This window comes from Scyliorhinus canicula, chromosome 1 (genome assembly GCF_902713615.1).
Source record: "Scyliorhinus canicula chromosome 1, sScyCan1.1, whole genome shotgun sequence".
In the NCBI taxonomy this organism is placed as follows: domain Eukaryota; kingdom Metazoa; phylum Chordata; class Chondrichthyes; order Carcharhiniformes; family Scyliorhinidae; genus Scyliorhinus; species Scyliorhinus canicula.
In genome coordinates, this window is record NC_052146.1 from 127,637,246 (window position 1) to 127,781,424 (window position 144,179).

At 45.6% G+C, this 144,179-nt stretch overlaps 1 protein-coding gene across 7 annotated transcripts; it reads right to left on the minus strand.

The window, feature by feature from the left end:
- Positions 1 to 16,624: 16,624 nt before the first annotated feature.
- On the minus strand, positions 16,625 to 94,106 carry srrm1 (serine/arginine repetitive matrix 1). 7 transcript variants are annotated; one of them, XM_038799651.1, is made up of 19 exons: positions 94,038 to 94,083; positions 86,581 to 86,605; positions 79,405 to 79,494; positions 70,274 to 70,396; positions 67,341 to 67,511; positions 49,146 to 49,258; positions 45,258 to 45,473; positions 44,099 to 44,287; positions 43,885 to 44,013; positions 41,053 to 41,321; positions 40,606 to 40,686; positions 38,758 to 38,844; positions 30,545 to 30,695; positions 28,981 to 29,022; positions 24,551 to 24,643; positions 21,986 to 22,375; positions 21,460 to 21,658; positions 20,222 to 20,422; positions 16,625 to 18,220 (listed from the first exon to the last, which is right to left on the minus strand). In XM_038799651.1, the coding sequence occupies exons 4-19, from the start codon at positions 70,388 to 70,390 to the stop codon at positions 18,119 to 18,121; spliced, it is 2,550 nt and encodes an 849-aa protein (XP_038655579.1). In that variant the 5' UTR covers positions 70,391 to 70,396; positions 79,405 to 79,494; positions 86,581 to 86,605; positions 94,038 to 94,083; the 3' UTR covers positions 16,625 to 18,118. The 7 variants fall into 7 exon arrangements, with proteins under 7 accessions (XP_038655579.1, XP_038655585.1, XP_038655553.1 ...); XM_038799657.1 differs by having other exon boundaries at positions 70,274 to 70,398; positions 79,408 to 79,494; positions 94,038 to 94,080; XM_038799625.1 differs by lacking the exon at positions 86,581 to 86,605 and having other exon boundaries at positions 38,758 to 38,841; positions 94,038 to 94,106.
- Between the last annotated feature and the right edge of the window lie 50,073 nt (positions 94,107 to 144,179).

The following is a 144,179-nucleotide window of genomic DNA, read 5'->3' on the forward strand; positions in this document are numbered from 1 at the left end:
CTAAATTGGAAGAGTGCAGCTGCAAGAGAGCCAGGGACCCAGGTTGAATTCAAACCTTGGGTGACGGTCTGTGTGGAATTTTCATGTTCTCCCCATGGTTGCATGGGTTTCCTACTGGTGCTCTGGTTTCCTCCCACAGTCCAAAGATGTGAAGACTAGGTGGATGGCTATGCTAAATTTTCCCTTAGTGTCCAACGATTAGGTGGGGTTACAGACATGTTGCAGGAAAGTGGGCCTAGATAGGGTGCTCTTTCTGAGGGTTAGTGCCGACTCAATGGGCTGAACAGCCTCCTATTGTACTGTAGGGATTCTATGCACCCAGGCTAAAATGGATCCCAAAGCTCTTCACAGCCAATGAATTACCTTGAGGCGTTAACACAATTGTTATGCAAACAAATGTGGCAGCCATCTTACACAAACCTAGGTCCAATGATCATTAATGAGCTGTTTGACTGGTTTACATATTTTAGTGGCGATGGCTGAGGGACAAATCTTGATCCTGATACCATGAGAACTCCCTTCTTTTTGAACAGCTGCCATGAGATCATTTTCAATCACTTAAACAGGTAGACTATCTGTGGCCTCATCCGAAAGAACTTAGCACTTCCTCCGTGCTACACAGAAGTGTGATACGATTGTGTGCTCTAACGCAACTTGAACCTACGACATGATGACTAAGAAGCAAGATTGCTGCCAATAAGCAAGTGTTGACATATACATTTAGTATTTGGTAGATAAGAAAATAAAGCAATTGGATGATCAAAATGGTAAATGTTCCCAGTCCATTTTCCCAGATGGGAACAATAAGAGACTCAGTAATAATATTTTTGTTATTTCGAGTATATTTCATTTTATTCCACACATTTAAATGCTTCATGTATTTATTGGTAGAGGGGAAAAAAAAGAGACTAAGGTTTCATGCACAATTTTCCCCTTAATATTTGAATATATTGCATCCTTGTCAAAAATGTTTCTCAAGCACCAAGATTGACCAGCTCTCGGATAGTATTAGCAATTGTTGTTTGTTGAAAGTTGAACGACTCTTAATTGTCAAAAGGCACCCAGACTGATTTAACTAGCATCAGCTGTCATCTGGTATTTTAAAGATCTCAAAACAACTGTATCCTTCGGACAGCACATTTTAAAAGTGGACTGACCCAATTCATCTTGTTTAATCAGTGTTCATTCGAACCACAGGAGTGCCAAATAACTAGTCTGAATCGCTAATGATCATTTTAAAATGCTCTCATCGAGCTGCTGTTTGTTTGATCAGACAGCTGAATAAATTTTTATGTAGAATATTTAGCCAATAATTGTTAGCAAGGAAACAGCAGATTACTAGCCAGAAGTGAATTAAGAGCTTAAGCTCTGGAAATAATAGGCACAATTTCAGGAGTATAGATCATGGTTACTTACATTTCCTTCAATTAAGCATTTACATCAAGGTTAAGAGGAGATTGAACATAGATTTTTAAATTTATGTAGGGTATGTAAGAAAAGGTTGTTTCTTCTGGGGGGAGGAGGGGGGTTGTGGTTAATGATGAGCGTTCATCAATTTCAAATTGTCACCAAGTGAATGAGAAGAGGAGATAGGAAAATGATCTTATTGCAAGAGTATTGTTAAACCATGAAAAGCTTTACCACATGAAAACCACAGCACGGTAGCATAGTGGTTAACACTGTTGCTTCACAGCTCCAGGGTCCCAGGTTCGATTCCGGCTTGGGTCACTGTCCGTGTGGAGTCTGCACGTTCTCCCCGTGTGTGCGTGGGTTTCCTCCGGGTGCTCCGGTTTCCTCCCACAGTCCAACGATGTGCAGGTTAGGTGATTGGCCATGCTAAATTGCCCTTAGTGTCCCAAAAGGTTAGTTGGGGTTACTCGGTTACGGGGATAAAGGGGGATAGGCTGGAGGTGTGGGGCTTGGGTGGGGTGCTCTTTCCAAGGGCCGACACGATGAACTGAATGGCCTCCTTCTGCACTGTAAATTCTATGATTCCATGATGAAGTACTTCAAGCAAAGGCTATCATACCTTTTGATGTAAAACCAAAAATCTCAAGCAAAGGAAGATACTGGGCAATGGGGAGAAGAGAACAGTGGGATCGATTTGAGTTCTCTCACAATGAAGTCAGCACCAGCAGATTTGGCCAAATGGCCTCTCTCTTGGCTGGACACTTCTCTGCTCCTAAACATTTGAAAGAACAAACATTCCTGTTCACCATAACCTACAAAACACGCACTGAGTTTAAAGATTTTTCATCTGGGAAAATGTTTTTCCCAAATTGTTGTGAAAAGTCACATTCACAAAGACTGGATTACACTTTTATTCCCTGTGCAATTAGATGTGTGAGAATCTATGCCTCCTACTAGCCCGAGTAAGGCAGAGTTTATACCCACCTCAACTCGACTTGTGAGGTTATACACTCTGTAGATAAAAGGTGTTGGCAAGGTTATACTTCCTATAGTTAAAGGTGCTGGTGAGGATATCCACCCTATAGATAAAGGTTCTGGTGAGGATATACACCCTATGGATAAAGGTGATGCCGATGTTGTAATCCCTATAGATAAATGTGATGAAAAGGTTATAGTCTCCATAAATAAACATGCTGACAAGGTTATACTCCCTATAAAAGTACTGACGAGGATATACACCCTATAGATAAAGGTGATGCCGATGTTGTAATCCCTATAAACGTGATGACAAGGTTATATTCTCTATAAATAAATGTGTTGGCGCGGTTATACCCCCTTTAGATAAAGGTGCTGGTGAGGATATCCACCCCATAGATTAAGGTTCTGGCGAGGATATACACCCTGTAGATAAAGATGCTGGCGATGTTGCAACCCCTATAGATAAATATGATGGCAAGGTTATATGTGCTATAAATAAACGTCCTGATGAGGTCATACTCCCTATAAATAAAGATGCTGACGAGGTTGTACTCCCTATAGATAAAGGTGCTGACCAGGTTATATTCCTCATAGTTAAAGATGCTGAGGAGGTTATACTCCCTATAGATAAAGGTGCTGGTGAGCTCATACTTCCTATAAAGGTGCTGGCGAGGTTATAATCTCGATAGAAAAAGGTGCTGGTGAGGTTATACACCTCCAGATAAAGGTGCTGATGTAGTTACATGCCCTATAGATAAAGGTGCTGGTGAGGTTATACTCTCTCTCAAGCTGCTGGCGAGGTTATACTCATGTAGGTAACTGTGGTGCTGATGTTAAACTCCTGTAGATAAAGGTGGTGACTCCCTTATACATAATGATGCTCTGCAGCAATGGTACATAGTACACAGGTACTTAGCTATTAGGAACAGAAGGAATTCTGCCCTTCGAGCCTGCTCTGCCATTCAATCATTTCAGTCTGATCTCAAATCCAGCTGCCTGCCTGTTCCCCATAATCATTAAACCTATTTTTTTTAAAATCAGAAATATGTCTAACTCCTTCTTGAAACCATTTGATGATTCAGACTCTACCACACTGTGGGGAAGCGGGTTGCACAATCTCACCATTATCTGTGTGAAGTAGTTCCTTCAGATTCTAGTTTTAAATGTATCTCCTCTCAACCTATGTCTGTGACCTTTCGTTCTAGATTGCCCCACAAGGGGGAACATTTGGTCTCCATTTACTTTTTCAATCCCTCTTGGTATTTTATAAACCTCGAAGATCCCCTCTCATTCTTGTAAACTCAAGCGAGTATGAGCCCAAACTGTTTAATTTCTCCTCGTATGTCAACCCATTCATCCCCGGAATCAATCTGGTGAATCTCTCCTTAACTGTTCCCTCCCACAGGCTTAGATAAGGTTGACGAGGCAAAGTTGTTCCCATCAATTAATTAATAATCTTTATTGTCACAAGTAGGCTTACATTAACACTGCAATGAAGTTACTGTGGAAAAACCCCTAGTCGCCACATTCCAGCGCCTTTTCGGGTACACAGAGGGAGAATTCAGAATGTCCAAATTACCTAACAGCATGTCTTTCGGGACTTGTGGGAGGAAACCAGAGTGCCCGGAGGAAACCCACGCAGATACGGGGAAAACATGCAGACTCCGCACAAACAGTGATCCAAACTGGGAATCAAACCTGGGACCCTGGCATTGGGAAGCAACAATGCTAACCACTGTGCTACCGTGCCACCCGATTAGCTGGTGCTACAAGGACCAGAGTACACAGATTTAAGGTTTTAGGCAAGAGATACGAGGGGTGAAGGGAAGGAAAATAACTTTTTATGCAGTGAGTGGTAATGACCTGGGACCAGCTGCCTACAAGAGTGGTGCAAGTGGAGGCAATCAATGATTTCAAATTGGGTGGGTAGTCGGGAACAAACTTGCAGTGCTACAGGGATAGAGCAGGGAAATAACATTGAATGAATCAGTGAGCTGACATGGACTCAATGAGCTGAATGATCACCTTCTGACCAATAGGGCTCTATGATTAAGGTACATGACTGTGCAACCTGAAACTTCCAATGCAGGCTACACACAAGTTGGCCCCTTTAAGGTATTTAAGTTACACGTGTGCGTAGCTATGCAAAAATATTTAAAGTGCCCACTCACTACAATAAAATAAATTAAAGAGTACATTGCTCTGGTGTCTATCAAATTGTGGCTATTTAGCACTGCTGCTCCCTGTCCACCATGTCCATGCCCCTCATGATCTTATACACCTTGATCAGGTCACCCCACAGTCTTCTCTGCTCCAAAGACAACAACCCGAGCCTATTCAACCTCTCTTCATAACTTAAATGCTCCATCCCAGGCAATATCCTGGTGAATCTCCTCTGCACCCCCTCAGTGCAATCACATCCTTCCTATAACGTGGCGACCAGAATTGCACACAGTACTCCAGCTGTGGCCTCACCAAAATTCTATACAACTCCAACCTGACCTCCCTGCGTTTGTAATCTATGCCTCGGTTGATAAAGGCAACTGTCCCATATACATTTTTCACCACCCTATTAACCTGCCTGCCTGCGGAGATCTATAGACAAACATGCCAAGATCCCTTTGTTCCACGTAACTGCCCAGTGTACCAAGATCCCTGATACACACTGCTTGGAATCGCCGGTCGGTGCTGTGTGTGTCTGATGGGGTACGTGTCTCCCTCCCGACAGGGAATAAGGTACCGGTTTCAATTGTTTTGGTGCTACCAAATTCAATCAATACTTCCATGTCACTTTACTCCTTCCAAAGTGTACCACCTCATTCTGTTTAGGGTTAAATTGCACCCGTCACTTTTCTGCCCTTTTGACCATCCCGTCTATATCTCGTGTAACCCAAGACACTCAACCTCACTGTTAACCACTCATCCAATCTTGTGTCATCCACAAAGTCACTGATCCTACCCACCTACAGTTATCTATGTTGTTTATATAAATAAGGAATAATAGGGGACCCAGCACAGAGCCCTGTGGTACGCCAATGGACACTGGCTTCCAGTCACTAAAGCAGCCATCTGCAATCACCCTCTGTCTCCTACAATTAAGCCACTTTAGAATCCACCTTATCAAATTACCCTGTATCCCATGTGCATTTGCCTTCTTTATAAGTTTCCCATGTGGGACCTTGTCAAACGCTTTGCTGAAATCCTTATAAACTACATCAACTGGCCTACAATTGTTTCATTCCATAGACAGACTTTCTCCCTTAGACACTCACTATCCCTCCACTTAAAATGTTTCTTCATAACCAGTCTCTCTGAAAATGTCTTCAGTCCGCTTCCCTAATTATCCTCTCCTCCACAGGATCCATGACTCCACTGATGAGCAGCCTTGGGATGTTTATGGGCTAAAGGTTCTACATAGCGTAATCATGGCACTATGTCTTACACAGCAACCTAACTTGGGTCATGGGGCAGTTCAAATAGCTAGGTTATGTTCAATGCGTTTGAAAAGTTACAAGAGAAGTAGATTTGACATGTGATAGAAAGCATGTTAACCATAATGATCTTACCTAGTGTTGTACTGCCCTCTGATGGTGAAGCAATTAAATGTATGTTAGCTTTCGAACATTTGCAGCAATGTGAAGCTGGATATTTATTATCATAGAATCCCTACAGTGCAGAAGGAGGCCATTCAGCCCATCGGGTCTGCACCGGCCCTTGGAAAAGCACCCTTTTTTAGATTATTGAAACATTAAACTCTTAACACCAAGAGATGACTAAATGGATCTTGTCAGCCAAAGGTGATAACGCCAAATAAAATGTGTAATGCAGTTTGTTATGTGCTCCACAGTGACCAAAAAAGTAACTGCAGTAAAGCAATGATTGGGGGGTGGGATTATGTACTCCTGCAGGAGTTCCAAAACAGTTTATCAGCAGCGGGGTTTCCCATTGTGATTGTCCCCATCCTCCCGACAGTGACATAACGGGTATCCTGACGTTGAACAGCGGGATCACAATTTGAGAATATTAAGTATCATTGGGTACAATTTAACTAAATGGGAACAAAGTCCCACAACATGCTTGTTTAGCCATGAGATAGCTGGTGCCCACAGTGCCAAGAAACACAATACTGTAACGTCACTCAGGTTAGATAGGGGCCTCAGTGGGGAATGCGCGACCAAGACCGCACAGAGCCCCGTTTCCTGCACTGAGGAATTTGGGTCGCCGGAAAGCATCAGTGAAGTGAGAGTGTAGCTCTGTCAGGGTGCCAGACTGGCAATGCCATGGTGGCACCAGCAGTGCCAGGATACCATTGCCCAAAAGACATGATCGAGGGTCCTCCAATCACCTGGAAGACCGCAAAGAGTGCCGTTTCGTCTGGTCCCCGGTTATCGAGACCAGTACTAAACAGCGCTCACCCCAGGTTGTTGAGGCGAAGGGGCTAGATCGCAATGCGTCAGGAAACTGCATAATATGCAGATTTGTCAAAACGATCCCTCCCACAATGGGCAGGAATTACATCCCAAAGTCTCGCAAGATCGCGTTAAGGACCTTCAAGCGGCTATTGGATAGCTACATGGATTACGGTAGAATGATGGGGTGTAGATTAATCTAGGACAAAAGTTCAGCACAACATCGTGGGCCGAAGGGCCTGTTCTGTGCTGTATTTTTCTACCTTCTATCTTGTGAGGGGTCGTGATGCGATAGATCCCGAGAGCGGGATCTTGTGGCTTCTATCTGCCATGCTACACTATGGTACGCTAGTTTTGGGGCGCAGCATGACTGCACAATCCCGCCTGGTATCAGGCCTTTCATGTATAGTAGCCCCACTTCCCTGTTAAATTGTCCATTCACACTGTCGTGAATCATGACAGGTCCCCAATGACGTGCACCTGGCGAGCAGAACCGGACAGAAACGTACAGATGAGCCGGGGGAGGGAGCCATTTCCGGCCCTACCCCCCTCCCCCCCCCCGCAAAAAACTCGCTATACCGCTCTGCAAAAAAAAAAGTGCTTTGAGTAAGGTGCAGCACAAATTAGAGACATTAAAGTTATTGCCACTCTTTAGTTTCTATACTTAGTTACAACAATTGGGGGGGGGGGGGGGGGGACTACCTGTTTCCGTTGAGGGATATAGAGAAACTGACAAAATGTATGTCGAGCAGTATCACTCACAAACTTAGTAACTGACGCAGTAACTATTGTGTTGGGAACAGGTGGGTGGCAACGTTCCTCTTTGTTTAGAAACAGTTCATAATTTCACGTTTCTGCCTGTGGGGAAGGAAGGTCATTTTGAAAACATTCTATTTAAAAAAAAAAGGTTTTCATTGAAGTTTTTATATTTTATACACTACGCGTTCGGTTACAATGTACAGGTCATTTTCTGCGGTGCCGACCCCCCCCCCCCCCCTTCAGTCGCTGTTTCACGGTCTCTCCCCTCCCCCCACTGAACAATGAGTAGTTATCTGCTTGTTACCAGTGGGCGGTCCCCTCCCCTTTGTCATCCCCCCCCCCCCCCAAATCATGTTTTCAGCATTTCCTTGGGGGTTCCTTGTTCTAGGCTCCCTGGCGTCTCGATCAGCATTTCCCAGCCTCCCCCTCCTTTTCCCCTAGCCTCCACCCCATTTCCTGTCTGCTCCTTGTGGTCCTGTGCGTCTCCACCGCTGCTCTATTGGCTGTCGGCTTAAAACAGGTCCTGGAACAAGTTGGTCAATAGCCTCCCCACTTTGTGGAAGCCATCCTCTGACCTCGGATGATGAATTTGATCTTCACCAGGTGGAGAAATTCCAATGGTTCTGCCAGCCAGTCTGCAGCTGTGGGTGGTGCTGCTGATCACCATGCGAGCAGGATTCTCCAGCATGTGATTAAGGAAGGAAAAGCCCTCTTCCCCATATGTAGTTCTGGCTGGTCCAATACCCCGAAGACTGCCACACTTGGGCATGGTTCCACCCTCACCACCTTGGACATTGAGTTCTGGATGGCCGCCTTCGAGGCAATGATTCTGGGGCATGCCCAGAGCATGTGGACATGGTTGGCCGGGCCATCCTGGCACCACTCACATTTGTCCTCCACTCCCGGGAAGAACCTGCTCATTTGGGTTCTTGTCAGGTGTGCTCTGTGCATCACTTTGCACATGTGGTGGAGTTGGCCCTGTACAGTGTATTACTCCAGAGTCCCCTTATTTCCGTTCCTAGCTTTTTCTCCCACTTTTTCCACGCCATGTCCAGTGGGGAGTACGTCCTTTCTAAAAGTCGTCCATCCAAGTCCCCAGTTTCCCTTCCCCAGACTGTCCGCATCCAGTAACTCTTCTAGCATTGGGATTCACGGGGTTCATTGGTATGCGGTCGTCTCCTTGCGGAGAAAGTTTTTGACCTGCAGATGTCAAGACTTTGTTTCTGTTTGGTAGTTCTCTCAGTTAATTTCTCTAAGGTTGCTAGTCTGTCTTCGGTGTAAAAATCGATAACCATCAGTTCGTCCCCCCAGTCCTGTCTCCACCTCTTAAAGCTGGCATCAAGCTTGGCTGGTGCAAACTTATCGTTGTCGCAGATGGGGGACATGATGGGCATTTTGGTCAGACCGAAGCACTGACTCATCTGGTTCCAAGTTCTCAGCGTAGCTACCACCACTGGGCTCGAGTGTTTTGCCAGTGGGGATGGGAGTGCTGCTGTGGTGAGGGCCTGGAGGGTCATTCCTGTACTGGAGGACTCCTCCATCCTCACTCTTTCCGCCATGGCTGCCCAGTGGTCGTGTTGTATGTTCGGGAGGATTAGGCCCTCCATGTTTCTTCTTCTTTGTAATACTACATTGGGGATTCTTGGTTGCCACAATCATCTTATCTATTGAACGGAAAACGGCGTTGGAGATGTAGATTGGTAGGGTTTGAACAAGAGGAACCTGGGCAGTATGTTCATCTGATCGGCTGCACAATCCACACCAGGAAAAGCGGGAGTGCATCCCATCTCAGTAGATTATTTTACTTCCTCCACCACACTGATCAGGTTCCACTTGTGGATCAGTGTCCAGTCATGGGCGATCTGGATCCCCAGGTAGCAGAATTTGCTTTGGGCTAGTTTAAATGGTAAACACGCCAGCTCTGCCCCTCCCCCTTTCGTATTCACCAGGAATATTTCGCTTTTGCCCGGGTTAGGTCTGTAACCAGAGGTGGTGCAATGGTTAGCACTTCTGCCTCATGGCACTGAAGACCCAGGTTCGATCCCAGCCCCGGGTCACTGTCCGTGTGAAATTTGCACATTCTCCACATGTCTGCATGGGTCTCACCCCCCACAACCCAAAGATGTGCAGAGTAGGTGGATTGGTCATGATAAATTGAAAAAAAAAATTGGGGACACTCAATTTATTTTTTTAAATGTTTACAGCCCTGGAAGGCTCTTCCAGGGGCTTCATGATTTCTTTTATGCCACTTTGTGGATCCAAGATGTAGAGGAGCAGGACGTCTGCATAGAGCGAGACTCCGCTCTCTGCTTCTTCTTCAGATTCCTTTCCAGCCTCTCACCGCTCGCAGGGCAATCGCCAACAGCTCAATCATCAGAGCAAATAAGAGGGGGGGGGGGGGGGGGGGGGGGATTGAGGGCATCTCTGCCTTGCACCTCTGTTTAGTTGGAAGTAGTCAGAGCTAGTGACATTGGTCTGTACAGCCACCTTGGGGGCATTGTAAAGGAGTTTCACCCATGAGGTGAATCCTGTCCCTAACCCAAACCGTTCTAGTACCTCAGTGAGGTACTTCCCCATGACTGTCAAAGACCTTTTCTTCCATTCTCTTACTTACCAGTATGGCTACCCCCTCCCCTAGCCCCAGCAGGAATGGTAGGTCTGTCGCATCCAGCCCTTCCTTACTCAGTCGATCCTTCTCCCTCAGATGTGTCTCTTGGAGGAAGACTATGTCAGCTTTCATACAGGCAGACTCTGGATCTTTTCACCAGTTGCAGGTGACTATTCTCATTGTGGGGGGGGGGGGGGGGGGGATTGTCACCTTCCTCCTACAGGATCAACCATACTTACCTTGTGGATGTGCCCCTGCACTCAGGGGTTTCCGTTTGTTAGGTGGCCATCCAAAATGGCTGCAGTCACCGTTCTCACCATGAGGTCAGGCCCCTGCGCTCCAGGGTTTACTGTAATGGGGTGGGGGGAGGGGCTTATTTTCCAGGTCAACTGTCTCTCCCTCTTGGGGGTGGCTGGAGAACTCCCCTCCCCGTCGTCTCCTGACCTGCTTGCTCGCCGCTCCTGTCCTTTGCCGCAATTCCTCGTGTCCGTGTGGCCTCTCGAGCTGCTGCCTCCTGTCATTTTTGACGTGCTATTGTTGAGGGTGATGGGATTTTTCAGTCCAATTTTGCAGGCTAAATTCAGCCAAAAATGCCCATTTTGTTGGTTTATGGGGAAGGGGAGAGCCACTTGATGTGCGACAAGTCAGCACATCCCCTGTACTAGATGTCCCTAAAACAATCAATTTAATATGTATAATATTTATTAATTCAATCCAACAAGTTTGTTTCCTGTCACCAGCACAAAGTATTCTCATCCTATTTTTGAAACATAAGACTGGTTAAATTTAAACCTATGTTCAGGAGGCTGAACAACTTGAGAACAAATACTCCTTTATTTGACTCTGAGGGGTAACTGGCAATTGAATTACAATGACTGTCATTGGCTAAGTTGCGTTGCTTCTTGCTCAGGCAACAAGACAGGGCATTGGAACTACAAACTGGCTACAACAGCAGCACGCTGGTGGGTTCAAATTATGGAGACATATTCATATGATCTAATATAATTTCTGAATTTTGACTTGCAGTTTTTAAGTTTCAAGAATCAGAATAGCAATAATGAGGACTTATCCTAAATTATCCTAATTTAGGATGTTATAGTAACAATGCAAGGGGGAGGAATGGGGACAGAGTTCCTGAAATGAGGAGAACTTCCTTGATCAATGTTCCCAGCCTAACAAGAAAGGAAGCAATGATGAATCCTGTTCTGTAGAATGACACGTGGGGCAAGTGTCACATTTCATTGGAGCATTTGGGGAACAATAATCACATCACTGTGTTTAGAACATTTATGGAAAGTTTATTCAGTGTGAAAATACTTAACTGGACTAACTTAAGGGACATAGATTGGAATCAAAAATTGGTAGGGAAAATTGGAATTGAACAATGCAAGATTTTGAAACGTGATGGTTTGGAAGCAGACGAGCTTTCATTCAAAGCTGGACCTCCTTTTATAACGAAATAGGGAGATTAAAATGAAACTGGCAAAGGTTTATGGCAAACATAACATAGTAGAAAACCAAGCCGAATACATAAAATACAGGGAGATCTTTAAAAAAATGGGAATGAAGGGTAAAAAGCTTGAGAATACATTAATGGTTAAGAAAAATAATCTGTTTATATAAACATTGAAGGTACAGTAGTGAATGGAATTGAACAGTGACCAAAAATATAAATTTGTGGAGTCAGAATGCATAGCGCGAGTACTTTTTGTTTGTCTCCAGTAGACATGAGGATGATGCCAATGTTACAGTAAAGAAGATAAGGAGAGAAATTGAATACCCATAAGATAGGCAGCACCCAAGTATCACTCAGTTCAGAAGGGATGCATCCTGGATTACTATGGGGAGTTAGAGTAGAAATGCAGAGGTTCTTGTCACAATCTTCCAATCCTTACATATACAGGTGTCAGAGGATTGGAGGACGCAAATGGATTGGATTTGTTTATTGTCACGTGTACCAAGGTACAGTGAAAAGTATTTTTCTGTGAGCAGCTCAACAGAACATTAAGTACATGAAAATAAAATAAAATACATAATAGTGCAACACAAGGTACACAAAAACACCGGCATCGGGTGAAGCATACAGTGTTAATGAGGTCAACCCATAAGAGGGTCGTTTAGGAGTCTGGTAAGTGGGGAGGAAGCTGTTTTTGAGTCTGTTTGTGCGTGTTCTCAGACTTCTGTATCTCCTGCCCGATGGGAGAAGTTGGAAGAGTGAGTAGGCCAGGTGGGAGGGGTCTTTGATTATGCTGCCTACTTTCCCCTTGCAGTGGGAGTGTAGATGGAGTCAATGGATGGACTGGGCTGCGTTCAGCTCTGAGGTTTCTTGCGGTCTTGGGGTGAGCAGTTGCTATACGAGGCTGTGATGCAGCCAGATCGGATGCTTTCTATAGTGCATCTGTAAAAGTTAGATCCATTCAAATGTTAGATCCATTCAATGACAGACCAGTCAGCCTAACAGCAGTGATGGGGGAACTTTGAGACAATATAGTCTGGGACCAAGTTAATTTGCAGTCAAAAGTTATGGACTAATGAATGAATATTAACAGATTCGGAGGCAAATCATGTTTAACAAGCTTGATTTATGCTCTTTGAAGTAAAGTCACAATAGTCACAGATGACCATCAGCTGCTTTCCCCTTTGAGGGGGAAAGCTGACTGGGGACTTAACCTGAGGATCACCACACCTCAGGAGAAGGGCAAGATTGAAAAGACCACAAGATATAGAACAATTCGGTCATTTGGCCCATTGAGTCTGCTCCACCATTTGATCCTGGCTGTTTCTCATCCCCATTCTCCTCGTAACCCTTCTATTTCTCTTAAAGACACTGTGACTTGGCCGTCACAACTATCTGTGGCAAAGAGTTCCAAAGATTCACCACCACCTGGCTGAAGGAATTTCTCATCTGTTTTAAAGGATCGTCCCTTCAGTCAGGAGCTGTGCCCTGGGGTTCTAGTCTCTCCTACTAGTGGAAACATTTTATCCATGTCCACTCTATCTCGGCCTCAGTATTCTGTAAGTTTCAATGAGATCCCCCTGAGAGCTTCTAAACCGAGTACAGACCCAGAGCCCTCAATCGCTCCTCATATGACAAGTCCTTTATTCCCAGCATCATTCTTGTGAACCTCCTCTGGACTCCTTCCAAGGCCAGCACATTCTTCCTTAGATATGGGGCCAAAGCTGCTCACAATATTCCAAATGGTGTCCGACCAAAACCGTATATAACCTCATCAGTTCTCCAGGCGCTACAGCACTTTTTAAAGAGATAACAACCTCATCTTGGGTATAACACAGCATAATTTCAAAGTCTGCAGTTGCCACAAAACTCATATGTAGTGGAAAGGATGGCAAGACTTCAGGAGGACAATGTGAAATGGTCGGACACATGGCAACTGAAAATTAACAGTGAAGTGTAAAGCGATGCGTTTTGGTGGGAAGAATAAGCAGGATTAAATGGAGATGGTTGTTGGAGAGTACGAGTAATTCAATACCGTACCCCAGGGTTAGAGAACAGTGAGAAGCCCAGTGGCCTCATGCTGTATCATTGCTTCTATCCCTACATTCCACCCATCGAGTCTGCACCGAACCTCTGGAAGAGCACCCTGCCTAGGCCCATACTCCCATCCTATTCCTGTAACCCAATAACCTAACCTTTTGGATACTATGGGGCAATTTAACATGGCCAATCCACCTAAACTGCACATCTTTGGACTGTGGGAGAAAACCCACGCAGACATGGAATGTACAAACTCCAGAGACAGCTGCTCAAGATCAAAATTGCATGTGGCTCCGTGGCACTGAGTGCTAACCAGTGTGCTACCATGCCAACCTGTTGGAGACAGCAGATTTTGAGAAAGTGCAGAGCAAGCAGGGAAATAAAAGGGAAGGTCTGTGATGGGAAGGATGGCAGGAGCATAGTGCAGCCATGCACTTGCACTGCGATCTACACTAATCTTTATTGTCGCAAATAGGCTTACATTATCACTGCAATTAAGTTACCATGAAAAGCACCAAGACGACACGTTACAGCGCCTGTTCGGTAGAGGGAAAATTCAGAATGCACAATTCACCTTACAGCTTTCGGGACTTGTTGGGAGGAAATCGGAGTACCCGGAGGAAACCCACGCAAACAGGGCGAGAACGTACAGACTCCGCACAGTGACCCAATCCGGGAATCGAAACCAGTCCCTGGAGCTGTGAAGCAAGTGCTACTGTGCTGCCCAGAACAAGATCTGCCCAGTATCTTTCAGGCTGCTAAGCAGCCTTACAGGAACATTAGACCAGAGGTGTAAATAGAGTACAAGGGGAGAGAAGCATGGCAAGTCAGCAAGGCCACTCCCTTGGTCCAGGAATTTGTCATAAGGCAGGCAGAGCCCACGAGTGTGATTACCCGACTATCCCGCACCGCCTTCATTCCCACTGGCTCTGATGCAGCTGTCCTCTATTACCAGTAACTGCACTATGGAGAGAAAATGGGAGTGGCAGTTAAAATCTAAAGTTGTAAAACACAAATATACAGCCAGAAAGAATGTACGGTCCCCAGTAGATGAGTTTCCGATCCTCTGATCTGGGTTGAGATTAATTGGAACGGAGTAGGAGGCTGAGGGCACAGGTCAGATTGGGATGCATAATTATTAAAGTGATAAGTGGCCACACTGTGGATGAATGGAGTTGTGCAACACAGCAACTACCGAATCTGCAAATGTCCTCCCAAATCTATAGGAATTTTATGTATTGTGGCCAGCATACCTTTGAGAAAGACAAATGGTGCAGACTTTTCGGAGCCCAACACAATTTCCTCTCGGGTCATTTTTTCCATTGCTCCGTTGTGTTTCAGAGCATTGGTTGTCATCCAAATCTTGAATTAACCATGGCTCCATAGTTACATGCTTTCCTCTGAATCTGACGTGATTGGTTAAAGTCCTGCTCCAAAAGTTTGAGCACATAATGCTTCAGTGCAATACCATAGGACAAATATGTTGTCAACGGTGCTGTTTGTCAGATTACATGTCAAGCTAGTGTGTCTTGTCCGTCTGTTCAAGTGGATATTTTAAAAATCTCGACAGTAGAAGAGTAGCAGGGGATTGTGGCATACATTTCTTCCTTGACCAAGAATGCTAAATCAGGATTATCTTATCATTTATCTTTTGTGGGACCTCAGTACACTAATTAGCTGTACAACAAAAAATGAGACATCAGCAGTACTGCTAGCTCTGAAGCACTTTGGATTGCCCTGAAGATGTGACAATTGCCATATAAACATAAGTTTGTTCTTTCTTACCGGAATTCTTGTGTATTATGTGGCTGAAACTGAAATCTGAATTTTGCTAGAGAGAGTGTTTAACTGATCCACTCCACCAGTCATTTAGGGTCATAAGATGCCTTGCAAATTTTGGAATTAATGATATACTGCACATTATGCAGTGGAGAAATACACATTAACTTGGTGAAATATCTAGGCCGGGTCTGTGTCGAATATAAAACCGAAATTTAATCAGGCAATACTGAGAAGGCATATAGAAATCAGACTACGTGACCATCAAGACGGCAAATAGGATTAGAAATTTAAAAGCTAATTTAAAAGGATTATGCCACAAAATCATTGAACACAAATAACTGATCACAGGCAATTTAAACGTTTTCCTTCAGTGGAAGTGCTGCCAATAACTAGAGTCTCATGGATCAATGACTTGGAATGATCATACAATTATTGCAAAAACAAAGTAAAGGGTTAGGGACCCACAATATCCCCATTGTCACACTTTTATGAGGATAAATGAAGAGCATTTGTTTAATTTGTTGGATTATCTGAACATCCATACTTATCCTTATTAATAAAAGTAGCATATTCCATTTACTTTGTCCCTATTATTTTTGATCTATAACATGAATTGATATTGTGCCTGTAGTATAGTCAAACATCTCCCTCAAATTGCTTCTCTGATAAATTTATCCTAGGAAATAATAATTTTAATATTTTCTCCCTTTGATATGATTGTAATTAACTTTTGATAACCTGAGCTCATTTATCTAACAAGGCAGAAGAAACATATTTTGTACTCATGGATTGAAAGTAAGTTCTAGTTCTGTAAAATGGTGAAGAATACATCACAAAATCAAATGTCCCTCAATACGCAACATGGATTTAATCCCCAGTATCACAAAAAAAACCTCATTGTACTAAACACGTACTAATTTTAAATTAAGTTTCCAATACAACAGTAATTTACCTATTTTAGAACACTGCACCAAGAACCATTGAAAAATCCCCCTGATTTGGGAATAAGTATCAGTTTAATATTTCCTCTTGCAGCAAATGAGACTTTTTCTGGTGCCCTGGTTTTGCTTGGCACTGTCATGTAAACATCTACACCCAAAGCCCTTTGGTACATAAGTAACAAAGTGCAATATTGTTGGTAACTAATTCATTTTAACAACTTATCATTGCATTTCAAATTTCTGTTCCATTTTCTTCTTTAATCGAAAAAGGTACATGCTAACATATTTCTCAAACTGCTGTACAAAAATGTTTAAATTGCTCTTTAAATAAAGAATACTGCTTCTATATTTGGTTTTCATATACTTTGCTGAAACAATATTTATAGTTTACCAAAGATGTGGGCAGACACCCCATTAATAAAAACCACAACTACTTCCTGTGGGGGTGAAAAAAAGAGCCCAAAGGGAAGAAATTGAATTTAGAAATTTAATTTCCATTTATTACCTCAGCTTTTTACAGCTTTATAATTCAACGTTTATAAAAAAAACCCTTTTAAGTCAAAAGATGATAAATTCAAAATATTCATTACAGATTTTGTTAAGCTCCCACAAAAGAACAGCATCTAAACAAGTTTTTACTCCCAGAACAACCGTAACAGTAGAAGACATTAACAGTTTGGGTGAAGCCAGCCTGTTACACAAAGCAAAATACAATCCAAAGCTACTGTCAACCAGGGAATCTTAAAATCCTTCAGATCCTGGTAGTACCATCCTCTTCCTATAATAAGTTTCATTTTCTTAAAAAAAAGAGACTTCCAGTGTTCTAGATACAGCGCATTTTCACCTGAAGCTCTTTATAAAGAATGTTGTGGACAATCAAACGGCTCAAATAAAACTCAAACTCTGCAGAAACTACACTACAGGTCATATCAGTGGATTAAACACAAAGGATTTGTACAGTTACATAAACAATGTCACAAAATACCATTACATAATGACAGCCAAGACAAGAACTGCAAATGGAAAGAAAAAGGTACCAACACATTAAATGTTCCATCACAAACGGCATAAATTCAGTCAGTTCAGTGCAAATCCAACATAGCTTATGGCTGCATTTGAAAACTGATTTACTCCAAATTCACTTAACTTATTCCATATAAATCTGATTTTATCAAAATTAGTTTCCCACAAAGGTTTTCCCACCTTCAAGCAGACAATTTCAAAAGGAGTCGGGACATTCTGGATCACAGACTACCCCAAGATCTCTATCAGTCTGTTCCATAACCAGCTGGCAGAAACCACAATGTTAAGTTGGCGGAGTTGATGGAGAAAATGAAACATCTCTGTGCCACAGAGCTGTATCTCAAGGCCAGATATGAATGGATGAATCTCACTCAATCGTGGTAGATGAGGTTAAGCAAAATACAGCTTGGATTAAAACCAACCATCAAACCATCAAGACCAATGGCTTTCAAAATATTATTGCATTTAAATGAGATGGAGTTGTGAAAATGAAAGCCGTGTAGGAATTTTGTTTTAATTTGTAATAAAACATTATGATTTGCCTTTATGAAAAATCATTTCTGGTATAAGTAAGAGGCAGTGTCAATGTTCATGAGTGGCATGGCAGCCATCTTAATATACTGGCATGACTATAGCAGCCAATTAAAAATGTACAAAGCCCTTGTGCCTAATCCAATCAGCTCCTTCAGTTAGGTTTATTCAGTACTCTCCTTCATGATGGTGGTGAAGCTTGAGCCTTTCGCATTGACCGTAGAGCCTTTTCTCGGAGATGTTTTTCTAGATCGTCTAGGTTTTCTTCTTCACTTTCTGACTCCTATAATAAATTGATCAGATGAAACTCATGTAGAACTATGTTGTAATGTCATTTTTAACAGAAAAACTCCAGCACCAAGTGCTCAGCGGTTTAACTGAAAAGAATCAGGATGTCAGACATCCAAATTTTGCATGCCAGAAGGAGCCAAATTTATTTGAGCAGCACATTTTATATTGCTCAAATTAATTTGACTACTTCTGCGTTATAACATTTGGATAGTAAAGAATATGCTTTATTACAATCTAAATACTGGCTATATAATTACGAGCAACACTTTTACCTAATATACTCCCGTCTCCATGAAGGAAGTGCATCAAATGTACATCTGGCTCCCAAATTATTTTTGAACCTCATAACATACAAGTGGTACAAGTAACGATCACTCTAAACTTTACATGCGCGCGGACATGCAGCAATCTGCAAAGCGTAGAATGCGGACCACTCAAGTGACACACCTTCTCTTCCGTATTTACAATGATCTAAGTTGCCATGGTAGCCAGCAACAGCTTGTACCACAAAGGCCTCAATCTGCGCTTCTCTCCCACCTGGCAAACTGTATTTTGAAAGCCTGAATCAATCTATTCACCATACCATGATAGTAACAGAAATTAGTCGAGAAAAATAGCTTGAAATGAGCAAAACCAACACAAAAGAAGGTATTTCTAAAGCGTACTCTTTGAAGTTGTAAATTGCACATGCCACTGTAATTATGTTACAATCCCAGTTGATGTTACTACTGGACGGGAAGGTCCCAGAAATGGAACTCTGACTCAGAAGACCGTAACTTTTACTTTTTATTGAGAAAACGTGGATGAACAGAGTCACAGGACTGCCAATTCGCTTTTAATAACAAAATGACATTTATTAAACATGGAAAGTTTATTTATAATACAATGCTCCTTCACTCCCACTTATCGTCACAAATGTACACAGATTTAAAGGATAGCACAGGTTACAAAATATATCTTATGCTATAAGGTTTGCAATAAATACACAGTCCTTGCAAACCAACGGGCTGTGGTCACACGCATCCCACTCTGCAACCAAGTGGTAGATGTCACCCAATCGAACTTCTGTGGATTTCTCCTCAAATTCCCCCCAGATGATTGTCACACGAGTGTTTCCAAATTCCACTCTCAAAAAGACACGCTTTAGAATCTTCTTAAAAAGCAATGCTTTCCCTCAGCTGTTTTCAGCAAGGATCCACCTCCAGGTTTTACACCTCTCCTTTCAGTGTTCCTTTGTCTTGAATAGGCATGAGCTTTCAACCTTTCACACAGTCTCTCTGGGTTTCAGTCACCAATAGAATACTATTGTTTCAAAGACTGGAAATAAGGACACCAAACCTTACGATTGCTTCAGATCTCTGGCTTTTCTCTAGCCAACCTCATCAGCTCTGCTCGTCTTAGTTCTGTCTTTAACTCCAATGAACAGAGTACCCATCTCAAATTCCAGTTCCTGGTTTCCTTTTTACATCAATCTTCATGGAAACCTCTCTTTTCATTACCAAGTTACTGGAACTAGCTTTCTTGCTTATTATTTTATCTTACGGTTTTCCTGCTTCTATCAGGGATGCAAGAACGGCCTTCTCTCTCACAGCTAAGCTCCAGCTGCTATAAAATCAGCTAAAATTAAACTCAAAAATCCTTCCTACCCTAAAGGTGCCTCTGGCTTCTAAGTAAAAGCTTGTTCTTTCTCCAAGCTCGTTTATACTTTTCATGTTGCAAACTCTTTAAGCACAATATTAACAGTTTAAACTGAAACCCCAAACCCCCCCCATGCATGCAAACACCTTTGTTTAACAGGAATCTAACTAGTTTTAACCTTTCTTACACAAAAACGCTAAATTAAACTCACTTAAATCTATACTTTATTTCCAATATCCAACGATACAAACATAGATTAGTTACAATTACCTCTACTCCCTGACAATTACAAGGAAACGTCAAGTTTCACTTCTATCGGTTTCTAGTTTTAACTATTCTTGAGACACTGACTTACCTTTACGGGTTCTGAAGCTTCTGGCTGGGGGGACTTTTCTGGAGCTTCAACTGGCTCTACTGGTGGTTCTTCAACTACTGCTGCCGCTGCTGCAGCCTTTTCTTTCTTATGCTTCTTGTGTTTCTTGTGTTTTTTGTCCTTCTTGTGTTTCTTATCTTTCTTCTTTTTCTTCTTCTTTCCTCCAGTTTCCTGGTCAGAGATCTTAAAGGTACAAGGCAGTTATTACCTCAAAGCACTCATAAGCAAGAAAGAACTAGAATTCTTTAAAGTTGATGATCTGCACTTACAAAATGTATTTTAAATAGCTGGTAACTGAGCTACTAGAATAGTGATACTTTATCATTAGTGCACTATAAATATGCCAAGACAAAGGCCGTTTCTGAATGGCATATTATAGAATATTATTTTCCCTATTTTCCCCCTATCTTGGTACCCTGCAGGCAGAAGGAAAGCAGGTTTGTAAGTCAAATGTCAGAAATGCCGCTGACACAAATTGAAGAACCTACATGGATTGATAATGATAGGGTTCATAACCAAATCAATCTTGTGCCTAATACTAAGAAATAGGAATGAAATTCAAACTGCTTCTGTACCCCCACCAAGGCAATACAGGGGCAATCCTGGCAGCTGACTCCACGACCACACATAAGCAGTAATAAGAAACTAAAGATTGTTGAGTAAAACTGTCAATGTGGGAGTATTATCAGCAGGAAAGAAATTAAGCATCATGCAAATGAGCAATACTCTGCCCTCTAGCTCTCCAATCAGTCAAATATGACAGCTGCTACTGTGCTTAAAGAAATTTCCCTATTACTTTAATTTGTAATCTAAAAATTCCTTTGGTCTCATGAATTTTATAATTTCCCAAATTATATTCTGTGGCGTTTAAATGAAGTCCAAGTTACATAAATTAATCCACCCAATTTTTTGGAGCATTTCAGACCATTCACAACTCAACTCAGTTTTACAACATTGAAAAAGGCATTAGCTACAAATACTCTTCATCACTTAAGAATGCAGTAAAACTGAAACTGGCTCAATGATGGAAATTCATTTTCCCACTGCTATTTACACACAAGTGTAAGAAAAGATTGTTGTAGATGGAAATGAAGGGTCACTCCTACATTTGCAAAATACATTTTCATTATGGAGGTTATTTACTCTGTTGGACTTGATCTACAGAGAATCTATTTTCCGATGTTAAATGGAGGAATACTGAAGTGTAATACTACAATTACCTTGATAGGAGATGGACTAATTGAAGCATTCTTCGCCATTTTGTTTTGTGGTGGCGGAGGAACAGGTGTTGGTGACCTGCTGACAGACTGTGACCTGGAGACTGAAGCAACTGGCCTTTTCTTGGGAAGAGGTTCTGGCGATCTAGATATGGATCTGGATGATGTAGCCCTTCTCACGGCTTGTGGGTTTGGTGAGATCCTAAGAAATTTACAAATTAGTGTTTCCAAAATGAATGGTCCTTGTGAATTAGTATCAGAATCTATAAAAATTATATTTTCACATCAATTGCATTGAAGTTGTCAAGTATTCTACTGCAAGTTTCCAACTGAAACCAAAAAGATACATACTGGAGTTAAGAAACTACATGCCATAGTTGCATCAATTATTAGAATGGATAGTAGATTATTCATAGAAAAGCTTGAAAACCCACAAAATAAATTTATGCGGTAGGTGGGAAAACATTTGCTTTGAAATTCAAGTCAACAACCACACAGTAATCATTGTATTAAGCATTAATGCCCTTACTTCTTAGGTTTTTTGGGTTCCGGGGTTCGCGAAACACGTCGAATAGGCCTGTTACTAGGGGATGGGGACATATGACGCCGTTGTGGTGGTGGTGGTGATATTGACACTCTTCGTGCTGGCGGTGGACTAATGGACCCACGCATCATCCTTGGTCGTGGGGATGGTGAGTGGCGTTTGTGTAGCGGTGGTGAGCGAACATCTCGGTTGGAACGACTAGGTGGTGATCCTCTCCTACGCCTGGAAGAGGGAGAAGGTGAACTCCGGCGCTTTGGTGCTGGTGATGGGGAACCCCTCCTTCGAGGTGGTGGTGATGGAGTATATCTTCTCTGAATTGGAGGAGAGTAACGCCGAGGTGAGGCTGAACGCCTTCTTGGTGGCAGAGACGGAGATCTAAAAAGACAAATGAATAACAAAAATCAAATTAGTAATTATGCAGATACTCATGATTGACACAGATAAATTCAAATGTATATAGTTCTTATTAATCTTTGACTTTCTTTCCTGTCAAGCGCAAACCAAATTATTACATTTTGTTCCCTTCAATCAAATATGTAGAGAAACAGTATTTTGCAACCATAAAGGGAAATAAAATTTCAAGTTGGGCTATTACAGGGTAGTAATAATAATAGTAATTATTGAACTAAAAAATCTCAAAGTACCAGAGGCATACTTAAGGAGCTCCACATGGGCCAGAAAACTGCCAGCTTTGGTCTCCAGGCAGCAGGGTCATAAGTGATCTTAGACCACATTAGACAAGACAGTTGAGGTCCTTTCAGATTACAGTGATCTTGATGCAATGAATTCACATATACATCGGATATAAATGGGCTGATATTTGGCTGTGACCCCTTCCAAAGCCGAGGTAGCATGGTGGTTAGCATAAATGCTTCACAGCTCCAGGGTCCCAGGTTCGATTCCCGGCTGGGTCACTGTCTGTGTGGAGTCTGCACGTCCTCCCCCTGTGTGCGTGGGTTTCCTCCGGGTGCTCCGGTTTCCTCCCACAGTCCAAAGATGTGCGGGTTAGGTGGATTGGCCATGCTAAATTGCCCGTAGTGTTCTAATAAAAGTGAGGTAATGGGGGGGGGGGGGGGGGGGGGGGGGGGTTGTTGGGTTGCGGGTGTGGGGTGGATACGTGGGTTTGAGTGGGGTGGTCGTGGCTCGGCGCAGCATTGAGGGCCGAGGGGCCTGTTCTGTGCTGTACTGTTCTATGTTCGATCTAAGCAGTATGCTGACATGGAGAATTTCTGAGCAAGGCAGTGGAAAGCCACTGGTTACAACATGTCACTGTCCTTGGAAGGGAGGAGGAAAAATGGCAAAAACTGAACACGGGGAATGAGTGTTTCACCTGGAGGAAGGTACAATTAAAACATGCGGCACATAAACAACGAGGCACTATTAGAATGGTTTATCAGGGTAAACCAATGTTAAAATCTGCCTGTTGGGATTGTAAAACCATTACAACCATTTCTATATGTTTATACTTAAATGCTCACAGGCCTGTTGTCATTCATGAATAGATACCAACAGTGTGGAATTATTTCATAAAGCAAACCATTCCTGGATTGGAGAAAGTGGGAAAAGAAACAAAGCAGAATAGTAAAGTTTAGCTAATGTAATACAGCAAAACCCGATTGCCACGTTGATATAGCTTCCAAAACATCATTGGCTTTGGACTGGAAATTCACAAAGTGAAAATTAAAATGAAGCAATTACAGCAAAAACTCAATTTATATACAATGTTACAGGCAAGAATGCTATGCTCAAGACTAATAATAATAATAATTTTTATTGTCACAAGTAGGCTTACATTAACACTGCAAAGAAGTTGCTGTGAAAAGCCTATAGTCGCCACATTCCGGTACCTGTTCATGTACACGGCGAGAGAATTCAGAATATCCAAATTAGTAACAGCACGTCTTTCATGACTTGTGGGAGGAAACCAGAGCATCCGGAGGAAGCCCACGGAGACACAGGGAGAACGGGCAGACTCTGCACAGACAGTGACCCAAGCCAGGAATCGAACCTGGGACTTTGGCGCTGTGAAGCAACAGTGCTAACCACCGTACTGCTGTGCCGCCCAAAGAATTACCATTCACTTTTGTTCAGCATGATTTTTATGTCGCCTTTATAAACAACATAGTTCATTTGGAAAGGGAGCAGGTGCTGAAATTGTGAACAAATTTTTTTTCCACCATGTAAAGTTATAATTTTGGGGGCATTTCTTGAGAAGTGACATCAATGTTGAAAGTAAGCAACTGCACCTGTATCAGTTTCATATCACAATTTTGTCAAACTATCCATAATTCCACAACATTTTCAATTTCCATTTGCTCTACTTCAAAAGACATGCAAATTTCATACTCTATGCATATTTTAGAATAGCAGATAGAATGAAATTCTGTGCCCATGGTTTAAAGGAATCCACAAAATTTGAATTAAGAAAACAATACAAATTCTACCACCACTATCACATTTATCAATTTGGTGCTCCCAAAAGTGACCCAGTTACTAGTTTTCCATTAAATAGGACAGCACTTGACAATTGGAAGGCAAACGTTTACTAACCTGCGTCTCAACGGAGACGGTGATCTGCGCCGTCGAGGAGGAGGAGACGGGGTTCGCCGGCGTCTTGGTGGTGGTGACGGACTTCTCCTTCTCCTGTTTACCATACATTAGCGTGTGAACATACATTCAAGGCGTCAGCACAAAATAAACATTCAGTGTAGATTTCTCACTGCTCCCATTAACATCCCAACCTCAAGAGTTAAAACTGAGTTTTCGCCAAAGCAAATAAGCATAACCCTGAAATAAACTACTCTGGGAATACATTCTGGTACAGATTGCCCTTTTAAAAGACATCTGTTTTCTACCTCACTGTATCCAAAAATGACTGTGTATCCCCACAGTTGTAAAATGAAATTGAGGTTACAGAGCAAGTTTTCGAAGCTCATTTGAAATTTAGGTTTACAAATTGAACAGAATTGTTTTTATTTAACACGTGTGTGAAAGAAATCTACTGTTTAGGCAGAATTGTAACGGTATTCCCAATGCACTTATTCTTTAAAATTAAACCATCAACAGCCACAATAGGGGGAATCTAGTGCATGGAACCAGGCCATTTGGACTATTCTGGAGTTTATGCTTCACACAAGCATTTTGCTATCCGACTTCATCTAACTTTATCCTTAACAATACCCCTCCAAATTTTGTAGAATTCTAGCTAAACTATTTATTTTTTCCTATGCCAACTCTGATCGCTTGTCTGACTTCAGCCAGTTTGGATGCTACAACCAGCCTCAGTACTGAGACAGGTGAGAGCTTATTTTAAAACAGCTGCCAGTTGGTAACTGCTATCTAGTCACCAAATTTGTGAATCAAGTGAAGACTGAATGAGGCAGTAATACCCTGTAAAGCCCAACACATTATCTAGATTCATACAGTTTGCATGCAGCAGGTGGCAGATTGCTATAACCACCCATAAATTATACCCCAAAACATTAAAGCTTATGGGAATAGAGAAATATGGAGAAGGGTATGTTAATTTCAACATACATAGCTTAGATGCAGTTATTAAACCGTATAAATCCCTTGGAATGCAATTGTGCAAGTATAAAACATGATTAGAATTTCTATTGTTTGGAGAATATAATGCTCTACAGCTTCCTCAAAATCCACATTCAAAATTCAAGGTTATTCAATGCAATTTTTAAAAATACCAGTTTCAAGGTTGATAACGGCAATACGAATTTCATAGGGTTCTCCGAAATGGGCCTTGAATTGAGTTTTGATTTTTAAGTAATCAATTATAATAGTGCAATTTCTCAGCCTGCCATTAAATCTAAGCGCCCATTGTTTAGTTGAAACTGAGCAATAAATGCAGAATATCACAAGCAACACATTGTTACTTACTTATACTCATTAGATTATGGGCCTTTCACACCAAGTAAAACTGGCCATCACCATTATGATATCCCACATACAGTGAAAACCACTTGTGCTTTTTGTATCCAATATGAATGCTGCAGAATGCTTTCTACATGTCCTGAACTATTTGAAATCATGTCAAAATGAAAGCACTCAAGAGTACCCACTCTACAATGCACACCCACCTTAAATCAATAAATGTACACTAATCCTATATTCTATATTAAGAATTCTGCTGATTGCAGGTGTACTTCTGTTTGGCTTCTATTCCACAGAATCAGTGGGCCCACAGATTGAAGATAAAAGGAATATATTTGGCCTAATTCAAGTAAAGAAGAAACGGATGTCTGACAGAAATGCCTCTTAAATAATCATGATGTGATGCTGGCTTGGACTGGGGTGAGCACAGTAAGAAATCTTACAACACCAGGTTAAAGTCCAACAGGTTTGTTTGGAATCACTAGCTTTCAGAAGGCAGCTCCTTCATCAGGACTCCTGGTGTTGTAAGACTTCTTACTGTTCCCAAATAATCAACAGTAATTTAAGTATATTGATATCTACAAAAAATGCTCAAAAACAGGAACCCAGGAGTTTGAAGCTCTGGACCAGTAGGCTGGAAATAATTTTGATTCCAATGTTGGCTCTATAATCATATCTGCGTGCACCTAGTCCTAATGCCCAAATTAGAATCTTTAATTTCATTTACAGCATACTTGCAATATATTTCTAGAATTATTTACTTTATTCTTTGATGGTGGTGTTGTGTTACGTCACTGGACAAGTTAATCCGTGGCTCAGGCTAATGCTCTGGGGATATGGCTTCAAATCCCACCACTGCAGCGGGTGGAGTTTAAATTTAATTATTAAATCTGGAATTGAAAGCTAGCCTCAATAATAATGACCATGAAACTAACAATTGCTGCAAAACTCCATCTGGCTCACTAGTGTCCTTCAGGGAAGGAACTCTCCTGTCCTTACCTGCTCTGGCCTACATGTGACTCAGACCCACAGCATTAGAACACAGAACAGTACAGGCCCTTCGGCATACAATGTTGTGCCGACCATTTATCCTAATCTAAAATCAACCTAATCGACACCCCTTCATGCGCCTGTCCAAGAGTCGCTTTAAAGTCTCTAATGACTAACTCCACTACCTCTGCAGGCAGTGCATTCCACACACCCGTCACTCTGTGTAAAGAACCTACCTCTGACATCTCCCCTATACCATCCTCCAATCACCTTGAAATTATGTCCCCCTGTGACAGCCATTTCCGCCCTGGGAAAAAGACTCTGGCTATCCACACGATCCATGCCTCTCATCACCTTGTACAGCTCTATCAAGTAACCTCTCTTCCTTCTTCGCATCAGTGAGAAAAGCCCCAGCTCCCTCAACCTTTCTTCATAAGACATGCCCCCCAGTCCAGGCAGCATCCTGGTAAATCTCCTCTGTGCCCTCTCCAAAGCATCCGCATCCTTCTTATAACAAGGCGACCAGAACTGGACACGATATTCCAAGTGTGGTCTAACCAGGGTTTCATACAACTGCAGCAAACCCTTACGGCTCTTAAACTCAATCCCCCTGTTAATGAAAGCCAACACACCATATGCCTTTTAACAACCCTTTCAACCTGGGTGACAACTTTGAGGAATCTATATATGTGGACCCCAAGACACCTCTGTTCCTCCACACTTCCAAGAATCCTGCCTTTAAAGCTGTATTCAGCATGCAAATTCAGCCTTCCAAAATGAATCACTTCACATTTATCTAGGTTAAACTCCATCTACCACATCTCATTCTAGCTCTGCATCCTGTCAATGTCCTGTTGTAACCTGCAACAGTCCTTGACACTATCTCCAACCCACCAACCTTCATGTCATCGGCAAACTTACTAACCCACCCTTCCACTTCCTCATCCAAGTAATTTAAAAAAACCACAAAGAGCAGAGGTCCCAGAACAGATCCCTGCAGGCCACCACTGGTCAACGACCTCCAGGCAGAATACTTTCCATCCACTACCATTCGCTGTCTTCTTTCGGCCAGCCAATTCTGTATCCAGACAGCCAAATTTCCCTGTATCCCATGCCCCCAAACTTTCTGAATGAGCCTACCATGGGGAGCCTTATCAAATGCCTTACTGAAATCCATATGCACCACATCCACTGCCCGACCTTCATCAATGTGTTTCATAACATCCTCAAAGAACTCTATGAGACTTGAGGCATGACCTGCCCCTCACAATGTGGTTGATTCTTAACTGCCCTCTGAAATGGCCGATTAGTATCACAATGCTATTTCAGCGCCAGGGTCACAGGTTCAATTCCAACCTCGGCAAACTGTGTGAAGTTTGCACTTTCTCCCCGTGTCTGCGTGGGTTTCCACTGGGTACTCCGGTTACCTCGCACAGTCCAAAGATGTGCAGGTTAGGTGGATTGGTTATGGCAAATTGCCCCTTAGGGTGGGGTTGCAGGAATAGGACAGAGGATTGGTCTTTGGTGGTGTGTTCAAAGTGTAAGTACAAACTTGGATGGGCCAAATGGCCTCCTTGTGCACTGTAGAGATTTTATGAAAGATCAGGGTTCAAGGGCACTTAGTGCAATGACAATTAGGGACAGGCAACAATTGCTGGCCCAGCCAGTGACATCCACATGCCATCAAAGAGTATAAAAAACCTTCCTTTACATTTTTGATTATGTAACCCTAAATGTTAAAACTTGGCAATTTTAGTACAAGTGGGTTCCACTGTATTTATAGTTCCCCAAGTATTTAATTCATCAAAAGCAGGTAACCCACAATTAGTTCTTTGCAATTCAGTTTAAAGTTCCCATTTGCAAAATTTTAACAAATTTCAATTTCAAGCATACATCCTAAGAATCAAGTGCTTTCAATTTCCAGTTAAATTAAAAATTTGATGCAATAATTACTTCAGCATTCCAGCAAAAGTGGACTGCCTCGTCTAAAATGCAGTGCAATAATTCAACTAATTAGTAGTTGGGCTGAGGTTGCTAATTAAAGGAACCTTAAACAGGCTATTGTTTTCAGTGATCAGACAGCAACTCATTTTCAAACCAACCTTTTCGCCACTGGGAAGTGCCACCTCTTTCCAAGCGGCATCCTGATAGCAAGAGAAAACAAAACCAAGCTGTGTTTTTTCACAGATCAACCTCTAACCAAAGTATCTTAAACCAATAATTCATACAGACAGTATCTCTCTGGTTGATTTACATTTTAATTCATTAACTATAATATAATTATTTAAATGTTTTAATAATTTTCTGCACCATTTTCGATATCCCAGGTCACACATTGAGAACTGGGCAGGAAGAGCAGCCAGCAGCAGACATCAATGCCCACATAAGGGTCAACCAGTAAGAAATGATGAGTGTAATTGGATGTGGAACAGGGATGAATTATCTCTCCCACAGGCCTGACACCCAGCCTCTGCCAAAAGTGACTCAGCCAAAAGTAGAAAATCCCAATCCACCCTTCTACAAGCAACTAGAGTTCTACACTAAATTAAAAATATTGTTCTTCTGATTTTACATAATATTTCATGCCTTTAAATTGTTTTAATGAATTATCCACCCAAGGGATTCCAGTACTTGAAAAGAGGATCTTCACCATCGCAATGACAATTTTTAATTTACTACCACTGTCTAATTTTAGGAAAGGATTACTTCCAATTTGCAATACTCAACCAGAAAAGTTGTCCTGGTGGACAAATTTGGGCATTTTAATTACAGGGAGATGGAAATATTAAATTACCCAATGATGTGTCAGATGGAACCAAGAACTCCTTGAATAATCTGTCTGCTTATACAAAGCAAATGAACTCTTTCAAGTAGGGAGCACACTACAGCGCACCTCCAGCAAGGGAACGCATAACATTCCAAATTTGGAAACTCATCTCGCAAGTAGGAGGGAAGACAGCTTCTCTATTTGGGGTAGGGATCATTTAAAACTAAGAGCACCATCATTCTCCAGCATTACCAATCACCTTTTAAATGACCTGGTTTTTAATATGGTTTCCCATGTGATAAAGAAAATCAACACTATAAACTAAATGACATACCTCCAAATAGGGCAAGAAATTTAAGAGTTGATTCACTAAAAGTTATTTTAATATTTGACTAATATGGTCCTTGCTTCTGTCCTCCAACCCAAATGCCCAAAAAGCTTAATTGTCGTCTTTGACAAGTTTTAGATTTTTCAATTTGGAAATTGACTTATTTATGTACAAGGACTAAAATTAAGCAGAGACATGGAATTATTACAGATACCACATTGCACAAACGTACCCTCCCCACGACCCCCAACACCCGGGGCGGGGGAGAATCCAGTCTTGTTGCAACAGTAGAGGAAACCGTTATTCAAATGATAATAACTTTCAAAAAGCAAAAGTCAGATTGTAGTAAATGGGAATGTGTTTAAGTCATTGGGAAGGAAGGCAGAGAAATTTTTTATATATTTCAAGGGACCAATTGCACCAAGCCTCATATCTTAGTACAGAAATGCATGGTGATACAAGATACGTTAATATGGGGACTTCAGTCTCTGAAATATAACTACAGGCTTTACATACTCCTGAACTCCGAAGTAACGCAACAATAAAATTGTCCCAACTGTTTGCATTTTACCTTGGTGAAAAATCCTTGTGCCGTTTTCGCATTGCAGGAGGCGGGGTCATACTCCGTGATAATGAACGTTGGCGCCTTCTTCGAACTTCACCATTCTTTGCACTTGACCGTTTTGGTGCTTCATCTTCAGATGAGGATGAAGATCCAGACTCTGCAGAGGGAACATTTAACTAATTAAAATGAAAAAATGAATCAGCGTTAAACTGCACATTCATCAGCCCTAATAGGGTAAAAATACAAATTTGCAGAATAAATGGAAATTAATCTTGCACTCAAATGTTGTGCAAAAAATGAAGCAATGTTCCAGCCAATATTTGTATATGAATACATCTAATTATTTCTCTGAGCTTACTGATGGTCTGACTCACTAAATGCAGACTCACTCTAAATCAGACTAACAGATTGTTGCAATAGTTTTACTAAAAGTGCTTTGTGGAATAACAGCATTAACTCGGCCTATCTTACACCACACTGCAAAAACAATAGATTATATTAATGTACTTATTTGCTTGCACACTCAAAATTTATCATTTCAAATGGCTTCCACCAATAATAAGCAACAAGATCACCTGGTATTGTAGCCTCAGGGACACTTTTTCTGGATATATATCTTTCACTGGAAACAGGTTTGATTTAGTACTGATGAACCACAAAACAAGTGTAGCACATCATAACTTACTTTACTTAGCAAAGGTCTGTCAAGTCTATAACAGGTATCAACAATGGCTCAGCTAGTATAACACTCGCTTCAAAATCAGAAGTTGCATGTTCAAGTTCCACTTCAGCACTTAAACACAAAAACCAAAAGCTTACACTCCAGTGCAGTACTGATTGTGTTGCATCATTGAGGTGCCATCTTTCGAATGAGACGTTAAAATGAAGACCCATCTGTCCATTGGATGTAAAAGATCCCACAGCACTATTTCAATGGGCAGGGGAGTTATCCCTAGTTTTCCAGCCAATATTTGTTCTTCAAACATTGCAAGGATAAATCTGGTCATCATCACACAGTTGTTTGTAGGAACTTGCTGTGTGTAAATTGTCTGCCGGATGTCCTACATCACACTCAGAAATATTTCATTGGATGTTAAATGTTTTTATAATGTTCTGTTGTAGTGAAAGGTGCTTTATAAATGGGAGCCTCTTTATGTTGGGGTGTGCCCTTCTCTTCTAAATATATATATATTATATGTTTCTTATTCTGTGTACATAACGGTAATTATACCTTGTTCAAAAACCCAATAAAAAACATTTATAAATGGAAGTCTTTTTAATAGTACATTTTAACAGTGCACAGGATTGACACTCAAAAAGGTCCCTACCCATTTGGAAACTGCAGAGTGATGTAACACACTGTGCCAAATTTTCAGTCTGGATGTGCATTTACAATATATTCAGATCATTTACTTCAGCATTTCAGACACTTACGTGGCCAAATATACATGACAATTTTATGATCCTGTTAGAGACCATTAACATTTAAAGAGAAATCTACACACCCAATGATTTAACCAATAGAACTATACCACAAGATTGCATGTTTTTAAAACTTTGAACAAATTAAACAAAGGGAGTAAGCAGAACCTAGTGATACAGATTACAATCAAGTTGACCTTACTTCCTCCAAAAATTCTCTTATATTTTACAATACCCTACAAATTATTTACTTTTGTAAGGACCACCCAAAAGTATGCCACAGTCCTCTGGAACCTATTTTAATTCTCCCCAGTTTCAGCTATTTACAGGGGTATAACATTAATTTGCATCTCTTGACTGTGGATGTCTCAGGCCCTTGTTCTGGTTACTTTCTCGATACTTCCAAACAAATCTGGTTACTTTTTTTTGCCTCAGGACTCTTGAGAACCCCTGTAATTTGTTAAACAAATCTTTCAATTTCTGTGTTGCCCAAACTGAGTTCAGGTTTCTCCTGCATTCCATGTGCTGAATGTTATAGTTAGTATTTTTGCTGCATAAACTACAGGTCTAACTATAAATGTACTAGGCTACCTTCTCTCAAATGAATTGAAACCAGATAATCTCCACAAACAACACCATCTCCATGACAACTTGGCATTCTCTGAGATGTCCTCAAAGAGACCTTTAAGCCAAGTATCCCTCATTTAAAATCCCATGTTAGATCTGAAGACTTGGAATTTTAATGCTTTTAAATTAATTTCATTGAAACTCCCAAAACAAAAATCCTCTCTGAACTGCCCTTCCTGCAATGATTGCAAAAGTCATGTCTCCACCAAAAGGCTCACAGATAGGTCATCTGTGGTTGATGTTTCTCCTTACCTTCTACTCTAATGTTGGAAGTCAGTGTTGATTAAACATGACCCATTCTTTGAAGTGTAATTAACTCAGCCTTGTTTGCTTATGTTCATATTAGATGTTTACAAGTTTAAATTAGGTTCTCTGTAGCTATAACATTGCATTAGAGATTGTTTCCTGGAACAGTATGTTGGGGAACCAACCAGGGGGGAGGCTACTCCTGATTTAGTATTCTGTAAGGAGGTGGGATTAATTCATGACATCATAGTTAAGGATCCAACAGGGAGTAGTGACCATAGTATGGTAGAATTCAAGATTCCGTCTGGCGGTGAAAAAGTAAGAGTCCCACACTAGCATTCTGGAATTAAACAAAGGAAATTACATAGGCTTGAGGACAGATTTAGCCAGTATAGACTGGGCAGCAAGGCTAAAAGATAGGACAATGATGAGCAGTGGCAGTTGCTTGAGATACTCAATTCTTCACAACTAAAATATATACCAGAGGAAAAAAGGTGGTAAGAGGGGCAAAAGACATCAATGGCTAAACAACAATGTCAAGGATATTATTAAGAAGACTTCTGGTGGCGGCCATGGAGTGAGAGGTCGCTTATTTGGTAGCTCCCGCTTGTGGTGGACTTTTGGGACATTTTTCCTTGACTTATGAGGCATTTGATCGGTAAAATTGGGAGACTAGCAAGGTAGAGAAGAAGAATCTCCCACCAGTTTATGGAATTGTGGACCAGAAGTGATCTGCAAAGGAGAGATTGTTGGCCAAAGTGGGGGGGGGGAAAGAGAGTTTGTGCTACTTGGGGATTCAGGTTGCACGGGGTTGGGAGCAGCTACATAAATTAAATCTGGCCCACAAATGAACGACTTTCAGAGGTGGGACATACTCCTGTTGTCACTGGCGGGGACGGTACAGACCGTAAAACTGACGGTCCTCCCGAGATTTTTGTTTGTTTTCCAGTGCCTCCCTATTTTTATACCAAAGGCCTTTTTAAAGTGGGTGAATAGGGTGATATTGGGGTTTTTGTGGGTGGGGAAACCACCGCGAGTAAAGAAAGTACTGTTGGAGCGGAGCCGGGTTTGGTGGGGGGGGGGGAAAGAGAGAGAGAGGACAGACGGACGGGGACAGGACTGGCACTGCTGAACTTTAGGAACCACGACTGGGCAGTAAATATTGCCATGATTAGAAAGTGGGTAGTGGGGGCATTGGTAATGGCTGCTTTGCCATTCACACTGGCCCGGTACTCCACAAGCCCAGTGTTGGTGGCAGCCCTCGGAGTTTGGGGGCAGTGAAGCATATGGGAGTGGACAGAACGTCGGTGTGGGCTCCAATTTGTAGTAATCACCGGTTTGTCCCGGGGAGGTTGGATAGGGGGATCCGGACATGGCAGAGAGCAGGGATTGAGAGGCTGGGGAATAAATTTATTAATGGGAGCTTTCCCTGCTTGGAGGATTTGGAGGAGGGGCTTGAATTGCCAGGAGGGAATGGGTTTCGGTATCTGCAGGTGAGGGATTTTGTGCAAAGGCAGGTTTCAACCTTTCCCCTTCTACCGCCTCAGGGGACACATGGCAAGGTAGTTTCTGGAACGGGGGTGGGGGAGGGTAAGGTATCGGAAATCTATAAAGAACTTATGGAGTGAGAGGAAAGCCAAATAGGAGAGATAAAACGTAAATGGGTAGATGAGCTGGGTAAGGAGTCAGAGGCAGGCCTGTGGGAGGATGCTCTGAGCAGAATCAACAAGTCCTCATCATTTGCCAGGATCAACCAATACAATTCAAGGTGGTTCACCGGGCTTACATGACAGTGGCCCGGATGAGCAGGTTCTTTGGGGTAGAGGACAGGTGTATGAGGTGTGCAGAAGGTCCTGCAAACCATGTCCACATGTTTTGGGCATGCCCGAAGCCTAGGGGATTCTGGCAGGGATTTGCGGATGTCATGCCCACGGTACTAAAAATGAGGGTGTAGCCGAGCCCAGAGGTGGCGATCTTTGGAGTGTTGGAAGACCCGGGATTCCAGGGGGCAAGAGAGGCTGACGCTTTGGCCTTTGCCTCCTTGGTAGCCCGGAGACGGATATTACTAGCGTGGATGGACTCGAAGCCCCAAAATCTCGTGTATGGGTTAGTGACATGGCTGGGTTTCTCAGACTTGAGAAAATTAAATTCACCCTGAGAGGATCAACGTTAGGGTTCGTTCGGAGGTGGCAGCCGTTTATCAACTTCTTTGGAGAAAACTAAACTGTCAGCAGACTCAATAAGGTTAGGCTTAGATTAGGCGGGAATAGTGGGAGGAGGGATGTCTTACGCACTGAACTATGTTTACATTTGTATCCTTTACTGTTAGAAAACCATAACTGTCTTAATAAAATGCTTGTTAAAAAAAATATTATGAAGACAAAAACTAAATTATACCATATTGCAAAGACCAGTGGCAGGCTGGAAGATTGGGAAACTTTCCAACATAAACAAAGGGATGCTAAAAGAAGTAATAAGAGCTAAATTATGGGAAAGAAACTAGCACAGAATATCAAAAAGGATAGCAAAAGCTTTTACTGGTACATTAAAGGGAAGAGAGTCGCTAAGATGAATGTTGGTCCCTTGGAAGATGAAACTACTGAGTTAATTGTGGGGAACACAGAAATGGCAGAGATGCTAAATCAATACTTTGCCTCAGTTTTCAGAGTGGAGGACACTAGAGCCATTCCTATAGGAATGGGCAATTCAGAGGTAATAGACAGGGTGGAACTTGGAACAATTGGCATCAATAGGGAAACAGTACTCAATAAACTCTTGGGATTGAGGGCAGACAAGTCCCCAGGGCCTGATGGCCTGCATCCTAGGGTGTTAAAGTGGCAGCAAAGATAGTGGATCCATTGGTTATAGTAATCCAAAATTCCCTGGACAAGGGAGAGGTTCCAGTGGATTGGTAAAATGCTAACATAACGCCCTTATTTAAAATGGGAGGGAGGCAGAATATGGGAAATTACAGACCAGTTATTTTAATATCTGCTGTTCGAAAATTGTTGGAATCAATTATCAAGGATGTAATATCATGACATTTGGAAAGCCAAAGCGCTATCCATCAGAGTCAGCTTGGTTTTATGAAGGACAAATCATGTTTGACCAACTTGCTCGAGTTCTTTGAAGATGTAAAAAGCAAAGTGGATAATGGGGATCCTGTAGATGTAGTATATCTGGACTCCCAGAAGGCTTTTGATAAGGTGCCACACAGAATATTAATTCACAAGGTGAGATCACATGGGAATAGGGGTAACTTTTAGCTTGGATAGAAGACTGGCCGACGAACAGGAGACAGAGAATCGGGATAAATGGGTCTTTTACTGGATGGCAAGATGTAACTAGTGGGGCGCCACAGGGTTCGGTCCTTGGGCCCCAGCTATTTACAATCTAAATTAATGACTTAGATACAGTGATAGAAAGTTCTATTGCCAAATTTGAAGATGGCACAAAAATAGGTGGGACAGTAAGTTGCAATGAGGAAATAAGAATCTTACAAATGGATGTAGATAGCTTAGTAGAGTGGGCCAAAATGTGACAGATGGAGTTTAACGTGGCTAAGTGCGAAGGCATGCATTTTGGTCGAAAAAATTAAAGACAATTATTATCTAAATGGAAGAAGACTTTGGGGTGCTCCGATGCAGAGGGATCTGGGTGTCCTCATGCACGAGTCATAGAAAACATGCATGCAGATGCAGCAGATAGCAAGGAAAGCAAATGGAATGTTGGCATTTATAGCTAAATGAATTGAGTACAAAAGTAAAGTGTTGTTTCAACTACACAAGGCATTGGTAAGAACGCACCTGAAGTATTGTGCACAGTTTTGGTCCTCTTATTTGAAGAAAGATGTAGTGGCATTGGAGGTAGTTCAGAGGAGGTTCACTATATTGAACAGTTTAGGCCTATACTCTCGAGTTTAGAAGAATGAAGGGAAATCAAATCGAGGTATACGAAAGGCTAAAGGGCAAGGATAAAGTAGAGGTGGAGCTGATGCTTCCTCTTGTGGGGCATTCTAAAATGAGAGGTCATAATCTTAGAATAAGAGTAAGCAAATTTAAAACAGATTTGAGGAGAAACTACTTCTCCCAAAGGGTTGTGCATCTGTGGAATTCGCTACCCCAGAATGCAGTGGATGCATTCTGCAATGGAGGTACAGTGAGTCAATTTAAGGAGGAGTTAGACAGATTTTTAATTGGTAATGGGTTGAAGTGTTATGGAGAACAGGCAGGACAGTAGAGTTTAGGGGATCAGCCATGATCACATTGAGGGTGTTAGGCTCGGGAGGTTAAATTGCCAAAATGTGTTCTATGGAGGAGATGCTCTGGTTGATTTTGCAATCAAGCTCTTGGTCTGTAGCATAGAGTAAGAAGTCTTACAACACCAGGTTAAAGTCCAACATGTTTGTTTCAAACACTAGCTTTCGGAGCACTGCTCCCTCCTCAGGTGAAGGACATGAGGAAGGAGCAGTGCTCCAAAAGCTAGTGTTTGAAACAAACATGTTGGACTTTAACCTGGTGTTGCAAGACTTCTTACTGTGCTCACCCCAGTCCAACGCCGGAATCTCCACATTGTAGATAACAGATGAGGAACATATCAGCCATCATAGAATGGTGGAGCAGACTTGATGAGCCGAATGGTTTAATTCTGCTCCTATGGCTTATGAACTTATAACTTTAATTCCTAAAATCAAGAGTGATAATCTAAAATATATAAATTATGAACCAAATAATTCTGGCAATTTGAATGTGTCACATCATATAAAGTGCATAGTTCCATACTTATCCCTTGTGCCTTTGCCTCAACTTTCCAATTGTCAGAAATTAGTCCAGTTTCTGGCAGTCACAACTCTTACTGAGTATTGAGAAATATTAGTATTTCTTTTCCCCTCCCAGTTCCTTTCTCACTGTCAGATTAGTGATAAAAATGGTAACAAGCAACATAGGAAATATCATATGAGCTAAATGAACGCCAAGTACAATTATTGCATCCAGAATTTACTTGGTGTCTTACAAATAATAACTGTTGTTCCACAGTTTTTAGCTGCACATACATATCTAATCCAGTTCTATTACTTGCTTTAGTATCCAATTAAAGTTCAAGTTTACCCCTTTTTAGGGAATTGGTTGGGGAAACCATCACAATTGGGAATACTGGATGCACTGAAAATAGCTTAGTAGACATCTTATTCCATACTGCCTACTGGAAATAAAACCTTGTAGGATCCTACACGATAAGATAATTGAAATTCACTACAAAAACGATAACAATTACAGAATTATTTAATTATCTATTAGTCATTGTACTTTACACCCTTTTCCAAAGCAAGATACTTTGCTTCACTTCTTTTATTTGATCATTCATTCCTTTTCTGAAGCTTCACACAAAGGTTGATTTAAACTCCTCATTCCTTTTCCAAAGCTTCACACCAAGGTTGATTTAAACTCCTGATGACAAATATATGGACCTGGTCAAAGCTGAACACTCAGTTAATATTCCACTTACTTTTGTTGCTTCAGTTTGCTTTCTATGATGACAGCAAGATAACTCTGCATAACACTTTGGAATACTCATGCATTAATTATTCAAGGTCCGAACTGCAGCGGAAATTCAATTATTTGCCATAATGGAGGAATCCACGAGTGGCCAACAGAATTAGCAGTCTCTAAATCTAACTTCAGTGGGAATTTTAAATTAATCTTGCGAATATTCTTGTTGACAGGGATTCCACAACAATTGTAGATAACAAATGCAAATACTAAATCTTCATTACAGTCTTGCAGTGAATTTGTTCCCTTTCTAGTACAAAGGTATTATCTGTTGTCAAAAATTAATTTAAATCTTCAAACATTTAATGTAGTAGGTCAAGTGTCACCTCTATAAACATAAACGCAAAACGATTTAAAAACTGTCAAGAGTCCCACCTGAAGAGGTCTGCTGGTTCTGTTTGCGATACTGGCGTCTCTGCTGCACTGATTCCACGCCTGCAGCTTTGCCCCCTTTATCATCTTCTGCAACAATAAAACATTCTAATAACTGTTTTCAATTTGGAAGCACATGCTGCAACTTGACAAACTAGGCTGTGAGCATTAAAATAAATATTAGCTGCACTTTGGCTCAAAGGATGCTAATGGACCTTTCAGGTCCAGTCATAATTTCTCTGGTGAGGAAGAAGTCCATGCACATATTTTTCTATGATTCAAATGTAGCAGGCTACATTATGAAGTAGCAATCATGCCACACAAGTGTCAGGCAATGAGCATCCCCAGCAAGAGAGACTAACCACCTCCCCATGACAGTTGAAGACATAAGCCACTTTAACCTCCTGATGCCATGAATAACCAGAATCAAAGTTGAACAGTCGAATAAATGCTATGGTTACCAGAGGTTGATATTTAATGCTGAGTGGCTCAATTGCTCACTAGTTAAAGCCTTTATACGGTTTAAAATGTGAATCGGGATTATGACCAAACATTTTCCCTTGTCTGGATGGGTGAAGCGCTTGTATGAATACTATTCAAGCCCAAACAGTCCACTTTATTGGCACCATACATCGACTCTCCCTACCAGTAGCATATTCTGGCTGCATTATGTACTATCAACATGATGCACTGCAGCAAATACTCATGGCTTGGCTTCTTTGGCAGCACATCCCAAACCCACAATTTCCACCAAAAGGAGGAAAAGGACAACAAACCCACCATCACCTCCAGATTCAGCCCCCACTCCCCAAGTCACTTGAACAGAGATTCTTGTTCCTTAATTGTCACAAGACTGAAGTCACAGAACTTTCCTAACAGCACTAAGAGTGCAACTTAGCCATTTGGACTGCAGCTGTTGAATAGAGGACCCCAGCATCCTCTCAAAGGGCAATACATATAGCTTTTTGCTAGACCCACCTATATTAAGAATTTTTTGAAACCCTTCCAGCAAAGAAATGCATCACAAAACACAAAATTTAAAAAATGGATGCAATGCCAAGCCAAAGAAAGAGCCACTTGGAAGGAAGGACAATGGCTTGATCAAAAAAAAAATGAAAGAAGGCTACAAAAAGGTGAGAGAAAGTAGAGGGTTTCAGAGGGGAATTGTAAAATGCAAAGCGTAAATAGCTAAAGCTATTGTTGTCAATGGTGGGTGAATTTGGTATAGGGCAGAACAGAATATATGTTGGTGAGGTCTATGGGACTGGACGTTAGGAACAGGGAGGGGCAAGGAATGAAAGGATTTAAACATAATGACAAGAACTTTAAATTAGAGGCACTATAGGATAACAAGATTAATCGGTAAACTGGGCAGAATGCTGGCAACAAGGTTTGGGGTGAACTGAAGTTTGCAGAGGATGGGAGGTTAACCAGGTGAGCACTGAAGAGCCTGGAGGTGACAAACAATGTGAATGAGGTTTCAACAAATCTGATGAAACAACATAAACAGAAGATGAGAAATATGCACTCTTTGCAATGGAAAAAATATTGGGCCAGAGGTCCAGGATCAGTAGGATGCCAACGTTATAAACCATTTGGTCCAATCGAAGACTGACCAAGAACAGAACAGAATTATAGGAAGAAAATGGCATTTTGAACAAAAACAGAGCAATAAACTTCATCCTCCTCAACACTAAATGAGTTAACATTGGGATCAAATTACAGCTGCAGTTGAAGGGGGACTTAGGGTCACATTATTTGCACTTAATATAGCACCCAGAATCACATATCATACTGTTTGATACAAGTCAGCCGACAGTAATTTGATCACTCCTCATCCGCAATACTTACCAGAGTCTGACGGTTCTGATCTTCTTGGTTTAGGAGGGGGCGAAACAGAATCATGCTTCACGCTCCCTTTCCGTTTTGGTGCTGTAACAAAATAATTTAAATAGTCTAAATAGTATTTAGATTAATCAGAGCACCTGAAAATGATTACAAAATGTTACCTGCATCTTATTTTTAAAAGGACAGTTTGGATGACCTTTGCTACCAAAGTGGACTAGGTAAAAAGTAAGATGTGGTACAAAATGTACTAGTAATAGATTGAAACTATTATCTAAAATAAAATAATCCAACTGATCATCAGGGTTGAATTTCAAGTTGTGCACTCTTATAAATGTGAAAAGAACCGGCCTTTCAAATCGGATTAACCAATCCACTACTTCAGAGAAAATAATTTTATTTAAATCTAGAAAACAGGTGTTCTAATTTCTTAAAATGCCAAATAAATTTTACCTGGTCTAGGAGGAGAAACAGAAGTGTAACCTTTCCTTGACCGATTCATATGTGGAGGCGATGACAATCGTGGTCCCTTATGAATTGGACTTGTTGTAGACACAGGTGACCTATGTCGCCTCCTGGGTGGAGTGGCAGGGGATGGAGAAGATCGGCGAGGTTTTCGTGGTGGACTGATTGATATGCGTTTTGTCTTCTTTGGAGGCGACCTTGATCTGGAAGAGGAAGAGGAACTACTGCCCGAGGAGGAAATTGAGGGAGATCGGCGCCTGCGGAAATGAAGTTGAAACATACTGCAGAAGTTGTTTTATATTATTGTACGACTGCCTGCCTCCACCCCCTATTGGTTGGACAGAAATTCGGAGAGCAATCAACATATTAATAATCATAGAATTTACATGCTGGCGGCCATTTGGCCCATCGGGTATGCACCGGCCCTTGGAAAGAACACCCAACTTAAGCCCTCACCTCCACAACCCAGTAACCCCACCTACCCTTTTGGAAACTAAGGGAAAATTTAGCATGGCCAATTCACCTAACCTGCACATCTTTGGACTGTGGGAGGAAACCGGAGCACTCGGAGGAAACCCACACACATAGGGAGAAAGTGCAAACTCCAGTCACCCGAGGCCAGAATTGAACCCGGGTCCCTGGAGCTGTGAGGCAGCAGTGCTAACCACTATGCTGTCCTAAAGAATCCTCTGCCTCCACCACCCCCCAGCCCGAAGGCAACAACCCCCACCCCCTCCCAACGCCCACAGCGGGCAACCCTGGCCCGATCCCACGAACGTAAACAATGCTAGCCTGGCAGTGCCAGGACATCACCCTGCCCAAAGGGCATGCAGCTGGGGGCCTCCGATCCCCTTGGAGACCCCGAAGCTGACATTCTGGCTGGTCCCCATTTGTGGGGACCAGTACAAATAGTGCTCGCCTGAGGTCCCAGAGGATAATTTATACTAACATTGCTTCATTTTCAGGACAACTTCATTCATTAAAATCAATAGACGTTAACTCTAACAAATTGACTTTGGAATAATTGGAAAAATGGCCTGTATGAGAACATGAGTTTCAAGACCTTTTAAGACAAAAAAATTAACTACCAAAAATCGTTTTTTCCACTTAGGATCTACAGCACTACAGATTCGAGCCCATCCCAAGTTACTCCCCCCGGCCATTTGACCAACTGAAGACAGGAACTCAAGGCCTGGAAGCACCCACACCCCATGCCAAGCTTCTTCCACATCACTGGCCATGTTCAAGGCAGTCAGGGGACTCCACCCCTTACAAGGTCTCATCAGGACTCCTGGCCTTATTCAAGACCAGTCTTTCTCTCAGAGGTTGTGGATGAGTGAAGTACAAATTATCAGTAAATCTGTGCTATTTCAATTATCAATTTCTACTAGAGAATAATGCCATAGAAATGCCCTACTTTACAGGCAGAACATGACAAGCAATGTCTTCTCGAAAATTACTTGAATCACCAACTTTTTGGAATTTGAACAGGAGAATAGCTGTTTTGGTCAAAGTTGAAACAGATTTGCAGAATGTGAAGACTACTGTGAACTCCAAAAAGTAGACTCCATTGTCACAACGTCAAAACAGCAATTTTAAAGTATGACAGAGATATTTATGACATAGGATGCTAGGGTACACCAGAAGAAATTGAAAATCTAAGAGATTTAAATTATAGGTGGCACAGTGGCTAGCACGGCTGCCTCATGACACTGCAGACCCGGGAATAACCCCAGGTCACCATCCGTGTGGAGTTTGCACATTCCCCCTGTGTCTACGTGGGTCTCATCCCCACAACCCCCAAAGTTGTGCAGGGTAAAACAGTAAAAAAAATATATACAAGGCCAAACACTAATTTAGTGTTGCAGAAACCCTCAGTACCAATGTACGGGGGGGGGGGGGGGGGGGGGTAGGATACTGATTATTGAAACAGTTCACAACACAGTTGTACAAAAACAAATGGTACAAGCACTAAACAGTGCACTGGAGACCACATACCTTCGCCTCTGTACCAACAGAAGGAAAAGGAAGGAGGTGTGGTGGGGAGAGAGGGGAAAGGAGGGAGAGAGCCCAATAGGACACTGCCTGATCTAACAGAGGCAGAAAAACAAAGAATCTTCAATTATGACGTGCCAGATAACGGGAGTCTTCCAGAGGGGATGAGGGGCGACACAGTGTCGGGCACGAGCGAGCCCTGCATCCCACTGCAGAGAGCCTCATGAGCACCCTCCGCTCCCGACACTGGGCGGCTGACAGCCTTCGGACAGTTGCCCTCCAGGCCTGAATCCTCCACCACACTGTGCGGCGGACAACACGGGCCCACCGACCAAGCCAGGGCCTGCCTTGATCCCGCCACTGGGATCATCGACAGGCAGGAGCTCAACAGCCTCCTCCCGGCGTCCCGGGCCATTGGGAGGCAGTGGTGCAGATGCCTGCTCCGCCCCTGCTGCCTGGTCACCGGAAGGCCCCGAAAATAACAGGTCGGGGATGGTGGCAGAGGTGCCTGAAGACAGCGGTTGGGGACAGAGGGCTTGCCACTTAACTGGGAAATTAAAAAAGAAATTGAGACTGTTGATAGCTTCTATCATAACAGCACTCATTTGCATAGTGCAAGTATTCTTAAAAGTGTCGATCTCCACAGCGCTTTCCAAATATTCATTTCACATTCTCTTTCTCGAAATCATTAAAGATGTGAACTTTAAGTATATTGAACACATTCATCTGATCTGCAAGTAAATGTTTAAAAGTTATCTTCTGTGAATGAGGAATAAATATGAATATTTACAATATTCTTTCAAAGGTTTGAAATTAAATGTTTACCTTCTAATAGGTGATCTACTCCTTCTATGCCTAGATGGAGGTGGTGGTGGTGGTGGGCGCCTTGGTGGACTCCTCCTTCGAGGAGGAGACCTTCGTCTTGGGCTGGGTCGTCTTCGAGGTGAATATGACCTGAAATTGCGCAATTGTAAATCATAACCAGAAATTATAAACCGTGATCTTAAAATGTCAATGTCGAAAAAGAAAAATAATTTACCTCGATCGGGACCTAGGGCGCCTCCTTGGCCGTGAATGAGACCGTGAACGGGACCTAGACTTTGATTTTGAACGGGAACGTGATCGATGCCGATTCCTTTCTTTTCTTTCCTTCTCTTTTTTTGTAGGTTGTTCTAATAAAATTTCCTTTACCTCTGGTGTTGCAGACTTAATTTCTTTCAGTATATCACTACAGGAGAGCAGAAAATTAGCATCTTAATTTTTTTTAAAAACTGAACTTAGGGACTTATTAGGTGTAGCCACAACATATACACCAGAATGTTTACATGACTGTTTTTGTCACAAGTTTATCCTCATGATGTTTGCCTTCTTTCTCACCAAAATTTCACAAGTCCAATGACCAAAAGGCGGACGGTGGCACAGTGGTTAGCACTGCTGCATCAGTGCCAGGGACCAAGTTTTGATTCCTGGTGTGTAGTTTGTACATTAGCCCAGCATCTGCATGGGTTTCTTCCGGGTGCTCCGGTTTCTTCCCACAGTCCAAAAATGTGCAGATTAGGTGGATTGGCCATGTTGAATTGCCCCTTCGGCTGGGGTTGCAGGATTAGGGCTTGGGTTTAGGTAGGACGGTCTTTCAAAGGGTCAGTACAGACTCGATAGGCCAAATGGCCTCCTTCTGCACTTTAGGGATTCTATAATTCTATGAAAAGTTTGATGATCATTATTCAAATTCAAAGATTCAAATTTAACAAATTAGAGCTGATACTAGTTACGGCTTCACCATACTTAAATTGTAATTTGTTCAGCTCTTTAATTTTGGTGTTTTAGGTTAGAAATGTCCATGAAAGCCACGAAGAAAGAACTTCAGTGACTTAAAATTCACAAAATTCTTACTGTTTCAATATTTTTCATGATGCCTTTTTAAAAGGAATACTACAAATGTTTTCTCTCCAAGCATGACCTTGGTTCACAATAACCACCCCTGCCCTTGAAAGTAAACAAAGTCCAACAAAGCAAATTAATTTTCATAAGATAAAAATGTAGCTTTTTAGGAAAACTTTAAATTCATCAGTAATTGAGAATTAATCCATAATATTTCCTGATTTATTTCTTAAATTTTGGTAACTAATAGGAAGTCTTTACTCCCATAAAATCTCTCCACTGAAATTAAGGAAGCTTAAGTAAATCCAATTGTTCACCTTGTTGAAGTTGCCTCTGGGGCAGGAGATTCTTTCCTTTCTTTAAGTGAGAGATCTGGCTCAGGTGACAGTTGCTCTGGTTTCTTAACTGTAGACATCGGAGAAGCACTTCTGCTCCGGCTTCTGGTCCTACGACGAGGCGACTTGGAGACAGAATGCTTTCGCTCCTTTCTTGCTGGGGACCGCCTCCTTGGTGATGGGGATCTTGACTTGCGTCTGCAAGAGTTTACATTCGTTAAATTTGGATGTTGTGAGTTTGATGTTTAAAACAATTGAAATGTTTTACTTAATTACAGTATAGATTTTGTTAAAATGCTTCTAGCATTTTATGAATAGGTGTGATCACCGTTGTTCTACAAAAATAGTGCTCAAACTACCACTGAAATCAGTCAGACTAGGGGACCAATAATACGATTTAAGCAAATGGTTCCAATGGAAAATGTAGTCCTTCCTTGAATTCTACATATTTTCTGGACCAGAAATCACAGAAAAGCCCTGGAAATATGTTTTCAACTTCAACTTAAACTTAAAATTCATCAAATGGTGAGGATAATCAATATTTTCATGACCATCTAAATGCTTTATATGAATGAGAAAACTCATGAAGTCACTCAGCATTTATTTATGGTACCCTCAACAGAAAACTATATAAAATGCATCACTCTCTTCAGTAATGCATACAGCTATGATGAGAGATGTATGTTTTAATATTTTTGGAGTGAGCAGGAGATTATGCCGAGATCCAAGACAAAGTAGTACTTTGGATCTAAAACCGGCTGAGAGGCAGGAAGCAGAGGGCAATAGGGGATGTTTCTGTGACTTGAAGTCTGTTTTCAGTGGGGTTTCGCAAGGCTCAGTGCTGAGGCCCTGGCTTATTTTTTGTGTGCATTAATAATTTGGACTTAAATGTAGGGGGCATGATCAAGAGGTTTGCAGACTACATGAAAATTGGTAGGCTAGTACATAATGAGGGTAGATGTAGATTGCAGGAGGATAGCAATGACTGGTTAGGTGGGTAGAGAAGTGGCAAATGGAATTCAACCCACAAAAGTAAGAGATAACATACTTGGGAAGACTATCAAAGCGAAGGATTACACTATGAACTGGAACTGAATATCAAAGGGAGCCCGGAGTGCATATCCACAGATCCCAGAAGGGTGGCAGGGCATGACGATAAAGGGTTAAGAAGGCATTTGGGATATTTGCCTTTATTAGTTGACACAGGGAGGTCACAATTAGAGTAGTGTGTGTAGTACTGGTTATCACATTCTAGGAAGGATAGATTGCACTGGAGAGGGTGAAGAGGAGATTTACCTGGATGCTGCCTAAGCTATGAGGAAAGATTGGTGGCTAGGGCTGCTTTCCTTGGAGCAGCAAAGGTTGAGAGAGGACTTGATGAAGGTGCACAAATTATATGGGGCAGTGAGACTGGCACTTTAAAAGAAAGGCACTTTTTCCATTAGAAGGGTCAATAACTAGGGAGCATAGATTTGTGCTAAGAGGTAGAAAGCTAGGAGTGGGGTTGAGGAAAAACATTTCCACCCAGAGGGTGGTGGAAGTCTAAAACACACTGCCTGAAAGGGCGGTTCGGTCAGAAACGCCCATGGCATTTATGAATTTAGATATTCATTTGCGCTGCCATAACCTCCAGGGCTACAGGCCAAACTTGGAAAGTGGGATAGTGCAGTCAGAACTTCGTTGACCAGTGTGGACACGATGGGTCAAATGTGCTGTAAACGTCTATGAATCTATGAATTCTGTGATGGTAAAGAAAGCTGTAGCTGTATATGTGTTAATTAAACAAGGGGAAGTGACTGGAGACAGGTAGTTTTAGATCGAAGAGATGAACGGTTAAAAGTATTGGGTTGATGCATTTGTAATGAGGAGTTATAGTGAGTTTGAGTTAGAAGTAAATAGGTTGAATCTGAAATTGGTATTGTGAGATAAGTGGCAAAATTGATTTGAATTTCAAAGAGAGTTCAGAGATGACAAGAAAAATTTGCATCTTACAAAGGTTCCATGAGCAAACAGGAAAATATTTTTAAAATTTTATTGACCCAAAAGTAGAGGAGAATTAGAAAACCTGAAAAAACGTTATATTTGAAGAAGCTGAGTTCAAAGAGGTGCTCAAGGACAACGGAACTGGAGATGAAAGGGCAAAGATATTTAAGGAAGGATGTTTAACTCAGTGCGGTGGAGGTGGGTTAAAGCCCTGAAGACCAGCTCTTTTGTGTATGAACTGTTGCATAGCTGTGGAAGTTTTGAAGAGGAGGCAGCCACTTAATGTTAAACGAGAAGAGTTGGAGGTTGAAAGTTGGAGCCAGAAGGTTGAAAAACAGTTTCAACCTCCTTTTGGAATTCCACATCAGAATGGTAATGTTTGAAATGCCATGTGGTCTACTTTTATTGAGGTGACAACAATTCTTTGATTTGGATAATACTATTGGATTTTCCAAGGAAGTAGTATACTTTTGCCCAAGTAGGTTTTGGGGGGGGGGGGGGGTGTGGGGAGACGTGCGTAATTTTAAAAATTCTACAGGTGTTACTGGAGATCTTGCTTTTGAGATCTGTAGTATTTCTTCCTTATTCCCACAATAAAAGGGGTTTATGATCAGTGAGACAGATCTCACTCTGGCTTGTTCAGCAATAAGAAAGAAGCTTCAAGCAGAGACCAGTCACTACAATATTGAGCAAATGTGCCTGTAACCCAAGGCATTTCATAGATGAGCCACTGACATAATGGGTGGTTAAGTGCTTAATTGAAAGAGATACATAAGCAAAATAAGAATAAAGCATGACGAAAAATACTTAGCACTTAAGACAGCATTTATGGACAGACAATCTAATAACTCAGGTTTGGACTCAGTCAAAACTAGAAGCCATTATTGATGAGCATTTAAAAAGGAACTGATAAAGGGAAGTGAGGGGGTAAATAAACACAGATGAAGAAATATAATGTTCCATAAAAGTATAAAACAGGAGATGGTTAAACTGCAGAAATATTAACATTATACAAAAAGGAGGTATAATGAGTGAACGTAATAAGACTATCAAAACCATTTACATTAAAAAAGGCATGGACTATTTTCAAAGATAAACTAAAACCTTGTTGCCAGCCCTGAAAAAAATGCATACCGAATGTTCATGGGGCAGCACGGTGGTACAGTGGTTAGCACTGCTGCCTCACACCACCAGGGACCCAAGTTTGAGTCCGGCCTTGGGTAACAGTGTGGAGTTTGCACTTTCTCCCCTTGCCTGCCTGGGTTTCCTCTGGGTACCCCGGTTTCCTCCCACAGTTCAAAGACATGGAGTTTGGGTGGATTGCCCATGCTAAATTGCCCCTTAAATATCCAAAGACGTGCAGGTGGGTTACAGGAATATGGTGAGGGCATGGGCCTAAGTAGGGTGCTCTTTCAGACGGTCAGTGCAGACTCAATAGGCCAAATGGCTCCTTCTGCACTTTTGGAATTCTATATTCTATTTCATTAGCTAGAACATTTATTTCACACCAAACTTAAATACACAGCACTGTCAAACACTTCAATTGACCAATATATGCAAAAATGCCTTGGGTTATAGTAAACAAAACCTTTTGAATGGTAAAAAAGGGGATGCGAACAGGAGAATATATTATCCTTCCAAGTGCATCTGTTTTGCACGGCATATATAATGCAAGAATTGAAGGTAGCAACTGGTGCATTATATGCTGGTCTGCCTGCGCATCGTCCATTGGGAAATCATGGATTTATCAAGTAGCAATAGTGCTAATAAATTAAATACTATATTATCGCAATTGGTAGACTGACTTAAGAGGTCTACTCCATATATACACCGTCCAGCTACTGAACTCAACCATAACCTGACAATGTCGACTGCATTCTTAATCACCTTTTTGGACTTCTGGAACGATCCCTTTTTTCTCGATTTTCTTTGTCTTCCTTGTCCTTTTTTTCCTTCTCTTCATCTTGTTTCTTCATGGTAGCCAGTTTTTCCTGTTCAATCTGCAATGATAAGGAATTCAGACGCGCTAAATAGAAGGAAATATATTGAAATGTGATTCCTAATATTGCATTTAATTGTTGATAATTGCCATGCCTTTTCAGCTATTTCCTAGAATCGTAAAATTACAGGAGAAAACCATTTATAAATTAAGGAATGCTCTGATCCGAGCAAAATTATTCTGAACATTCTTTGTCTATGTATGTATAAAACAAAAAGTCTAGAATGAATGCACAGTATTGCTTCTATCAGCTTTGACAAAGGGTCATCTGGACTCAAAACGTTAGCTCTTTTCTCTCCCCACAGATGCTGCCAGACCTGCTGAGATTTTCCAGCATTTTCTCTTTTGGTTTGCATCTCACAGTGCTGCTTTGTGCCCATCTTATACCTCAAAGCAATCAAATCATAATATCGTTCTCTGTCGTCTCTGCGGTCGTTCCCCTGAGTAACAAGTATACCGTTTTGGATACTTGTGGGGGGGACGACTTACCAGGGGTAAGCCATGGGGTGTGGGACTCTAGCACGGAGTCTGTCCCTGTTGCTCAGAAGGGAAGGGGGGAGAGGAGCAGAGCATTAGTAATTGGGGACTCAATAGTCAGGGGCACAGATAGGAGATTTTGTGGGAGCGAGAGAGACTCACGTTTGGTATGTTGCCTCCCAGGTGCAAGGGTAAGTGATGTCTCGGATCGTGTTTTTCGTGTCCTTAAGGGGGAGGGGGAGCAGCCCCAAGTCGTAGTCCACATTGGCACTAACGACATAGGTAGGAAAGGGGACAAGGATGTCAGGCAGGCCTTTAGGGAGCTAGGATGGAAGCTCAGAGCGAGAACAAACAGAGTTGTTATCTCTGGGTTGTTGCCCGTGCCACGTGATAGTGAGACGAGGAATAGGGAGAGAGAGCAATTAAACACGTGGCTACAGGGATGGTGCAGGCGGGAGGGATTCAGATTTCTGGATAACTGGGGCTCTTTCTGGGGAAGGTGGGATCTCTATAGACAGGATGGTCTACATCTGAACCTAAGGGGCACCAATATCCTGGGGGGGGAGATTTGTTAGTACTCTTTGGGGGGGTTTAAACTAATTCAGCAGGGGCATGGGAACCTGGATTGTAGTTTTGGGGTGCGAGAGATTGAGAGTAGAGAAGTCAGGAGCACAGATTTGACTTCGCAGGAGGGTGGCAGTGTTCAGGTAGGTGGTTTGAAGTGTGTCTATTTCAATGCCAGGAGTATACAAAATAAGGTAGGGGAACTGGCAGCATGGGTTGGTACCTGGGACTTCGATGTTGTGGCCATTTCAGAGACATGGATAGAGCAGGGACAGGAATGGTTGTTGTAGGTTCCGGGGTTTAGGTGCTTTAGTAAAGTCAGAGAAGGGGGCAAAAGAGGGGGAGGTGTGGCGCTGCTAGTCAAGGACAGTATTACGGTGGAAGAAAGGGTGCAAGATGGGGACTCTTCTTCCGAGGTAGTATGGGCTGAGGTTAGAAACAGGAAAGGAGAGGTCACCCTGCTGGGAGTGTTCTATAGGCCACCTAATAGTTCTAGAGATGTAGAGGAAAGGATGGCGAAGATGATTCTGGAAAAGAGCGAAAGTAACAGGGTAGTTGTTATGGGAGACTTTAACTTTCCTAATATTGACTGGAAAAGATATAGTTCGAGTACATTGGATGGGTCGTTCTTTGTACAATGTGTGCAGGAGGGTTTTCTGACACAATATGTTGACAGGCCAACAAGAGGTGAGGCCACTTTGGATTTGGTTTTGGGTAATGAACCAGGCCAGGTGTTAGATCTGGAGGTAAGTGAACACTTTGGAGACAGTGACCACAATTCAGTGACCTTTACATTAGTGATGGAAAGGGATAAGTATACCCCGCAGGGCAAGAGTTATAGCTGGGGGAAGGGCAATTATGATGCCATTAGACATGACTTAGGATGTGTAGGTTGGAGAAGTAGGCTGCAAGGGTTGGGCACACTGGATATGTGGAGCTTGTTCAAGGAACAGCTATTGCGTGTTCTTGATCAGTACGTACCAGTCAGACAGGGAGGAAAGGTAGAGCGAGGGAACCGTGGTTTACCAAATAAGTGGAATCTCTTGTTAAGAGGAAAAAGGAGGCCTATGTGAAGATGAGGCGTGAAGTTTCAGTTGGGGCGCTTGATAGTTACAGGGAAGCGAGGAAGGATCTAAAGAGAGAGCTAAGACGAGCAAGGAGGGGACATGAGAAGTCTTTGGCAGATAGGATCAAGGAAAACCCAAAAGCTTTCTATAGGTATGTCAGGAATAAAAGAATGACTAGGGTAAGAGTAGGGCCAGTCAAGGACAGTGGTGGGAAGTTGTGTGTGGAGGCTGAGGAGATACGCGAGATACTAAATGAATACCTTTTGTCAGTATTCACTCAGGAAAAAGATAATATTGTGGAGAAGAATGCTGAGACCCAGGCTATTAGAATAGATGGCATTGAGGTGAGTAGGGAAGAAGTGTTGGCAATTCTGGACAAGGTGAAAATAGATAAGTCCCCAGGGCCTGATGGGATTTATCCTAGGATTCTCTGGGAAGCCAGGGAAGAGATTGCTGAGCCTTTGGCTTTGATTTTTAGGTCATCATTGGCTACAGGAATAGTGCCAGAGGACTGGAGGATAGCAAATGTGGTCCCTTTGTTCAAGAAGGGGAGTAGAGATAACCCCGGTAACTATAGGCCGGTGAGCCTAACATCTGTGGTGGGTAACGTCTTGGAGAGGATTATAAAAGATACGATTTATAATCATCTAGATAGGAATAATATGATTAGGGATAGTCAGCATGGTTTTGTGAAGGGTAGGTCATGCCTCACAAACCTTATCGAGTTCTTTGAGAAGGTGACTCAACAGGTGGACGAGGGTAGAGCAGTTGATGTGGTGTATATGGATTTCAGTAAAGCGTTTGATAAGGTTCCCCACGGTCAGCTATTGCAGAAAATACGGAGGCTGGGGATTGAGGGTGATTTAGAGATGTGGATCAGAAATTGGCTAGTTGAAAGAAGACAGAGTGGTGGTTGATGGGAAATGTTCAGAATGGAGTTCAGTTACGAGTGGCGTACCACAAGGATCTGTTCTGGGGCCGTTGCTGTTTGTCATTTTTATAAATGACCTAGAGGAGGGAGCAGAAGGATGGGTAAGTAAATTTGCAGACGACACTAAAGTCGGTGGAGTTGTAGACAGTGCGGAAGGATGTTGCAGGTTACAGAGGGACATAGATAAGCTGCAGAGCTGGGCTGAGAGGTGGCAAATGGAGTTTAATGTGGAGAAGTGTGAGGTGATTCACTTTGGAAAGAATAACAGGAATGCGGAATATTTGGCTAATGGTAAAATTCTTGGTAGTGTGGATGAGCAGAGGGATCTCGGTGTCCATGTACATAGATCCCTGAAAGTTGCCACCCAGGTTGAGAAGGTTGTGAAGAAGGCCTATGGTGTGATGGCCTTTATTGGTAGAGGGATTGAGTTCCGGAGCCATGAGGTCATGTTGCAGTTGTACAAAACTCTAGTACGGCCGCATTTGGAGTATTGCGTACAGTTCTGGTCGCCTCATTAGAGGAAGGACGTGGAAGCTTTGGAACGGGTGCAGAGGAGATTTACCAGGATGTTGCCTGGTATGGAGGGAAAATCTTATGAGGAAAGGCTGATGGACTTGAGGTTGTTTTCGTTAGAGAGAAGAAGGTTAAGAGGTGACCTAATAGAGGCATACAAAATGATCAGAGGGTTAGATAGGGTGGACAGCGAGAGCCTTCTCCCACGGATGGAGGTGGCTATCACGAGGGGACATAGCCTTAAATTGAGGGGTAATAGATATAGGACAGAGGTCAGAGGTGGGTTTTTTACGCAAAGAGTGGTGAGGCCGTGGAATGCCCTGCCTGCAACAGTAGTGAACTCGCCAACATTGAGGGCATTTAAAAGTTTATTGGATAAGCATATGGATGATAAGGGCATAGTGTAGGTTAGATGGCCTTTAGCTTTTTTCCATGTCGGTGCAACATTGAGGGCCGAAGGGCCTGTACTGCGCTGTATCGTTCTATGTTCTATATCTGTTGCCAGAGCTATGAAGCATGAAACTATGGAGTACCACAGACCAACCAATTAAAGTGAGCTTATGATCTGGTCTCAACCACCTCAATCAAGGTACACAGACATAATTAAGCATGAGACAAAAGAGAAATGTGAGAAATTAACTCAGATTCGACTTTCAATTTTCCTTTCAGTAGCCCATTCTCCTCTCAGTCTTTGTAGTGGCCTTGGCCTAACCATGCCCCACCCTAAGCTATTCCCAGATCAAATACTAGTACAGTGGAGTTACAAGCAATTAGGCAAGAAAACAAACAGAACTGCTTTCATCCAGATATGCAAGTTACAACATTTCTGCCAGATGTGTACAAAGAACAAAACTGCACAGGAACAAACCCTTCGGCCCTCCAAGCCCGTGCCGATCACCAACTGCCCCTATTACCCCGTCTGCTTATGTGTCTATCTAGATAAGTCTTAAAGGTCACTAACGTATCTGCCTTAACCACCTCACTTGGCAGTGCAGTCCAAGCCACCACCACCCTCGGTGTAAAAATCTTTCCCGGCATATCTCCAGTGAACCTATCCCACCTCACCTTGAACTTGTGCCCGCTTCTAATTGTCATTTCCACCTTGGGAAAAAGCCTCCAACTGTTCACCCTATCTACACAACTCAATTTTATAAGACCATAAGACATAGGAGCGGAAGTAAGGCCATTCGGCCCATCGAGTCCACTCCACCATTCAATCATGGTTGATTTCAACTCCATTTACCCGCTCTCTCCCCATAGCCCTTAATTCCTCGAGAAATCAAGAATTTATCAATTTCTGTCTTAAAGACACTCAATGTCCCGGCCTCCACCGCCCTCTGTGGCAATGAATTCCACAGACCTACCACTCTCTGGCTGAAGAAATTTCTCCTCATCTCTGTTCTAAAGTGACTCCCTTTTATTCTAAGGCTGTGCCCCCGCGTCCTAGTCTCCCCTGCTAATGGAAACAACTTCCCTACGTCCATCCTATCCAAGCCATTCATTATCTTGTACGTTTCTATTAGATCTCCCCTCAACCTCCTAAACTCCAATGAATATAATCCCACGATCCTCAGACGTTCATCGTATGTTAGGCCTACCATTCCTGGGATCATCCGTGTGAATCTCCGCTGGACCCGCTCCAGTGCCAGTATGTCCTTCCTGAGGTATGGGGCCCAAAATTGCTCACAGTATTCTAAATGGGGCCTAACTAGTGCTTTATAAAGCCTCAGAAGTACATCCCTGCTTTTATATTCCAAGCCTCTTGAGATAAATGACAACATTACATTTGCTTTCTTAATTACGGACTCAACCTGCAAGTTTACCTTTAGAGAATCCTGGACTAGGACTCCCAAGTCCCTTTGCACTTTAGCATTATGAATTTTGTCACCGTTTAGAAAATAGTCCATGCCTCTATTCTTTTTTCCAAAGTGCAAGACCTCGCACTTGCCCACGTTGAATTTCATCAGCCACTTTTTGGACCATTCTCCTAAACTGTCTAAATCTTTCTGCAGCCTCCCCACCTCCTCAATACTACCTGCCCCCCCCCCACCTCGGTGCAACATCGAGGGCCGAAGGGCCTGTACTGCGCTGTATCGTTCTATGTTCTATGTTCTATGTTCTATCTTTGTATCATCGGCAAACTTGGCCAGAATGCCCCCAGTCCCGTCATCTAGATCGTTAATATATAAAGAGAACAGCTGTGGCCCCAACACTGAACCCTGCGGGACACCACTTGTCACCGGTTGCCATTCCGAAAAAGAACCTTTTATCCCAACTCTCTGCCTTCTGTCTGACAGCCAATCGTCAATCCATGTTAGTACCTTGCCTCGAATACCATGGGCCCTTATTTTACTCAGGAGTCTCCCGTGAGGCACCTTGTCAAAGGCCTTTTGGAAGTCAAGATAGATAACATCCATTGGCTCTCCTTGGTCTAACCTATTTGTTATCTCTTCAAAGAACTCTAACAGGTTTGTCAGGCACGACCTCCCCTTACTAAATCCATGCTGACTTGTCCTAATCCGACCCTGCACTTCCAAGAATTTAGAAATCTCATCCTTAACGATGGATTCTAGAATTTTGCCAACAACCGAGGTTAGGCTAATTGGCCTATAATTTTCCATCTTTTTTCTTGTTCCCTTCTTGAACAGGGGGGTTACAACAGCGATTTTCCAATCCTCTGGGACTTTCCCTGATTCCAGTGACTTTTGAAAGATCATAACTAACGCCTCCACTATTTCTTCAGCTATCTCCTTTAGAACTCTAGGATGTAGCCCATCTGGGCCCGGAGATTTATCAATTTTCAGACCTTTTAGTTTCTCTAGCACCTTCTCCTTTGTGATGGCAACCATATTCAACTCTTCCCCCTGACTTTCCTGAATTGTTGGGATATTACTCATGTCTTCTACTGTGAAGACTGACGCAAAGTACTTATTAAGTTCCTCAGCTATTTCCTTGTCTCCCATCACTAGATTACCAGCGTCATTTTGGAGCGGCCCAATGTCTACTTTTGCCTCCCGTTTGTTTTTAATGTATTTAAAGAAACTTTTACTATCATTCCTAATGTTACTGGCTAGCCTACCTTCATATTTGATCCTCTCCTTCCTTATTTCTCTCTTTGTTATCCTCTGTTTGTTTTTGTAGCCTTCCCAATCTTCTGACTTCCCACTACTCTTTGCCACATTATAGGCTCTCTCTTTTGCCTTGATGCATTCCCTGACTTCCTTTGTCAGCCATGGCTGCCTAATCCTCCCTCTGATAACCTTTCTTTTCTTTGGGATGAACCTCTGCACTGTGTCCTCAATTACTCCCAGAAACTCCTGCCATTGCTGTTCTACTGTCTTTCCCACTAGGCTCCGCTTCCAGTCGATTTTCGTCAGTTCCTCCCTCATGCGCCTGTAATTACCTTTATTTAACTGTAAAACCTTTACATCTGATTCTACCTTCCTTCTTTCAAATTGCAGACTGAATTCTACCATATTATGATCACTGCTTCCTAAGTGTTCCCTTACTTTAAGATCTTTTATCAATTCTGGCTCATTACATAACACTAAGTCCAGAATAGCCTGTTCCCTCGTGGGCTCCATCACAAGCTGTTCCAAAAAGCCATCCTGTAAACATTCAATGAATTCCCTTTCTTTGGGTCCACTGGCAACATTATTTACCCAGTCCACCTGCATATTGAAGTCCCCCATGATCACTGTGACCTTGCCTTTCTGACATGCCCTTTCTATTTCGTGGTGCATTTTGTGCCCCTGGTCCTGACCACTGTCAGGAGGCCTGTACATAACTCCCATTATGGTTTTTTTGCCTTTGTGGTTCCTCAACTCTACCCACACAGACTCCACATCGTCTGACCCTATGTCGTTTAGTGCTATTGATTTAATTTCATTTCTAATTAACAAGGCAACCCCGCCCCCTCTACCCACCTCTCTGTCTTTTCGATAGGTTGTAAATAGAACATAGAGAACATAGAACAATACAGCACAGAACAGGCCCTTCGGCCCTCGATGTTGTGCCGAGCAATGATCACCCTACTCAAACCCACGTATCCACCCTATATCCGTAACCCAACAACCACCCCACTTAACCTTACTTTTTTTTTTAGGACACTACGGGCAATTTAGCATGGCCAATCCACCTAACCCGCACATCTTTGGACTGTGGGAGGAAACCGGAGCACCCGGAGGAAACCCACACACACACAGGGAGGACGTGCAGACCACACAGACAGTGACCCAGCCGGGAATCGAACCTGGGACCCTGGAGCTGTGAAGCATTTATGCTAACCACCATGCTACCCTGCTGCCCTTATAAACTTCTATCAGGTCACCCCTCAGCATCCGTCTTTCTGGGGAGAACAATCCCAGGTTATTCAATCTCTCCTCATAGCTAATACCCTCCATACCAGGCAACATCCTGCAAAACCTTTTCTGTACTCTCGCCAAAGCCTCCATGTCACTCTGGTAGTGTGGTGACCAGAATTGGACACAGTATTTTAAATGTGGCCTAACCAAAGTTCTATATAGTTTGATACTCTATGACCCTCTGATGAAGGCAAGCATGCCATATGCTTTCTTTACCACCATTTCCACCTGTAAGTATCTGTGGATCTGCATGCCCAAATCTCTGTGTCTATGCTCCTGATGGTTCTGCCATTTATTTTATAACTCCCACCTGAATTGGATCTAGCAAAATGCATCACCTCACAATTGTCCAGGTTAAATTGTTATAGGCCAGAGTTTAGAGAACACCAAAGTATATCATGGAGTTCACCTGACCCACAACTTTTAATAGATTTTAGTTATGGGGAGCACAAGGACCCACTTTACAGGTTGGATACAACAGAGATCTAAAGTATTTTAAAAACAAGACAATGTTTATTCAATAATCCAGTTAACATTTTATAATGATTTACACAGTAAACATCTTACCAACCACCAACACTGACAACCCCCCAAAAAGATACAGTCCTCTATAGGTAACCCATAGTAACTTTCCTAACAATATCCATAAGCCAAAACACTTTTTAACAAAGACAGTAGGTTTGAATTCCCTACAGAGACCATTTATCACTTTGAAATTATCAAGTGATCTAAACACCGTGTTTAACATAGAGACACCAGTATACATCTGCTTGGTTTGAATGCAGCTCTCCAACTGAAAGCGAAACTAAAACAGAGCCCCCCACACTACATGGACGTGCGGCTGGAGACGGGAAGGGTCCAGCGCCCCACATGGAGGTTGGACGGTGCCTTACTAGCTGACAAGGCCTTCAGCGAAAGGATAGCGCGGGCCATAGCGGAGTACACGGAGAACAACCAAAACGGGGATGTCTCATCCTCCACGTTCTGGGAAGCGCTTAAGGCCGTACTAGGAGGTGAAATCATTGCCTTCAAAGCGCAAAGGGATAGGGAGGAAAGGGTGTCTAGGCAGAAGCTGGTCGACTCCATACTGGAGGTAGACCGTAAATACTCCGAGGCCCCGACCGTAAAGCTCCTGGCGGAGAGGAAAGAACTACAAAGGAACTTTGACCTGCTCTCCACCAGGAAAGCAGTGCACCAACTCCGCCAGGCACGCGGGGCCCTGTAGGAACACGGAGACAAAGCCAGCCGCCTGTTGGCACACCAGCTGAGAAAGCAGGCAGCCACCAGAGAAATTGCGCAAATCAGGGGTACCGGAGGCACGTTGGAAACAGGACCAGAGAGGATTAACGAAACCTTCAAGGCGTTCTACCAAGAGCTGTACACCTCAGAGCCCCCAACGGGGAAGGCTGGGATGAACCGGTTTCGTGATGGACTGGACATACCAGTCGTGGGAGAGGGCAGAAAACGGGACCTGGAAGCACCACTAGCACTGGGAGAGATCATGGACAGCATTAGCTCCATGCAGACGGGGAAGGCGCCGGGACCGGACGGATTCCTGGCGGACTTCTACAAAAGATTCGTGACAGCGCTGGCCCCGCACCTGCGGGAGATGTTCAGAGACTCGCTAGCTAGGGGCACACTGCCACCCACGTTAGCACAGGCCTCAATCTCGCTGATACCTAAGAAAGACAAAGACCCAACGGAATGTGGGTCATACAGACCCATATCTCTGCTGAACGCAGACGCCAAAATACTGGCCAAAATCCTAGCCAAAAGGCTAGAAGACCGTGTACCTGAGGTGGTCACAGAGGACCAGACGGGCTTCGTCAAAGCTTACCTCGAACATCAGGCGCCTGCTGAACGTGATAATGACCCCCTCCGGGGAGAGAACACAAGAGGTGATCGTCTCCCTGGACGCAGAAAAGGCCTTCGACAGAGACGAATGGAAATACCATTGACTAGAGGTACTGGAGCGGTTCGGGCTTGGAACAGGGTTCACCGCTTGGGTAAAGCTCCTATACAACGCTCCCATGGCGAGTGTACGGACCAACAATACCAACTCCCAATACTTCCAGCTGCACAGGGGCACCAGACAAGGATGCCCACTGTCCCTGCTGCTGTTCGCACTAGCAATTGAACCGCTAGCAATCGCGCTCAGGGCAGCAAAAAATTGGAGGGGGATCCGAAGGGGAGGCAGAGAGCACAGAGTCTCACTCTATGCAGATGATCTGCTCCTCTATATCTCGGACCCACAAAGCAGCATGGACGGAATCATCGCGCTCCTGAAAGAGTTTGGAGCCTTCTCGGGCTACAAACTCAACATGAGCAAAAGCGAGATCTTCCCAGTACACCCGCGGGGGGGGGGGGGGGGGGGGGGGGGGGGGGGGGGGGGGGCAGCACTAAAGGGGCTGCCGTTCAAACAAGCCCGACACAAATTCCGCTACCTGGGGATCCAAATAGCCCATGACTGGAAAGGGATCCACAAATGGAACCTCACCAGTCTGACGAAGGAAGTAAAAAAGGACCTGCAAAGATGGAACACACTCCCACTCTCCCTCGCGGGGGGAGTCCAGACGATCAAAATGAACGTACTGCCCAGGTTCCTCTTCCTGTTTAGATCCATTCCAATCTACATCCCCCAGGCCTTTTTTAAGTGCTGGACAAACTTATCATGGCGATCGTATGGGGGGGGGGGGGGTAAAAATGCTAGGATCCCAAAGAAGGTCCTACAAAAAACAAAATCCAGGGGGGGCTAGTCCTCCCGAATCTACAATTCTACCACTGGGCGGCAACAGCCGAGCGAGTAAGGGGATGGATCCAGGAGCCAGAAGCCGAGTGGGTGCGTGCGGAGGAGGCCTCCTGCATGGGGACCTTCCTCCGGGCCCTCGCCACGGCAGCACTCCCATCCCCACCCAAAAAACACTCCAGCAGCCCAGTGGTGACAGCCACCCTCCAATCCTGGAACCAACTGCGGCAGCAATTTGGCCTGACCAAAATGTCGGACAAGGCTCCCATCTGCAACAACCATAGGTTTACACCAGCACTGACTGACGCCACCTTCAAAAGGTGGAGGCAGGACGGGGGGACACTAACAGTCAGGGACCTATACACGGACGACAGGATCGCAACACTGGACGAACTGACATGAGAAATTTCGACTAGCTGGGGGGAACGAGCTACGGTACCTGCAACTCAAAAACTTCCTACGAAAGGAGACAAGGATGTACCCACAACCGCCACGACAGGCACTACTGGAAGACAGTATCCTAGAGAAAGGGAACTGTAGTGACATGTATGACCGACTGGTAGAAAGGGACGACACCGTACTGGACGCAACAAGAATGAAATGGGAGGACGACCTGGGGATGGAGATAGGGTGGGGACTCTGGAGCGAAGCACTGCATAGGGTCAACTCCACCTCCCCGTGCGCAAGGCTCGGCCTGACGCAACTAAAAGTGGTACATAGAGCCCACTTAACAAGAAACCGTATGAGTAGGTTCTTCCCGGAGGTGGAGGACAGATGTGAACGGTGCCAAAGAGGCCCGGCCAACCACGCCCACATGTTCTGGTCTTGCCCCAGACTTGTGGAGTCTGGACAGCCTTCTTCGAGGCTATGTGCAAAATGGTGGGGGTGAGGGTGGAACCATGCCCGATAGTGGCGGTCTTCGGGGTTTCAGACCAGCCAGATCTATTCCTGGGGAGGAGGGCGGACGCCCTTGCCTTTGCCTCCCTGATCGCCCGCCGTAGAATCCTGTTTGGCTGGCGGCCAGCAGCACCGCCCAGAGCTGCAGACTGGCTGTCCGACCTCTCGGAATCTCTCCAAATGGAGAAAATCAAATTCGCCATCAGAGGGTCAGACGACAGCTTCCACAGAACGTGGGAGCCATTCATGCAATTGTTCCGGGACCTGTTTGTGGCCAACGAACAAGAGGAAGAATAGTCGGGTGGCCAAGAATCAGGGGAAAATGGACGGGAATCGGGGGAAGGTAGCCCGGGGGGGGGGGGGGGGGGGGGGGGGGGGGGGGTTCGTTTTGGGGGTTTGATGGCAAGCTAAGGCCCAAAACCAAACTATAATTAATTGCCTCTAAACATGTGCCTCGGCCATATTGGGGAATGTAAAATATGCATGCCGGCTAAAGGGGGCGGCCACAATTGTTATTATGAAGATGCTTACCTGTAAATATACATGTTAATTTTTGCGTGTTTTTTTTTTCTTCTCTAATGATTTGTGATATGTTGTATATAAAATATGAAAACGCAATTAAAAACACATAAAAAAAAAACTAAAACAGAGGCAAAAAGAGCTTCCAGCTCAAAACCGAAGTAAAAAGCAGAATCACATTCCAGCCCCACCCACACAATGACATCACTGCAGCCATGATAAAACACACTTTTCTTAAAGGGACTCTCACATGACACCCACCCCACCCCAAGAAAAAAATAAACCATCAACTTCAAAATTATTTCATTTTTCACCTTTTCACTTTCCTTTAAGCAATATTGACAGTAAATATACTTTTCTGTTTAACAAAACACGCAAACATTTATAATAATAGTCCATTTTAGTTCTTCTTCCTCCAACTGGAATCCCTCTAGATTGACAGTCTCTTTGGACAAGAAGGTCAGCACGGTAGCATGGTGGTTAGCATAAATGCTTCACAGCTCCAGGGTCCCAGGTTCAGTTCCCGGCTGGGTCACTGTCTGTGCGGAGTCTGCACGTCCTCCCTGTGTGTGCGTGGGTTTCCTCCGGGTGCTCCGGTTTCCTCCCACAGTCCAAAGATGTGCGGGTTAGGTGGATTGGCCATGCTAAATTGCCCATAGTGTCCTAAAAAGTAAGGTTGGGGGGGGGGGGGGGGGGGGGAGAGATTGTTGGGTTATGGGTACAGGGTGGATACGTGGGTTTGAGGAGGGTGATCATTGCTCGGCACAACATCGAGGACCGAAGGACCTGTTCTGTGCTGTACTGTTCTATGTTTCTGCACGATCCATCCATTTCTCAACGCCTCGGCATTTATCTTTAAGGTCAGATACTTTAGTTCAATCTGATCACAGAGCCCCTGGTAATTCTCCAACACAGGAGCATTGGTTAACACAGCCTTCAGGCAGTCAAATGCCTGTAGACACTTTGCTGCCCATTTAAATTTGCTACGCTTCTTTAGCAAGTCCGTCAATGGAGCAACCACACTTTTCAGCACAAGTTTCCGGTAAAATCCACTCCATGCCAAGAAATCGCATACTTCCCTTTGTTTCAAGGGTATTGGAAACTCCCCAATAACTTTTGTTTTCACATCTCATGGGACCATTCGACTCTGTCCGATTGTATGGCCAAGGAAAGTGACTTGGGCTTTTCCAAATTAACTTTTGGCTAGGTTTACCATCAAACCCACCTCCTGAAATCGATCGAATAACTCCATCAGATGCTTTAAATGTTCTTTCCATGTCTGACTGAAAATTACCAGATCGTCGATGTACACCGCACAATTGGGTAATCCTGAAACGACTTTGTTAGTTAACCGTTGAAATGTGGCTGGGGTGTTCTTCATGCCAAATGGCATAACATTGAATTGGTATAGACCATCTTGAGTCACAAAAGCTGAAATCTCCTTCACCCTCTCGGATAAAGGTGCCTGGCAGTAACCTTTAAATAAATCCAGTTTGGAAATAAAAGCGGATTGTTCCACTTCTCAATGCAATCCTTCAAATGTGGGATAGGATAAGAGTCCATTTTTGTAACTGCATTAACCTTTCTATGGTCCACACACAACCGTTGGGCACCATCCTGTTTTGGCACCATCACTATGGGTGAGCTCCATTGGCTGCAACCCACTTCAATTATGCCTATTTTAAGCATACTTTCAATGTACTTGTTAACCTGTGCCAATTTTAACGGGTTACGTCAAAATGGATGTTATTTAATTGGAACAGCATTTCCCACATCTACATCATGTCCTTATTATTTCCCATCAGATCACCTTTACCTCTACCACTTGAGTATTTCTCTTTTCCCCAGTGTCTATCCCACACAGGTTGAAACTGATGTCGGAAACCTAGCTTTGATTTATGAACTAATTCATAATCATTTGCCATTTCTGCAGCTAATCTCGCAGTTTTAACCCTCTGATCATCCACACGAGTTCTCACTCCATCAGGAATTGAATTTTTAAACTCCTCCAAAAGTATAATTTGCCTGAGAGCTTCATACATTTGCTCTACATTCAAAGCCCTTATCCACCTATCACAATTACTGGTTGATCCTTTCAAACTCCATGTGTGTTTGACCAGGTTCTTTCCTTAAACTTCTAAACCTTTGTCTGTAGGCTTCAGGCACTAGTTCATATGCACCCAAGATGGATTTTTTCACCTCCTCATACGTCCCAGATACCTACTCTGATGGTGATTGAAACACTTCACTAGCCCTACCTACCAACTGTGTTTGAATCTGTAATACCCACATGTCCAGCGGTCATTTCATTTGTTCAGTTACTATCTCAAATGAAATGGAAAAGGCTTCTATCTCCTTCTCATCAAACCTTGGCAATGCTTGGACATATTTAAATAGATCCCCACAAGGCTTCGACTGTGACCCTCAAGCTCATTATCCTCATCACTCTCCTCAAACTGTACATTTCCCTTTAAATCCTCCAATTGTAACTGATTGTCATGTTTCTTGGCCATTTTCTGAAGTTCAGACTCTCTCTTTTACCCTTTCCTCTCTCTCCTTTTCTTTTTTTCTTTCCCCTGATCTGTACCTCCCTTTCTCTTTCTTTTTGTTCTGCCAGGAATATTCTTTCCTTTCTTCTCTCTCCTTTTCTCTCATTTCATATTCAAGCTGTTTTAATTCTTTTTCATGTTCAAGTTGCTCAATTTGGAACTGAATTTTTGCCATTTCCAATGAGTCTGACTGTATCTCAGGCAATTTTAAATGCTCAGCTACCGCCGTTAAGTATCTCATCTTTTCGTATTCTGTCATGAAATGTTAACTGCATTTTTTTTGCCAAATCTAGCTTTTTGTCTCTGTTCGTAAGGTACTGCGTGTGATCTTCCCCAAAAACTTCAGAGCCATTACCCACAACACACTCCCTACTTAAACTGGAATACCACACCTGAAAAGCAAACACAAATATGCTCACCCCTCACTGTCTTTAAGTTCACTAAGCCAACCCAATCACGAATGATAGACTTTCACCCCACGAACCCCCTATTTGTTATGGGACAGGGTTTAGAGAACACCAAAGTATATAAGAACATAAGAACTAGGAGCAGGAGTAGGCCATCTGGCCCCTCAAGCCTGCTCCGCCATTCAATTAGATCATGGCTGATCTTTTGTGGACTCAGCTCCACTTTCCGGCCCGAACACCATAACCCTTAATCCCTTTATTCTTCAAAAAACTATCTATCTTTACCTTAAAAACATGTAATGAAGGAGCCTCAACTGCTTCACTGGGCAAGGAATTCCATAGATTCACAACCCTTTGGGTGAAGAAGTTCCTCCTAAACTCAGTCCTAAATCTACTTCCCCTTATTTTGAGGCTATGCCCCCTAGTTCTGCTGTCACCCGCCAGTGGAAACAACCTGCCCGCATCTATCCTATCTATTCCCTTCATAATTTTAAATGTTTCTATAAGGTCCCCCCTCATCCTTCTAAATTCCAACGAGTCCAGTCCCAGTCTACTCAACCTCTCCTCATAATCCAACCCCTTCAGCTCTGGGATTAACCTAGTGAATCTCCTCTGCACACCCTCCAGTGCCAGTACGTCCTTTCTCAAGTAAGGAGACCAAAACTGAACACAATACTCCAGGTGTGGCCGCACTAACACCTTATACAATTGCAACATAACCTCCCTAGTCTTAAACTCCATCCCTCTAGCAATGAAGGACAAAATTCCATTTGCCTTCTTAATCACCTGTTGCACTTGTAAACCAACCTTCTGTGACTCATGCACTAGCACACCCAAGTCTCTCTGAACAGCGGCATGCTTTAATATTTTATCGTTTAAATAATAATCCCGTTTGCTGTTATTCCTACCAAAATGGATAACCTCACATTTGTCAACATTGTATTCCATCTGCCAGACCCGAGCCCATTCACTTAACCTATCCAAATCCCTCTGCAGACTTCCAGTATCCTCTGCACTTTTCGCTTTACCACTCATCTTAGTGTCATCTGCAAACTTGGACACATTGCCCTTGGTCCCCAACTCCAAATCATCAATGTAAATTGTGAACAATTGTGGGCCCAACACGGATCCCTGAGGGACACCACTAGCTACTGATTGCCAACCAGAGAAACACCCATTTATCCCAACTCTTTGCTTTCTATTATTTAACCAATCCTCTATCCATGCTACTACTTTACCCTTAATGCCATGCATCTTTATCTTATGCAGCAACCTTTTGTGTGGCACCTTGTCAAAGGCTTTCTGGAAATCCAGATATACCACATCCATCGGCTCCCCGTTATCTACTGCACTGGTAATGTCCTCAAAAAATTCCACTAAATTAGTTAGGCATGACCTGCCTTTAACGAACCCATGCTGCGTCTGCCCAATGGGACAATTTCTATCCAGATGCCTCGCAATTTCTTCCTTGATGATAGATTCCAGCATCTTCCCTATTACCGAAGTTAAACTCACTGGCCTATAATTTCCTGCTTTCTGCCTACCTCCTTTTTTAAACAGTGGCATCACGTTTGCTAATTTCCAATCCACCGGGACCACCCCAGAGTCTAGTGAATTTCGGTAAATTATCACTAGTGCATCTGCAATTTCCCTAGCCATCTCTTTTAGCACTCTGGGATGCATTCCATCAGGGCCAGGAGACTTGTCTACCTTTAGCCCCATTAGCTTGCCCATCACTCCCTCCTTAGTGATAACAATCCTCTCAAGGTCCTCACCTGTCATAGCCTCATTTCTATCAGTCACTGGCATGTTATTTGTGTCTTCCACTGTGAAGACCGACCCAAAAAACCTGTTCAGTTCCTCAGCCATATCATGGAGTTCACCTGACCCATTACTTTTAATAGATTTTGGTTATGGGGAGCACAAGGACCCACTTTACAGGTGTGATGTAACAGAGATCTAAATATTTTTAAAACAAAACAATGTTTATTTTATGAATCCAGTTAACATTTTATAAACCCACAGTAAACACCTTACCAACTACCGGATAACCCCCCAAAAAGATACAGTACTCTATAGTAACCCTTAGTTTACTTTCCTAACAGCATCCATAAGCCAAAACACTTTTTAACAAAGACAGTAGGTTTGAATTCCCTACAGAGACCAGTTATCACTTTTAAATTATCAAGTGATCTAAACACCTTGTTTAACATAGAGACACCAGTATGCATCTGCTTGGTTTGAATGCAGCTCTCAAACTGAAAGCAAAACTAAAACACAGCCAAAAAGAGCTTCCAGCTCAAAACAAAAGTAAAAAGCAGAATCACATTCCAGCTCCACCCACACAATGACATCACTGCAGCCATTTGATAAAACACACTTTTCTTAAAGGGACACTCGCATGACAAAATTCCACCTGCCATTTCTCTGTCCAATTTTGCAGCCTATCTATATCCTTCTGTATGCTGACAATCTTCATCACTATCCCCAACTCCAGCAATCTTAGTATCATCCGCAAATTTGCTAATTGGACCCACTACGTTTTCTTCCAAGTCATTTATATATATTACAAACAGCAGAGGTCCCAGTAGTGATCCCTGCGGAATACCAGTAATTACAGGCATCCATTCAGAAAAACACACTTCCACTGCTACCCTGTCTTCTAAGGCCAAGCCAGTTCTGAATCCACCTAGCTAGTTCACCCCTGACCCCATATGATTTAATCTTTTTCACCAGCTTGCCATGAGGGACCTTGTCAAATGCTTTACTAAAATCCACGTAGACAACATCCAATGCCCTTCCCTTGTCAATCATTTTTGTCACCTCAAAAAAACTCCATTAAATTAGTAAGAAATAGCCTGCCTTGCACAAAGTCATGCCGTCTGTCTCTAATAAGACCATTCACTTCCTAATGTGCATAGATCCTATCTCTGAGAATCTTTTCCAACAATTTCACTAATTTGCAGGTTGTCTAGAATGAAGTCTCAACATACTTGATCAACTTCGAATAACAACCCTGTCAACTTTAGAGATCTACAAATAGATTTACCTGTCTCTGCTTGATTTCTTCTTTCTTCTGTTCTAGAAAGGCAGAGGGGATTCCTGCGATGTTTTCTTGCGCACTCAACAGCAACGGCCACAACTCCCCCATGAACATTCTTGCATTCTTCCCATTCAAAAACCCCGTCAAGTTAATCTGCATCAGCTTTGCATCTGGGTTCTGTAACAGACACAAGATGAAGGCAGGAAGGTTATTTGGAAAAATCCAAAAGCAGTTCATTTCATCACTTTCAATCTACCTCAGTATTCTTTAAAGGCAAAATTGACAGTTTCAATGCTTTAGATAATAGCAAATTACATTATTGTTTTTGTAACTATGCTGTGTACCATTTCCCTCATCTATCAGCCTATATAATTTAGCTGAGTGTCAGCTTTGTCTTCTTAAGATTTCTTTCAATATGAACTATACACTTAAATCCCATTTACGAGGCCAGGCTGCCTCTCACTATTTCCTGACAATAGCCAATGGGCCTTCTGTAGTTTTAGTGAATGGGTACTGCACATAGGTTGCCAGAGCAACGAGGTCCAGTAAAAAAAACACACAAACGTGTCAGAACACCATAAAGCAAGTACAGAGTCCTGAGGTCTTCAATTTCTTCTGGTCGACTCCTGAACCCAAAGTTCCAAGTCCCCTGTAGAGAAAGATGTTCCCTTGGGTTGCTTCCGACTCCCTACTGCAACTCAATCACCTTGAGTATAATGTTATATCATTTATCTAAATTGTAAGAGACGAACAAGCAATAATGAGTAAACAGCCACAAAAAAGAAAAATGAACAGTTTATATTAAACTACTCCTTAAATAAACTTGCCTTCATGCTCCAAGTGAGAGCTGCTGCTGCTACCTCTCCAAATCTGAGTTTTACATTAAACTATAATATCTAATAACATGCAAGCACCTCAGCTATGTTACAATGTATTAATTCAACAAACTTTCACATTTACATGCTGATCCTTCCACTGATTTATAATCTATCGCATGGCTATTAGAATTACTTTATAATTTGAGATAGATGCTCTGATTTTAGCATACTGCAGCACTGCTAAATTAATTGATCATGCTTATCGTGATCAATATATCTAAATTTGTTACCACTGGGTAGATACAGGGCTGCAAAGATAGTTCTGCTAATCTGAACTAGCCCTGACATTTTAGTAATATTCCACCATTAATGCCAAGTTATTTTTATCTTTGTTCAATATCTGCGTACATGTGGCATACGTGCTATGGTTTAAAATGCTTTCAGAAGGTAGTTTAATTTGTAAGCAAATGCACAGAAATTTAGTTGCATTAAAATTTAACACAATTTTGAATCTTCTGGCAGCTCCGAGGGGTTTCAGACATGCTAACAATAGCACCCACACAGAACCTACCAATGCAACAGACTAACAAGGAAATCTACACTACTTTTCTTTTTGTTGATTGCATCCTCCTGCAACTGGGAGGGCAGCATGGTTTGAGCTATAAACTTTTCTTTATTCACCATTAATGCCACTCCATGATCAGTTATTAAGAGGTACAATTCAAGCAGAGCAAACAGGATAATTTTTCTTTCTTTCAAAGATATACGCCTTGCTTCCATATATAATTCTATCCAGCAGTACAGTTGCTGCCATGTTATTCATTTATAAAATAAAAAAGCCTGAACATTTCTACTTGGACGAATTAGGTCAGACACATTTAAATGTTAAGGATACATTTCAGTCGCATGAAAATAGAACCTTAGGGCAGGAGGCACAAGTTCAATATGTACCATCTGTAGTTCCACATCAAGCATGACTTTCCTCATATATACCATGCCTAAACATTCTTCCCCAAAATGAAAGATGGAGTCTCAGTATCCCTTGGGTTGCAGTGGCGAGTTGAAGTTTTGAGTATTTTTTTTTAAGAAAACAATTAGCCCTCCAGAAATAATCCAGCATCCTGATTTTTAATTAAGGATTCAAAAAACAACAGCACTTTTTTCACATTGGTTATTAATAAGCCTAAAGCTTCACTAAAGAGCCATATCCAGTTTTCAGATTACAGAAACAATTTTATCTGCAATAGTACATTTTTCCTCATCTAGACTGGCTACTGTTTTGCTTTCCACTTTTTACTTCTGAGCAGTGTAAAGTTTGTCCGAGTGCTCTTCATTGAGTGGCATGAGGATTTTCGTCTGGTCACTTTACACAACTCACCTCCAAACACACACTGCATCATCAAGGGAGGAGGGTCAGAGCGACATTGGAATTCACTTTGCTGTGACCTAACAAGGTGATGGTGCTATACTTCAGACGGAATAACATCCATTTTGGTTCAGGCCTTTTAAATCATAAATCACACGATCATTAGAAAAATGCTGTCAAAGGCGCTTATTATACAACAAAACAAGTAAGAACACATACAAGATGGATTTTTTTTTTGTTACCTGAGGGCTAACTGAGGGGTCATTCAATATTTTCAACTGTTTCACATGAGTATATTAAGCACTCTTAAGGAAGAACACCCAACCTTGTATGTGCAAATACATTCAGCTTACTGATAAAAAATAAATAATCAGTTAATTTTTTTAAGGTAAGGAAAACTTCAAGAAAGTAAACTCCTTTGAAGCTATGAGAGTACTTTTTTAAAAGTCTGTAACATTCATAGATCTCATTTTGGAGCCCAAATTAATTTGCAACGGGTATTTTCGGAAGTCAGAAAAAGTTTCTCAATGTACCCTTGTGAAAATAGCTGAAAGTGCTAAATGGTCCCTAAAGAATCCTATCATATTTAAAGCTATCCTTGCAGCTTTTTAACCACGTTTTATACTGTCTTCAACATTAACTGTGTAGAAAACAAGCAAACCTGACACTTTACATAACTTTCTTTCACCAAAAGTCCAGGTGAAAACCACATCACAATAACTTATTAAATACTCTTTCGTGTTTCCAATGATTACCTTCTCTTCAAGGTGGTTGAAGATGAACTCAATCACAACATCATCCTCGAACCCAAGCATTTCTGTCACTCTCTGAGTAATCCATGGCTTGATAACTTCCAGGTTCACTTTGTTCATGTCCACCTGAAAAACGCAGTTAAAGAAAAACTTAACAGACACTCGCAACTTCCAAATCATAGCCTCAGTGAAAGATTTTGTCTTAGTCTGTTGAAATATTTTGCAACCAATGCAGCAGAATGGAACACCAATACACACAACCAAATGACATAGAATTATATCTGATTTTTGATTTCACCCACAATACTGAGTGTTAAACAGAATTGCAAGAGGAGAAATCCAAGAGGAAATGTTATACCACCCCCAGCTTCTCCTTGACAGCCTGTTTAGCAACTGCAGAAGCCTAGCAGAAGAGACAAAACCTGAAGGAAGTGTTTTCTTACACGAAAAACAAAAGTGCATTAAAGTATTACAATGTGCCTTACCTGACAAAATAAGATATTTTTCCTTCAAACCTGAATATTATTTTATTAAATTGTTACATTTGATGATTATAAAGCACTGGTAGAATGTGTTCATTTGAGTTGCATTAATTTTTCAATATTTCTAGTGTTGGTCGAAATTAACTACGTGTACAACCATTGCAGAAACTCCACATCTATTGCCACACATAATTTGAGTAACTTGGTTCCCTATAAAAAGAAATCTCAACACGCTAGTGTGTTTTGCATTCCACCAAGTGACTTATTTTCCTTCCAATTTCTTATACATTTGCTACTTCATTATTATATTAATCTCACCAGGAGTAGACGGTTTAGCCCCAAGGTGTTCCAGCATCCAATGAGATCACGTTTGATGTGCAACCTAACTCCATAGACCCTTATTCCGTCCTATAATCCTCAGCCTTTTGTCAACAAAAAGATATCATCTCGCATTTGATTGATATATCAATTGCTGTTTGTAGAGAGTTTTAACCTTTTAACGCCAATTGTATAAAAGATGCATCTTCTAGGATTGCAACAGGATCTTGCTCAATTGGGCTAGTGGGCCGGTGAATGGCAGTGGAGTTTAATTTAGACAAATGTAAGGTGATGCATTTTGGTAGATCGAATCAGGGCAGGACCTACTCAGTTGATGGCAGGGTGTTGGGGCGAGTTATAGAACAAAGAGATCTAGGAGTACAGGTGCCTTGCTCCATGAAAGTGGAGTCACAGGTGGACAGCGTGGTGAAGAAGGCATTTGGCATGCTTGGTTTCATTGGTCAGAACATTGAATACAGGAGTTGGAACGTCATGCTGAAGTTGTACAAGACATTAGTATGGCCACACTTGGAATACTGTGTACAGTTTTGGGCACCCTATTATAAAAGGATATTATTAAACCAGAAGTAGTGCAGAAAAGATTTACTAGCATGCTACCGGGACTTGATGGTTTGAGTTATAAGGAGAGGCTGGATAGACTGTGACATGGAGCGTAGGAGGCTTAGGGGTGATCTTATAGAGGTCTATAAAATAATGAGGGGCATAGATGAGTTAGATAGTCAACATCTTTTCTCAAAGATAGGGGAGTCTAAAACTAGAGGCCATAGGCTTAAAGGGAGAGATACAAAAGGGTCCAGAGGGGCAATTTTTTCAGAGGGTGGTAAGTGTCTGGAACGAGCTGCCAGAGACAGTAGTACAGGCAGGTAAAAAAATTTATTTCCTAAAACATTTAGTTATATGGGCAAGATGGGTATAAAGGGAAATGGGGCAAATGCAGGTAATTGGGACCAGCTTAGTGGTTAAAAACGGAGCAGCATGGACAAGTTGGGTCCATGGGCCTATTTCTATGCTGTAAACCTCTCTGACCTCCAATATCTCCCTGAAAGGTCTGGCTCTAATTTTTAGACAAGTCCCGAGTTCTACACTCCATTACCAGAGGAAATAGTTTATTTCTATCCACCCCACCTGTTCCCTCAATATCTTAAAATGCCTTTGACGCAAATAGGTTACAACTACCAGCATAACTGCTGCAAACGGCTCACAGCATGAGTTGTGAGCAGTACCTGTTATGCAAACAACTAATAGTACCATTTTCCACAGTACACTATTTTTGTGCTCAGTTATTTTACCTTTAATGTTGTTACTGCCAAACAACCTGCTATGTCTTACATGACTCCAAGATCTAAGCATAGACCTAGTGTCAAAAATCTGTTGGGGTGGGGGAGCAGAGAGTGAATTAAGGACAGAATGACTGACAGCACAGATTGATCAGAGTCAATGTGGATTTAAAAGAGCCAGCAGAATGGGTCAAATGTGCTTCTTCTGTGCTGTATGACTCCAAGATATGATGTTTGAGTAGGATTCTGCCTGATCTGAAAACATTTTAACCATATGATTGCAATATGTATATTAGTTTCAAGTCTAAACTCAATCTTAAAAGGGCAAAATATTTGAATTAAACTGAATGTGTTGCCAAACCTTCAGGTTTAGCACTGGGGAACAGCTCAAGTGTAACATTCTAATACAGTGCACCATTAGCACTTTTCGCTCATCTAGTAGTGGATGTCAGACAGGCAATGTGTCAAATCAGTGGCAATAGGGATGTTGAGGGAGCTGGTTGTGAGTCAGAACTCCGTACGGACACAACACATGCAGCTTCTCGGAGGATCGAGAAACTTTGGAATTCTCGTCCACAGTGAGCAATGGAGGCTGGGTCACTGAATATTTTCAAATCCCTCCATGCGCTCACCCCTTCATATCTCTGCAGCCTCCTCATGCCCTACAATCTTTGCAGGCCTCCAATTCTGGCATCTTGCCTGATTTTAATCCCTCAACCAGTCGCAGCTGAGCCTTCAACTGGTTTAGTCATAAAAATGCAAGCGATAGGAACAGAGTAAGCATGCATTCCTTCCAGTCAATAAGATTATCTGATCTGATCCTCATAACCCACGACTGACACCCTTGTCGATCAGAAATCTGTCTAATTGGACGTCCGGTGGCGGCAATGTGCTGAACGGATGCACATCAGGTGGCTCTCCTCCCAATCGGACCCAAAATAGCCTATTTTCTTATATTTCGGGCTCACAAATCCACACAAAACTTAAAGCCCAGAAGGAATTAACAGCGAGGAAGTGGAAGGGAAGATGCCAGAAAACGGTGGTTCAATGGGCCGGCGAGAAGGCAGAAGCGGTGGAAAGGGGCAGGAGCAACGAGCGGACGATCAGTGGAACCACGAGGTGAGGCAGAGGCCCTGGCGAACCAGGAGTGGGGGTGACCAGCGACCCGAACAGCAGAAGAACAGGCAGCGACACCCCTTGCACCACACCAGGGGATGGATGGAAGACTTTCCTAAAAAAATAACTGATCGCCATGAGGGAGGTGATTAAAATGGAGTTCCAGTTAGTGTTGAGTGTTGAAAGAGATGGTGGGGGAAGCGATGGCCACCCTCCAGCGCACGATAGACAGCCTGGGGAGGAAGGTGGAAGCCCAGGAAGGGACAATTCTGGACCTGGACTACCGAACGTCTGTATCATGGGACTGCAAGAGGGGGTTGAAACAACCGACCCATCAGACTACATCGCCCAACTGCCGGGCACAGGAAGACAAGCTGTAAAGGGGGCTGTGGCGCACCTCTCAGGGGAGGGAGCATGTGGCCAAGCATGCAGAGGGGGGGGGGGGGGGGGGGGGGGGGGGGGTGGTAGACGAGACGGGGAAGGAGGGGAACAGGGGACTCAGAACAAAAAAGGGGCAGAAAGATAGGAAAGGATTGGCAACAAGACAGAAAGGTCTCCGCGAGGAGCGAACAGGCCGAAGAATCAAGATGGCGCCGCAAGCAGGCACTTTGGAAGGTCCTTAAATAGAGGGAGGCCCAGAGTGCAGGGGCACACCCAAATGGCGTACACACAGTTGGTGGCCATGTTGGGTGCCCCCTGGACAAAGGGAAACCCCGGAGTGCCAGAGCGTGTCCACCAGTTAAGTATGGTTTAGTATTAGTTTGATTTAGTTAAGTATTTGGGGGGGGGGTCAGAAACCCCCCACCAGGAATGTAAGGGGACTTAATGGCCCGGTGAAAAGATCCAGAGTCTTCGCACACTTGAGAAGCCTGAAGGCCAACGTGGCATACCTGCAGGGAGAAGGACAGAGTACTGGTAAGGAAAGGGTGGGTGGGACTGATGTACAATTCATTCAACGGAACGAGGGCTAGGGGAGTAGCCATATTGATTAGCAAGTAGATGATATTCATGGAGACTAGGATGGTTACGGACCCATGGGGAAAGTACATCATGGTCAGCGGTGTGCTGGAAGGGGCACCGGTAGTACTGGTGAACGTCTACACTCCCACTGGGACAACTTTATAAAAAAAGACCATGCCGGAAATCCCTGCATTGACTGATTATGGGGGTGCAATTTTAACTGTGCACAGGACCCGCTTACTGATCGATCAAGCCCCAGAACGAGGAAAAAAAGCAGGCACAGCAAAGGAACTGGGAGAATATGGTGGCTGTGGACCCATGGAGGTTCCTATGCCCGAGAGAAAAGGAATTCTCATTCTTTTCACAAGAGCACAAGGTATATATCCGTGTTGACTTCTTCGGTGCTTCCAGGAATCATAGGAGCGGAGTACTCGGCCATAGGCAATTACGTTGGTAACAACAGGAAAAGGGAAGTCTCACCCTCCGCATTCTGGGAGGCACTGAAGGCTGTGTTCGGAGGGTACGTTATAGCCTACAAGGCATAGAGATAAGGAAGAAAGGCAGGCCAAGCAACTCATCGACTCTATTTTGGAGGTGGACAGAAAGTACTCAGAGGCCGCGACCGTAGAGTTTCTGGCAGAGAGGAAAAAGCTGCAAATGGACTTCAACCTGCTATCCACCAGGAAAGCAGTGTACCAACGTCGGCAGACAGGAGGGGCATTGTACGAACACAGAGAAAAGGCTGGCGCCTACTGGCTCACCAGCTGAGAAAGCAGGCAGCCACGAGGGAAATAGCCCAGGTAAAGAATAGCAGAGGCAGACTGGTAGAGGAACCAAAAGAGGTCAATCAAGCATTCAAAACCTTCTACCGAGGGCTATACACCTCTGAGGCCCCCCGATGGGGTGTGGGGATGAAACAGTTCCTCGACGGACTGGAAATGTCAGTCGTGGGGGAGGATAGACAGGGAGAGCAACAATAGATCTGGGAGAAATCATGGAAAGCATCAGCTCCATGCAGGCCTGGAATGCACTGGGACCGGACGGCTTCCCGGCGGACTTCTCTAAACAATTTGCATACCAGCCCTGGCCCCACAACTGAGAGACATGTTCGCAGACTCGCAAGCAAGGGGCTCTTTGGCTCCCATGCTAGCACAGGTCACAATCTCACTGATACCCAAAAAAGACGAAGACCTAACGGAATGTGGATCATATAGACCCATTTTGCTGCTGAACGTGGATGCGAAAATGCTCGCAAAAGGTCCTAGCTAAAAGACTGGAGAACTGTGTACCAGAGGTGGTCGCTCAAGACCAAACAGGTTTTGTCAAGGGTAGGCAACTCACTGTGAACATCACCTGCCTGCGCCAACCCCCCCCCCCCCCCCCCCCCCCCCCCCCCAAACCAAAAGGAGAATACCAGAGGTGAATCATCTCCCTGGACACCGAAAAGACCTTCGACAGAGTCGAATGGAAGTACTTTCTTGAGATACTGGAATGGTTTGGGGTAGGAGCAGGCTTCACCGCCTGGGTGAGACTCCTGTACAATGCTCCCAAGGTGAGCATTCAAACCAACACCACCAGCTCGGAATACGTCCAGCCTACAGAGACACAAACTCAACCTGGGCAAAAGTGAGGCATTCCCAATGAATCCGAACGGGGAAGGAACTAAGCTGGAGGGACTCCTGTTCAAAATAGCCCAAAACAGATTCCGATACCTGGGGATCCAAATAACCAGAGACTGGACACAGATCCAGAAGTGGAACCTGATTAGCCTGGTGGAGGAAGTTCCCTGGTGGGGAGAGTGCAGACGATCAAAATGAACCTGCTTCCGAGGTTCCTCTTCCTGTTTAGATGCATACTGATCTTAATTCTCTAGGCCTGCTTTTCCAAAATGTGGATATCGGAGTTATGGGGTAGGTGTGTGTACGAGAGTGATGTGGGGGGGGGGCACAAGAATCCAAGAGTCGCCAATCAACATCGAGACCAGTGGTAGCAGCCACACTGAAAACGTGGGGACAACAACTAAGACAGCACTTCAGGCTGACCAAAATGTCCCCCGTGGCCCGCATCTGCGGGAACCACAGATTACCACCAGCCATGCTAGACGCAACTTTTAACAAATGGAGACAGGACGGGGGAATGCGGACAGTCGTCTATATAGACTAGCGACGCTGAACGAATTGACGGAGGAATGGGAACTACCGACAGGAAATGAGACACTTGGAGATAAAACACTTCCTCCGCAAAATAAGATACCCCTGGGCCCTGGAAACCACACTATTAGAGGACCTGCTGAGCATGAACAGCAAGGAAGGGGAAATGTATGGTAAGCTACTGGACAGAGCCCAAACACCACTGGACGAGACCAGATGGAAATAGGACGACAAACTGGGCTGGGGACTCTGGAGCAAAGAACTGAGCAGGGCCAACTCCACCTCCTCCTGCGCATGGCTCAGCCTCATGCAGCTCAAAGTGATGCACAGAACACACCTGATCAGAACCCGAATGAGCAGGTTCTTCCCGTTGATAGAGGACAAATGTGAACGGTGCCAGAGGGGCCCGGCCAACCACACCCACATGTTCTGGGTTTGTCCCAAACTTGCTGGGTTCTGGACAGCCTTCTCCGAGGCAACGTCCAAGGTTGTGAGGGTGAAACATAGAACATTACAGCGCAGTACAGGCCCTTCGGCCCACAATGTTGCACCGTCCTGTGAAACCCTTCTAAAGTCCCTCTACACTATTCCCATGCCCAAATGTGGCAATCTTCGGGTATCAGAGCAGCCAGAGCTACACATGGGGAAGCGGGCCGACGCCCTAGCTTTCGCTTCCCTAATCGTACGCCGGAGAATCCTGCTCGTCTGATGATCAGCAGCACCACCCACAGCTGCAGACTGGCTAACAGACCTCTCGGAATTTCTCCACCTGCAGAAGATCAAATATGCCATCCGGGATTCGGGGAAGGCTTCTTACTGCATGGGGGCAATTTGCCGGTCTATTCCAAAACCTGTTCGAGGCCAGCAACAGCCAGTAGAAAGGGAAATGGGAGGATTAAAAAGGGACAAGGAGGAATGTCAGGGACGCACAACTCAGTGGGGAGGGGTGGAAGGAGGCAGAGAGCCCGAGAGGGACAAAGTGAGACAACACTAGAGGAAGGCCTACCAACACAAAGCCATTGGAGAGATAAAAGAAAGTTTTTTGTGGGTGGGGACCTCCTCTAGTGTTACTGATGGGGCAGTAATTGGCTTGGTTGGATTTGCCCAGCTGTTTGTGTATAGGACATGCCCGGCAATTTTCCACATTGCAGGGTAGGCGCCACTGCCATAGCTGCACTAGAAGAGCTTGGCTAGGAGCGCAGCAAATGCTAAAGCATAAATCTTCAGTCCTACTGTCGAAATATTGTTAGGGCCCATAACCTTTACAGTACCCAGTACTTTAAGCTGTGTCTTGATATCGCTTAGTTAGATGAATTGGCTGAAGACTGACATCTGTGATACAGGGGACATTCGGAGTAGGTTGAAATGGAGCATTAACTTGGCTTCTTGCTGAAGATTGTTGCAAATGTTTTAACCTTATCTTTTGCATTGATGTGCTGGGCTCCACCATTATCGAGGATGGGGATATTTGTGGAGCTTCCTCCTCCAGTTGAGTTGTTTAATTGTCCATTACCATTCTTGACTGGATGTGGTGGGCTACAGAGCTCAGATCTGACCTATTAATTGTGGAATTAGAGCATAGAACATACAGTGCAGAAGGATGCCATTCAGCCCATCGAGTTTGCACCGATCCACTTAAGCCCTCACTTCCACCCTATCCCCGTAACCCAATAACCCCGCCAAACATTTTTGGACACTAAGGGCAATTTAGTATGGCCAATCCACCTAACCTGCACATCTTTGGACCGTGGGAGGAAACCGGAGCACCTGGAGCAAACCCACACAGACACGGGGAGAACGTGCAGACTCCGCACAGACAGTGACCCAGTGGGGAATCGAACCTGAGACCCTGGCGCTGCAAAGCCACAGTGCTATCCACTTGTGCTGCCCACAGAGTAATTGCTTAGCTTTGTCTATGATGTGCCACTTGACACACAATTAGTCGTGTCGTGGATTCACAGGTTGACACCTTTTTTTTTTTTTTTTTAAAAGGAATGCTCCCGGCATGCCCTTCTGCAATCTTAATTGAACCAATTTATTATATTTTTAAAATAAATTTAGATTACCCAATTCTTTTTTTATAAAAAAAAGCCATTTTTCCGTGCCCAATCCACCTACCCTGCACATCTTTGGGTTTGTGCGGGTAAGAGTCATGCAGACATGGGGAGAATGTGCAAACTCCAGGCAGTCAGTTACCAGAGGCCAGTATCGAACTTCGATCCTTGATGCCGTGAAGCAGCAGTGCTAACCACTGCGCGACCATGCCTCCCTAATTGAACCAATTTAAATAACACTCAGCTTTTCTATTCTTCCTGCCAAAGGAGACAACCTCACACTTTCACATTATATTATAATCCACCCAATGTTTGCCCACTCACTTAACCGATCTGTAGCTGTTTGGTGGCTCTTTCTATCTTTAGCACAGCTTGTTTCCCCAAGTATCTTCGTATCACAGCAAATTTGGGTACAATGCAGTCAGTCCCTTCATCCAAGACATTAGTGCAGCTTGTAAATTGTTCAGGCCCCAGCACTCCGGGCACGTTAGTCGCAGGCTCAGGAACAAACCCCATCCTACAGAACCTTTTCCCCCTCTCTTTCTGTTCCATTAGGCATTCCTTAAAAATTACCTCTTCAACCAAACTTTATCATGTGTCCTAATTTCACCGTATATAGCTTGGTGTCAAATTGTGTTCGACAAAGAAGTGTTTGTGTTTAAGAATTTTGTGATGCTTTACTGCATTAAATACATGATGTATATGCAAGCTGTGGTGGTAGTACTGAAGTACAAAGCTAAAATTAGAATATATTACCTTTTTCTCAAGACATTCTGCAAATTTCAACTGTTTTAGGAGTTTCTTCTGTTTGTTGCTGAAACGGTTGTCTTGCTCTGCACTAGTTCCCTAAAAGAAAAATTAAAATTATTAAGTAAGAGCACCGCACGTATTTTTAAACCACATTTTTAAATGGAATTACAATATTATCCCTCTCCCAGTATCAGACTGTTAGAAATTAAGAATGGAATCTTACTGGAAATACACAAGCCGTTTGTGCATAATTGTCCACTAAACACTCCATGGAAAAAGTGTCAACAGCCTTGTCAATCGCTCTGGCAAGAAAAAGTGACGTATTTTCCTACCTCATTTCTGCACATAGTCAAATGTCAAGTTTTTTAAATAGCAAACCTACAATTCAGTACACTTCTCTCTTGCTTTTATTTTTCTCGCTCCTAAACCAATTTTTCTTATCTTCCCTAGTTTATCCAATGTACCCAATTTGACTCCAACTCACCCACTGTAATTCACCCTCTGCCATTGTTTCCATTTCTCAGTCCTTAAATCTCAGTGTTAAGGAGATAGACAGTTTGTCCCACCATTCTTTGAGGTCCTAGATTCCTTTACTACACTCACCACACAATATAAGTTCACTTGTCCAGCAAGCTACGGCACAAACGTTCCCAGCTGAAGGATGCAGAAAACTTAAAGACATACATGAGATGCCTCATGCCAGCAAGATGCAACCGAGTATGCTGATCAAACCTCTTAAGGCGTCAAAATACCAGAGAACAGTCAGGCAGCTGACCAATAAAACAAACTAATGCAGCCATCCACTTTTATATAACAGTTCAGGTGAACTAACAGGAATGTCAACTGCCTTGTTAATAAATTATAAGATATAAAAATGTAGGCGCATAACATGAACCTTAATGCAGATTTCATAACCTAAATTAAATCGAAAGTGAATGGACATAGTAAAACACCAAATTGATTAGGTTAGATGGCATCAAAGGTGGTTAAATCCTGGAGCATTTTGAACAACTACCTGAACAAGTTTAAATTACAACCATCTCAATTGATATATCACTTCTTCTAACACAAAGTAACGCATGGGTCAACATTTTTCCACAAGCAATTGGTAGCTTCCATGTGGCAATAGTTAATAAACTCTTGATGCATAAATGTAAGACTTTTCCTTTTCAAAGGCATCCACACTGGTATAGGTTTGCTGTGTGATATCCCAGAATTGTTAGTACATAACTGATATTTTTAAACAAAATTTCTAAATTGGTAGAAATAATTCTATTTCTCTCGGCCAATTAAGTCTGATCAATAACTCATCTTTCTATCTTTATATGTCTATTTGAAATAATTTTTAGAGACAAATTTAACACAATGTTAATTTTCAATGCTGTCATACAAGCGCGTTTATCTACCTCCAAATGTAAAGATGCTTGAAACTGCTCGAAATAATGCTTTGAAACTGATGATAGGTTCTTACTCTAGATGGTAGGTTTTATAGTCGGAATGCTTTAGATGGAAAAGGAAGATCAAAAGAAAATACCTAAGTGCATTAGATTCTCTTCAAACACTGTTCAACGGGTCTAACTGCTGCCATGACAACTTGGAAGTGTATAATTTTGCAAATATGCACCTGTTTATAAGGGTGCAAGGCAACCAAGATGACTACAGACCAGTTATTTAAGATACAGTGAAATCTACAACCATCGTGCAGCAGCGGTAGATTAGCTTGTTCAGCTCAGAATCATAAAGCACAGAGCACAGGAGGCCTGCTCTTTGAAACAGTTAGCTAATTAGTATACCCCAACCCCACAATTGTCCCTCAGCTCTGCAATTTACTGTACTTCACACATTTATCCAATTCCCTTTTGAAAATTATTACAAAATCTTTCAGAACCCTTTCAAGCAGTGCCTTCCAGATCATAGCTTGCTGTGTAAAATAAATTATCTCTCTTCTGATTCTTTTGGCAAATTACATTAAAATTGCATTTGCATTGCTTGTCGGTGTCACCGTGCGCAAACCTTTCAGTGGGATTTCCTGGGACATAATTAGCAAGGTGTTTACCTGGGAAATGTTGCAATTAAACTGCTACAGGTTGAAGCAGTTGTATTCATGTATTTGCATTACACCTTGTTGCAATGGATTTGAAATGTATAGCTTTAAAACGGGGCAGCACAGTGTTTAGCACTGCTGCCTCACAGTACCAGGGACCCGGGTACAATTCTGGCCTTGGGTTCTCTCCACGTGTGCTTGGATGTCCCATGGGTGTTCCAGTTCCCTCCCATGCCAAATTGCTCCTTAGTGTTCAAAGACGTACAGGTTAGGCAGGGTTGCCCATGATCAATGGAGATAGAGCCGGGGTGGGCCTAGGTAGAGTGCTCTTTCGGTGAGTTGCTGCAGACTCGATGGGGGGGGGGGGGGGGGATATGTCCTCTTTCTGCAGTGTAGGGAATTTATGGAAAAGCACAACAGCTATCTGTACTTCGCTGGGATAAATACTGCCAAGCACATACCATAACCGACACTGATAATAGATATGCTACACTAGGTTGAACGCAGCTGAGAAATTATATCGTCCTCGACTACAAAAAAAACGAATGATTTATTCAAAGTAAAACACAAAGCTATTCTGTTTGTAACATATTGATGTTTGCTTTGCCTTTGATTGCAGGTGTAAAAAGTAATTGTTAGCTGCACAAACTGTATTTTGCTCAGCCCTTACTCAATACCTACTTGGCAAGCAGGAGTTAAACGATTCCTTGCAAGTCACGGGTTATGTGCAAAATGAGTCATTCATCACACATAGAAATGGACCCAATCTCAATTAATTAATATACCAATAATTGCAGCTTCTTTTAATTAATGCTCCCCATTACAAATTTATCTTCTGCTTTCCCAAAGTACGGAATCTTCCTCAAATACAATTCCATAAGGTACTAGCAGTGCTTTGATATCTTAACCAAATGTGCATTCATTAACTGTGAGCCTAGACGATATCAGCAAATCACTGAACTATAAAATGGAATATACCCATGCTGAATCCTTTCCACATATAAACTTCCCAGTACTGGTTCATTGATATTGAACAGAAATGGGAAACAATCCCTGCCTAGACAAAGGATACTGGAGCTAATTATGATACCCTGAATGCTGCCCTCGATGAGATAAGCCAGTGTAACACAATGGGGAATAATAAGACTCATTTGCTAATATCACAACATTCAGCCATATCCGAACAATTAATATATTTTTGGATGCCCCTTTTTCTAAACTAATGTCCATTTTCTGGTGTCCAAGTTTATTTCAAATGTGTGTTTAGCAAGACACTTCTAGATATCAAGATTCTCTAGATTCATGTTCCTGATCTGTGGTTTGGGGAACATCGTAGTTTTTTTTTGTTCAAAGCAAACATCAGTGCTGACTGGTTGCACATCTACAAAATCTAGCATCCTGTCTTGACATTTAGCACTTACATTGGATAGGACAACTTTGACAAAGAGTCATCGGACTTGAAACGTTAGTTCCTTTCTCTCCTTACAGATGCTGCCAGACCTGCTGAGATTTTCCAGCATTTTCTCTTCTGGAGATAACTATGCTCCATCAAAGTTTGTGTGTAACCATTAAAATTCTTCTCAGATTTTCTCCCACCTGCAGATATCTAAAACCTTGCAAATTAATTTTGTTTGCTGTAGAAAGCCTGACACACCACAATCAAATCTATGCAACTGCCTAGCTTTCAAGTTCTCCAGAGCTCCTAAAGTTGTCACCACAACTATGTTTTTCCATTTCAAAAGGTTCCATCTGGCATTCAATGAATAATAACTGACACCCTGGAAACTCAAATTCACGATCTTCAGATTGAGGATATGCTCTCTACTGCATTCTAATGAATTATAAAATAGTAATAAAATTTAAACAAATAAGAGTTCACATCACTTAACTATCTAATATTTTTAACAAAAACCAACTGTAATGCATTTTCTGCCACTATGACAGTAGTCAATATATCAAAGGCAAATTAGGCCTTCTGTTCAATATGGTTTGATTCCACATGGTCTTTACAAAATATAGCCATTGATGAGCTCCATAATGGAATTTGTATTCAAATATTAGTGTGCAATATTTGAAGCGCACCAAGCTGAAAATACAAGAATTCTTCATCTTTTCTTCTCCGAGTTTAAGATACTAACTGGGATAAAGTTGACAGAATTCAATATCTTACCCAATATGCTATTAATTTGTATCCAAGCCGAGACAGCATGTGCCAGCCCACAGAAGATGTCACATAGAACAAAACATCCAAACACATGCACTTCCTAACCCAAGGAAGCTGAGATCAATTATAATGCCACTACTAAAGATCATTAAAAGACTTGGGATCAAAACTACGATAATCTTGGTTCATATTACTCAGTTACTTACTCAGTGGACCAATTTATTGAGCCATCAGGGAAGCCCTTTAAATTAAATAGTTTTGTATATTTTTTTTAAACATGCTGCAGTTTAGAAGATAAAGCAATGGGTTATTTTGTTTTGTTGATTGGATAAAAATGAGCAAAACATGCAAGCTGTTCACTTAAACCTATCAATGTTATGGCAGGTCAATAATACAATGGACGCAGAAAACATGTCAATTTCCAATAATTTGAGGCAACACGAGGCAACCCTCGGAAGGGGTCTGGTCCGGACGGGATCCCTGATGGTCGTGCACTAAGAGTCTCCGCGGGCCAGCTGGCCGATGTGTTTGCGGACATCTTTAACTTGTCCCTACACCGCTCCATTCAGAGGTCGCCACCTGCTTCAAGAAGACCACAATCATACCGGTGCCAAAGAAAAACCAGACAATGTGCCTCAATGACTACCGTCCGGTGTCCCTGACTTCAGTCGTAATGAAGTAAGGTCGGTCAAGAAGCGTATCATCTCCATACTCCCAGAACATCTTGATCTATTGCAGAATACAGGAGGGAAATTGAGAACCTAGTGGAGTGGTGCAGCGACAACAATCTACCCATCAATGCCAGTAAAACTAAAGAGCTGGTCATTGACTTCAGAAGGCAAAGTATTGTACAAACCCCTGTCAGCATCAACGGGGCCGGGGTGGAGATGGTTAGCAGTTTCAAATTCCATGGGGTGCAAATCTCCAAAATTCTGTCCTGGTCCACCCACGTCGACGCGACCACCACGAAAGCACAACAGTGCCTGTATTGCCTCAGAAAACTAACGAAATTTGGCATGTCCACATGAACTCTTACCAACTTTTACAGATGCACTATAGAAAGCATCCTATCTGGCTGCATCACCGGTATGGCAACTGCTTGGCCCTTCAAGAAACTTCAGAGAGTAGTGAACACAGCCCAGTCCATCACACAAACCTGCCTCCCATCCATTGACTCAATCTACACCTCCCGCTGCGTGGGGAAAGCGAGCAGCATAATCAAAGACCCCTCCAACCCAGCCTACTCACTCTTCCAACTTCTCCCATTGGGCAGGAGATACAAAAGTCTGAGAACATGCACGAACAGACTCAAAAAACGGCTTCTTCCCCACTTCTCCAGACTCCTAAACGACCCTTTTATATCCTGGCCTGATTAACACTACACCCGATGCCGGTGTTATCTAGTTACATTGTGTACCTTGTGTTGCCCTATTATGTATTTTCTTTTATTTCCTTTTCTTTCATGTACTGAATGATCTGTTGAGCTGCACGCAGAAAAATACTTTTCACCATACCTTGTTATACGTGACAACAAACAAATCCAAATCCAATACCTGCAAAAAGTAGCTTTAAATTGAAATCAGCACTTGATGAAAAAGGAAAAGATTCTGCGGCATGATTTAATGTAAATTAAACTTCCACATGGTAACAATGGTAACCATTTTCAAATAGCATGGGAAATGTGGATTTTGACAACGGTGATAGGATGAAACAATCTCCTCTCTCTCTCTGTAAGGTGCCTTCATAAATGACCAAGCCATCTTCAACCAATAACTTCTGGTTTGGGTTCAAGATATAACATTTGGCAATCCTAATCCTTGTTCTTTGCGTGGAAAGTTTTTTTACAGGTTTAGATAAAGGATCTGTTTCGGCGCAGGCTGGGAGGGCCGAAGAGCCTGTTCCTGTGCTGTAATTTTATTTGTTCTTTGTAATCAGCAAGTTCCAAGGATAGCTAGTACAGGAAATGGCAATATCAACACTGTGGTAAGTCTAGAATTAGGTCGAGAGCTCTTTGATTCTTGCCTAAACTCTACTTGAGATAGGAACACTTCAAGCAGTGTGGATAGGTGCTCCATTCACCTTGATATGTAATAAAAGATGTTTCCTTCCCCCCAAAATAAGATTTCTACTACACTGCCATTCTTGTGATTTGCCAACTCCCAGACTGGCCAAGCTTTTCTGAGTCCTGAAATAACATTTATCAGATTGTCAGAGGCTAAAGAAAATTTCAAACAATGTTATTCACTGACTGAGTAAAAACGGTCATAGATGCAAAATAAGGTCGCTACTTCCACCCCATATAAAGATGTCATCTATGACTGCTAACCAGCTGGGTTAGAATTTTTTTTTGCTAAAGATTATTGGCAAGAGATACAGTATCTCATAAACAAGTCAATCATATACAAGATCTGAATTTAAGCTATGAACCAAATATCCCAAGAGGCTAGGTTTGCACAGAAACAATTCAAACACATTACAGAAAATAAGGTCATAGTAACCCAGAAGAATTAACAATTGTAACTAAGAGGAAGGCAATAAAGAATTTACAGACTACAGTGAAGTTATAGATCTAGAATTAAACCAAAAACCTATTTCTACCAAAATGTTATATTAGTGTATGAAAACAAAATCCTGTTCAAAAGAAAGTCCTAAACTTCCATTTAAAAAAATTAAAATAGCTAATGGCAATAGCAGCATAAATACATTTCAGTGATATATCACTTGTTGAGATTCACAATATCATACCATCAAGCAAGAGAACACTAAATAAGCCTTCACTAAAGGAATAATCCACATACCTGCGTTAGAAACTAATTTACTACCAAAATAAAAATTTATCACACAATACCATGCACTTTTATATATAACAATCTACTGCGTTATCTTTTCACATCACACTACCTAGACAGCTCACTGGTAAAATAAGGGCATTTAAAACAAAATATATATTCAGTATATAAATTATAGAGGATACCTTATGGTTAATGCTGTCTTGTAATCTGATCAGTGGAAGAGAAAGGAATTCAGATTAATAAGAAGCCAGAACAACAAACCTCAAACTATCCTCTGAATTTTGATTCACAAAACTGAAATTAAACATTATGTGGATTTCCACTTTTTACTGAGCAATTTGAAGTGAACACCAAAAAAGTGTCAGAAAGCAATTGCAATTACTGTACATAAAATATGCAAGTATATATTATGATATATAGGTACATAGGAGTGAGTCAAAGGATACAAGTCTTTTCTCAATATTTCCATTAATATTCACAAACATCACACTTGGAGCTCAAGATATTGGGCCAGAATTTACTGTAGCTAATGAGTGAATGAATGACTTAGTAAATGTAGAGGGTGGTGTAGCACCAATCAACAAAGGTCAAGGAAGTTCCAAATGCAACCCTAGCTCTATTCTAATTTCAGCTAAAATAGATGTGCATGAAAAACATGTTGAGGTTCACTGACGCTGGTGGGAAAGTGAGGCTGGTAGGAAAGGGAAGGTAAAGAAAACCTCCAACATAAACTGGGGGAGAAGCACCTCATCTTCCAATTAGGCACATTATAGCCCCCAGGATTCAATTTGAGTTCAACAACTTTAGCTGTGACCTTTCTCCTTTATCTTAACCTTATTTTATTATATCCCAAACATTTTTTTGCCCCAATGCAAAAACCCTCTCTCCTTTCGCAACTAGACTATCTGCCACTTGCAATATCTCCTCGCTCCCATGAATCAATGACCTTCTACTCTGCTCCAGCTGTTCCACCCCCTCTTATGCAGTACATAATCCAATACATTTCTCCCTCTCTTTAGCTCTGAAGGATCATAGACTAAAAACATGAACTCTTGTTTTCTCTCTCTACAGATGCTGCCAGACCTGCTGAGTATTTCTAGCATTTTCTCTGTACTTGTTTCAGATTCCAGCATCCACAGTATTTTATTTTTAATTGAGAAAATCCTTTTTGGCACTGTTCAGACCTCTGCTGAAAAAAAGATTTCAGTGTACTTGGTAATGACAAAATAAAGTTTGGTTGATGCCCTGATAATATTTCAGAGACAGATCGAAATAATGCAAACTAGTAAATGAAGACATTCATTGAGGATTTGCATCATTACATGGCTCACCAACTTGAGAGTAGGAATAGGGAAAAGGACTCAGCTATTCAAACAATGAATGAAACTTAAATCAGCGCAGGTCGATTTGGAACATATCTTGGATGTGACAATGTTGCATGTCCCTTTCAATGTACAATGTGACAATGGAATTAAAATGCCTAACAATGCTACGGTAGAACACAAATCTATAATCGATTAGGGCAGCACAGTGGTTAGCACAGTTGCTTTACAGCTCCAGGGACCCAGATTCCATTCCCGGCTTGGGTCACTGTCTGTGTGGAGTCTGCATGTTCTCCACATGTGTGCGTGGGTTTCCTCTGGTGCTCCGGTTTCCTCCCATAGTCCAATGATGTCCAGGGTAGTGGCTTGGCCATTCTAAATTGCCCTTCGTGTCCAAAAAGGTTGGGTTGGGTACGGGGATAAAGGAGATAGGGTGGAGGCATGGGGCTCAAGTGGGGTGCTCTTTCCAAGGGCCAGTGCAGACTCGACGAGCTGAATGGCCTCCTTCTGCCCTGTATATTCTATGCTGCATAATACACTGGCCAGAACGCACATGGAATACTATGTTATTCACAAAAAGGATACAGTTGCATTAGACACAAGCAACACAATCCATCAATGTTAATGAAATAATACATTGCAAGAGATTAGAGAAGCTCAACATTTACTGGTTGAACTGTTAATGCCCAGTTCTACCGTTCTGGACTATTTCAATACCCGAGCTGCCAGAATCAATCAATTCCACTTTCCTTCAGTTAAATGCTGATGGATCAAAGCATCAACTATAGTCCCTGCCACAAACTATACCATTAATTCCACGCTCACCCCATGTGAACCACTAAAGAATTCCAACACACTGCGCAATGCGAAGCAAACCCAGCTTCCTTTCCATCAAAGACTTCCATCAGAACATGGGAGGAAGCTAGTCAGTCTCTCGTACCCATACCAATTCGATCACTGAATTCACAGCGCAAAAGGAGGATATTTAGCCCATCTGATCTGTGCCCAGTTCTATAACAAAAATTTGTCAATCTAAGTCATGAAAATTTCAAATTATCCATGGCCCTTTGGGGAGCGAGCTCCAGAATGGCACTATATTGCATGAAAATTATTTCATTCCTAAATGGCCTAACTAATTTTAAGACTGTGCTTTCTCATTCTATATCCCATAGAGGATAAGTTCCCTCTATCTACCTTAGATTAGCCTTCATCTTAAACTCAAAGAAATAATTTACGTAGCACGTTTCATAACCTCAGGCATCCCAAAACCAACAATGTTTAAATGTTATCTCAAAGTAGGAAACTTAGCAATTTGCACATAGCAAGTCCTCACAAATAGTAACGAGAGAGAACAACCAGATAATCAGTTCTAGTCATGTTGACTGATATAAACACAATAGCCAGAATAATTTACGTCCACTTGAGAGGACAAGTGAGGCTTCAGGTTAATGTTTCATCCAAAAGATGGCACATCTGACAATACAGCGATCCGTCAGTAATGCACTGAAGTGTCAGCCTAAATTACCAATTCAATTATTTGGTGCGGCAGTTGAACGCAAAACCCTTAAAACGCACAACTGAAAATACTATCAATCAAGTCATGGTGAACTCAAGGAAATATAAACCATATTCATGCAATCTATCCTCGTATTTTAACTAGTTAAGCCCTGGTATCTTTCTAGCGAATCTGCTTCATACGGATTCCCAAGGAAAATATATCCTTCCTTAGACATGGCGTCCAAAAGTTAATAGTACTCCAGATGGTGTCTGACCACGGCTGCGTACACATGAAACATCTTTGCCTTTGAATTACAATTCCCTTGAGATAAAGACGAACATTCCATCAGCTATTTTGATTGCCCTTTGTATCTATGCACTGGTTTGTAGAAATGTCTATACTGTTCACCTTTGTTTCTCCAGCTCCCTGTGTCTCAGATCCAAAGCATTGAAGTCCATCTGCCAGTTGTGCCCTCTGATTTAGAACACTTTTGTAACATTGCTCACAAACAGCTGTGCCTTTTTCATACCTCCCCAGACTTCATTACCAGTCTTGTGGTGGCTTTCCCACCTTCCACCCACCATAAACCTCAACCCATCCAAAACTACACTGCCCACATCTTTGGTTCTAAAACATTGACTCGGTTACTCTCCACAGGTGCTGCCATTCCTGAGTATTTCCAGCATTTTGGTTTTGTATTACCAAGCACCACCCACTCATAAATCCTGTCCTGACGAACCCACACTGGCTGAAACTCAAAGTAAAATTCTCTTTATGTTTAAATCCCTTGATTATCTCACCACTTCACACCTCTAGCCCAACAATCATCCCTAAAGCTCAGCAACCAAGCTTATTTGGTCAAAGCTCTTAATGCTACTTTATTTGATTGAGCATTCATGTTTTCCTTGCACCTCTAATAAATTATCTTGGGGTAATTCGTTTCCACATTTTACGTGTGCAAATTGGTGAACCTAATTAAATACATCAATTATTAAATATCAAAGCTTTAGTTGAAAAATTCAGGGGTCACGGAAGGAGGAAATTGTGCAAAAGCAAATTACTGTAGATGCTGGAATCTGAAACCAAAGAGAAAATGCTGGAAAATCTCAGCAGGTCTGGCAGCATCTATAGGGAGAGAAAAGAACTAACGTTTTGAGTCTAATGCCTCTTTGTCAAAGATTTGACAAAGAGAAATTGGACTTGAAACATTAGCTCTTTTCTCTCCCTATAGATGCTGCCAGACCTGCTGACATTTTCCAGCATTTTCTCTTTCGAGGCAATTGTATAATTGGTTAACGCAGCCTGTGGCTGCACCATCAAAGTCTTGTATTTTTTAAAAGAGGTCAAAGGAAAAGCTTAACTGCTGGTAAATGTCAGGTTTTAGTCAAAACTTGTTCCTCCTTTTTATAAATAAAATATTACGGATGCTAGAAATGAAACAATAAGCAGAAAATGCGGGAAATACTCAGCAGGTCCTACAGCATCTGTGGAGAGAGAAAACCAATTTCAAGCCTGCAACCTTTCATCAAAACTGGGAAGTTAGAAATGTTATTGGGAAAGTGGTTCAAAGAATTAAAGGGAAAATCTATGATAGAATTGAGGCAAGGAAAATTCAAATGACAATAGGAGTGATAATGGAACTAAGCAATTAAATAAGTCTGGGGGATACGTGAATGGCAGGATCAGAAAAAGTTGCCACCCAAAAGCAAAGGAAATAAAAAGAGAAAAAAAAATCAAACCAGCAAAAAGAAACAAAATGGGAGCAACGGGTATGATCTAAAATTGTTGAACTGTGTTCCAGAAGGTTGTAAAGTGTCCAGTGTTACTCCGGTTACGCATACGGGTCCTTGGTTCTGCACTTCTTGGACTTCAATTTCCATTTCTAGAATATTGGCAATAAAATAATATTCATTAAAAGTCCACTGATTTCCACAGGTACCTTAACTGCACCTTCTTGCACCCCATTTCCTGTCCGAATTCTACTCCATTCCCCCAGTTTCTCTGTTGCAACGATGCAACCTTCAACGTTAGCATGACCAATATGTTATTTTACCTCCACAGAGGATTTCCCTTTACTATGGCTGACATGGTCCTCAATCCTTTGCGCTCAATTCCATGCACTCTTGCTCTAATGCCTTACCCACCCTTCCAGAACAATGACCAGGTTCCCATTGTACTCAGCTTCCACCAGCCTGTGATCAATGGATCATCCTCCTTCTGCACCACCTCCAAACATATTTTCCCATTCGCTTCCCTTTAAGCATTCCAAAAGGACTGCACCCCTCCCCACAGCACCTTCCCATGTATCAGAAAATGCAACTCATCCTTTTTCACCATCTGAGGCCCAAAACACACGTTCCAGGTGAAATACCGATGTCTTTCAATTTAGTGTACTATATTCACTGCTCATGATGTGGTCTCTTCTGCAATGAGACCACCACGGTCAGGATAAACCCGTTGTGGAACATCCACAGTTCAAAAGCAAGACCAAGTTTTCAGGTACCCAACATTTTAATTCTCCACTGCACTCCCTCTCTTGACCTTTTCATCCTCCGCCTCCTGCAATGTTCCAATTAAGTTAAAGAAACAGCAACTTATGTTTTGACCGGGCACTTAACCTTTTAAGAATAAAGATTTGGTTTCTTATTCGTCTATGTTCTCTCATTTTTCCTTTTGATTTCATGATCCTGCCAATCACATCTCCCTAGACATAATCTAGTTTATTTTGCTTCCGCCATTATCAATCGCTTTGGCCTTGCACCATGATCACTTCTCATTTACCCTGTCCTATCTTCCACCCTGACCCACCCTCCTGCCTTTCACTTGCCAGAAACAATAGCATTTCTAACTTTTCCAAGTTTGGATGAATGGTCACAGACTTGAAATGCTTCTCTTGACACAGTTGCTGCCAAACCGGTTGAGTTCTAGGCAGAGCATTTTGCTTTTATTTCTTTAAAGGTTATTTTGCAGCAAATTGATGACATGCATAAGAGTTTGTGGAAGAAACCAACTTCCATAACTTGCCAAGCTAAAGAGCAAAAGTTCCATCCAAGACCCAAGATACCATGACAAGAGAATCAATGGACAAGAGGAATGAATGTATTGTGCAGTTTTGGTCCCCTCATTTGAGGAAAGATGTAGTGGCATTGGAGGCACTTCAGAGGATGTTCATTAGATTGATTCCAAAGACTGAGGGTTTTGGAGTACGAGGAGAGATTGAACAGTTTAGGCCTATACTCTCTAGAGTTTAGAAGAATGAGGGGAGATCTCATTGAGGTATACAAGATGCTAAAAGTTATGGATAAAGTAGATGTGGAGCTGATGCTTCTTCTTGTGGGGCATTCTAAAATGAGAGGTCATAATCTTAGAATAAGTGGTAGCAAATTTAAAACAGATGAGGAAAAACAACTCCTAAAGAGTTGTGAATCTGTGAAATACACTACACCAGAGTGCGGTGGATGCAGGACAGTGGGTAAACTTGAGGAGTTAAGACAGATTTTTAATGGGTTGAAGGGTTATGGCGAACCAGCAAGACAGTGGAGTTGAAGCCAGGATGGGATCAGCCATGATCACATCAAGGATGAGGGGCTCGGGAGGCTAAATTTCCTACTCCCGCACCTAAGTCATGTGTTCTAGGGAGCAGATGCTCTGGCTGATTTCACAATCCAGCTCTTGATCTGTAATATTGTAGGTAGCAGATGGGGAACATATCAGCTATAATAGAATGGTGGAGCAGACTCGATGGGTCAAACGGCCTAATTCTGCTCCTATATCTTCTGAACTTATGAATTTTTGGGCTTAATTGGTTCAATAAAATGATGCCATGTGTTCAGTTTCCATGAAACACAATTTGCATTTAACACTGGCGGAAGCATTTATGTGTCCTATGACAGTGAATCTTGGGATTTCCCAATCATTCAATGGTCAACCCAGAGAGGTTGGCGACGATTTACTTTTGAATCTATTTTGAACTTCACAAAAGCTAAAATGGGAATCAAGAATCCAGTATAAATTGTAACTTTGTAACTCACTCCCGAGTACCTGCTATTGCCGATTCCAGTGAAAATATTTTTAAAAGTTCTTTTGAGCTAGTCACTGATCTAGATGAATGTATAATGCATGTAAACTGATTTTGAAAGTAATTTTCCAGGGTTATCTTTTCCCAAGCGAGTTGCACACGGTAACTGGGGCCCACTTCTGAGTCTCCAACCGCGCTATTTGCCACCACGCTGTTTAATGGAATTAGACCCGAGTGGACTCATTTAACTTCACCTTAAAAAAAAACCAGGATAACGTTTGAAACATTCGTGACAAAACCGGGACGAGTTCAAACGACTCGAAGGAAGCGGGTTAAGATTCGAATTACGTCCAACTATTTGCTCGGAATCGGATGGCCACTTCCTGAGCCTTTACCTCCACCGCCTGCCGCAGTGGAATCAATTCGTCAGGAAAATTAAAACTGCCTTCCGAGGGATTGGACCAGAACTAAATTACCATATGGCGCTTCCTAGTTATATTCAAGGTGAGATTAATTAGACTGACCGGAGGAGCTGGGGAAACAGAAACCAAACTCACAAGGCGGTCATCCCCCCCTTTCCCTCAAGCGCCTGCCAGCCACCCGCCGCCATTTTCATTCCCGCTCGGTTGCTAAGGCCGAATCCGCAGCTTTGTGTGTTCGGGGAAAATACCCGAGTTTTATGCGTTTAAAACACCAGAGCAGATCTGCCGGTGCCCTGAAGTGTTTCAACAGCCACTATAATGGAGGAATTTGCTAGTCGTGTTCGACAAGCAGGCTTCGCTTGACCGCTGCTTTACTTACGCGGAAAAACCCCGCGTCCATCTTGTCTGTCTGTGGAGGGGCTGCCTGATCGCTCACATCCGGTTTACCCGACCGTTCTAACGGTGCTTCCGGTAGACGTAAACAGACGAGGCCGCGCTGCCCGAGTGACGGATATGGCCGAGGCCGCGCTGCCCGAGTGACGGAAACGGCCGAGGCCGCGCTGCCCGAGTGACGGAAACGGCCGAGCCTGCACTCTCCCTACGTCGGGAAGACGTGACAAGCACACTTACTCCTGACAACATCTCATCCATTTACATTTAACTTACATTTACCTGAGGAAGGAGCAGTGCTCCGAAAGCTAGTGATTCGAAACAAACCTGTTGGACTTGAACCTGGTGTAAGACTTCTTACTGTGCTCATCCATTTGAGTTGATTTAATATTAATAATAATCGCTTATTCTCATAAGTAGGCTTCAATGAAGTTACTGTGGAAAGCCCCTAGTCTCCATATTCCAGGGCCTGTTCGGGGAAGCCGGTACGGGAATTAAACCTGCGCTGCTGGCCTTGTTTTTTGCATTACAAGCCAATTGTTTAGCACACTGTGCTGAACCAGTCCCTGGTTTATTTGGTTAACGTAAAGAATTACACTACCCACTTCAGAAGTGCTACAGCAACTTAAAAATAACTAGTTACATTCAAAAAAATTGCTGCTTGCCTCACATATCTTTCACTTAAAAATATGACCTCTTGCTGCAGGAATTCTATAATCCGTTATAGTTCTGACAAACCCATTGCACATGTTTAAGTAGGCTTGACATTCGTCTCACTATATAACCACTGGGGTTACAAGACTGGGTCAGAGGCTAAGAATCCTGCAGCGTGTACCATGCCTCTTCACTCACCAAAGCCTGTCTGCCATCCACACCATCTACTCCATCTACACCTCCGCTGCCTGGGGAAAGTGGGCAGCATAATCAAGGATCCCTCCCTCACAGCTGACTCACTTTTCCAACTTCTTCCATCAGGCAGGAGATTCAGAAGTCTGAGAACACACACGAACAGACTCAAAAACAGCTTCTTCCCCACTGTCACCAGACTCCTAAATGACCCTCTTATTGACTGACCTCATTAACACTACACTTGCTTCATCCGACGCCAATGCTTATGTAGTTACATTATATCTTGTGTTGCCCTTTTATGTATTTTCTTGAATTTTGTTTAATTCCCTTTTCTTCCCATGTACTGAATGATCTATTGAGCTGCTTGCAGAAAAATACTTTTCACTGTACCTCGGTACACGTGACAATAAACAAATCCAATCCAATCCAATCCACAAGAAACAGTCACGAGTCTCCCCTTGCCTGGATGAGTGCAGCTCCAACAACACTCAAGCAGCTCAACACTAGCCAGGACAAAGCAGCCTCCTTGATTCGCACCCACAAACATTCACTCCCTCCATCACTGACAAACAGTGGCAGACATGTATACTGTCCACAAGATGCAATGCAGGAACTCACCAATAACAATAATCTTTATCACGTGTTAATCAATAAAACATCATTCTAAGTAAGTCATCAGCAGTTCTGTGAGCATCATTGCAACAGCAAGACAACAGAACAGAACAGAACAAGACAACAGTAACCACTGTGCTACCGTGAGGCTCCTTAGACAGCACATTCCAAAGTCTCCAGCACTACCAGTGAGAAACACAAGAGCAACAGATACCTGGGAACATCACCACCACCTGGAATTTCCTCTCCAAGTCACTCACCGCCCTGGCTTAGAAATATATCACTGTTCCTTCACTCCCGTTCGTCAAAATCTTGGAACTCCATCCATAACAGAACTGTGGGTGTACCTATACCACCTGGAATGGAGAGGTTCAAGAAGGCAGCTCACCAACACCTCAAGGTCAAGTAGGGATGGGCAATAAATGCTGGCCAAGCCAGCTATGCCCACATCCCATTAATTAATTTTTTTAAATCGGAAGCACGGGTGATGTTAAACAAAAATGACTAGCATTTATATGCCACCTTTCAAGATTGCCAGACATTTTGAACCTGATGTATTATTACTGGGCTGCAAATTTGGAAAAGGTAGTGAGTTGGGTTAGAGGGGTTGACTCCCAATGGGTCAGAATGGAGGAGAGTTTGTGTAGGGGGTTGGGATTGAAGGCGCGAACAACAGCGCCGCTCCCAACGGCCCTGGGGAAATACTCAGGGAGTCCGGTAGTAATATCTTCATTGAGAATTTGGAGGCAGTTTCGCCAGCACTTAGGGTTGGGGGCAGGGTTAAGGAAAATGCCGATTCGGGGGAACCACAGATTTGAGCCACGGAAGTGGGATAGAAATTTTCGGAGATGGGAGGAGAAAGGAAATAGGACACTAAAAGATTTGTTTCTTGGGGGTCGGTTTGCAGGATTGAAGGAGCTGGGAGCGAAGTATGGGCTGGAGCAGGGGGAAGTATTTAGATACATGTAGGTTCAAGACTTTACCAGAAAGGAGATACAGAGCTTCCCAGTAGAGCCGGCTTCCACATTGCTGGAGGAGGTGCTGACGACAGGGAGACTGGAGAAGGGGGTAGTATCGGCCCTTTACGGGGCTATTTTGGAAGAGGAGAAGATGCCGCTGGAAGGGATCAAGGCAAAGTGGGAGGAGGAATTGGGAGAGGGTATGGAGGAGGGCTTTTGGTGTGAGGTGCTCCGGAGGGTGAACGCCTCCACCTCGTGTGGGAGGTTGGGGCTGATACAGCCATTACTGATTGTTGTTTATTGGTGGGTGTAAATTTGGGAGAAAATGTGAAAAAGGAGGAAAATAAAAATATAAAAAAAAAGATTGCCAGACATCTCAAAATGCTTTACAGACAACTAAGTACTTTTGAAGTGTAGTCAAATCAATGTTCTAATGTCGGAAACATGGCAGCCAATTTGTGCTCAGCAAACTCAGAAACAGTAATGTGATGTGACCAGAAAATCTGCTTTTGTGATGTTGATTGAGGAATAGATACTGGTTGGGACAACGGGGTTAATTCTTCAAGTTGGTGCCATGCAATATTTTGCATTCCCATAAGAGGGCAGGCAGGGCCTCAGATTGGTGTCTCATGTGAAAGACAGCACTTCCAACAGAGATGCACAGACACAATACGTGGAATGTCAGCATTGATTTTTGTACTCAAGCCCTGAACTGGAACTTAAACCCAGAAACTTCTGATTCAGGAGGTGAGAGTGCTACCAACTGGTCCACTGCTGACACAATTGCTGGGATTTTACACAGAGGCTGCTGTCAATCCTGGAAACCACAAATCAATCTTCTAGTTCATGAAGTAGCAACCAATGTCAACAAATTGCATTATGTAGGACATCAATCATATTCAAAAATCCCAAAGTGCTTCACAGGAGTATTACCAAACAAAATGTAATATTATATCAAATTATACTCGGACAATTTAAAAACAAAACGTATTTTATTATAAACATGTATCAAAGCAGTTAGAGCAAATAAACACCCTGGGAAACATACTTCCCAACAATCAGCTATACAGTCTGTACATATTCTTCCCCTTTTCATCCCAGCCACTTATATATATACACAATTTTTCCCTCCCCTTCCACATTCGGAATCAGCAGTCGCTCCAGCAGGGTGTATCCCGGCAATCTAGTGAACACCCTCCAAACCTTTTGTACAAAGTCCCTAACCTGCAGATACTTGAACTCACTACCCCTCGGCAGCTCTACCCTCTCCCTTAGCTCCTCCAGACTCTTCCTCCAAATACAAATCCCTCACCTTGACCAGTCCTACTTCCCTCCACCTCCTGTATATGCTCCACCACCACACCTTGTCCACATTCGCTACCCAACAATAATGAAGCAAGTTCGGCAACGCCAAACACCCCCTGCTGCCTCTGTCTCTTTTGCAGGGTATTAGGACAATTGACCAAAAACTTGATCAAAGTGGTGGGTTTTAAGGAGCATTTTAAAAAAGGTTTACGGAGACACAAAGTAACTGAAGGTGATTCATTTTGACTGCTCAAAGTTTGTGGCTTAAAAGTCTATGGATTGTAGGGTGATGGAAATAATTGGACAGTACTGAGGTCTTGGAAAAGTTCATATTTGTGCTGATTTGCTCTTGGGTAAAAATTGGACAGTGTTTCCCCTGCTTTATTGCTGTAACAATGGGTAAAATGGGTGTAACAAGAGCCAATTTCAGAGCGCAATGTCCGGCACACACCTGAAGGATTACTAAAAAATGTTCAACCCAATGTTGGGTCAGGATATAATAATAATAATAAATTTCTCCACACTTCCCTAGCAGAGATCTAAAACTGCTGTTGCCCCCTTATGAACATATAAAGTAGGAGCGGGAGCAGGCAATTTGGCCCTTCGAACCTGCTCTGCAATTCAACAAGATAATAATGACAATAATCGCTTATTGTCACAAGTAAGCTGCAATGAAGTTACTGTGAAAAGCCCCTAGTCGCCACATTCCGGTGCCTGTTCGGGGAAGCTGGTACAGGAATTGATCCCGTGCTGCTGGCCTTGTTTTGCTTAACAAGCCAGCGATTTAGCCCAGTGTGCTAATGATCATGGTTGATCTGACTGTAACCTCCTGCCTACCCCCGGTGACAGCTTGTTTACCAAAAATCTATCCATCTCTCCCTTGAAAACATACAAAGACTCTGCTTCCACTGCATTTTGAGGAAGGCAGATCCAAAGACTCACTACACTCTGAGAGTCGCCATAGGTCCAGATGACCATAGGCGGTTTTCCCCTTTGAAACGGAGAGCTGACCAGTGGTGATTTAACCGGAGGATCACCGCACCTCAACCGAAGGGCAAGGTTCAGTAGGGCAGGCCTTCATGAATAACCTCTGCCGGTACAGGAATTTAACCCATGCTGCTGGCCTTGCTCTGCATCATGAACCAGCTGTTTGGCCAAAGCTTGCCTGGGAGCACTATCAGGATGCCAGGTTAGTAGTCGGAAGGTGCCCGGGTGTCTGGGGAGTACCAGGGTACTATCCTGTCCTGATCACCCGGGGGGCTCTAATGGCTTCTGAGACCCCCAAGTTGTCATCACACCTGGTCCACAATTGTGGAAGCCAGTACTAAATGTCGCCCAGTTGTGGCCCCGCAGGTGCAGCCGTTGACTCCAGGCCATCAGATGAATGAGGCATTGGGAGATTTAAATATGCTTAATAGCTCATTTAAATACCATTATCTGGATCACGCCTAGCAAACTTGCATGAGATTTTGTGCCCAGCGTGGAGCCTGATTTGGGCCTCTCCCGTGATTAACGCAGCGCATCCAACTCCCTGCCAGGCGTGATAAGGTGGGAACATGGCGACCCAATTTATTTTTCAAAAAGGGCAAATAGGCTGGTAATTAATATTTAGAAAGTCCCAAGAAATGAGCAACAATTTTGACGTTGCTTTAATTTGAAATTTAAATCGAGGGTGGTAGGATCCAGGGTCAATCCAGGCTGGGGACTTGCAATATTTGGGGTTGCAGTGGAGCTGGGAGTGCAGGAGGCGAAAGAGGCCGGTGTTCTGGCCTTTGCGTCCCTAGTAGCCCGGTGGAGGATTCTTCTTCAGTGGAAGGATGCGAGGCCCCCAGGCGTGGAGGCCTGGGTCAACGATATGGCGGGGTTTATTAACTTGGAAAGGGTGAAATTTGCCCTAAGTCAGTGCAGGGGTTTTTCAGGAGATGGCAACCATTCCTAGATCTCCTGGCAGAACGGTAAAAACAAAAGGTCAGCAGCAGCAACAACCGGGGGGGGGGGGGGGGGGGGGCTGTCTCTTTGTTTTTGTTTTGGGTTGAATATCTGTTTTTTGCCAACGACGGGCATTAATTTATTGTTTCTTTTTTGTATATACGGGGAGGGCGGGGGGGGGGGGGGGGTCTGTTCTTTTTGTTCTTAGAATTTTCTGTTATTGTTTTCTTTTTTGTGAAAATGTGAAAATTTGAATAAAAATTTTTTAAAAAAAATAAAATAATTTGAAATTTAAGGCCAATGTTATTTAAATAAAATGACATATTTGAACACATTCGGAGGCAGATATAAACATAACATGCTGTGCTAATTGTCTCCCAGATCTCTTAATTCAGTGTAACAGTTTGAACTGGTCACATTCTCGGTGTCTATAAACAGATCTCAAACCTGACCTCTTGGTCAGGAAGATTTGAAAATGGCCTTTCATTGTATTTACACCTGCAATCCTCCACGTGACTAATTTCCATTTTTATTTTGGGAGAATCAGTGCAGATATTATTCTGGAAAGCAGGTAAAACTTGGTAACAGGAATATTTGTTCTTTGCAGTTGTATTCATTGAACAACCCATGTTTAAAATCTTCTTTGAAGATGTAACAAGCCAAGTGGTTAATGGACATCCTGCAGATGCATAACAAGGCTAATACACAAGGTAAGATCACATTTGGGGTAATTTGGAATTTGGGGTAATTTATAGCTTGCATAAAAGACTGGCAGATTGACAGAAGACAGAGAGTCAGGGGGGCGGCAAGGTGGATTTAGCACTGATGTGTCCTCGCTCCTGGGCCCTGGATTCAATTCCGGTCTCGGGTGACTGTCGATGTGAAGTTTGCACCTTCTCCCCGTATCTGCGTGGGTTTCCTCCGGGTGCTCCGGTTTCCTCCCACAGTCCAAAGATATGCAGGTTAGGTGGATTCGTCATGCTAAATTGCCCCTTAGTGTCCAACGGTTAGGTGGGGTTACTGGGTTACGGGGATAGGGTGGAGGTGTGGGTTTAAGTAGTGCTGGCCTTGCTCTGCATCACGAACCAGCTGTTGGGCCAAAATTTGGCAGATGGAATTCTTTTTAAATGTTTTTTATTGGCGTTTTTCAATTTTATATAGTGGTACTTTTGTGTCCGATATTTCCATTTTGTACAGTTTCTTATTTACATACATATTCCCCTCCTTGTTCCGTCGTTGATATCCCCCTCTTCCGCCCTGGGTGTTCTATTGCTGAGCTCCTATCCTCTTTTCTGCCTCTTTTGTTGTATACCTTGTACGTTCGGGGGGGGGGGGGGGGGGGGGGGGGGGGGGGGGGGATGGGCTTGCTCCCCCTTTTCCTCGCCCCTCCTTCCCCTCATGCTTATCTCTGTGGCTCCCCTGGGTATCCTCCTAATCCCCTCCCCCCCTTCCCCCTTTGTACATCCTAGTAATGTGTGTTTTTGTTGGCTCTCCCCGACTCTCCCTCTTTCCCACGTTGCTGTTAGCCTTGACCAGGTCTTGGAACAGGCAGACGAACTGCCCCCATGCTTTGAGGAAGCCCTCTTCCGACCTTCGGATGGTGTATTTAATCTTCTCCAGATGGAGAAATTCCACAAGGCCTGCCAGCCAGTCTGCAGCTGTGGGTGGTGTTGCTGATCGGTGGGCGATTAGGAAAGGAAAGCAAGGGCATTGGCCCCCTTCCCCATCTGTAGCTCTGGCTGCTCTAATACCCTGAAGATTGCCACTCTTGGGCACGTTCCACCTCACCCTCATAACCTTGGACATTGCATCGGAGTAAGGCTGTCCAGAAACCTACAAGTCTGGGGCAAGCCAGAACATGTGGCGGGTGGGCCGGGCCTCCTTGGCACCATTTACATTTATCCTCCACCTCCGGGAAAACCTTTTAATTCGGGTTCTAGTCAGGTGCGCTCTGTGCACCACTTTAACTGCATGAGGCTGAGCCTTGCGCAGGGAAGAGGTGGAGTTGGCCCTGCTCAGTGCTTCGCTCCAGAGCTCCAACCCACTTCCGTCCCCAGTTCATCCTCCCATTCTCATCTGCCTCATCCAACGGTAGTCTTACCCTATCCAGTAACTGTCCATTGATGTTCCCACAGTTCCCTCCTTCCTTACTGTCCGTGTTTATCAGTCCCTCTAATCGTGTGTCTCTCGGGGTCGTGCTGTCTCCTTGCGGAGATTTGGAGGTGCCTGAGTTCCTGTCCTGTCGGTAGTTCCAGGTCTACTGTCAGTTCGCTCAGGGTCGCTAGTCTGTCCCCCATGTAAAAGTCTCTGACTGTTTGCGTGCCCCCCCCCCCCCCCCCCCAATCCTGTCTCCATTTTTTTAAAGATGGTGTCAAGCATGGCTGGTGGGAATTTGTGGTTTCCGCAGATGGGGGCCATAGGGGACATCTCGGTTTGCCCGAAATGTTGCCTCATCTGGTTCAAGAAGGCAGCTCACCAACACTTCAAGGTCAAGTAGGGATGGGCAATAAATGCTGGCCAAGCCAGCTATGCCCACATCCCATTAATTAATTTTTTAAAATTGGCACACAACATTTTGTTGTTTCAGTTATCACCAAATTCAAGACATGGGCGTAGCACCATATATGAACATGTTGATCAGCCACATCAGCAGTTTTACTTTGTAAACCATTATACTGGCCATGGTAGCTTGCAGCGCCATCTGTGCTACCAGATAAACATTTTTGGGGGTCAATTTTAAGATGCTGTAATGTTTCAATCAATAGATCAAAAAGTCCCTGTCCTGTACCATCATAACTTGGCACAACTGAAAGTAGTCGCTCACAGATAATACCTTTAAGCACATACCGAATAATAATGCTAAACTGATCGATGGATGAATTATCTTGTGTTGAATCAACCTGAATAGAATAATATTTTGCTTGAGAAACTTCATGACTAATTCTTTCTTGTATCATATTCTTCATAATTTTGATTAACATGTTTATAGTTGTTTTACTCAGGTATGTAACAAGTCCACCACGGCCTTTACTTTGAGCCTTTCCTTGTTGCTCTAATCGTTTGAGTCTTTGTTTAGACTTGTTTTGCACTGCAGAAACGTGAGCCGCCATAATGGGGTCATATTTTGCCATCAACTGCATTGTAGCTAAAAAATTGCCATGATTCAGAACCTCATTATCTAGAATGTAGGCTGATTAATTTCTGTGACCTCGAAAAGGAAGTGTTTGCTTGCCTAACATCTTTATGATGTCTATAATCCTCATGACAATGCTTCTCTGCTTCAATACTTCTTCTTTCCTTTTAATTAGTGATGCTGCAAAACATTTATCTAAGGTGCCATCATTAACCACACTGATATATTGCTGAGCATTTCTGACATGTGTTGTTGTCGATTCATGTAAAGTCAAGCTCTAGCTAAAACGGCTGTAGTCACTAAGCCACGTACAAAGGGTGATGGATTACAAGTGTTGGGAAACTCAAAGCGCTAAGCAGTATGAACAATCTAAGCATCTATTTTCTTTGTTATATGTAGCCATTTTCTTGGGACTGAGTCATTCATAATTTTCCTCTCATACAAACGAGCATCAAATGGCAGTATCATCAAGTGGTTGAAGTGGGATGTTCAGCAAAAACTGTTTTAGCTTTGCTCGTGATGGATATTGGAAGATTCCAGTAATTGATCTTTCATTTTCTAGCGTAGGTTCATTAACAGGATGTGCTTCAGAAACCAAGTAATTTATGCTTGAAGGAATATCTGATTCCCTGTCACTAGTTGAAGCTATGTGTTCAGATGTTGCAACTACAGGCAGTACAGATACTGGAACAAGGAAGCCAGAAGAAATATTGGGCCTGGGTTGATTAGTAATTGATGCACTTGTATTTGTCTCTACATTCAAAGTAGCTCTTCTCTGTTCTTGTAACTCGCATGTCATTGCATCATCACCATGAGCATTGTTTCTTGCTTCTTGATTATTTGTTGCAGAACTGGATATTGATGTGGATTGTGCTTGTGGTATTATAAACTCTGTAATAGGCCTGCATCGCTTTGCTGATTCCTTCCTTTCTGCTTCTTTTTGTTCTTTGCGTTTTAGTGACCCAGATTTATGCTTTTTCTTTTCCATGCTGGTAGGGGTAATATTCCTGAAATAAAAACTTAATTAAAATAGCCCACATTGGGAAAAATGAATATTGATGATTGCAAGAATAACTTGAAGGAACGCCAGATAAACCCCTACTTGATAAAAAATATAAAATAACTTACTTACCACTTCAATAGGCTATGTTCATTAGTCAATACTACTGTGGCCTATGCAGCTCAGAAGAGGAGACAATCCACTGTCCAGTGTTCACACCAGCAAGCAACTGAGACAACTGTTGAAACTTAGAAGTTTGGTCCGACTATAGTAAGACATTAAGAATGGTCCCACGACCAAAGTTAACGTGTCCAGTTTGATACCAGTGGTAGTGTTACAAGTTGCAACCCTTTGAGTTTACCGATCATGGCTTATCACTTCAATATCTTTGACCTCCTGATTCACGGGCAAAGGTACCGCTTCTCCTTTTCGGTGACCTCACGACCCTATGTACTGCTTGATCTCCTGTCAAGTTGCTGACCATCTCAATCACGAACTGTAACTTTATCTTTAAATTCACACCGCTCTTGCTGAAAACGTGGATTTCCAACTATGTCCGGCCCGGGTGAACCAGCCCCCCCCCCCCCCCCCCCTCCATCCTTTTCACATCCCGTTTAACACTGCTTTGTTCCTTCATGCACTGAGTGATTATTTGTTTGTTTCTTTATTGCATTTTATTTGGTATTGCTCTTTTAAAAACAATTATATTTTATTAAGTTAGAATACAAATCTCAGGAAAGAAGTTGGAGATTTATTTATCTAATTAATTATAATTTTTAAGGGCCCTTCAGAGATTCACGGGCCCCTTCTTGGCTCTCCGGGCCCCGGACCGATGTAACGGCTGAACCAAGACTACTGCTTGATATCCTTTGAAGTTGCCGACCATCTCAAATCACGAATTGTAACTTTATCTTTAAATTCACACACTCTTGCTGAAAACATGGAATTTCCTTAATTATGCCCGACCCGGGCCCCCCTATTCCACATCCTTCCACTACCTCCCTGCTTCGTTCCTTTCATGCACTGCTTATTTGTGTCCTGTTCTCTTTTTTTTCTTATTCCTTTTTATTACTAAAACAGTTGTCTGTGTTTGTTTCTTTATTGCATTTTTATTTGATATAGGGGGCCCACTTCATCAGGGGCCCACTTGCCATCGGGCAAGCTGACACCCTGGCCAGTCTGCCACTGTCAGGAGGGTCATTCCCTAATGGAAGATTCCTCCATTCTCACCCATTCCATGTTTGGGTTCACGTATCCATCGCCTCACTCTCTCCCCCGTAGCTGCCTAGTGGTAGTATTGTAGATTCGGCAGGGCCAAACAGCCCATAACTTTCCTCCTTTGCAGTGTCGATTTGGGGATTCTTGGTTCTTACCACCACACACAAACACCATGATCATTTTGTCTATGCTGTAGAAGAAGGCCTTGGGGATGAAGATAGGTATGGATCTGAACAGGAAGAGGAACCTATTATTCCATTCATCAGGTTGTAGTTACCTGCCTGTCCTTGGCAAAGCCTGTCTGGTTCTCTGTGACCACCTCTGGCATGCAGCTCTCCAGTCTGTTGGCCAGGACTTTCGCGAGTATCTTCGTGTCTACATTAAGCAGTGAAATGGGTCTGTACATCCGCATTCCGTCAGGTCTTTGTCTTTTTTGGATATCAGTGATATTGTGGCCTGTGTTAGTGTAGGAGACAGGGTGCCCCTCACTAGTGAGTCTGCGAACATATCCCATAGGTGCGGGGCCAGTGCTGGTGCAAAATATTTATAAAAGTCCGTCAGGAACCTGTTGGGTCCCGGCGACTTCCCCGCCTGCATGGAGCTGATGCTCTCCATGATCTCTCCCAGACCTATTGGTGCTTCCAGTTCCCCCCACCTGTCCACCCCACAACTGGATGTCCAGTCCATGAAGGAACTGTTTCATCCCCAGGGCCCCATCGGGGGGCTCGGAGGTACATAACCCTTGGTAGAAGGTCTCAAACGCCCGGTTGACCTCTTTTGGCTTAGTTACCAATTTGCCTCTGCTGTTTTATACCTGCACTATTTACCTCGTAGCTGCCTGCTTTCTCAGCTGGTGAGCCAGTAGGCGACCAGCCTTTTCCCTGTGTTCGTAGAAGGTCCCCCGTGTCCGCCAGAGTTGGTGCACTGCTTTCCTGGTGGATAGCAGGTTTAAGTCCATTTGCAGCTTTTTCCTCTCTGCCAGCAGCTCTACAGTCGGGGCCGTGGAGTACTTTCTGTCCACCTCCAAGATGGAGCCAATCAGTTGTTGCCTGGCTGTCCTCTCTTCCCTGTCCGTACGAGCCTTATAGGCTATAATTCCTCCCCTGATCAGAGCATCCAATGCCTCCCAGAACTTGGAAGGTGAGACTTCCCCATTCTGGTTATTAGCAATGCACTCACCTACGGCTTGTGATGTTTTTTGGCAGAAGGCCTTGTCGGCCAAGAGGAGCGTGTCCAGCCTTCCATCCATGTAGTGTGGAGCATCATTGGAGATGACTATCGCACAGTATTCCACATTTACTATTCCAGGAAGCAGCGATTTTTCCAATGCAAAGAAGACGATCCAGGTGTATACCTTGTGGACCAGTGAGAAGAAGAGAATTCCCTCTCACCGTGGTGTAGGAATCGCCATGGGTCTACCCCCTCCATCAGCTCCATGAATGCTCCCAATTCCCTAGTCATGCCTGTCTTTTTCTGGGGTTTGGTCGGTCCGGCAGAGGGTCCTGTACACAATTAAAGTCGCCCTCTTGATCAGTTGGTGTCTGTCAATGTCGGGGATATCCACCATGGTCTTCTTTATAAAGTCTGTGTCGTCGCGGTTGGGCGAATACATATTTACCAGAACCATCGGTGCCCCGTCTAGGACACCGCTGACCATGAAATACTGTCCCCCTTGGTCCATAACCATCCTTGTTTCAGTGAACCTCATCATCTTGCTAATCAGTATGGCTACTCCTGTAGCTCTCATCCCATAGCATGAATGGTACGTCTTTCTCACCCATCTCTTTCTTACTCGCAATCGGTCCTTCTCCTTCGGGTGTGTGCCCTGCGGGAAGATTATTTCGGCTTTCAAACTTCTTAAGTGGGCGAATACTCTGGAACATTTACCGGGCCGTTGAGTCCCCTGACATTCCAGGTGATAATCCTGATTTGGTTTTCTGTCATCCGTTCCTGCAGGATCAACTATACTATACTTACCTGGTGGATGCACCCCTGCACACCTGGGTTTCCCTTTGTTAGGGGCTGTCCAAAATGGCCGGGGTCGCCGTTCTCACCATGAAACTGGGCCCCTGCACTCCAGGGTTTTGCTTTGGCCAGGGGCATCCAACATGGCCGCCAACTATGTGTACACCATGTGAGCGAGTCCCTGCACCCCGGGGTTTCCCTTTGTTTCGGGATGCTCCAAAGTGGCTGCTTGCAGCGCCATCTTGTTTCCTCGGCCTGCTCCCTATCTGCCGAAGCCAATCTGAGCACCGACTCTTTTTTCCCATCCTGTTTCCTACATGTTCCTTTTCCCCCCTGCTCCCCTCCCTGTGTCTCCCTCTCCCCCCCGCGTTCCCCCCTGCCCCTGTATTTCCCCCCTGTTGTGTTCTTTATTTTAGTTCAGGTTGGTGAAGGTTTTAGTGTTAACAAAGAACAGCAAGCAGTGTTTAACAAACAAAGCTAATTTATTACAATATAATGAATTAGATTTGAACATATTACTCATGAATTAGTTAAGTAAAGATTACACTACACATCTACTATGCTTTAGTTAGGCTGTCTCACACCAGCTCTGTCTCTATTTCTCTTGCTCTCTCCCACTCTCACCCAGAAGTCAAGGAGGCAGGTGATATTTATATGGTTGCTTTATAGCACCATCTAGTGACTACAGTAGTAACATTGCATTAACCCTTTACATACTCTATATGTGCACACCATACACATATTGTGACATCCCCCATCCTTTAAAAATTTGAACCCGCATTCAAACATACATACAGGAACTGTATGGGAATTGTACAATAATGAACATCATTAACAGTTACACGAGTTAAATCAGTGTTTTACAGTTCAGAAATTGAGACAGTCAGGTTTCTTTCTTGATTTCGTTAATCTTCTCAATCCAACTGTCAGTGAGTCAGAATTTTCCAACTTCTGATTGATATTTGTGTCGGGAGAGTCCCCACGACCGGCGCGAATTGCACCCCGTCGCCCCGACACCGACACGCAATTCTCCGCAGAGCGGAGAATCGGCACCATTGGCGCGTTCTATGCGGCCGGCCCGCTGATTCTTGGCCCGGGATGGACCAAGTGGCCATCGTAAAAAAGCCGAGTCCACACCTGCTCTCAGCCGATGGGAACCCGCCGTGGAAGGGTCGGGGGGGGCGGCCTGTGGGGGGGAAGGGGGGGCCCGACCCCAGGGGGGGCCTCCGATGCGGCCTGGCCCGCGATCGGGGCCCACCAATTGGCGGGCCGGCCTCTCTGGCTGGAGGCCTCCTTTCATCCGCGCCAGCCCCTGTAGCCATGCGCCATGTTGCATCAGAGCTGCACGTTGAAGGAAGCCACTGTGCATGTGCGCGTTGGTGCCAGTGCCACTGCGCATGCACGGATCACGCGGTGCCCATTTGACGCCAGGATCGGCAGCTGGAGCGGCGTGAACCGCTCCAGTGCCATGCTGGCCCCTGTAGGGGCCAGAATTGCTGATCCTGAGTCCGTGTTGATGCCGTCGAGAAACGCAATGACGGCGTCAACACTTAACCTTAGGATGACAGAATCCCGCCCAAGATACCTGAAAAGACAGTATTCTTTGTCTTGTGCTTGTGATGCTGCTGTCGTGTCAACCTTTGCCTGAAAAACCGGTTTGATTTCTGGTCTGTGAGCAAGTAGCAACTCTGCTAGTTTGTCGGAATGATGCTTTTTTCTGCTCTTTTTCTTCCTGGTATCAGCACCACCATTCGTGAACTTGGTATGAGCTACACACACATCTGTCTGTGCTATCACGAATGACATATTTTCTTCAAACAATGTCCTGCATTCCCTTGCTCAGTTACTATTTGGATTGCTTTCCATACTCCATGGTTTGTCAAGTGTGACTGCAAGTCCCAACACTTTGTGGTAATTGAATTGCAATGTGTTGGTTAGTCATTCTTTGGTTTCAAAGTCGTACCTTTGCATAGGTTCTGTTGTTCTGTAGTTACTCTTTGTGTTCTCAAGGTCAGTTCCTTTTGGATTATCTGATTCATCTTTGATATTTTTAATATCAGTTCCCTTTGGATTATCTGATGTATCTTTGATCTTTTTGTGCTTCTCATCTGCAGTCAACTTCTCCAAGATGTCTTCATTTTCTTGTTGGCTGTTCACAATTGAAGTGTTCTCAACTGATCTGTTCACTGTTGCACTCTCATTGTCAACCTCTGTGTAGTTCAGCTGAGAACTGCCATTGTCCTGCACAGTTTGCATGCTACTTGTGATCACTCATCACGAGTTGCAAGTAAAGTCTTCCTTTTCTGGCTCATCGTCTGATTCTTCACTTGTATCCGATGTTGCACCGGCGTGCAATTCCATCTGGTCATTTGTTGTGTCCCTTTTCAGTGAACCAACACATTGATTGGCGCTGTGAATCCTTTCCACAAAATGCAGCATCAAACAAGCATCAACACCTAGTAGAGACGATTTATTGGCATCAACTATTCAAATTGCAATGGCAGGTGGATTTCATTGTTGCTTACTGTTAGACAACACAATCATCTTGTGCTAATGATGTTACCATTGTAGTCCCTCAATTTAGTAGCTTCAATTCAAGGAGAACACAGTACTTTAGAGAGGTCTGATTCAATGAGCAAATTAGCATGAGTTCCAGTATCCAACCTGAAAAGATTTTGGACCCATTTACTCTTTTTTTTAAAAAATAATTTTTATTGAAGAGATTTTTTACATGAGAATATTTACCCCCCCCTAACCATAGACTATTACACAATATTCCCTCTTAACAGATATCCCCCCCCCGCCCGACCCCCCGCGCGCGCTGTCCCTCCCCCCCTCCCCCCCCCCAAAAAACAAACAAACAAAGCAACAATTAACATCAAACATGAACTGCGAACAAATTTGTCCGCATTACAACCTTAAATAACCCACCGCACCCGTTGTTGCCACCCCCCCCCCCCCCCCCCCCCCGGGTTGCTGCTGCTGCGACCTCTGCACCCTATCTTTGAGCCAAAAAGTCGAGGAAGGGCTGCCACCACCTGAAGAACCATAGAACAGTACAGCACAGAACAGGCCCTTCGGCCCTCGATGTTGTGCCGAACAATGATCACCCTACTTAAACCCACGTAACCTGTATACCCATAACCCAACAATCCCCCCATTAACCTTACACTACGGGCAATTTAGCATGGCCAATCCACCTAACCCGCACATCTTTGGACTGTGGGAGGAAACCGGAGCACCCGGAGGAAACCCACGCACACACGGGGAGGACGTGCAGACTCCACACAGACAGTGACCCAGCCGGGAATCGAACCTGGGACCCTGGAGCTGTGAAGCATTGATGCTAACCACCATGCTACCATGAGGCCCCCTTGTACCGACCCTCTCAGGGCGAATTTGACCCTTTCCAACTGGATAAAGCTTGCCATGTCATTAATCCAAGTTTCCACGCTTGGAGGCCTCGCGTCCTTCCACTGTATCAGTATCCTTCTTCGCGCAACTAGGGACGCAAAGGCCAGTATTCCGGCCTCTCTCACCTCCTGTACCCCCGGCTCCACCCCAACCCCAAAGATCGCTAGCCCCCATCCTGGTTTGACCCTGGATCCCACCACCCTCGACACCGTCCTTGCCACCCCGTTCCAGAACTCCTCCAGTGCCGGACATGCCCAAAACATATGGACATGGTTCGCTGGACTTCCCGAACACCTGACACATCTGTCCTCACCCCCAAAGAACCGACTCATCCTTGTCCCCGTCATATGGGCTCTATGTAGCACCTTAAATTGAATGAGGCTAAGCCTCGCACACGAGGAGGAAGAATTAACCCTCTCCAGGGCATCAGCCCATGTCCCATCCTCTATCTGCTCTCCCAGCTCCCCCTCCCACTTGTCTTTCAGCTCCTCTACTGATGCCTCCTCAGCCTCCTGCATCACTTTGTATATGTCCGATATCCTCCCCCCTCCGACCCAGACCCCCGATAGCACCCTATCGCTCGCCCCCCTGCTGGGGAGCAAGGGGAACCCTTCCACCTGGCGGCTAGCAAATACCTTCACCTGCAAATGTCGAAACACGTTTCCCGGGGGGGAGCCCGAATTTCTCCTCCAGCTCTCTCAGGCTCGCAAACCTCCCATCTACAAACAGATCCTTCAGCTGCCTGATGCCCACCCTGTGCCAGCTCTGAAATCCCCCGTCCATGTTCCCCGGGGTGAATCTATGGTTCCCTCTTAACGGTGCCTCCATCAGACCTCCCACTTCCCCCCTGTGTCGCCTCCACTGCCCCCAGATCTTGAGGGTGGCCGCCACCACCGGGCTTGTGGTGTACCTCGTGGGAGGGAGCGGCCATGGCGCCGTTACTAGGGCCCCCAGGCTTATATTGCCACAGGACGCCCTCTCCATTCGTTTCCAAGCTGCCCCCTCCCCTTCCATCATCCACTTACGCACCATCGACACATTAGCCGCCCAGTAATACCCCAAAAGGTTGGGTAATGCCAGCCCCCCACTCTCCCTACTCCGCTCCAAGAAGACCCTCCTCACCCTTGGGGTGCCATGCGCCCACACGTAGCTCATGATGCTGCTCGTCACCTTCCTGAAGAAGGCCCTAGGGAGGAAAATGGGCAAGCACTGAAATAAAAACAAAAACCTTGGGAGGACCGTCATTTTAACGGACTGCACTCTACCCGCCAGCGACAGCGGCACCATGTCCCCACCTTTTAAATTCCTCCTCCATCTGTTCCACCAGCCTAGTGAAGTTCAACTTGTGGAGAGTCCCCCAGTTCCTAGCCACCTGCACCCCTAAATATCTAAAACTCTTTCCTGCTCTCTTCAACGGGAGTCTCCCGATTCCCTCTTCCTGGTCCCCTGGGTGTATCACAAATACCTCACTCTTACCCAAGTTTAGCTTGTACCCCGAAAAGTCCCCGAATTCTGCTAGCAGTTCCATCACCTCCGGCATTCCCCCTTCTGGGTCTGCCACATATAGCAGCAGGTCGTCCGCGTATAGCGATACCCGGTGCTCCTCCCCCGCCCCTTGTCAGCCCTCTCCACCCCCCTGAGCCCCTCAGTGCCATCGCCAACGGTTCAATTGCCAGTGCGAAGAGCAGGGGGGACAAGGGGCACCCCTGTCTGGTCCCCCGGTGGAGCCCAAAATACTCCGATCTCCTACCATTCGTCACTACACTTGCCGTCGGGGCCGAATAGAGCAGCTTCACCCATTTAATAAATCCCTCCCCAAATCCAAACCGTTCCAGCGTCTCCCACAGGTACTTCCACTCCACCCTATCAAATGCTTTCTCCGCGTCCAATGCCACCACTATCTCCGCCTCCCCCTCCACTGCCGGCATCATGATGACGTTTAGCAGTCTCCGCACGTTCGTATTAAGCTGCCGCCCTTTCACAAAACCCGTCTGGTCCTCGTGTATCACCCCTGGCACACAATACTCTATCCTGGTAACCAGGATCTTTGCCAGCAGCTTGGCGTCCACATTTAGGAGCGAGATAGGCCTATATGACCCACACTGCACGGGGTCCTTGTCCCGCTTCAAGATCAGAGAGATCAGTGCCTGCGACATTGTCGGGGGCAGAGCCCCCCCCTCCCATTCCTCGTTGAAGGCTCGCACCAGCACAGGGCCCACCAGATCCGCATATTTTTTGTAAAATTCCACCGGGAACCCGTCTGGCCCCGGCGCCTTCCCCGACTGCATATGCCCAATCCCCTTGACTAGCTCCTCTAACCCTATCTGCGCCCCCAGCCCCTCTACCAGCTCCTCTTGGACCTTGGGGAACCTCAGTTTCTTCAAGAAGCCCTCCATCCCCCCTCCCCTCGTCGGCGGCTCTGACCGATACAGCTCCTTATAGAAGTCTCTGAAAACCCCATTTACTTCTGGCCCCTTCTGCACTATGTTCCCACCCCTCTCCCTCACTCCCCCAATTTCTCTAGCCGCATTCCGCTTGCGGAGCTGATGCGCCAGCATCCTACTCGCCTTCTCCCCATACTCATAAATCGCGCCCTGCGCCCTTCTCCACTGTGCCTCCGCCTTTCTGGTGGTCAACAGGTCAAACTTAGCCTGCAAACTACGCCGTTCCCCCAGCAGCCCCTCCTCTGGTGCCTCCGCATATTTCCTATCCACGTCCAGAAGCTCCCCCACCAGCCTCTCCCTCTCCTGTCTCTCCCTCCTTTCCCTATGTGCCCGTATGGAGATCAGCTCCCCCCGGATCACCGCCTTCAGGGCCTCCCATACCATCCCCACCTGCACCTCCCCCGTGTCATTAATGTCCAGATATCTCTCAATGCTCTTCCGGACCCTCTTACACACCTCCTCATCCGCCAGCAACCCCACATCCAGACGCCACAGCGGACGCTGGTCTCGCACCTCTCCCATTTCCAAATCTACCCAGTGTGGCGCATGGTCTGAGACCGCTATGGCCGAGTACTCCACTTCCCGTACTTTCGGGATCAGTCCCCTGCTTAATACAAAAAAGTCAATTCTAGAATAGACTCTGTGGACATGGGAGAAAAAGGAATACTCCCTCGCCCTCGGCCTCCCAAACCTCCAGGGGTCCACCCCTCCCATCTGCTCCATAAACCCCTTTAACACTTCTGCCGCTGCCGGCCTCCTACTCGTCCTTGAACTCGATCTGTCCAACACGGGGTCCAGCACTGTGTTGAAGTCCCCCCCCATGATCAGGCCCCCTGCCTCCAGGTCCGGAATGAGGCCCAGTAGGCGCCTCATGAAGCCAGCGTCGTCCCAGTTCGGGGCATACACATTAACCATCACCACTTTCTCTCCCTGCAGCCTACCCTTCACCATGACATATCTACCCTCTTTATCCGCCACCACCTCCGCCGCCACGAACGACACCCTCTTCCCTACCAGGATCGCCACCCCTCGGTTCTTTACGTCCAGTCCTGAGTGGAACACTTGTCCCACCCACCCCCTTCTCAGGCGGACCTGGTCCGCCACCTTCAAATGGGTCTCTTGTAGCATTGCTACATCCGCCTTCAGTCCCTTCAAATGCGAGATTACTCTCGTTCTCTTGACCGGCCCATTCAGCCCCCTCACATTCCAAGTTATCAGCCGGGTGGAAGGGCAGCCCGCCCCTTTCCCCCGCCGACTAGCCATATCCTGTCACCTGCTCGCCCCGAGTCAGCCCTCCCTTTCTGACCCGCTCCCCATGGCGATGGCGCCCCCCCCCCCCCCCCACCCCTCCAGTCCTCAACTTCTCCTCCCTGGCCTTTTCAGCAGCAACCCGGTGGCCCCCCCTTCCCCCTCCCCCTCCCCCCCCCACCCCCCTCCCCCTCCCCCCTCCCCCCCCCACCCCCCTCCCCCCCCAGGCTAGGACCCTTCCTAGCCGCGACGCACCCTCCATAGTACTTCCGTGAGTCAGCTGATTTACGCTGACCCGGCTGCCCCTGCCACACTCCGGCTCCTCCCGGCATGGGGGGACGTCCCCCCCCTTACCACCCCTCCTTGACCCCGCTCCAGCGCGGGAAAGGGAGCCATTGCTGACCACGCCCCTTACTCCCACCCCCCTCCCTCCTCTGCCCCGTGCGCGGGAAACCAGAGGAAAGCCCGCGCTTTCGCCCTGCCCCTCCCCGCCCCTCCATCTTCAGTTCCACCCCCGTCCCCGATCTCCCACCGATAAATACAAAACAACCAAAAACCCCACAAGAAACACATACCCCCGGCACTCCCCCCCCCCACCCCACCATAACATTATAAATAACAGGAAAAAGAGAGAAAAAACTGGTATAGAGAACAAAAAGGGTCCAAAAATACGGCCAAGTGAAAATCCAGCCAACAGAAAGCCACGTGTCCAGCTTAAAGTACCAGAGCGGCAACGACCGCCAAGTATCCCCTGGTTCTAGTTCGAGTCCAGCTTTTCTTCCTGGACAAAGGCCCACGCCTCCTCCGGGGACTCGAAATAGTGGTGCTGGTCCTTGTAGGTCACCCACAAGCGCGCTGGCTGCAGCATCCCGAATCTAATTCTCTTGGCATGCAGCACCGCCTTCGTCCGGTTGAACCGGGCCCGCCGCTTTGCCACCTCCGCACTCCAGTCCTGAAAGATCCTCACCGTCGAGTTCTCCCATTTGCTGCTCCTCTCTCTCTTGGCCCACCTCAGCACCCTCTCCCGGTCACTGAATCGCTGGAACCGAACCAGCACCGCCCTCGGGGGTTCGTTTGCTCTTGGCTTCCTGGCCATTACTCTGTAGGCCTCCTCCAATTCCAGGGGCGAAGGGACGGCCCCTGCCCCCATCAGTGAGCCCAGCATTTCTGCCACATACCCCTGAAGGTCCGACCCCTCCAGCCCTTCTGCCAGGCCCAGGATCCTCAGGTTTTTCCGCCTCATGCGGGTATCCATCTCCTCCAATCGGTTTTGCCATCTCAGGTGGAGTGCCTCGTGCACCTCCACCTTTCCCACGAGGACCGTGGCCTCCTCCTCCCTCACAGTCATCTCCTGCTGCAGCTCCCGAATTGACGCCTCTTGGGTCGCCTGTGCCCCCATCAGCCTGGTGGTCGTCGCGTTCATCGACTCCAGCAGCTCCACTTTCAGCTCCGTGAAGAAGCGCAGGAGAGCGGCCTGCTGCTCCGCCGCCCATGTCCTCCAGTCCTCGGGTGCGCCGCCGGCCGCCATTTTGGATTTCTTCCCCCGCTTTTTTCGGGGAGCTGCTGCCGCTTTTTTTCCTGCCCCACTTCGGGCGACGACCATAAATTTGACGGGGTTCTCCTCTGGGAACCTTCCCCCACCGGGAATTGCCGTTCCAGCGCCGTTAGGGGCCCTCCAATCGGCCCGAAAACACCTTCCTAACAGGAGCAGCCAAACGTGCGACTTAGCTAGTCATAGCCGCAACCGGAAGCCCCGGCCCATTTACTCTTAATGGTACATTCCAATCTTTCTTCATATGAACTTATGATATCTGCTTTAAATGTTGTTTCTCAGCATTATCGATCTTGTTGACTACATCAACAAAGAATGTGTCTTCTAAATCGTATTGTTGTGCTTCAACATCGGAATGAGAAATGTTTTCTGCATTTGATCCATTTCGCACACTTTGAATCTTCATTGCCTTGTTAAACAAGCTTTTTGTTTTAATTTGAGGCTGTTTTGTACTTGATCGGCACTGTGAAACGTAATGATTTAGTTTGCCACAGTTCGTGCATACTTTCCCGATGGCTGGGCCTTTTGTTTTCCGGTGAGCGTGGCCACAATATGCACACATCACCATGCTGCTTACGTCATTAACAAAATAGCCACCAGTTGCAGCATGCTGTTTGTTCAACTGCGCCAAGGCATTAATGGCATCAACCACGTTGTCGTCTTTTGCACTTTTTTCCCAGGATTGTATTTCTGCATACTGACTCAGGGCAAGCTCATTTGCTCAACATAAACATATTGCATCTTCTAACGATAAATTATGCTGCCTCAGCAAACGCTCATGAAGTTTTTCATTTTTAATACCAAACCTGATTTGATCACAGAGGAGGGAATCTGTCAGCGTAGAAAAGTTGCAAGTCTACACTCTCAAACGGAGACTCGTGATGAAAGAATCTACCGACTCACCTGCTTTTTGTACCCGTTTTGTAAACATATACCTTCCATATGTTTCATTAATTTGAGTCTTACAATGCAGATCAAACCTTTCCATTACTGCATTCTTGTTGTCACTATTTTCAAAGCTAAACGTATTAAACAGTTCTACGGCTTGTGGTCCAGCCACAGTGAGAAACAGCACAATTTTCCGCTGGTCACTGGCTGACACTAGAGGTGAAGCAGAGAGATACAACTGAAACTGTTGCTTAAAACTTCTCCAATTTACATCTATTTTACCAGAAGTTTTGAAGTGTTTGGGAGTCTGCAGATGTTCCATCTCTTCCTGTTTCACTTCTCGATGCTACTGGCATGTAGAGTGCGATGGGGGTTTTCTTCGAAGATTTTTTTTCGATGAAGTTTATTTTTGGCGATCTTCTAGCTATCTAACTAAACCCAACTAAAAATCTTTAGCAATGACTACTGGTACCATGTTGTGTTCTTTGTTTTAGTTCTTTCAGGATGGTGAACATTGTAGTGTTAACAAAGAACAACACGCAGTGTTTAACAAACAAAGCTAATTCATTACACTACACCAAATTCGCTGGCTTTTAAAGCAGACCAAGCAGGCCAGCAGCACGGTTCGATTCCCATACCAGCCTCCCCGGACAGGCGCCGGAATGTGGCGACTAGGGACTTTTCACAGTAACTTCATTGAAGCCTACTCGTGACAATAAACGATTTTCATTTTCATTTCAATTAGATTTGAGCCTATTACTAAGGATTTAACATACATAGAACATACAGTGCAGAAGGAGGCCATTCGGCCCATTGAGTCTGCACTGACCCACTTTAAGCCCTCACTTCCACCCTACCCCCATAACCCAATAACCCCTCCTAACCTTTTTGGACACTAAGGGCAATTTAGCATGGCCAATCCACCTAACCTGCACATCTTTGGACTGTGGGAGGAAACCGGAGCACCAGGAGGAAATCCACGCAAGCACGGGGAGAATGTATTAAATTAATTGGTTAAGTAAAGATTGTACTTCACATCTACAATACTAAACAATGTTATTAGTTAAGCTATCTCACACCAACCCTGTCTCTACTTCTGTTGCTCTCTCCCAATCTCCCAGAAGTCAAGGAGGCATGTGATATTTATGTAGTTGCTCTATAGCACCATCTAGTGACTTGAGGAGTGGGAACATTCCATTAACCCTTTATCTACTCTACAATGTCCACATATTGTGACCACTCCCCCATTTGGCCAGGCATTCCCTCCATGCCGAGAGGTGCGCCGTGCACGGCCCCTCTTACTGCCTGTCTTCCTGTGCCAGCCATCCCTGCTAGTACTGTCTGTTTTTTCTGCCTGCCCACTCACCTGCATTTCCCTGTCCTCACTCACTCCTGTGACCCAGTCTTTCTGATCAGAACGAGGCAGTACAGTCCCGCGCAAATATGTCAACTTGTTCAATAAGTTTCTGTTTCTTTCAGCGATCCTCCTCCTATCCGCCTTCATCGCTGCCTCGCCTGCCCTTTGTCGAGGCCTTGGCCCACATCAAATCGTTTGCCTCTGCTGGGGTACTGTATTGAAATAGTACTTTTTGCTCTGGTGTGTGACCCAGAGTCTGGCTGGGAATAACATGCCAAATTGCACCCCGTTTTTATATAATGCTGACTTTGCCGAGTTAAACTTGGTCCTTCTTTTCACCAGATCTGCCCCAACGTCCTGATAAATATGGATTCTGTGATCTTCCCATGCACTCGCTTTAGTCTGCCTCACCTACCGCAGGATCCTCTCACGGTCCTGGTATCGGTGCAGCTTAGCGATGATCGTTCTCGGCTGCTCCCCCGCCTTGGGCTTCAGTCTGAGCGACCTGTGTGCCCTGTCGAGTTCTGGGGGATTGGGGAAGCTGTCTCTCCCGACGAGGCTGCCCAGCAGTTGGGCAATGTAGCCTGTCGGGTCTTTACCCTCGATTCCTCCTGGCAGGCCCACAATCCGGACGTTCTGTCATCGGGACATGTTCTCCTGGCCCTTGACTTTTCCCTTCAAGCTCCCCTAGGCCGCCATCAACCTTTTCACTTCTACTTCCAGAGCGACGATCCTGTCGCTCTGGTCCGTCGAGGCTCTCTCTCGAGGTCGTGGATCATCCTCTCCTGCGCCTCCACATTCTTCCCAGTCCGTCAATCATCTTTTGTAGGTCATCACCACCTTAACAGCCACCTGCATCTCAATTCTGATCGCCTCTTTCATGGCAGCCAGCTCCTTCTTGAAGAAGGTCTTCCATCCGTCTCCGCATGGCGAAGGGGGGGGTGATGTTCGGGTCGATGGTCTCCCCCTCTCTTGGGCGGCTGGGAACTCCTCGCCTCGTGGGTCCGCCGGTTCGTCCGCTTGCTGTTCATGGCCCTTTCCGCCATTTCTGCCATGCCTTCGGCCCCTTGAGCTCCCGTTTATTGGCAATTCTTTGCAGTCGTTCTCTTTCTCTCATTGGGGTTACTTTGCTATCGATTGTTTGGGCAAAATTTGTCCAAAAGTGACTTTTAGTTTCTGGTTGGGAGGAGAGCCACCTGATGTGTGTCCGCTCAGCACATCCTTGTCACCGGAATTGCTGGCAGATGGAATTTAACGTGGATAAGTGTGAGCTTATCCATTATGGCCAGACAAATGGAAAGGCAACTTATTGTCCAAATGGAGAGAAACGTCAGAGTCCTTCAGTGCAGATGAATCTCCGAAAATGAATATGCAGGAACAGCACCAGAAGTACTGTGTTTTGGTTATTTGAGGAGGGATGTCGTTGCCATTAGAGGCAGTTCAGAGGAGGTTCACTAGATTGAGTCCAGAGATGAGGGGCATGATTTAACAAATGGGAATGAAGTCCCATAGCGAGTGCGTTAAGCCGTTTAGGGTGTCAATCTGTGGAATTAACTCGCAGTGCTGAGAAACACAAGGCGATCAAACATCACTCGGGTTAGATACGAGGCCTCAGCAGGGAATGCGCGGCTAAGGTCGCACATAGCCGCATTTTCTGCACTGAAGAGCTCTGCTCGCTGCAACTCCTCCGTGTAGCGAGAGATGGGGACGCCATTTATAAATGGTGTCCCGATCCCTGGAGCCCCGGACATGACCCCCTCCAAACCCCATAAGATCATGAGACATAGGAGCAGAATTAGGCCACTCGGCCCATCGTGTCTGCTCCGCCATTCAATCATGGCTGATATTTTCTCATCCCCATTCTCCTGCCTTCTCCCCATAACCCCTGATCCCCTTATTAATCAAGAGCCTATCTATCTCTGTCTTGAAGACACTCAGTGATTTGACCTCCACAGCCTTCTGCGGCAAAGAGTTCCACAGATTCACCACCCTCTGGCTGAAGAAACTCCCCCTCATCTCTGTTTTGAAGGATCGTCCCTTTAGTCTGAGATGGTGTCCACTGGTTCTAGTTTTTCCTGCAAGTGGAAACATTCTCTCCACGTCCACTCTATTCAGGCCTCGCTGTATCCTGTAAGTTTCAATAAGATCCCCCCTCATCCTTCTAAATTCCAACGAGTACAGACCCAGAGTCCTCAACCCTTCCTCATACGACAAGTTCTTCATTCCAGGGATCATTCTTGCGAACCTCCTCTGGACCCTTTCCAAGGCTAGCACATCCTTCCTTAGATGCAGGGCCCAAAACTGCTCATAATACTCCAAATGGGGTCTGACCAGAGCCTTATACAGCCTCAGAAGTACATCCCTGGTTTTGTATTCTAGCCCTTTTGACATGAATGCTAACATTGCCTTCTTAACTGCTGACTCAACCTGCACATTAACCTTAAGAGAATTGTAAACAAGGACTCCCAAGTCCCTTTGTGCTTCTGATTTCTTAAGCATTTTCCCATTTAGAAAATGGTGTATGCCTAAATTCCTCCTTCCAAAGTGCATAACCTCACACATTTCCACATTGTATTTCATCTGCCACTTCTTTGCCCACTCTCCCAGTGTGTCCAAATCCTTCTGCAGCCCCCTTGCTTCCTCAATACTACCTGTCCCGCTACAGATCTTTGTATCATCTGCAAACTGAGCAACAGTGCCTTCAGTTCCTTCTTCCTGATACTTTTTTTAAAAATGTTTTTTTATTCTCCTCCTTTTTCACATTTTCTCCCACATTTACACCCACCAACAATAAACAATAATCAGTAACAAATATGTCAATCCCCATATCAATAACAACAATCCCATCCTCCCACCAAACCCCAAACATTAGCCCGCATGTTCACACAAACAAATGACAAAAAGGAATTAGGGATCACCCATGGTCGCCATTAACACACACAGACCTCCTCCCCCCAATCCTCCCGGCTCCACCGGGAAGCTCTGTATCTGCTTCCTGCTAAAATCTCGAACCTGCATGTATCTAAACATTTCCCCCTGCTCCAGCCCATACTTCACTTCCAGTTCCTTCAATCCTGCAAACCGATCCCTAAGAAACAAATCTTTTAGTGTCTTAATCCCCTTCTCCTCTCATTTCTGAAAATTTACATCCCACCTCCCTAGCTCAAATCTGTGGTTCCCCCGAATCGGCATTTCCCTTGACCCTGCCCCCAACCCGAAGTGTTGGCGAAACTGCATCAAAATTCTCAATGAAGCTATTATTACCGGACTCCCTGAGTATTTCCCCGGGGCTATCGGAAGCGGCGCTGTTGCTAGTGCTTTCAATCCCAACTCTCCTCCATTCTGACCCACTGGGAATCAATCTCTCTGACCCAGCTCTGCACCTTCTCGACATTCGCCGCCCAATAGTAATACATCAGGTTCGGAAGATCCAAACCCCCTGGCTGCCTTCCCCTCTGTAGCAGCACCGTTCTAACTCTGGCCACGTTCCCTCCCCATATGAACAAAGTAATCCTTCCCTCATTTTCTCTGAGAAAAGCCTTTGGCAGGAAAATCAGCAGGCATTGAAAAATAAATAGAAATCGTGTTCATTTTAACCGCCTGTACCCGACCCGCCAGTGACAGAGGGAGACCATCCCACTGTGCCAGATCAGCTTTCATTCTTCCCACCAAACTAGAAATGCTGTACCTGCGGAGCCCCCCCCCCCCCCCCCCCCCCCCACTCCCGGGCAACCTGCACCCCCAGGTACCTAAAGTGAGTCCCTGCCCTACGGATTGGCAGCCCCCACACCCCTGCCCCCACCCGAGACACCACAAAATACTCACTCTTGCCTAGATTTAGTTTGTTCCCCAAGAAAGACCCAAACACTCGAAGCAGCTCCAATATTCCCCCTATCGACACACTCGGTTCCGGCACGTATAACAGCAAGTCATCGGCATATAAGGACACCCTATGCTCTATTCCCCTCCCCCCGCACTATCCCTTTCCATACCCCCGAACTTCTTAATGTGATGGCCAACGGCTCAATCGCGAGTGCAAACAGCAGGGGGGACATAGGACATCCCTGCCTAGTCCCACGATGGAGAGAAAAGTATCTCGATCTGATGTTGTTTGTGCGGACACTCGCCCACGGCTCCTTATATAGTAGCTTTACCCAGTTCACAAATCTTGGTCCAATCCCAAACCGTTCCAGAGCTGCCATCAAGTACCCCCATTCTACCCAGTCAAACGCCTTCTCAGCGTCCAATGCCACAACCACCTCTGTTTCCTTCCCCTACCATAACAACGTTCAATACCCTTCTAACGTTTGAAAAGAGCTGCCTCTCTCTCACGAACTCCATCTGATCTTCACCTATCACTTTCGGGAGGCACTCCTCCAGCTAACTGCCAGTACCTTCGCCGATAGTTTTGCGTCCACATTCAGAAGTGATATGGGCCTATATGACCCACACTCCGTCGGACCCTTATCTTTTTTAGCAACAGGGAAATCGATGCCTGCCCCAAAGTTTGTGGCAACACCCCCTCATCAAACATCCCCACCACCAGGGGTGCCAGCTTATCCTTGAATTTTTTATAATATTCCACCGGAAACCCATCACGCCCTGCCACCTTTCCTCTAGATTTTCCCTCTAGAGAAGCGGCCTCTAGATTTTCGGCGGGAGCAGTGCCCAGGGGCCTGTCAGGAAGGTACGTTTACCTTTAAAAACACTTACCTTACAGGAGAAGCGGCCTCTAGATTTACAGCGGGAACAGTGTCCAGGGGCCTGTCGGGAAGGTAAGTTTACCTTTAAAAACACTTACATTACAGGAGAAGCGGCCTCTAGATTTTTTGTGGGAGCAGTGTCCAGGGGCCTGTCGGGAACGTAAGTTTACCTTTAAAAACACTTACGTTACAGGAGAAGCGGCCTCCAGATTTTCAGCAGGAGCAGTGTCCAGGGGCCTGTCGGGAAGGTAAGTTTACCTTTAAAAAAACTTACCTTTAGAGCTGCAGGAAGTCGGCCGTGGGGATTTCTGGGAAGATATAAGTTGGACGGTTGCTAAACCCGAGACACTACACTTGTAGTGTCCCCACCCTTCGACCTCCTCTAACCTAGATACCTAATATCAGGTAAGCTCTTCCTTTCATTTTCTTGTTTTATCTAGAGGGGCTGACAGGGAAGGCAGTACAATGTTCCTCCTGCAGAATGTTTGAGGTGAGGGACGCCGTTAGTGTCCCTGCTGATTTCATCTGTGGGAAGTGCACCCAATTCCAGCTCCTCAGAAACCGTGTGAGGGAACTGGAGCTGGAGCTGGATGAACTTCAAATCATTCGGGAGGCAGAGGTGGTCATAGATAGAAGCTTCTGGGAGGTAGTTACTCTGAAGAATAAAGATAGATGGGCGACGGTGAGATGAGCTGGGAGGAAGCAGTCAGTACAGGGATCCCCTGTGGTTGTTCCTCTTAGTAACAAGTATACCGCTTTGGATACTATGGGGGGGAGACTTACCAGGGGTAAGCCGTGGGGTACAGGTCTTTGGCACAGAGTCTGTCCCTGTTGCTCAGAAGGGAAGGGGGGAGAGGAGTAGAGCATTAGTCATTGGAGACTCCATTGTTAGGGGGATAGGAGATTTAGTGGGAACGAGAGAGACCCGCGGTTGGTGTGTTGCCTCCCAGGTGCCAGGGTCCACGATGTCTCGGATCGTGTTTTTGGGATCCTTAAGGGGGAGGGGTGCAGCCCCAAGTCATGGTCCACATAGGTACCAACGACATACATAGGAAAAGGGATAGGGATGTAAGGCAGGAATTCAGGGAGCTAGGGTGGAAACTTAGATCTAGGGCAAACAGAGTTATTATCTCTGGGTTGTTACCCGTGCCACGTGCTAGCGAGATGAGGAATAGGGAGAGAGAGCAGTTGAACACGTGGCTACAGGGATGGAGCAGGAGGGAGGGTTTCAGATTCCTGGATAATTGGGGCTCATTCTGGGGTAGGTGGGATCTCTACAAACGGGATGGTCTACACCTGGACCAGAGGGGTACTAATATCCTGGGGGGGGGGGGGGGGGGGATTTGCTAATGCTCTTCGGGAAGGTTTAAACTAGTTCAGCATGGGATTGGGAACCTGAATTGTAGCTCCAGTACACAAGTGGTTGAGAGTAGTGAGGTCATGAGTAAGGTTTCAAAGTTGCAGGAGTGTACCGGCAGGAAGAAAGGTGGTTTAAAGTGCGTCTACTTCAATGCCAGGAGCATCTGGAATAAGGTGAGTGAACTTGCGGCATGGGTTGGTACCTGGGACTTCGATGTGGCCATTTCGGAGACATGGATAGAGCAGGGAGAGGAATGGTTGTTGCAGGTGCCGGGGTTTAGATATTTCAGTAAGCTCAGGGAAGGTGGTAAAGAGGGGGAGGGGTGGCATCGTTAGTCAAGGACAGTATTACGGTGGCAGAAAGGACGTTTGATGAGGACTCGTCTACTGAGGGCTGAGGTTAGAAACAGGGAAAGGAGAGGCCACCCTGTTAGGAGTTTTCTATAGGCCTCCGAAAAGTTCCAGAGATGTAGAGGAAAGGATTGCAAAGATGATTCTGGATAGGAGCGAAAGGAACAGGGTCGTTGTTATGGGGGACTTCAACTTTCCAAATGTTGACTGGAAACACTATAGTTCGAGTACTTTAGATAGGTCTGTTTTTGTCCAATGCGTGCAGGAGGGTTTCCTGACGCAGTATGTAGATAGGCCAATGAGAGGCGAGGCCATATTGGATTTGGTACTGGGTAATGAACCAGGACAGGTGTCAGATTTGGAGGTAGGTGAGCACTTTGGTGATAGTGACCACAATTCGATTACGTTTACTTTAGTGATGGAAAGGGATAGGTATATACCGCAGGGCAAGAGTTATATCTGGGGGAAAGGCAATTATGATGCGATGAGGCAAGACCTAGGATGCATCGGATGGAGAGGAAAACTGCAGGGGATGGGCACAATGGAAATGTGAAGCATGTTCAAGGAACAGCTACTGTGTGTCCTTGATAAAAAGGACAGTATGTACCTGTCAAGCAGGGAGGAAGTGGTCGAGCGAGGGAACTGTAGTTTACTAAAGCAGTTGAAACACTTGTCAAGAGGAAGAAGGAGGCTTATGTAAAGATGAGATGTGAAGGTTCAGTTAGGGTGCTCGAGAGTTACAAGTTAGCTAGGAAGGATCTAAAGAGAGAGCTAAGAAGAGCCAGGAGGGGACATGAGAAGTCTTTGGCAGGTAGGATCAAGGATAAGCCTGAAGCTTTCTATATATATGTCAAGACTGACTAGGGTAAGAGTAGGGCCAGTCAAGGACAGTAGTGGGAAGTTGTGCATGGAGTCTGAGGAGATAGGAGAGGTGCTAAATGAATATTTTTCGTCAGTATTCACACAGGAAAAAGACAATGTTGTCGAGGAAAATACTGAAATACAGTCTACTAGACTAGAAGGGCTTGAGGTTCATAAGGAGGAGGTGTTAGCGATTCTGGAAAGTGTTAATATAGATAAGTCCCCTGGGCTGGATGGGATGTATCCTAGGATTCTCTGGGAAGCTAGGGAGGAGATGGCTGAGCCTTTGGCTTTGATCTTTAAGTCATCTTTGTCTACAGGAATAGTGCCAGAAGACTGGAGGATAGCAAATGTTGTCCCCTTGTTCATGAAGGGGAGTAGGGACAACCCAGGTAACTATAGACCAGTGAGCCTCACTGTTGTTGTTGGCAAAGTATTGGAAAGGTTTATAAGAGATAGGATGTATAATCATCTGGAAAGGACTAATTTGATTAGAGATAGTCAACATGGTTTTGTGAAGGGTAGGTCGTGCCTCACAAACCTTATTGAGTTCTTTGAGAAGGTGACCAAACAGGTGGATGAGGGTAAAGCAGTTGATGTGGTGTACATGGATTTCAGTAAAGCGTTTGATAAGGTTCCCCACGGTAGGCTATTGCAGAAAATACCGATGCATGGGATTCAGGGTGATTTAGCAGTTTGGATCAGAAATTGGCTAGCTCGAAGAAGACAAAGGGTGGTGGTCACTAGTCCAGTTACTAGTGGTGTACCACAAGGATCTGTTTTGGTGTCACTGCTGTTTATCATTTTTATAAATGACTTGGAGGAGGGCGTAGAAGGATGGGTGAGTAAATTTGCACATGACACGAAAGTCGGTGGAGTTGTGGACAGTGCAGAAGGATGTTACAAGTTACAGAGGGACATAGATAAGCTGCAGAGCTGGGCTGACAGGTGGCAAATGGAGTTTAATGTAGAAAAATGTGAGGTGATTCATTTTGGAAGGAATAATAGGAAGACAGAGTATTGGGCTAATGGTAAGATTCTTGGTAGTTTGGATGAGCAGAGAAATCTCGGTGTCCATGTACATAGATCCCTGAAAGTTTCCACCCAAGTTGAGAGGGTTGTTAAGAAGGCGTACAGTGTGTTAGCTTTTATTGGTAGAGGAATTGAGTTTCGGAGCCATGAGGTCACGTTGCAGTTGTACAAAACTCTGGTATGCCCGCATTTGGAGTATTGCGTGCAGTTCTGGTCGCCGCATTATAGGAAGGATGTGGAAGCATTGGAAAGGGTGCAGAGGAGATTTACCAGGATGTTGCCTGGTATGGAGGGAAGATCTTATGAGAAAGGCTGAGGGACTTAAGGCTGTTTTCGTTAGAGAGAAGAAGGTTAAGAGGTGACTTAATTGAGGCATACAAGATAATCAGAGGATTTGATTGGGTGGACAGTGAGAGCCTTCCTCCCTCGGATGATGATGTCTAGCACGAGGGGACATAGCTTTAAATTGAGGGGAGATAGATATAGGGACAGATGTCAAAGGTAGGTTCTTTACTCAGAGAGTAGTAAGGGCGTGGAATGCCCTGCCTGCAACAGTAATGTACTCGCCAACACTAAACGCATTCAAATGGTCATTGGATAGACATATGGACGATAAGGGAATAGTGCAGATGTGCTTTAAAGGGGTTTCATAGGTTGGCGCAACATCGAGGGCTGACCTGCTCTGTAATGTTCTATGTTCTATATTCTGTCCAACCTTGGCTCCTGCACCAAGTTCCAGTTCCCTCCCCCACTATCAGTTTGTATGTGTCCAAGTCGGGGATGGCCCCAAACACCTTCTTTGCGAATCCCACATTGTCCCAATTGGGACCGTATACACTTAACAGCACCACTAACCTCCCCTCCAGCGCCCCTGTCACAATCACATATCTACCCCCCTGATCTGCCACTACCTTCTCCATCTGGAAGCGTATTCTTTTGCTGACCATTACCGCCACCTCTCGAGCCCTTCTACCAAATTCAGAGTGAAACACCTGACTAACCCAGCCCTTTTTAAATCTCACCTGGTCCTTCACCCTCAAGTGAGTCTCCTGCAGCATTGCTACATCAGCTTTCAAACTTTTTTTTTTTTAAATAATTTTTATTGAAAGAGTTTTTCCATACAGACATTTACCCCTACTAATTTTTAAATTATTTACAACACAATCCCTCTAGGCAAATGTCCCTCCCTCGCCCGCCCTCTCGCGCGCACCAGTCCTCCCCCCCCCCCCCCCCCCCCCCCCCCGGCAACCTTAACAACCAAGGCAGCCTACAGTTTCAGACATGAGCAGCGAGCAGGCTTGCCCGCGTTACAGTCGTGCGTGTCCCCCCACGACCCTTGCTGCCCCCCCCCTCCCCTCCCCCCCCCTCCCTCCCCCCCCCCCCCCTCCCCCCCTCCCCCCCCCCCCCCCCCCCCCCCCCCCCCCCCCGGGTTGCTGCTGCCACGACCCCGAACGTCTATCTCTGATCTAAAAAGTCAAGGAAAGGTTGCCACCCGCCTGGCGAATCCCTGTACCGACCCTCTCAGGGCAAATTTGATCCTTTCTAGCTGAATATAGCTAGCCATATCGTTAATCCAAGTTTCAACGCTTGGAGGCCTCGCGTCCTTCCATTGAATTAATATCCTTCGTCGAGCCACTAGGGACGCAAAGGCCAGTATTCCGGCCTCCCTAGCCTCCTGTACCCCCGGTTCTACCCCGACCCCAAAGATCGCAAGCCCCCATCCTGGTTTGACCCTGGACCCCACCGCCTTCGACACCGTCCTTGCCACCCCCTTCCAGAACCCTTCCAGCACCGGACATGCCCAGAACATATGCACATGGTTCGCTGGGCTTCCCAGACATCTGACACACCTGTCCTCACCCCCAAAGAACCGGCTCATCCTTGTCCCCGTCATGTGAGCTCTATGCAGCACCTTAAATTGAATGAGGCTCAGTCTCGCACACGAGGAGGAAGAGTTGACCTTCTCCAGTGCATCCGCCCACGTCCCGTCTTCTATCTGCTCTCCCAGCTCCCCTTCCCACTTGGCTTTCAGCTCCTCCCCCGATGCTGCTTCCGCCTCCTGCATTATCTTGTAGATGTCTGATATCTTCCCCCCTCCGACCCAGACCCCCGAGAGCACCCTATCACTCGCCCCCTTACTGGGGAGCAGGGGAAACCCCTCCACCTGCCGCCTAGCAAATGCCTTCACTTGTAAATATCTGAACATGTTTCCCGGGGGGAGCTCAAACTTCTCCTCCAGCCCTCCCAGGCTCGCAAACCTCCCCTCTATAAACAGGTCCTTCAGCTGCCGTATGCCCACCCTGTACCAGCTCTGAAATCCCCCGTCGATGTTCCCCGGGATGAATCTATGGTTCCCTCTTATTGGCGCCGCCAACAGACCTCCCATTTCACCCCTATGTCGCCTCCACTGCCCCCATATCTTGAGGGTGGCCGCCACCACCGGGCTCGTGGTGTACCTCGTGGGGGGGAGCGGCCATGGTGCCGTTACTAGGGCCCCCAGGCTTGTGTTGCCACAGGACGCCCTCTCCATTCGTTTCCAAGCTGCCCCCTCCCCTTCCATCATCCACTTGCGCACCATTGACACATTTGCCGCCCAGTAGTACCCCGAGAGATTGGGCAGCGCCAGCCCTCCACTGTCCCTACTCCGCTCCAAAAAGACCCTCCTCACCCTTGGGGTGCCATGTGCCCACACGTAGCTCATGATGCTACTCGTCACCTTTTTGAAGAAGGCCCTAGGGAGGAAGATGGGCAAGCACTGAAATAAAAACAAGAACCTTGGGAGGACCGTCATTTTGATTGACTGCACCCTCCCCGCCAGCGACAACGGTACCATGTCCCACCTCTTAAACTCCTCCTCCATCTGTTCCACCAGCCTGGAAAAGTTCAACTTGTGGAGGGTCCCCCAGTTCCTTGCCACCTGCACCCCTAAGTACCTAAAGCTCTTTCCTGCTCGCTTGAAGGGGAGTCTCCCAATACCCTCTCCCTGGTCCCCCGGGTGTATCACAAAAACCTCGCTTTTGCCCAAATTTAATTTGTACCCCGAAAAGTCCCCAAACTCTGCTAATAGTTCCATTATCTCCGGCATTCCCCCTTCTGGGTCTGCCACGTACAGCAGTAGATCATCCGCATACAGCGATACTCGATGTTCCTCCCCTCCCCTAGTCAGTCCTCTCCACCCCCCTGAACCCCTCAGTGCCATCGCCAACGGTTCAATCGCCAGTGCGAAAAGTAGGGGGGATAGGGGACATCCCTGCCTGGTCCCTCGGTGGAGCCCGAAATACTCCGACCTCCTCCCGTTTGTCACTACACTCGCCGTCGGGGCCGAGTAGAGCAACTTCACCCACTTAATAAACCCTTCCCCAAACCCAAACCGTTTCAACGTCTCCCACAGGTTCTCCCACTCCACCCTATCGAATGCCTTCTCCGCGTCCAGCGCTACCACTATCTCAGCCTCCCCCTCCACTGCCGGCATCATAATTACATTCAGCAATCTCCGCACGTTCGTGTTGAGCTGCCGCCCCTTCACGAACCCCGTCTGGTCCTCATGGATTACCCCTGGCACACAATCCTCTATTCTAGCTGCCAGGATCTTTGCCAGCAACTTGGCATCCACGTTCAGAAGCGAGATAGGCCTGTAGGACCCGCACTGCACGGGGTCTTTATCCCGCTTCAATATCAGGGAGATCAGAGCCTGCGACATTGTCGGGGGCAGAACCCCCCCCTCTCGCGCCTCATTAAAGGCTCGTACCAGTACCGGTCCCACCAAGTCCACATTTTTCTTATAGAATTCCACCGGGAACCCATCTGGCCCCGGCGCCTTCCCCGCTTGCATCTGACCTATTCCCTTGACTAGCTCCTCTAGCCCTATTGGCGCCCCCAGCCCTTCTACCAGCCCCTCCTGGACCCTTGGGAACCTCAATTTGTTTAGGAAGTCCTCCATTCCCCCTCTCCTTGTCGGCGGCTCAGACCGATACAACTCCTTGTAAAAATCCCTGAAGACCCCGTTCACTTCTTGCCCCTTCTGCACTACCTTCCCGCCCCTCTCCTTCACTCCCCCAATCTCCCTAGCCGCATCTCGTTTGCGAAGCTGGTGTGCCAGCATCCTGCTCGCCTTTTCCCCATACTCATAGACCGCGCCCTGTGCCCTTCTCCACTGCGTCTCTGCCTTCCTGGTGGTCAGCAGGTCGAACTTGACCTGCAGGCTGCGCCGTTCTTCCAGCAGCCCCTCCTCTGGTGCCTCCGCATATCTCCTATCCACTTCCAATAGCTCCCCCACCAGCCTCTCCCTCTCCTGCCTCTCCTTTCTTTCTCTATGCGCCCTTATGGAGATCAGCTCTCCCCTGATCACTGCCTTCAGGGCCTCCCAGACCATCCCCACCTGCACCTCACCCGTGTCATTCAAGTCCAGATAGCTCTCAATGCTCTTCCGGACCCTTTTACACACCTCGTCGTCCGCTAACAGCCCCACATCCAGCCGCCACAGCGGGCGCTGGTCCCGCGCCTCCCCCATTTCCACATCCACCCAATGCGGTGCATGATCAGAGATCGCAATGGCCGAGTACTCAGCTTCCCGTACCCTCGGGATCAGCCCCCTGCTCAACACGAAGAAATCGATTCTGGAGTACACTCTATGGACGTGGGAGAAAAAGGAATACTCCCTCGCCCTCGGCCTACCAAACCTCCATGGGTCTACTCCTCCCATCTGCTCCATGTACCCCCTCAGCACTTCTGCCGCTGCCGGCCTCCTATTGGTCCTTGCGCTCGATCTGTCTAGCCCGGGGTCCAGCACTGTGTTAAAGTCCCCCCCCATGATCAAGCCCCCTGCCTCCAGTCCCGGAATGAGGCCCAATAGGCGCCTCATAAAACCCGCGTCATCCCAGTTCGGGGCATATACGTTGACCATCACCACTTTCTCCCCCTGCAGCTTACCCTTCACCATCACATACCTACCCTCCTTATCCGCCACCACCTCCTCCGCCACGAACGACACCCTCTTTCCCACCAGAATCGCCACCCCCCCGTTCTTTGCGTCCAATCCAGAGTGGAACACCTGTCCCACCCACCCCCTTCTCAGGCGAACCTGGTCCACTACCTTCAAATGGGTCTCCTGTAACATTGCTACATCAGCCTTCAGTCCCTTCAGGTGTGAGAATACCCTTGATCTCTTGACCGGCCCATTCAACCCCCTCACGTTCCAAGTGATCAGCCGGGTCGCGGGACGACCCGCCCCCTTCCCCTGCCGATTAGCCATGTCCTGTTCCCTGCTCGCCCCGGGTCGACCCTCCCCTTCTGACCCGCTCCCCATGGCGATGTCCCCCTCCCCCCACCTCTCCAGTCCTCCACTTCCCGTTTCTGGTCTTTTCAGCAGCAACCCGGTGTCCCTCCCTAACCCCCCTCCCCCCCCCCCAGGCTAGGACCCCTCCTAGCCGCGATGTACCCTCCATCGTACTCCCGTAAGTCAGCTGGTTCACGCTGACCCGGCTGCTCCTGCCCCACTCCGACTCCCCCCGGCTCGGGGGGGGCCTCCCCCCCCCTTGCCACTCCTCCCTGGCCCCGCTCCAGCGCGGGAAAGGTCGCCATTGCTAGCCACGCCCCGCACTCCTCCCCTCCCCCCTCCTCTGCCCCGCGCGCGGGAAAACAGAGGAAAGCCCGCGCTTTCGCCCTGCCACACCCCACCCCGCCATCTTCAGTTCCACCCCCGTCCCCGTCCATGCCTGTAAAAGAACCCCCCCTAGGAGCCCAAATCCCCGATCTGCTCTCCCCCCCCGTCCCACCTCCCCAACTTAACATTATAAATAACAGATAAATAACAAATAACAATGTACTTAACAGTCGCCCTCTACCAAACAGCATAAATAACCATAAATAACCATGAATAACCACAATAACAATAACTAAGGGAAGTTGGCAAAGGGGGAAAAAACATCAGAAGAAAAACCACAGCAAGAGTTCAAAATCCAAACAAAGAATTCAGCTGAAAGTACCCGAGCGGCTACGGCCGCCAAGTATCCCCTGGGTCTAATTCGAGTCCAGTTTCTCTTCCTGTACAAAGGCCCACGCCTCCTCTGGGGACTCAAAATAGTGGTGTTGGTTCCTGTAGGTGACCCACAAGCGCGCTGGCTGCAGCATTCCGAACCTGATCCGTTTTGCATGTAGCACCGCCTTCGTCCGGTTGTACCGGGCCCGCCGCTTTGCCACCTCCGCACTCCAGTCCTGGTAGACCCTCACCGTCGAATTCTCCCACTTGCTGCTCCTTTCCCTCTTGGCCCACTCCAGCACTCTCTCACGGTCGCTGAGGTCGCTGGAACCGCACCAGCACCGCCCTCGGGGGCTCATTTGCTCTTGGCCTCCTAGCCATGACCCTGTAGGCCTCTTCCAGCTCCAGGGGCGAAGGGACGGCCCCTGCCCCCATCAGGGAGCTCAGCATTTCTGCTACATATCCCGGGAGGTCTGACCCCTCCAGGCCTTCTGCCAGGCCCAAGATCCTCAGGTTCTTCCGCCTCATTCGGGTATCCAGCTCCTCAAAACGGCTCTGCCATTTCAGGTGGAGTGCCTCGTGCACCTCTACCTTTCCCACGAGGACCGTGGCCTCCTCCTCCCTCACAGTCATCTCCTGTTGCAGCTCCCGAATCGACGCCTCTTGGGTCGCCTGGGCTCCCATCAGCCTGGTGGTCGTCGCATTCATTGACTCCAAGAGCTCCATTTTCAGCTCCGTAAAGAAGCGCAGGAGAGCGGCCTGCTGCTCCTCCGCCCATTTCCTCCATTCCTCGGGTGCTCCACCGGCCGCCATTTTGGTCTTCTTCCCCCGCTTTTTTTTGGGAGCTGCTGTTGCTTTCTTTACCACCCCACTCCGGGTACCGACCATAAAGTTGGTCTGGTTCTCTTCAGGGAGCCTTCCCCCACCGGGATTTGTCCTTACAGCGCCGTTGGGGCCCTCCAATCGGCCCGAAAACACCTTTGTAGCAGGAGCAGCCAAACGTGCGACTTAGCTGGTCATAGCCGCAACCGGAAGTCGCTTTCAAACTTTTAAGATGCGCAAGCACGCTTGACCTCTTGACCGGACCTCCTAACCCCCTCACGTTCCACGTGACTATCCTAACGAGGGGTCGCTCACCCCCCTCACCCTTCTTATCCACCATCATCATACCACCAGGCCCTGCCCTATGAGCCTGACCCGCCCCTTTCCATTATTAACATCGAACCACTTTCCCCCCTCCCAAAAACCCCTCTACATTTCCTCTCAAAAAAAAATCTCCCAGCATCAATCCCCCCCCCCCATCGCTCGCCTCATAGGCTCATCGAAATCTGCTAACCAGGCTCCAATGTCCGCAACCCTCCTCTCACCTCACCTCCGTTCACTAGGCGACTTTAGTAAGCTAGCGCGGGTGGCTCCCCCTGCCAAGGTATACCGTCTCCCTTCCACCCAGTCCCAGAGAAAGAAAAAACAAAAACAACAATCCAACCCATACAATTCACTCAAATAAGATTTAACTGTTGCAACACAGAATGCCAAACAACCCAACCAATAACTTGAACTCTGTAACAATGTGAAGAAAAGTAAATTACAATACACGTCAGTACAAAGAAAGTTATAGCATTTATACATTTTCCAGCTCCCCAAACACAGCCACAGTCTCTCTTCCAGCTCCGCTCCTCACATCTGCCCCAAGCCTTCTGCCCTCACGAGCGCCTCAGCCGCCTCCGCTGTCTTCTTCCAGATCATTAATGTATATTGTGAAAAGTTGTGGTCCCAGCACAGACCCCTGAGCACAACACTAGTCACCGGCTGCCATCCTGAAAAAGACCCCTTTATCCCCACTCTCTGTCTTCTGCCAGTTAGCCAATCCTCTATCCATACCAGGATCTTACCTTTAACACCATGGGCTTTTAACTTATTTAACAGTCTCCTATGTGGCACCTTGTCAAAGGCCTTCTGGAAATCTAAATAAATCACGTCCGCTGGTTCTCCTTTGTCTAACTTCTTTGTTACCTCCTCAAAGAACTCTAACAGATTTGACATACACGAGCTCCCTTTGACAAAGCCGTGCTGACTCAGTCCTATTTTACCATGCACTTCCAAGTACTTTGTGATCTCATCTTTAATAACCGACTCTAAAATCATACCAATGACCGAAGTCAGGCTAACCGGCCTATAATTTCCCATCTTCTGCCTCCCTCCATTCTTAAACAGTGGTGTTACCGTAGCCACTTTCCAGTCCTCTAACACCCTTCCTGCCTCCAGTAGTTCCTGAAAGATCACCACCAATGCCTCCACAATTTCCTCAGATATCTCTTTTAGGACCCTGGGGTGTAGTCCATCCGGTCCAGGTGACTTATCCACCTTCTGACTTTTTAGTTTCCCCAGAACCTTCTCCTTGGTAATGGTCACTGCACTCACCTCTGCCCCCTGGTTCTCCTGGAGCTCTGGCATCCCACTGGTGTTTTCCACCGTGAAGACTGATGCAAAGTAACTGTTCAGTTCATTTGCCATTTCTTTGTTTCCTATTATTACTTCTCGAGCTACATTTTCCAGTGGTCCAATGTCTAGTTTTGCCTCTCTTTTCCCTTTCATATATTGAAAAAAACTCTTCCTATCTTCCTTTATATTACTAGCTAGCTTGCACGCATATTTCATCTTCTCCCCCCTTACTGCTTTTGTCCTCTGCTCACTTTTAAAGACTTCCCAATCCTCTGGCTTCCCACTAATCCTCGTCACTTTGTATGCTTTTTCTTTAGTCTTTATGCTATCCTTGACATCCCTCATCAGCCACTGATGCTTTGTCCTCCCCTTAGCATGTTTCCTCCTCCTTGGGATGAATTTCTGTTGTGCCTCCCGAATAACCCACAGAAACTCCTGCCATTGCTGTTTCACTGTCTTCCCTGCTAGTCTCCTTTTCCAATCAACTCTGTCCAGCTCCTTCCTCATGTCTTTGTAGTTACCCTTATTTAATTGCAACACCGTTACATCTGATTGCAGCTTCTCCCTCTCAAACTGCAGGGTAAATTCTATCATATTGTGGTCACTGCTCCCTAAGGGTTCCTTCACCTTAAGTTCCCTAACCAAGTCTGCCTCATTACACATCACCAAATCCAGAATTGCCTGTTCCATGGTAGGCTCTGTCACAAGCTGCTCCAAAAAACATCTCTTTGATATTCCACAAATTCCATATCTTGGGATCCACTACCATCCCGATTTTCCCAGAGCACGTGCATATGATTATTGTAATATTGCCTTTTTTACATGCCTTTTCTACCTCCTGATTTATTTTCTGCCCCACATCCTAACTAATGCTCGGGGGCCTGTACATAACTCCCATCAGGGTCTTTTTACGTTTGTGATTCCTCATCTCTACCCACAGAGATTCTAGTCATTCTGATCCGAATCGCTCCTTGCTATCGATTTAACTTAATTCCTTACTAACAATGCAACCTGCCTCCTTTGCCCATCTGCCTGTCCTTTCAATAGGACATATATCCTTGGATATTTAGATCCCAGCCCTGATCCCCTTGCAGCCAGGTCTCTGTGAAGCCCACAACATCGTACCGACCAATTTCAATGTACGCAACAAGCCCATTTACTTTGTTCCATATGCTGCGCGCATTTAGGGACAACACCCTCAATCCTGCATTGACCACCTCCATTTTCACACTCTCCTCAGTCACTGTACCCTGTACCGTGGCCCTTTTTGATTTTTGACTATGGCTTTTCTGCCTTACACTTTCCCCCTTACTGTTTTTTGTTTCTGGCCCTGTTTTACTTCCCTCCAACTTCCTGCATCGGTTCCGATGCCCCTGGCACATTAGTTTAAACTCTCCCCAACAGCACTAACAAACACTCCCCCTAGGACATCAGTTCCAGTTCTGCCCAGGTGCAGACTGTCCGGTTTTCACTTGTCCCACCACCCCAGAACTGGTTCCAATGCCCCAGGAATTTGAATCCACCCCCCCCCCCCCCCCCTCCCAAAAGAAGGTCCTGCAGCCGCTCTGAGATATCCTTGACCCTTGTGCCATGGAGGCAACATACCATCCTGGAGTCTCGATTGTCTCCGCAGAACCGCCTGTTTATTCCCCTTATGATTGAGTCCCCTATCACTATAGCCCTGCCATTCTTCTTCCTGCCCTCCAGTGCAGCAGAGCCAGCCATGGTGCCATGAACCTGGCTGCTGCTGCCTTCCCCTGGTGCGCCATCTCCCTCAACAGTATCCAAAATAGTATACCTGTTTTGCAGGGAATGACTGCAGGGGACACCTGCACTGCCTTCCTACTCTTGCTCTGTCTTTTGGTCAACCATTTTCTATCTCCCTCAGTAATTTTCACCTGTGGTGTGACCAACTCACTAAACATGCTATCCACGACGTCCTCAGCATTGCGGATGCTCCAAAGTGAGTTGATCCACAGCTCCAGAGCCGTCAAGCAGTCTAACAGGAGCTGCAGCTAGACACACTTATTGCACGTGAAGGAGCCAGGGTCAGTGGACGTGTCCCTGAACTCCCACATCGTACACAAGGAGCATGACACGGGTCTGGGATCTCCTGCCATGTCTTAAACCTTAGGTTAGCTTATACAACTACAATGCCAAAAAACAAATGAAAAACAATCAAAAAATAGACAATGAAAAGAAAAACTACTTACCAGTTACCATTACTTACTAGCAGGTCCTCTCTTGGCCAATCTAATCACAGCCCTCCTGTGACGTCCCTCTTCAGTTTCTCCCCAGTTCTCCTCAGATTCACTGTTTACCCGCTTACCTTCCCAAGGTGCTGTCTGTCCAACCACTCGTCTCCGCTCCACTCCTTAACAATATTAAATCTAGCTTGCTACCCTCAAGTAACTGTGAGAAGAAAAAAAAGAAAAAACTCTTACCTTTTAACATGTAGCTGAAAATCTACTCCAGTGAGCACAGGAATGAAAGGGTTAAGGACATGAATCACCTGATTTTCTGTGAGCCAATCAGGAGCCACTCTCTTTTGACAGTATGACGTCACCTAGCACTCAGTTTGAACACCTACTAGACACCTGGCTGCTCCTAGGGTTCCTGTGGAGGTAAATTCCCGAGAGACACTACCGCAACTCACTATGAGGGGGTCCCTGCCCCCCCCCCCCGGGCAAGGCACCCCCGGCCCGATCGTGGCCACACAAAAAAATGCCAGCTTGCCAGTGCCAAACTGGGACCCTTGGCAGTGCTAGGCTGGCACCCAGGTGATAATGCCAGGGTGCCAGGCTGGCACTGTGAGGGTGCCCAGATGGCACCAGTAGTGCCAGGTACCACCCTGACCAGACGGCAAACACCGTAGGGCCTCTGACACCTGGGAGACCCTCAGGAGTGTCATTCCTTCTGGTCCCCATTTGTGGAGAACAGTAGTGAATGGCACTCACCCAAAGTCTCCAAGGCAAAGGGGATAGATCCCTACACTTCAGATGCCCCAGGAAACTGCATACTGTATTGAACTGAGACTAGCTGTCTCGCTCTAATACACCAAAATGTGATCAGCCAGGATTCACATCGCAGCATCTTGCGAGATCGTGTTAGATCTTGCGAGGCGTTGCAAGCCAGGTAGATCCTGGGAGCGGTGTCTCTAGGCTTCTATCGACCACATTGCTGCTTTTCAGATGCTGCAATTTGATTGCTTCTGAAGGCTTTGTCTTATGAAGAGAGATTGAGCAGTTTAGGCCGATATGCTCTCAAGTTAAAAAAACGAGAGCTCTAATAGAGGTATATAAGATGATAAAAGTTAAAATAATAATAATCTTTATTGTCACAAGTAGGCTTACATTAACACTACAATGAAGTTACTCTGAAAAGCTCCTAGCTGCGACAATCCAGCGCCTGTTGGGGTACACAGAGGGAGAATTCAGAATGTCCAAATTACCTAACAGCACGTCTTTCAGGACTTGTGGGAGGAAACCCACGCAGAAACAGGGAGAATGTGCAGACTCCACACAGACAGTGACCCAAGCCGGGAATCGAACCTGGGACCCTGGAGCTGTGAAGCAACAATGCTAACCACTGTGCTACCATGCTGCATCAAAATAGCTTCCTCTTGTAGGGCAATCTGGAACGAGAGGTCTTAGATTTAGGATAAGATGTAGAAAGATTTAAAACAGAGATGTGAAGAAATTACCTCTCTCAAGGGGTCGTGAATCTATGGAATTCACTCCTCCATAGTGTTGTGGATGCTAGGATGTTGAGTAAATTTAAGGAGATAGACAGATTTTTACCTAGAAATGGGTTGAAGGGTTATGGAGAAAGGGCAGGAAAGTGGAGTTGAGTCCGAGAGGAGATCAGCCATGATCGTATTGAATGGCAGAATGGACATTGGGGACTGAATTTCCAACACCTGTTCCTAGTTATGTTCTAACAGCACAAGCAAGGCTTTGGCCTGTTTAACAGGAAGGCTGTGAAACTGAGTTAGTTACAATTTCATACCTGCCAAGCCCTATTCTTTATTTTTAATAAACATTTTATTGAGGTATTTTTGGTATTGTAACAACAACACAATAAACAATGTACATGAAACTATAAACATAGTGCAAAAGCCGTCTCCCTCCCTTACAGGTCCCACCTTTATTAACCCCCTACTCTAAGCTAAACAAACCCCCCCCCCCCCCCCCCCCCCTTCTGCTGACAATTAATTTTCCGCAAAGAAGTCAACGAACGGTTGCCACTTCCGGGCGAACCCTAACAATGACTCTCTCAAGGCGAACTTGATTTTCTCCAAACAGAGAAAGCTAGCCATGTCCGATAGCCAGGTCTCTGACTTCGGGGGCTTTGGGTCCCTCCAAGCTAATAATGTCTGTCTCCAGGCTACCAGTGAAGCAAAGGCCAGAACGTCTCCCTCTTTCTCCTCCTGGATTCCCGGCTTGGGTCACTGTCTGTGTGGAGTCTGCACATTCTCCCTGTTTCTGCGTGGGTTTCCTCCCACATGTCCTGAAAGACGTGGGGCGCGATTCTCCGGACTCACGACGGTTCGGAGAATAGCGGGCGTCGGAAATTTTTACGGCGACGCTGTTCCGACGCCCTCCCGCTATTCTCCGAACCCCGCAAATTGTCGGAGTCGCGTTTCCCGACAAACGCCTCCTTCCCGCCCCTGACATGACCAGAATCGCCACTGAGAGCCCCCCCGCTATTCACCGGCCCGGATGGGCCGAAGTCCCGACGTCATGGCGCCCTGTTTGGACGTCGTGAAACACACCTGCTTTTTAAATTCGTCAACCAGTCGGCCTGGCTGACGACTGCTTGGAGGAGGTCAGGGCACCACTCTGCGCACCGCTCAGCGCACCGTTCAGCGCACCGCTCGAGTCTGGCCACAACGGGGAAGGCATCCCTGGGGAACGGGAGGGGGTCCAGAACGGGGGCAGTGGGGGGGAGACGGGGAGGCAGTGGGGGAGACGGAGGGGGGCAGTGGGGGAGACGGAGGAGGCAGTGGGGGAGACGGAGGGGGGGCAGTGGGGGAGACGGAGGGGGCAGTGGGGGAGACGGGGGAGGCAGTGGGGGAGACGGGGGAGGCAGTGGGGGGGACGGGGGAGCGTGGGGGAGACGGGGGAGGCATGTGGGGAGACGAGGAGGCAGTGGGGGAGACGGGGGAGGCAGTGGGGGAGACGGGGGAGGCAGTGGGGGAGACGGGGGATGCAGTGGGGGAGACGGAGGAGCAGTGGGGGGAGACGGAGGGGCAGTGGGGGAGACGGGGGAGTGGGGGGGACAGTGGGGGGCGACGGAGGGTTGGGGGGGTTAGGTAGAGACGGTGAGCCGTCCAACCCCGTAACCAAATGTCTGCCAGCATGCCATGGATGTGCAGGTGACGAGGACACCGGCCGCTGGTTCCCCTGTGGCTTCCGGCCACAGGCCACTGACGCACCCGTGAGGAGGCCATAGTTTACTGGCTGTTGGATGCAGAAAGTGACCAGGGGTTAGGCTGACCGCGTGTCAGCAGCGCGACCAGGCCACCGGGACACACTGGTATCCCATGGCTGGCGGCTGCCGAGGTGTCGACTAACGTCCGTCTAACATGTCCCGTTTCTCTGCCTCCTACCACCCTTCTGTAGGTTAGCACGATGCATGGGAACGGAACGGCTATGTTCTGCGCAGTGGTTGGGGCCGCTCTACTGGATTTGGAGATGCAGCAGCATCCACACCCACAACCCGCAGTGGCTGCAGGGCCAGCTGCAGCAGCAGAGGGAAGGGCCGAGGAGTTGCCAGTCGTCGAGCAGCATGGGGGGGGGGGGGGGGGGGGGGGAGGAGGAGGAGGAGGAGGAGGAGGAGAGGAAGAGGAAGAGGAAGAGGAGAGAGTGAGGGTGCAGCCACGGCGTCAGAGGCGACGACCAAAGCCGAGGGTGTACCGTGTCCGGGTCTCTTTCCTAACAATGCCGGACATCACCTGCAGGAGAAGACTCCGGCTGAGTAGGCAGACGGTGATACATATCTGCGAACTCCTGTCGCACCTCGCCCCACGTGGAACGGGGGAGGACACGCCATCCCGGTAGCCATCAAGGTGACGGTCGCTCTGAACTTCTATGCTACCGGCTCCTTCCAGTCTCCGAGCGGGGACGTCTCTGGGATCTCCCAGTCATCGGTGCACAGGTGCATCCGGGATGTGACCGACGCCCTCTATGCCATCGCCGATCGCTACATCACCTTTCCCGAGGACCAAGCAAGTCAAGACTCACGAGCCCGTGGATTTGCCAGTGTGGCCGGGATACCGAGGGTTCAGGGGTCAATCGACTGTGTTCACGTCCCCATGCGCCCGCCTGCTGTGGACAAGGAAGTGTTCACAAACAGGAGGAGGACATACTCCATTAATGTCCAGGTGGTATGTGACCCCCACATGAGGTTCATGAACGTCTGTGCAAGGTTCCCAGGGAGTGTGCATGACTCCTACATACTAGCGCAGTCGTTCATCCCTGCGATGTTTGAGGGACGTCCCCCCCGGCTGAGGGGCTGGTTGCTAGGTGACAGGGTTATCCGCTGAGGTCTTGGCTGATGACGCCTATACGGAGGCCTCAGACCAATGCGGAAACACGATACAACGAGGCCCATGCAGCAACCAGGGGTGTGGTGGAGCGCTGCCTTGGCCTCCTGAAGATGAGATTCAGGTGCCTGGACCGCTCCGGAGGGGCCCTGCAGTACCAGGCCGACAGGGTCGCTCGCATTGTAGTGGTCTGCTGCGCGCTGCACAACATGGCGATGCAGAGGGGAGATGACCTGTTGCAGGAGGCGGAGGGAGAAGCTAGTGGCAGTGGTGCCAGCACAGAGGAGGAGGAGGAGGAGGAGGAGGAGGACGCTGGCGGAGTGGCGGGCGCAGCACGCAGACACGACCCAGGTGCTGGTGATGTCCAGGAGGCGGCACGACGGACCCGGCAAGGACGGCGGGCACGCGACGCCCTGGTGGCAGCACGGTTCACGCATCACATGTGACGTCCCCGATGAACACCAAACCACCACCTGCATCGCTAGTCATGCAGAGGGTCACCACACAACTGCCACCACCACAACCCCCCCTCCCCCTCAGTGTACACTGCTCCACTTCGACATGACGCTTATCACTGGGTACAGACGGAATGGCACAACATTGATGGCTGTGTCAGCGGGTGTGATCAGTGCCATGTGGAATGATGACAGCCCGCTCTGCGAAGAGCTGTGAGCTCAGAATCGTTAGAGAGAGTCTGACCCATGGCAATAGCTGAACCATCCACCTTGGTGGCCGCTGAGTTCGTCACTGACACTCCATCACGTGCCCGCGTGGGCTAGCTGTGGGAGGGGGGTAGGGGCAGGGACTGCACACCCGGCACCGAGGTTTCACCACCCGTCACCCCCAGCGACACTCGGTCACCATCACGATTCCTGTGGCTGTGGAACAATCACACGGTATTACAAGTAAGGAGGAACAGTGCGTTTAATATTAACAATTATTTACAGGTGCCCTAGACCCTACAACTAAACTGTGCCCTTCACCCGTGCCAACTTACTCAGTGTCTTATCTTAGTTGCCTTACGGGCCCTACCACTACGTCTAAGTGAATCCCCAGATGATACAGCAGGAGTGGAGGAGGATTGCTGCGAATCGCCCCCCTCGACTCGTTTCTCCTTGGCTATGCGTTTCCTGGGGCGACCCAGCCTTGATGGGCCAGGCTGCTCTGCGGGCGTCTCGGGTGACATTGTGCCACCCTGCTCTGCCTGCTGCCCACCCGATGCACCAGGGATGGGACGGGGGGAGGCCGAGAATTCCGGGACGTCCCGTGATGGAGTTAATGGGACGGGCCCCGAAACCTCCTCCTCCCTCGGGGAGCCCGGTGGCCCCCGGGCCTCACTTTGGGACAGAGGTGCGAGCGGGGAGGTTCCCCGTCGCACCACCGACACCTGGCGCTGCCAGTCCTGGAGGCCTGCAACGGTATCCACCAGGATCCGAAGGTTTGCAGAGACGGAGTCCAGGGAGTTAGACATTCCCGCCAGGGACTGTGCGATCTCAAGCTGTGTGTGCACGACGCCATCCAGCACATGTGTCAGGCGGTTGATGGTCTCCGCGACTGACAGCTGGGACTGTGCCAGCGACTGCTGGGACTGTGCCAGCGACTGCTGGGACTGTGCTATCGACTGCTGGGACTGTGCCATGGCGTGCTGCGACTGGCCAATGACCTGCTGAGACTCGGCCATGGCCCGCAGGGCGCCGGCAATGTCGTTTTGTCTCTGGCACATTGCTGCCTGTGAGAGGGCAACCCTGTCCAGGGCCGAGGATGACGCGTGCACATTAACCCCAACGTCTTGCATAACCTGACCCATTGCCTCCACCACGGATGCCACCCGTGCGGTGTCGGACTGGGTCTCTGCCATGAGCGGCACCACTCCCTGCTCTTGGACGCGGTTCGACTCCTCTAACAGCGTCTGCAGAGCCAGGAAGGCAGCCCTCATCCCGTCATTGTTTCCCTGGGTTTCCTGAGGCATCGGCTGTGCGGTGGGTTGATAAACTCCAGGAACTCCGAAAACGTCTGGGAGCCAGCTGCATCCTGGGCCTGGTCTGGCCTCCGCGAGTCCGGGCCCTCTGTTGCTCCGACCTCCACCTGCTGTACCTGCTCATCTGTGATGTGCCAACCAGACTGTGCCCCAGGAGACTCATCACTAAATAGGCCCGCCGGGGTGTGTATCTCTGGGATGATGGATGTGTTGGGAGAAAGCAGTGCCGCAAGCCCGACGCTCTCAATGCTTAGGGCCTCGTCCATGGTGTGGGGCTGCTCAGCGACAGGAGGGTTGTCCCTGGCCATTTCTGGTGGTGGTGGTGGACTTCGAACCCTCTGTGCGTCCTGGTCCGCAGATTGGGTTGGGGCGGATAGGGCTGCCCGCTGATCGGGCACCCTCTGTTGTGAGGCCCCGGGTGAGGTGGCGGCAGATTCCTGTCTCCGTCTGCAGCCAGACGGCCCTGGTCGTTCGGCATCACGTCCTAGGGAAGAGAATGAGACGGGTTATTTCGATTTGCTCGGCAGGCCGCTGGACGGTCCCAGTGGGCAGGGTGTGTGAAGGGACAGAGGATGGGGGAGGCGTCCCAGTGGGCAGGGTGTGTGAAGGGACAGAGGATGGGGGAGGTGTCCCAGTGGGCAGGGTTTGTGAAGGACCAGAGGATGGGGGAGGGGGGGGTGTTTGTCAGGGAGGGTTGTCTCACTTGCTGCAGTTCCGCCAACCTCGCATTGCGCGATATCGCGGGTGGCAGACCCCCCAACAAGGTCCAGTGCCCTCTGTTCAAAGGTGCTGAGGGGGTGCATGTTGGGCGAACCCCCTCCAGTCTTGTGCCGCTCACGGTGGTTATGAGCGGCCTTGGCCTGTTGGGGAGGGAACATAGGTAGATCATTACAAAACGGTAGGTATCAGCAGTCCGTTCAGATACTGGCACAGTTTGGGGGGGGCAAGTTGTCATCAGACGATTGCATCTCTCCTCGGGGCCAGAGCGCTGGGTCTGTGACAACTTTG

What these genes read in the sequence shown, in the direction of transcription:
- srrm1 (XM_038799616.1), bottom strand. Translation starts at nt 94,058, where the DNA reads ATGGACGCGGGGTTTTTCCGC. An exon ending in CGCCCTAGGTCCCGATCGAG is followed by an intron (nt 44,014 to 44,098) that starts GTAAATTATTTT and finishes GCGCAATTTCAG; the next exon opens with GTCATATTCACCTCGAAGAC. An exon ending in ATCAGAACCGTCAGACTCTG is followed by an intron (nt 38,845 to 40,605) that starts GTAAGTATTGCG and finishes TTATTGTTGCAG; the next exon opens with AAGATGATAAAGGGGGCAAA.